Here is a 141,997-nt window from a genome sequence, read left to right on the forward strand (position 1 = left end):
TCGGCCTTCCGCGCAACAGCGGCTCGGCTGGGCGCTGGAGCCTCTCTGCACGATGGCCGCTTGATGCGGCAGCGTGTGCTGCACTCCACGAGGGCGGCTCGGAGTGTGAGGTCCATCGGCCATTTGGTGCGTCTGAAGCGTCGACGGGGTGACACGCGACGCCTCCTTCGCTGGACGCGCACAGATGATCCGCTGCGGTGGTGCTATGCTACGGCACGTGTGGACTCAAACATACTACGGCACGTGTGGACTCAACATACTACGGCACGTGTGGACTCAAACATACTACGGCACGTGTGGACTCAACGTACTACGGCACGTGTAGACTCAAACGTACTGATCAGCGCCAGCTTAGCAGTAAGAAGCCTTTAACGGCATGGGACGGGCGAGGGGATAACAGTCGTGCTAGCATAGTGTCAATAACCGACACGCACCCGAATGGATCCAGTCGTCTTTGGGGACTCGTCTCAATAGGTTCTGTTAAAACATTGCAATGTCCACATTCCATGGGTTTTAGGAGCAGTATGGTGCTCCGATATATGGTGTTTACACGCAATTCAGAACTGGTCTTGCCTCAAAATTGGCTGACATTGGGCCTGGCAAGACTCGTTCAGTTGAATCGACAATGCCAGTGAATTTGGAACCATTTACGTTTTCGCTGAATGCGATCAACGTACTGCGGAAAACACACTATTTTCGTGGATGTTGGTAACAGCAAACGAGCTGAGCATCTATACCGGTACCTTTTCTGTGTTATGGTTTTCGGGAGCATCCACTGCAGTGGTCATTTGGCGCCCATGCAGCCCATAACGAGGGTGCTGTGTTTCTTTTCAAGTTTTTTGTTTTGTTTTTGTTTTTGTCTTTCGAGATCTGGTAGCGATCCTCAAAAACACTAGGGTCTGGCAACACCATGCAGGGGGCAGTTCCTTGGCTTGCGCTCAGGCAGCACGTAACCAGCTGCATGCATCTACGATTATCCGTCTCTCCTATGTCAACTTATGTCGGCTCTGCGCCGCAAACCCGGGTACCCAGAGCAATAGTCAGTTCCGATTCGAAACTCGTCAGCCTCGTCGCAAGTTAAAGTTGTAAATTTCTCATGTTAATGGAATGATGAGCTGACACATTGTTACCATTGCAATGCTGCAGAAAGCCCGTCTGATCAACCAGCTTGCGTTCCCACTCCTTGGAATGACAGCACAGTGTCAAAAAATTGTGTCCAGCAGCGTAATTAGGGAGTCGTTCGTGCCGCATCTCGCTGCACTGTATGAGGCATGAAAGTTGAGGTGCAGATATTATTTTCACTTTTGTTGACTTTTGCCTTTCAAGATGCCATAGGACGTTTCGCTTCTTATTGTGGGCCTCCCGTTTCGATATGGAACTCCGCTCGCTGCTAAGGAGATTACACGTCATCTGACAGACAAGCAATTACAGTGACATGACGTTAAGCCGGCGTCGTGACACGCCAGTGACTCACCAGTTTGTGTAGTTCATGTATGATCCCTCGGACTGCCTCCGTACAATCTTGCTACTTTTGGGGCTAAAATACTTACCACAACCACTGATTCTTCAAAACAACGTACAGTACACACAGACGAAAGCGCAGTTTGGTGCAAGAAATGAATCTAATAGTTTTGGAACCAATGAAAAAAACGCGAGAAAGTTAAGGATTGCATATTCACTAACAAGTTGAATATATTACCAGGCAGTCAAGAGACAGCCATCATCATATGTGCTGTCTTGCCCTCACGTCTAATCTCCCTTTGCTGTTATGTCCTGCCTTGATGAGAGTGATTGGCAGGAATATGGGGGGGGGGGGGACAGAGAAAGTAGCAGATTAGCAACTGGACTTGTTCGTCCAACCGCCAGCAGGGAAGAAATGACCTATCTATTGATTATGACATAGGCTGTATAAAGCGATCGGTGCCGTTTATCGAGCGGGCTCCCTGATGGACCCGCGGTTCAGAAGAATCACAGGTGGCGTGGATGGTATGCGATCTCGGCGTCGAAGTGTTAAATACAGCGACCCGCAGACAACGATATGTACATTCCCTGGAACGACATGTTTTAGACAGTGAGCAGGCCACCAACTGTGACCCGGTAGCCAGAGCAGGCTTCTTCACTGTTTGTGCTACTTGTTGCTGACAGCTGCATTACGGCAAGGACGGTAGCTCGAAATATACCCATCCCAAACGTGACTGGTAAAGCCCGGTCCGGCTTTCCCAGCTACAAGCTTCCAGCCAGTTGACGCTAAGACGAGCATACTCTATGGGCTCACGGGTATCAGACCAAGCTGGCAGCATTACTTATTCGCGCCTTAAACACGACCGATTTATGTGTTTGGCGCTTGTATACAGCCGGTCGGCTCCAAAGTCCTAACCTGAGGCTCTGTCCCACGAGTATTAAAGCCTGCTCAGTTGGTGACGCCCTCATACTGGCCTCCACCTGCCACTAGCCTCCCGTAAGGCAGCAAGAGATATTAGATGAAGATTTCCCGCCTCGTTGTCTGGAGTTGTCAGCCCTCATTAGGGATTTCCCCGCGGCGGCCCGGAGGTCGTCACGGACCACCAGCCCGCTCCACTCCGCAGTGTCACGCACCCGCCAGCACATGCCGCGTGACGCACACGGGAGCGGCCGAGCATCGTGACGTCAGGCCCCGACCCGTCGGGCGTCACGTGCCCAGCTGGGCGGCCCGATCCAGCGGGTAAGAGGGCGGCGCGCGACCGCCGGCCGCACCGCCAGATGGCGGCGACGTATCAGCGGGCCGCGCAGTCTGCAGAGCGGCCGCCGCTCGCCCCGTGTATCGGCGGCCGAGTCACCACGCAGCCGGCCGGCCAGGTGTGCAGACGAACCGCGGCAGCCCCGCCCGGCGGCCATCTGCAGCCGATTAGTTCGCTCTGCCGGCTTCGGCGAATCAGTCCGCACCGCCAGCCCCGCCAGATCGCTGCTGAGTGGGGTTCGTCCGTGTCCACGCAGGTCGCCGCCGAGGCTTCGGCGAATCAGTCCGCACCGCCAGCCCCGCCAGATCGCTGCTGAGTGGGGTTCGTCCGTGTCCACGCAGGTCGCCGCCGAGGCTCTGCAGATCACCGCAGGCTGCCTGCCTGTCTGGGTCTGGATCTGGATCTGGGTCTGGGTTTGGGTCTGGCCGGCTCACCACGGGATGTCTGCCTGTCTGGGTCTGGCCGACTCACCACAGCCTGCCTGCCTGTCTGGGTCTGGCCAGCTGACCACGGGATGTCTGCCTGACCAGATTGTGCCCAAGCGTCCGTGGTTGACCGCTAAGTCACCCCTGAGCCGTCTCGCACGAATGAAAATTGAACTATGAATATACAGTGTATATAGATATAGATATAGATATAGATATATATATATATATATGTAAATGTGCATATATATATATATATATATATATATATATATATATACATACTTCACTACACTACCTCGGTCCATCAAATTTGTTGCACGTTACGATGATGGGTCTGCACATTCTGGGACAAAATAATCGGTAGCAATTCTGGTCACCGAGTTACAGCGATATCAGTGAAGCCGTGCACCGCGATATGCTCTCCAAAATACAGTAATGCGCAGTTCGCAGTCTAGCTTTCATTCGTCCTCACGCATTTCTCCACATTGTTTTCATTTTCTGCTTGCCACGATTGGTCGCGGACAATCTGTTCACGTCCAAGTAAAATAAATAATCTGCTGAAGTAACCTGACCTTGGCCTAACAAAACCTAGACCAGATTTGACCTTGACCCTTGATTTTTGTTGACATCACAAATCATCACAGCCAGTCAGACGTGCTCAAGTGCAAACCAGTCGTCCACCCGCTCAAAGCTGTGTTTTCAGGGACTAATCTCACATTTTAGCAACCAGAGCAGGTAAAGACGTGAAATCGACCGCGCGGTGTAGACCAAGGTATCTCAACATGGTCCGATTTTTAGTGCATACCCATGTGTCAGCACCTAGTCGACAGGGCAGCGGCAAACGCCACCTATTTGAAACTGGCCTCACAAACTGCGCACAGAGAGCGGGAGCTCAGGTCATGAGAACTACACGTGAGTGTCCTCTAGTTCTTTGGCGTTATGACCCACCCAAAATATTTGCCGATTAAGAGATGCCTCATTTGTGTGCATCAAAAGTGTATCTCATTACCGCTCATTGATGTCGTGAATGGTCCAAACGCATAGCTAGCAATTTCCAAGTTAAGTGAGTAGTGAACTAGCATGCGGTTGCTGCAGCGGCGAGCTTCTGCCCGCATTGATTCTCATAAAAGAAGGATAAACTAATGCACTGAACGGACCCCTCCGCCTTGGGTCTACTAGATACCTACCCACTACCTACCTACCTACCTACCTAGTCAACGACGTTTTGTGAGGTAGGGTTTGGTTGGAGCTGCCACTCTTTGGTCCTCTGAAAACCCCCTCTGCTATCCACCTCAAAATTAACTGCCCGCTGGCGCGTGATTTTCCCTACAGGCACAGACTAATGCATGGTGCATTAGTGTATCTCTTTTACTGAACAGAAATACTCGGGAGGGTGCCCGCATCAGCAAATATACACATTGTTGATCAAAATATAAAGCACATTGAGTAAGATTAGCAAATTTATCGCTCAAACACGAAGCTACAGTTCACAGTATGAGTGATATTTTCAAGAGGCTGTGAAACCAACGTGAATAAGTCAACTGACGCTAACCAAGTGGGTTGACAACGGTCACTAAATCAATTGACATAAAGCGGTTTTGGAAAGCTGCGCAGGGAAGGAAGTGGTAGCTGCCACCAAACAAAATACCCACAACGGTAAGTGGAAGTCAACAGCGAAGCTGGCGAGAATGGTGTGCAAAAATATCAGGTTTGGATATACATCTTTAATGCATTTCATCCTCTAAAATGGGCCGAAGCTGGTTGACTACCCTCCAGCTCGCTTCAGGATACGGTTCAGTCAAGGGTAAAAGTAAAAAAAAGATTGAAGGCTCTATTGTCCATTTGTTACCACTTGTCTTGAAGAGCAATATTGAGATGCTTAACACGGCATATGAGCCAATATTGCTAGAAAATATTCCGCGTCCTATACATTGTGATAATAGTATCTCTGCATTTCAATCCAAGCTTTCACTTTATATGATCCAATCCAGAATGCATATAATGTTTTGGTCGTTGCTGCCAGGTGAGACATGACATTTTTAAGCACTTGCCCTTTTAGTTTTGCTCCTCTGCTCGTGGCTTTTCTGTGTGTCACTGAGTTCACATGCTTGTAATGGATGGGAAAATGCTGCTGATAACATATAGGTGCAACCAGTGCATAATGATTATCACTTGACTCTTGCAGAACTGGGAACAACGAGCAGTCGACGTCAGGTAGAAAATAAACGCATTTTGTCGTTAAGCATCCAGTTTCTAGTCGATAAAAGCGGCTTGTTTGTATGGAGCTTATGGAAAAATGTATAATGCTGTTTAGGCTATCAAAGGTAATCCTGTTGCCAATCCTGGGTGCTTGAAGACAGCCGAAACCACCAACTTTGTCAGCATCGCTCACTAAAAGTCTGGCGGCTCTTTCCGTGCTTTTGAGGGCAGCGGGCTCAAAAGCGAGAGCTCGATATTGGGCATTATCTGCATGAGTTGATGCCTGTTCTCTCCTCGCTCGCACATGCCGCACAAAACGTCCTGCTGTCCTTATGTGCATGCGTGTGGGCGTGTCATCGGTTGCGGTGCAGCCGTCATGGAAGGTTAGCCGTATCCACACGTATGAAATATGTCATATTGATCAACCGGGAGGTTTGGCACGGTAGCCTTTTTACATTCTCCAGCCGTTTTGAAGAATGTCACGCGAACGAATGGGACGGGTTATGTCCATCGCAAGCATGCGATCACGTGAGGTCGTTATTAGACGGAGCAGCAGACGCAGTAACTGAAGGTCCAGAGCATCGGCATGCTCATGGCAAGGACGCTGGCACTGACCTGCTATCGGAGTGTGCCACGAATGGTGCGTGCGTGACAGGTGACACAGTTCGGTGCACAGCAACAATGTCGCTGTCTGTCCGTGAGCCGTCACCAATGAGGCGCGTCATTTATCTAATGAGCGCATGTTGATCAGCAGGGCAGCAAGAATGGGGGGCATGTTCTTTTTTGCATTAAACGTATGCCATTATTGATTACTGAATAAACCCTGCACGCCGCTCGAACATGGTCAGCGGAGTGTTCGTGGCTGTGAAGCATTGAAGTGACTTGCGCGATCGTTTTATTCGCCTGTTCCGGGAGCAGACCACATGTCAGCCGATTACATCTCATGACAGTCCAAATCCCATTGCAATATGGCCCTGCTTGAATGGCATTCAGATGTCGCTTTGCAGATGACAGATATGAATTAATCCCAGCCTGAATCTATGGAAGTATCCACCCACGGGCTTGATGAGATCAGGACCCGAGTTATCTATGGGCAGGTCGGGCAATTTTTGTGTTTTGGTCACATTATATGGCACCGGAACAGAAACGGGCCCCGGTAGCACATAAGGCGTGGTTAAGTCCATGTCTGAATCGCATGCAGAGGTCATGCTGCAACAGTCTAAATTGTGTTTCAAATGCAGCTTCTTATCTCAAACTCGTTATCAGTAATGTCAAAGAGCTCACAGCGATCAGAGCTTAAATAACATTGCAGAGGTTACATAATGTCCGCCTGAATCACTCTGCCTCGACCATATGTGATATATCTGTCCGAATCTCATTAGGCAATGATTAAATCCAACATAAATCGCACACACCCGTCCCACCTGAACTCCATCCACGAATGTCACGAGATGACTCGACCGGCGGCGCCGTGCCCTGACCCGACCAGAGCGCTCTGATAGCCTCGGCGCGGGCCGCGATCACCTGAGCGGCGTTACTCGGGGCGCCGCGGGCTGCGGCCGGCGCCGAGCCTCGGCGGCCGCGTCACCGCCGGCGCCGTGCCGGACCGGCCGCCGAACCGCCGCCCTCATCATCGCCGTGGTGTACCAGAAATCAGCGGCGCCCGCCGCAAACAGGCTCTCGGTCACAGGTGTGAGCCACGGCCGGCAGGGCACCGCGCAACAGGGGCACGGGTGCGAGGTGGCCGGCCGGCCGGCGTGCCCTTGCTGCCCGCTGGCCTTGGGCGCTGGCGGCGGCCGCAGACGCTGCCGTGAATGGAAGGCGTGCGGGCCGCCGGCGGCGGCGGCAGACTCGTCTGACCAAGCGTGCCACCGCCACAGCCACCGCCGCCGCCGCCGACGGCCGCGTGCCAGACTGCACATGTAGCACGTCGGTGCCGACGCGACGGCACGCGTCGGGGCTGGACGGCCGGCGCGTACCAAGCGAGCCCAGACGCTGTGGCTTGCACAACGACCGGCACGCGCGTCTGATGCCGGCGCACCGGCGCGGCGGCCCGTGCAGCCGTGCGCCCAGGCGAGACGGCGAAAAAACGGCCGACAATACTCGGTCGTGTCCACGCCGCCGCCGGGCGCGTTCTGGGGAAATATATGACGTCCCGGAATGCCGGATTGATTACGAGCCGCCACAAAAACTGGCACTGGAGGCGCCGCGGAGGCGCCGACCGCCGGCGGGGGGGGGGGGGGGCGACCCAGCTGCCGACCACCGACGGGAAGGGTCGTCGGGGTGTTCCGCGCGCTGTGCGCCCCAGCCGCATCGAAAGTCGTGCTCAGTCCCGACCGTCAGCACTCGTCAGTCTTCTGCTGTCAGTCTGTCTCCCGCGTCTCTCCCGCGTCCCTCCCGCGTGGGTCAGTGCGCAGCTGTGAGCACATCTGCCCTCTTCCAGCGGGGTGTTCAGTTCACTGACATATTCCGGTCTGTCGCTCGTTTTTGATACGAAGGCGGATTATCCCTGACTTGTGGATTTCAGCTTGTCCTTTTTAATCGGGTCCAGCGGGCCGCGAGCCTTAATCGAAGGTTAGTGTTATCATAGCACAATTGGGGCTGACCTAAATGCTTTCAAATGTATGCCTCTCAGCCTTCTGGCACGTTAAGCATCCCCATCTGGCTATCCGTCGTTGAAAACGCATTTGAAGAAAACTTATCGAAGTTGAAGTCTCAACCTTCCCGTCTAACGTCCCGATGGTTGAATGTAAAGGCTAAGCTTAATTTCACTATTTAGCAAATAAGCTCCTCGTTACCTTACATACGTCATACGTTACACACGCTTCTGACCACGTTACACACGCAATCGTTTTATTTGTCTTGATTCGTTTGGGATGTGTTCTACGGAAAAATGGCATATCGTTAATTTCGAAAACTGACTTAGTGAGACCACGTTGTGTGCCCCACTTCAGCGTATCTACAAGAAGAGGGGCACTGATGATGCTACGCAGCTTAAGAAGTAGTTCTATCTTATTAAGCACGCATTGCAAGTATGCACTTGGTGCCATTTGCTGGTAGACCCAATCACGTTACAGCTCACATATTTTGGAACAATTTTGGTAGAACTAGAGCTGAACACATATCGTAGGTGTGTCATGTTTGCAGAACACCTGGATGCTGACGAGTTTGTGTGGTGGCTGGTGTTGCTGTGCTATGTGAAATTGCATTCCACGGCGGCAAGGGTCAGCACCGATCCCATACGGCAGGAATAGGTGCATACACCGCGTGGATTGTTTTTTAAGCGCTGTAGAAGGAATTTATCTCAACAGATACATTCGCCAAGTTCGACACCGGAAGCGGAATGCTGACAAGACCTGTGATTACAGAAGATTAAGCACGAATTAACTTTGGCAGCCCGTCAACGTCAGGATACCACGCTATCTTGGATGACTGGGAGGCCTGAAAGCTGGTAAGAACCTGGACCTTGCAGCGAGCATTGTCATGTTAGGCACGTGCGCTTGAATGCTGATAATTTACGGCGGGTAGGGAGCTCGGCGCCATCTTTCACATTTGGAGACCTGTGGAGTTGCACACTGTGGAGTGAGTGACATAATGATGCGTCATGCATATTGCATAGCTCCTTGGATGACGGATTCATAGCTCGCGTCCTCTGCTCGCCATAGGTCGAAACAAGTATCTGACTGGAGTAATATGATGAAACGGTCTCAGGGCGACGCCGGCGGGATATTTGCATGCGTCCAAGGCCTTGGCGGCGTCTAAACTGCACACCATCCCAGTTTTTCTTTTTGCAGGCAGCGTTGTCTACCGCCAGACTGCACGGACCGGCGTAGCTGACGAGACACGCCTGACTCCTGTCTCCTTCGCGGGGGTTGACAGTGCCCCTCCCGGACACCGTCGCCCGTCACAGTGCCCCCCCCCCCCCCCCCCCCCAGTCACCGGACAGCTGTTGATACGTGCGTCAGCGGCGGTGCCGCGGCCTACCGATGCACACAAACGGTCTCCCCGTCCACCCGGGGTCCGAAATGAGCCCCGAGAAAGGGACGTGGACAATGCGGCGCTCAGGCACGGCGGACGGCGAGGGCGAGGCAGCTTAGGCTGGCTATTTGTGACGGGGGCTGTCCTCCCGCACCACCTGCGGGTCTCCGCCGCTCCCTACCATCCCCATTCCGGCGGACGGGGCCCAGCACACCCCACAGCTACCTGCCCATGGCAGCCCGGTTACACAAGGCACAGGTTTGAGGGGCTGAGACGCCACGGTAAAAATGACGGGGGCTAGCGGTGGAGGTATGAGCTGAAGGGCATGCAAGGTCGGCATGTTTACGGCGAAAAAGAGGTTTCTTCCAAGTGCCTTTGCAACGGCTGCCTGCAAAACTCTGCAAAGCCGTTCCTCATTCCTGTCGCCCCATATTTGAGGATGAAATATGTGCAGGCCTTTTCATCGAGCTGCTGTTTTTACTTCATTTTTTTTGTGAGGTCAAACGCAAGGCAATCCGGTCCGCATGCATGGCGCGCTTTCCGGCCATGCGCGATCTGCTACCGTCGTCAGTTCACTCTTGTTGCTTCTGTTGCTCGCATCAGCCAGCCTCCAAGACGCCATCTCCCCTCTTCCGCCGGCGTCAAGTTTCTCCCTCCCCCGGCCCGTCATGGGGGCCCGATTTCCATTCATCTCCCAGGCGTCGAGCGGAGCCCGGCGAACCGTGCCCGTAAGGGCGAGACTGCGTGCGTTGCAGCCGGGATCCCGCCTCTGTGGCGCCGCGAACGCCCATGGAAGAACCGGTCCCTTGGGCCTCAAAACAAACGACTGCCTGGAAACCGGCCGGGCGGCAGCATAAAAACGCCACGGAGCCGCATGTAACACCACCTGCACCTGATCCTGGCGTGGCGGAGGTGTGCCCTCGGCTGCTGCTTAATTGTCGACAGATTTTCTCCCACCGTCTGCAGCGTGCCGGCGGCCGAGAATCCTCTCTCTGGGTTTGCGGCAACTTGCGCAGGTGCAGTTTTCAAGGATTACCTGGCGACGCAGACAAACGCAGTCCTATGTAGTGTTGCCCTAAAGACGATCCGAAGCCATTCCGAATGCCACAAAAACATCGGCATCAATTACCAAGCCCCAAGGTCCCGTCCCTGAGCCATGATCGAAGAGCGACTGCAGGTTCGTCGTGAATCTCAAAGCCGCTGCCGATTCCCTGATAGCCTCCTTTTGGCCCAAACGCGGAAGCTTAGCAGCAGCCTTTGTGGAACCATCTGGAAGTTGTTTAGCCGTCGTCGCTGGGAGACTGCGTGCGGCTGACTGCGGTCCTTCAAAGACGTGCATGTGGAAGGGCCCCACGTCACGTCACTGCCAGACGGTGGCTGACCCGAGGTCACTGACCTATGATAAGGCGCGGGGGTCCACCAGCCCGCGAACCATGTCCTCTCATCACACCAGTCATCGAAAAGTGCAAAGTGCTGTGGCTGATCGGTGATGTTATATTTGTATGTTTCTTACACTAGTTAGCTATCGGCGACAGAACAACCGGTACACATTGCACGAAGGTAGGACGCTTTTCAGACCGACCAATCGCCACCAATCGGTGCCAGAGGCCAGCTGGCACCAGCACCAACTAATGACGTGTCAGCCGACACCAGCACCAGGCAGCATGAGAACGAGACCAGCTGACCAGCCCAGCTCGTATCGGCGTCAGGTGGCACCGGCGGCGGCTGTTATCAGAGATCAACTGACGTCATCAACTGGTGCTAGACGACAGAGGCACCAACACCAACTGGTGACAATGGTATCGGCAGTGATTGGTGACCGACACCCGATACATGCGCCACCATCGTCCACCTCGGAGACGGCTAGCTCGAGTCATCACAACCCGCTCCACCGACGGGCAGTCGCCCAACTAACCCACAACCATCCGGTGGTGGCAGCGGCGACCACCCTGTCCGAGAGCTTCAATTAGGTTCGACGTAACTGCGTGCGTAACATTTGCGCTTCATTGTGACACATACACTTCAAAGCAACTTATTGACTAGACAACAAACTCGGGATGAGGTAAATGAAGTCGACTGCTAAGACGGCGTGCGCGGCGTATGGCGGTGACGTATGGCTGACCCCGGCCCGCCGCCAGCGGCGCAAAACAGGCGGGCGCCACACGGCGTACCCTGCCGTGTGGCGGCGTCAACGTTCCCACCCTCCCTGACGGCACTGCCGCCGGCGGAGCTGATCCGCCCGGCGTGCGGCACCCGAGCATGGCGCGGCGCCGCCACCGGCGCGGCTCGCCCCGGGCCCACCGCGGTCCCGGCGTCGTCTCGCCCCTATGAGGAGCATACCCGCCGGGCCGCCTGTACCCTGCACCGGCCGGCGCCCCCACCCCCCGTCACATCACGCGCGTCACCGCAGCACCAGCGCCAGCGCCAGCAGCAGCAGCGTCCTCAGCGGCGGGAGCACGGCGTGCGGCGCGGCGTCAGGCGCCGCCACCAGCTGCAGCCGCGTTCGGTTGGCCAGCTCGGTAACGGCCTGCGGCATCAAGCGACGCAGGTCCTGCTGCGCCTCGCGCGCCGCTTCCATGAACGCCGTCTTGCCCGTAAACAGCACGTCGAACACGCACGCGTCGAAGTAGAAGTCGGTGACGCGGTACTCGCGGCACATGTCGGCGATGACGTCACGCGTCAGCACGGCGGCGCGGCCGCGGTGTACGGTGCTGACCGGCCGGCCGGCGCTCAGCACGTGTCGGTAGTCGATGCGCTCGCCGGCTGGACAGCCGCGCGAGCACAGCTCGAGGCCCGCGCGCTCCGCCGACTGCTCGGTCAGGCCGCGCGGCAGCCGCGCCGCGAACGTCAGGTGGCCGGCCACGCGCCGGATCACCAGCGTGGCGTTGATGTGGCGCAGAGTGATGCGCACGTGCTGGCCGGGCACCACGGCCGAGACGGTGACGCTGTGGCCCGAGCGGCGGCCCGACGACAGCGCGCCGTCCACGAACGCCGCCGGCAACAGGTCGCCCCGCGCCTCATACGTCAGCTGCGCCGTGCACGGGTCGTTCCGCTTCACAATCACGGTCAGCTGGAAGGGAGGGGCAGTGTCAAAGAGGCGCCAGGGCCGGGGGGGGGGGGGGGGCAGCATGCGCCGCTGCGTCACACGTCGGCAGACGACCATTGAAGGCGACCCTGGAAATTCATGGGGTGCAGCACAACGCAAGCGGTTCGGCGATAAAACGGCCTCAAACGGTACCCGGAGCAGCTGATTGTATTCCGAAGAGACGAAATCGACGACAGCTATGTGGAAGTCACGAACACATTTTGCACACTCATACACCTGCAAAAGCCACCGTTTATCGCGTGTATATCGTGTAAGTCAGTGTATATCATACTGACAACACGATATGCACACACAAGAAGCCCATCGCACCTTGTCAGAACACAAATCATCACAACAGGACCGGAACACCGCAAGACCCCCCCTCCCCCCTTCCCCCTCCCGTACCAGCCTAGTTCTCCACCGCTATCGCCCTGCCCGCCGCCAACGAATACCGAAACGAACATCGGGGTCTGCATTCCTGACATTCCGAGGGCACATCTGACGTACGCTCCCCGGGTCTGGGCGCAGGCGTTGGCGGAGGCGTCAGCGGGCCTCTGCCGTGACCGCGCTCCGATAAACAGTGGCAATCAACTGTGGCGTGCAGTGGGCCGGCGCAGGGCCCCGAGGGAGCGGGCCGGCGCGCAGCTCTCTCAGCCGCCTCCTCAGCCGACCGAGGTGCCAGCCACAGAGCGGGCTGTCACTCAACGGCGCGACGGCCGCCACAGCGGCCACCGGGCCGGCGCATCACGCGGCGGAACGGCGTGTGACGCGGCGGAACAGCATGTGACCCGGCGGGACAGCGCGTCACAGGGCCACCCGACTCGGCCCGCCTGCAGCGCCGTCGGGAGCAGAGTCGGCAACCGCCGACGCTCCGAGCGTTGCGTGGGAACGGAAAGACGCCGCCTACTGCAGCGCTGCCGGCCGTTGCGGAACATGACGCTTTGGTGACTAACGGGCGGACATTAGGGGCTGTCAGCGGGATGCAACTCTCCAAACCGCTGGTAACTCCGAGCGCGACCGGGCTGGCTGCAGACCCGGCGGAATCGACCGGACTGGCCACAGACCCGGCGGAATCGACACGCGACCGGGCTGGCTGCAGACCCGGCGGAATCGACATCACCGCGTGGTCCGACGGCGCTCCAAGGTTCGCTAGCATCGCCCACCGGCGCGCCGACATCTGCGGCGGCGACGCGAGGCGTTGCGTCGGCGCGCTGGCTCCGCGGCGACAGCCCTGACACTGACAGCGGGCCCCCTGTCGCTGTCGGGCCCCGTCGGCGGCGGTGGCCACCTCGTCGGCCTCGCCCACGTCAACAGCGAGGTGCCCCGGCAAAAACAGGTGTCGGCGGCAGCCGTCGGATGACCTTGGCTGTCACGGGGCATGGCGTCGGGTGGGTTATCTATCGGCGTGCTTTCCGGTCGCCCACAAACGAACACACAGGTATGCAAAACGACGAGAAGCGGCCGCCTGTCGCCGTGACATGGCACATCTGTACGCCTGTACATGAGCGACGAATGGAACAGCAGGCGCACATATGCAGACATGCACATCAAGCAGAACACAAATGTGCACACGGTCCGAACGGAAGGTGTCAGCACGGTCCGCTGTCTGCCAGTCATTCAGCACATACGCACTTATCCAATATACACCGTAGGTGATGAAGTTCGTGGACCCCTTCCCCCGCCCCAACCCATCCCTCCTCCAACCCAGCAATCCGTGACAGAACCCTTAGACATGACCTGCACCGCCAAAAGATAAGGACCGGGAAGGCAGAATAGACACGCTGCACCTCACGGCGACGCCTGCACAGCAGCCTCGGCTATGGACGGCACAACACGACACGGCGGTTCAGCAGCTCGCTGCGCGCCTTCAACCCAACAGAGGACCATGACCCGTCTGGACACGAACAGCACAGGTAAATCCCGCCACACGCCCACACGCGGCCGAGGCACACACCTGCGCCGCCCACGGCGCCGTCTCACAGACAGCGCGCGCCGGCTAGCCAGCTGCGCAGCGTCGGCTCGGTTCGCCCGCGCCGCCCACTCCCTCACCTTGCTGGGCGCGGTGGCGCGGTGGTCGCTGGCCGCCGGCTCGTTGGTGACCTGCACAGCCAGGTACGGGTTGTCGATGAGCGGCCAGGCGCCCTGCACGCGGCACGTCTGGTACTCGCCCGAGAACGTGCGCACGTGCGGGTCGCCGAACAGGCCGCAGAACGCCGGCTCCGGGTCGCCGTGGTACGCGCAGACCGACTCTTGCAGCGTCGGCCTGCGAGTGGGCGGTGGTCGCGGCCGCGGCCGCGGCGCCGGCGGCGCCTCGCCCGCCTCGGCGATCACCCGCTGGCAGTTGAGCCTCTGGATCTTGCGCTCCAGGATACGCAGGTTGGAGTGGTAGGTGAGGTCACCCCGGCAGGCACGCTCCGTGGCGCGCAGGCAGACCGTGAAGCGGCGTAGGGCCCGGCAGTAGCCCGGCGAGGCCGACTCCATCTCGGCCATACCCAGCGTCTGACGCGTGCGCTCGAACTCGCGGCTGCACCGCTCCGAGTGACATCTGTTGGCCGCTGAAAGAAACAGGCACGCGGTCAGTGGTGGCGGCGGGCCGGCTATTCCCGGCCGTTTGGTGGTGCCAGATAGGGGGGAGGATGGTGGGGGGTGGGGGGGGGGGGGGGGGGGGCACTGCCGCCAGGCGTCCTCGGACAAGGCGACAGGCCGTGTCGTGGCTCTGTAGTCACGGCGATCGCGAGACAAGCTCCGTGTCCGCACGGGGCGACGCTGAGACAGCGGCCAAAGAGGGCAGGGGCTTCCGCTCGTTGGGGCGCGAACACTGCTGCGCGCTTTCGGCGTTGCCAGAGCAGAGGCGGACACTGGTAGCGATGATAATGATTTGGAGGTTTAGGGAACGGACACCGAGATGCGTAAGACAGGTGGAAGCTGGCTGTCACGCGGCACGATGACGTAACCATCAGCTTTTTCCAACGCGGAGAAGACTTGTAACTGCATTAGGACGAAGTGGAACGTGGACAAAACGAAAAAAGCTGGTAGCGGCCAAAAGCATTGAATGGGTCCCACGAAGATGGCACAGTCCCGTTCAATAACGGTGCTGCTAATCCAGTGACGAGCTGTGAAAGACAGTGTTGCAACGACGGCGCAGAAGCTTTCTTCGTATGCTTACAGCCCGCAAAGTACCCAGCATCTGACGTTTTTCAGCTCTATCCAATGCCTCCTTCGCAAAACTCCTGATGACTGTCTTCCAAGGTTGCCGGCAATCCTCAAACTTTTTTCCCTTTCCCCGTCACGGGTACGTATTGCACAACGGCTTACACAGTATGCAGAATTGCTAACATACATTTTACCATGCACCCACGACTGGTTAAGCTTGGAGCAACGCAGCACAGCTGAAAACTTTGACGTTTGGTCAAATCTGACTGAACGTTTTCACCAAATCTGTCCAATTAAGGCAGCGTCGACACCCGTGATGACATGCTCTTGAGCTTCGAGCCTCTGCGGCCATACTCAGCTAATGTAACAACCGAAGCCCCGATAACGGGATTTACAAGACCAGCCTCAGAGCACGACGGGGAATCCGCTTAAGCCTGCGGTCGCGCACATCTGCAGCGAAACTCCGACCGCGCTGCACGGCAGCTCACCAGACGGACCCCCGCGCAACCCTCCGGCGCAGCTCGGCAGCACACCGAGCCCACCCCCGCCGGTGCCTGATCAGACACCGCGCAACCCTCCGGCGCAGCTCGGCAGCACACCGAGCCCACCCCCGCCGGTGCCTCATCAGACCCCGCGCACCCCTCCGGCGCAGCTCGGCAGCACACCGAGCCCACCCCCGCCGGTGCCTCATCAGACCCCGCGCAACCCTCCGGCGCAGCTTGGCAGCACACCGAGCCCACCCCCGCCGGTGCCTGATCAGACACCGCGCAACCCTCCGGCGCAGCTCGGCAGCACACCGAGCCCACCCCCGCTGGTGCCTGATCAGACCCCGCACAATCCCCCGGCCCAGCTCGACAACACACTGAGCCCACCCCCGCCGGCGTCTCCGAACGGTCCGCACCGACCTCCAGCTCCGTCGCCCGGGGCACGCTCTCCCTGCGCCGCCCCGACCTCGCACACGTGACCAGACGCGGCCGCGCCGCTGCGGACCGCCCATTTGTATCATGTCAATTAGGACGATAGCATCGGGGCCGAGCGGCCGGCCCGGCGGCCAGTTTTTGCGCCAGCCGCCGCCGCGCACACGACTGGTGGGCCAGTGACCACCGCTGCCGCCGCGTCCATGGCCTATTCGGGCCTGGAGGCTCCGCGTCCCACGCGCCTCGTTCGGCGTCGCTCTGCCGTCCGGCCCGCCGTCGCCGCCGCCGCCGCCGCTGTCACTGCCGCTGGCCGACCGTGCCAACGGCGATCGGTTGAGCCGTGAATATATCCCTGCCTTTGCCCTGGAGGCTCGCACCGGCCCGCACTGCTGCGCCCCTGGTGGCGGCACGGATACGCCGGCGGATGTGTCTCCCCAGCCCGGCACTGCTCCCGCGGACATGTCTTCCCAACTGGCACTGCTCCCACGGACACGTCTCCCCAACCCGGCACTGCTCCCGCGGACATGTCTCCCCAACTGGCACTGCTCCCGCGGACATGTCTCCCCAGCCCGGCACTGCTCCCGCGGACATGTCTCCCCAGTCCGGCACTGCTCCCGCGGACATGTCTCCCCAGCCCGGCACTGCTCCCGCGGACATGTCTCCCCAACTGGCACTGCTCCCGCGGACATGTCTCCCCAGCCCGGCACTGCTCCCGCGGACACGTCTCCCCAGCCCGGCACTGCTCCCGCGGCCGGGGCGCCCGCGAGGGCAGCCGCCAGACCGACGCGTCCGATCGCCCGGCGCCCGGCGCCCGGCGCCCCGGCGGCCGGCGGCCGGCGGCCGGTTCCGGCTCGGCCGCCGCGCCCGGCCCCGAGACGCCTGGGCCGCGAGCGCGCGCGCGCGCGCGGCCAGGTGGCCAATCTCTGCCGAGTGGGAGGCGTCGGCGCAGCTGTGCAGGCCGTCGGCTGCCTGCAGCTGCAGTCGGCGCGGCCCCTGACCGCAGCGCGCGCTTTGTTTCGCCCGCCGCCGAGCGACGTGGCGTCGTTCCAGGAAAGGACATCGGTAAAAGTCAGCCTCGAGTATCTGGCCACCGGACCGCAAGTGGCATGCTGGCCCGCCGCCCGAACGTAAAGAGATTTGCGGGGCAAAAAGCGCGACGAGGCGCGCCCACATGGCTGGAACAGCAAGCATGGCTGGAACAGCAAGCTTACGGCTTTTTATTGGCACAAGCGTTGGCAAAAATGCACTGCCTCCATGCGAAATGTGCAGCGACGCCAAAACTGCCCCTTTATTGGTGCTTGGCCGAGCCTTACCACCAGCTAACCACATGATTCAGCCATCATCGCCCATCATGGTCTCAGCGGGCTCGAAACAGCGCCCAATCGCCTGGCGCCGAATTGCCCGACGATGTTCTAATCGTTTTGCCACACAGCTCATCGCTGCACCCGGTAGCCTGGCCCCCTGTCGTCACTCCCCCCCCCCTCCCCCTTAGGTGTTCACCATGCCATCAAACCCGCAACATCCCTCAGCTTCTCTCAACAACCTTGCAACGGCTCTCAGGCTCTCTCGGTTCAACACATTACCAGGGCAGTAACAGACAGCAGCTTGTCTGCCGCGCCGTCGGCCGTCGGCGTCGGCCCCGGCCGGTGGCCCGTGCCCGTCGGCCCAGACCGGTGGCCCGTCGGACCGGACGCGGGCCGGCGGCGTCGCTGGGCTGGCGTCGCTCCCGACTCCGGCGTCCGCGCCGCCCGGCCGGCCGACAGCTGTGCCAAAACAGCTCGCGCGAGGCCGCTGACGGCGCGGCGGCTGGCTGCCGGCGGCGCCCGCGGGCCGGCCGCGCACCGCCACCGCCGCCGTCGCCCCGGCCCAGAGAGCCCGCCGGGACGACCAGCCGGGAGCGATCGCAAGAGAGTCTCTGTGATTCCTGGTTCGGAGGAGATGGGGGTCCCCGTTCTGGCAGTCTCCGCTGGATGCATAGAAATGTCCTCAAAAGTTGGGTAGTCATGACCATAAAAAATGGGGGAGCCACGGCCTATTCGTCCCCGTTCTACCTACGGCCCGCGGAAAAGATACCTGCGCTCGATAGGACAGCTTTCCAAAAAGCCTATTGCAAAATGCTGCTCAGGACTTGTTGGTTTTAAAAGATGACCGATACTGAACGCGCCGAACCAAAGGCAACATCCGGTGGACTTACTGGCAGCAGTCGGGTCTACATGGCGGCATGCTGGTGCGCCGCACCCGCCAGCGGCCTGACCCGCCTGACAGCAGACGCGACGCCAGGCGAGCGCCGCTTCACACAGGTGTTGGGCCGGGCCCCTAATGGGTCGGCCAGGCGCTGACGACAGCGAGCGCCAGCGGGCGCCGCCAGAATCACGGCGGCCCCGACACGCTACATGTGTAGAGGATGCAGGCACACGCTGGTGTCGATTAATTGTATCCGCGGCGATCTACACAAAAACCGGCTCCGACGGCAGAGAAGGAGAGTGAGTGACATGAGAGATGTAAGGAGAAAAGAGAAAATAAAGGGAGAAGAAAAGAAGACGATGAAAAAGGAGCACGCGGCGTGAGAACGAAAGAAAATGGGCAGAGAGGGAAATATAAAACAATGCAAATGATGAAGCCTAGATGAAAGGGAGGGTGGGTGTGCCGGCAAACACTCATTCTTTTCAGTCAACTCCGTTCAAAAGGCATTCTTTTACCTGACGCATTCGCCAACTAAGATAACGCTGAAAATTCAAAAACATTCAAAGCATCCGGATAATTCACACCATCACATGAGGCGAAGCCAAGACGAAGACGAATAAAGAATGCCGGGGAGTACAAGTCTTCTCAGTCGGCGCCGTTCACAAGAATTGCCTTGACCTGACGCGTTCGCTACGATAGCGCCGCATTTCAAGTGCATCCAAATCAATGCCGGATAATGCCCGGCCGTCAGTAGCGGACGGCGCCGGAGGATTGGGCCCTGAGGGCGTCGGCTTCCGTCTCGTCTGGGGCAGTGACCGCCTGGGCACCGTATCAAACAACAGCAGCTGCCACCTGTTGACCAGCAGCGACGCCCGCGTCTAAAGGGGCGCCGCCTACAGGGACGCCGCCGGCCTCCGCGGCTCTGAGAGCAGCTCCGATGTGGCACTGCGCCGCGGACGGCCGGAGCGGGGCGGCACGCCTCGCCCGGGTCACTGGAGCGGGGCGACACGCCTCACCAGAGCGGCCGGAGCGGGACGGCACGTCTCGCCAGAGCGGCCGGAGCAGGGCAGCGCGTCTCGCCAGAGCGGCCGGAGCGGGGCGGCGCGTCTCACCAGAGCGGCCGGAGCAGGGGCGGCACGTCTCGCCAGAGCGGCCGGAGCAGGGCAGCGCGTCTCGCCAGAGCGGCCGGAGCGGGGTGGCACGTCTCGCCAGAACGGCCGGAGCGGGGCGGCGCGTCTCACCAGAGCGGCCGGAGCAGGGGCGGCACGTCTCGCCAGAGAGGCCGGAGCAGGGCAGCGCGTTTCGCCAGATCGGCCGGAGCGGGGCGGCGCGTCTCACCAGAGCGGCCGGAGCAGGGGCGGCACGTCTCGCCAGAGCGGCCGGAGCAGGGCAGCGCGTCTCGCCAGAGCGGCCGGAGCGGGGCGGCACGTTTCGCCAGAGCGGCCGGAGCGGGGCGGCACGTCTTGCCAGAGCAGCCGGAGCGGGGCGGCGCGTCTCGTCAGAGTGGTCGGAACAGGGCGGCGCGTTTCGCCCGGGCTGCCAGAGTACTGGCCCACCCCGCGCGAGCGCCCGGCCGCTCGAGGCCAGCCGTCCTCACAGCGCGGGAAGCGGCGTTCTCGCCATTCCGGCCGCGAATCGGTTTGGGGATGCGGGAGGGGGGGGGGGGGGGGGGGGGGGGGGGCTGGGGAGGGACAAGCGTCCGCGGCGCCGCACCACCCCTGGCTATCAATCGATGGAACTGGGAGCGTAATGAGCGGGTTCGGTCGCGGAGGGCAATCATCCTATTTCCAGGCGGCCGGCGGGGGCGGGGACGGACCTGGCTGCCGCCCGCCGCAGCTGGGTCACGTGGCTTCCGCCAGAAGGCGCCCGCACCGTCACGTGACCGCCGCGGAGCAGGGTGAGCTCTCAGCGCCGCCAGTGTCCGCGTCATGCGGGGGGCGCGGGAACACTTCCCGGCCTGTAGGTCACTGGCACTCGGCCCCCCGCTCCCCTCGCCTTGATTGACAGCGGCGGTAACATGTCCGGGAAACGGGCAGCGTGGCGCGCACCCTCCGGCGCCGCTGTCGAACGCGTGTGACGGGAGGGCCGCCCCCGCGCCCGCCTGGTCCGCAGAGGTCACGCGCTCGACGGCCGACCGGCCGTGAGGCGTCCCGGTTCGGCCCGCCAGATGGCGCCGCTGATTATTCCGGCGGCCCGGAGCCCCGACCCGGCCTGGGACCGGCCTCCTCCTCCGCCGCTGCCGCCGCCGCCGCCGGCGCACGCGTGACGCAGTGGCGCAGTGGCGCACCCGTCACCCAGCCCGGGCCTCTCTCCGCTACGCAGGAGCAGCGGCCTGGACCGGGCAGCGCTCCGCCCTAGCCATAGCCTCCGCCGCGGAGCTGAACAAAGGTCGCTCGGCAGGTCAGCCCCGGCCGAGCCCCCGCCGCCGAGCTGAGGGACGGGCCGCGGGCCAGCTCTGGCAGAGCAGAGGCTCGACGTGCCCGGTTCACGCAGCCCGGCCGCCTCACGCCCGGGACGGAGCCGGCGCGCGCCCGACCCGCCGCGTCCGTCGACAGCGCGCGTGCCACGCCTCGCCGCCGGCCTGGCCGCCGCCGTAGCCAACACCAACAGCGGGGGCTGACTAGCGCGGTCGGGCCGCACGCGAGGTGTCGCTCCGATTTCAGCGCGGCGGTGTCCGGCGGTGTCGGAAGGCGGTGTCGGATGGCGTGGGTCGTGCCGGCAGGCGTCCGGTGACATAGGCAGGTGTGGCGGAGGTCCGAGCTTAATGTTTCGGTTTACGCTGTCTGGCGGTAACACAAACAGACGGCACGTCCTGTACGGTCTGGCCGGCCGGGTGCGGTGTCGGCCGTCCCGGTCCGGTCTCGGTCCGGTCTCGGTCCGGTCCGGTCCGGTCCATCCCGCGCCCGCCCGCCCAGCAGGTTCGGCGGCCGCCGCTCTTCTGCCCGGCCGCCGACTCGTCTCCCACCGGAGACAGGCGCGTCTGCAGGGCGCGGGGCGCGGGGCGCGGCGCCGCGCAGGCCGGCCGGGGAGGCGGCGCTGACGCGGCCCGCTCCAGCCGCTGATTCAGATCACCGGCCGACGCTGACCGTGCACAGATCGGCCGGGGAGGCGGCGCTGACGCGGCCCGCTCCAGCCGCTGATTCAGATCACCGGCCGACGCTGACCGTGCACAGATCGGCAGGGGAGGCGGCGCTGACGCGGCCCGCTCCAGCCGCTGATTCAGATCACCGGCCGACGCTGACCGTGCACGGATCGGCCGGGGCGGGCGCGTGCACGGCGGCACAGCCCGCGCCCAGGCCGCCGTGCACGGCGGTGCACGGAGAGAGGGAGAGAGGGTGAGCGAGCGAGAGCACGGCCGGATCTCGGCGGCCGACAAGTGCAATTCTGCGAAAGCCGAGACCGTCTGCAGCCGACACAATGCGGCCGGGTCGGCGTAATCAGAGGAGCCCCGGCGAGTGGAGTGCCGTCCGAGCACGCCGCCGGCCGCGGCAGCACCCATTGTATACCCCGGGTGGCGGGGGCGGAGCTGGCCGGTGCCGCTCTCCCCTCCTGCGGGGAGCGGTGCCCGGGCGCCTGTCGAGCGCGACGTTAACTCCAAAGCAATGAGGGTTCAGTGATACCCATCAGCTAGACACATGTGACCGCATCGCACAAGGTCCAGCGTGCCCCGGTGTGCACATCTGTGCAGTCTCATCACCACACCGTCTTGTACAACCTCATCACCGCACCGTCTTGTACAGTCTCATCACCACACCGTCTTGTACAACCTCATCACCGCACCGTCTTGTACAGTCTCATCACCACACCGTCTTGTACAACCTCATCACCGCACCGTCTTGTACAGTCTCATCACCACACCGTCTTGTACAATCTCATCACCGCACCGTCTTGTACAGTCTCATCACCACACCGTCTTGTACAATTCATCACCACACCGTCTTGTACAGTCTCATCACCACACCGTCTTGTACAGTCTCATCACCACACCGTCTTGTACAATCTCATCACCACACCGTCTTGTACAATCTCATCGCCACACCGTCTTGTACAGTCTCATCACCACACCGTCTTGTACAGTGCCATTACCATCATCATCACATCACATCACAGTGTCTTGGGTAGCTCAGGCATGTGTTTGGCGACGCCGAGTCGCAACTGTCCCATGTTCTTTGCGTGGACACCAAGTGCTGCTTCCCCCCCTCAAAAACCATTACCATCACAAACTGCACTGACATTTTCAGTTGATCTCCGGTGTGCACAGTCGATCCGCCCTGGCTCTGAATACGCGTATCACAATTTTAGCTAGTATGATTTAGAAAAGCAGTCGGCGAGCAAACGCGCCCTTCAACAACCGTATCAACGCATCGACACATCGACAGAACGTATCAACAATGCCATTTTATGCTCAGTCGTTATCATTCATTACTCTAATCCAGTTACGATCATCTAACTGCATAAACCGGTTTACTGTTGAGCGTTGTCTGTGCCCAGACGTCCAGCTGGATTCGAAACTACCGGGTCTGGTTTATCGACAATGCAGCAATAAAAGAGTGCCATCCATCGAGATCTCACGACGGGCGGATTCACAGGTATCGCAGGCGCAACGATCTAGTCTAAAAAAGCTTGGAATATATCATGCAAAGCAAAGGTCATTTCCATGGTGGCCCCGGCTCGACTCCCAGTCTCTCGGTGGTCCCTGGACGCTGACGCCATCATCACACCTGTCCATGTGCCATGAACAAGTTCGAGACAACGGAAGCAGCACTCCATTCCGAGACAACGGAAGCAGCACTCCATTCAAAAAGACCTCCAAACATCTGCATAAATAACTGTCCGTCCGCATTCGACTGAAGCGCTTGGCTTAGCTCGTTGGCCATACAAGTGAGCTGGCGGCTGCAGTGTTGCACGCGACGACCGAGTGTGCGCAGCCGTCGGCCACGGTCGGCGGCTCACGGGCGCGCCTCATCGCCTGGCGTCGGCGCTGGAGCCGCGCAGCTGGCGCGCCGCAGCGACCGCCCCCCCCCCTCCCCCCTCCCCCTCCCGCTCACTGCCTTCGGCCGTCACACCAGGAGCAGCGCAGTTTGGCGAGGCTAGGTGTGATCAGCACGGCTGGGTGTGATCAGCACGGCTGGACGTGACCAGCACGGCTGGACGCGACCACCACGGCTGGACGTCATCAGAACAGCTGGACGTGATCAGCACGGATGGTTGACAGTGGACGAACTGCGAGTGCCACGGCTGTGAACGTGGAATGGATGAGTACGCCCTTTTAAAACTTTCCTCTTACCAGTGCAGTAACTCTTTATTGGATTGTTGAGGATCGGTCCTCATCATGTGTTATCATGGTCCTTACCCTTCTCATCATCGACTTCTATTTATGTGTGGCTCCTTATTCAACGAAGTCAACAATGTGTCAAAAGAGAGAGGCAGCTTAGTCATTCTTATAGGGATTTCCTGCACTAACAGGGTTTTCAAGCCGCATCGTTTTCTAGAACCAAGAGAAATTTGTGATTTCTAAAAATATAGCTTGCAATCCCATCCAACGACGACGGCCAATACGACGATATCGCCACACTGTTAGCTTCTGTCAAGGCACCCCAGCATTACGAGCAGTACTTTTGGCAAAATGCTGATACTCTTATACTCTTACGCGTGGTAGTGATGTCAGCTTCACACAAGACCATATTAATGCAAGAACTGTGGAAAAAATATCGCAGCACGAAAACAAACAAGTCAACAGAGGCCAGTAGAAATACTACCAGAAAAAACTTCACCACCTGCACCAGGAGATGACACTCATATCTACGTACGCAGCCGAGACAAGAGTGGCCACAACCCTTTAGTCGTAACACCATCTGTTTTTTTTTTACTTGGGCTTTCGGGCACTGAGGCTTCATGGCCGATCGCATAGCCCTCAGCATCATTGCAGCCCGCTTGTCCGCGTTGGGTTTTCACCAGCACGGTTGTCAATACGGTTACCGGTACTGTTGTCAGCGCCGATCATCAGATCGGTATCAGTGTCTGTGAGCAGCATCGGCGTCAGCGCCAGTGTCAACACCATTACAGGCAATGTCATGATGCCCAATCCATTGGCGTGCCGGTCGCCGCGGCAGCGTGTCGTCCCCAGAGGCCAGCTCTCTGCGGCCCGGCTCACCTGCTGATGTCAGGCAGAGCAGCAGCGACAGCAGCAGCGCGGTCAGCACCCGGATCCCCGGATCAAACGGACTCAGGAACTGCATGGCGGCACGCCGACCGACGCCAGCTCGCCAGCCCCTGTAACGAGCGCGGTCAGGTCAGGCCAGGGTCAACACAGACCATCTGTGCGGGCCGCTCCCCACCGCCGTGGCATGGACGCGCGAGGACAACGCGGCGTTGGGCTGCGAAACGGCGTGGTTACGCTAGCGTTCAAAAATCTCTCACACTTAGCATCGATTTTTGATTTGTGGTTGCGCCGAGCGGTGCACGCAGGACCTGTCGCCAGGTGCAGCTGCTGCACTGCTGCACCTGGCGCGGTTCTCAGCGACCGCCAACGGAACGCAGGAAAGGGCTTGCGCGCCATCACTCTCAAAGACGGGTGCGACCGAGGCCGACCGTGTTCCACGAAGGAATCGGGTGTCCCGTTAGACTGGAAAACAATGCGCCGTCAGGAAACCAGTCCGGCCTTCGCCGCCGGTGTTCGGCTGCAGGACGCCCGGCTGATCCGCCCGCAGCTGTGGAGCAGCCAGTTTCACTCGCTGTCGGGTGACACGCTCACGGGCTTAGAGCTGAACATGGGAGCGCTGCACGCGCCGCGTGAATCGGCCGTCGAAAAAGTCCGCGGCCAGGCGAGAGCTGGGAGAAAGTTCACGCCAACGTCGAGATACTGACGCATTACAGCGATGTACACAACGACGGAACGAGAAATGCCTTCTAATATTACCTGTCAATCACCAATTACCTACATATCTTCAGACAGATTCCGGACATTGCAACCATCAGTACCAGTTGCGGCATGGATACAGAAGAGCGCCGAGCCCAGCGGAACAGAACAAAATGGTTCTTCCCGCCCAAGCTTCTGCTCACCAAGATAAACTTGCAATGTGCAACACCCTCAGCGATCAAACGGCGTCATACACAAGCGACGTCATACACTGAATACAGCGTCACACACATCATACACTGAGGCGTCATACATACACATACCTTGCAGCGTTGCCTGCAAGGAAACATCGTAATGCAGGCGTGATCGACTTCCAAAAGAGAACGATGCATGCCATGGACTGGACACGTTCAAATTACTCGCAGACCCTTGTTTATTTCTAGTCGTCGTCGGCCCGTCGATCGGACACAGCTCACACACATAACAACGTGAAAACGTGGCAACGTGCCGCCACGGCCTCCACTATCCACCAGTGATCCGCAACGTGTCTCGGGCCTCAATGGCCTCGACGGCCGTAGCCTTTGTCCGGCCGGCAGGCGCGCCGACTGATAACACTGATAGCCCCGGCATGCAACGCCGATATGCGGAGGAAACGTGCAGCGAATTACCGAAGTGAGGTGCGCCCTGTTGACAGAAGGGTTGGCCAACGGCGGTCGACCTGTCACCACTGCCGACGTGGTCCGAGTCTGCCGAGCGAGCTCAGCTGGCTGCCGTCCCGGCGGCCGCGAGGCCCTGCCGGGCCGGGCCGGGCCGGGCCGGGCCGGTCAGGGTACTGTAGCCACCCGGGCCACCTTTTAGTCATGTGGCTCTAGGAACCTTACATAACATCGAAGTTGACAGGACTTGCTGGTCTGTGCAAGCAACGTCTGTCCGCAACGGGATCGAACAACCGAACGACGTCTCCGCACGGCGGAAGAGAGTGCTGGATGGGGGCTCCTCAGCAGCGAGATATGGAAGGGCCTTGGATCCCCTGACTGATGTCCGGCGGACACCTCTCCAATCAGAGCATGTATTCGGCCATCTGGGCGCAGAGTGGACAGGCGAGTCGCGCGGAGTGGGGCGCTCACGGGGGACGCTTCCCGCCGCGCCGCACACAGAGGCCGCTCTGTTGACAGATCACAGAGGCCGCTCTGTTGACAGAGAAGACCCGCGTGCGCTCGCGCAGATAGCTGTAACACCAAAAGTCATCATGACTGTTGCATTACTGCTTTTTTGACGCACGTACCTCACGGGGCCTGACGTATGGTTACCTCGCACACAGCCGAAGACTACCAGCTAAAAGTCCTCTGAATCAGCAGTGGAGTGGAACCAAGGGCAGTGATTTCGTGAGCCGAGGTCCGATACGTCTCGTTGCGTACGACACTTGACGGTATATCCCAGCAATACAACCTCGTTTGCGTGTACATAACCGACTGCGGACGGCGCTCGAGTCGGCCTCGAGTGTCCGCTCAAGCCAGCACAAGTGGTGACTTCAGTCACCATCCAGTCACCATTCATTCACTTCAGTCCAGAAGGGTAGACCAGCTGGTTTGGTTATTTGGCTGTTTAGATTAAAGCTCTTTCGACCAGAAATTATCATTTCAGGGTTATGGGATGAAGGAGAATGGATCCCGGTGAGACACGCTTGCAGGCGCCTGGGGAGGGCCAGCCGCCGAGCTTTAACCCGCGTATGTGCGCTGGGTGCCCGGCCGGGGCCCCCTTCCCACGGGGCTCTCGGCCCACCCGGGGCCGACACGTGCATCTGCCCCGGACAAGCGGGTGTCGCGAAGATGCAGATGAAGGATAAGGGAGGCGGATTGAAAACCAACTGGATGACACCGTACAATCACCTTGTCACGACTGCGAAGTGGTGGTTCATGGTCTCTGAAAGTCCCACACTCAATCTCCGTCAAGGAAATTTGATTTTGTGACAGGATTGGTATGCGACTGAGAAGAAAAGGATAACAAAAATGAGCACAAAGTAGTCTATCAGGTGTGTGGTGATGAGTTTTGAAGGCATGCACTTTTGGATCTCCGTCTTCACATGTAATGATAATCAAGCACATTCATCTACAATAAGAATTTTGGAATCATAAGGTAGATAACCAGGTAGGTAACAGAGCGCGGAGGATCTCGAATGCTGTACGGATCCAACAGTTGTCATTTTTGTGTTTGATTACATGGTAAGGGTAATGTTTCACGAGCGCTCATTCAGGGTTTCCCTTATCCAAAGGTATTGCGTGAGCAAATTTTTTAATCGGCGTCATTTGCCCCAAAATGGCTATCCCGAAACATCGTCCAGACTTCCGTGTCTCCACGCGCGCTGATGGGTTGCAGACATCACCATAGGCAAAAGTTTTGCGTAGTGCTGGATCCTTAAAGGAGATAGTCCTTATTTACCCCGACGCCAAGTAACACAACACAATCGAAAAATTTCCGTCGGAATTGGTCGGACGATTCAAATTGAAGATTTCCAATCGGAAGTAATGCAATTTCTGTTAGATTGTGTCATTAACGTAAACTTGATCGAATGAAAAAATCGTGGCTGACCTATTGCAAACAACGCATACAAATAAATGTTGCATCAAGATGCGCAGCCCAAAATCCAATCGTGTTATGCTACCATATCCGTATCCTGATAACTCCGGACCTCAGGCTGAACCGTTCACTTATATCCATATGGCGCGACACTCGTCTGACCGGCACCATCACACGCGCGGGATGATACCATGTCATAGCCACGGCCAGGATCATCTGCACCAACACAGCATTCAGGTACCAAGCAGCCTTTCTCAATCGATCATAATAATCCTTTCACAAAAAGCAAAGACCGAGATGGGCGGCCAATTCAGAAGCCGTAAAGGCGTAAAGCAAAAACGTAAACAGCATACACGTAAATAAATAAATAGATCCAAACAGACGTACATAGCAAAGCAAATAGCATACACGGAGTGAGCATCATGCACGATGCATGACGCAATATCATCATGGTGGTCTTGGGGTTCCTGCTATGTATTGTTATAAATCCGGCATGTCCGAGGAACACTATAACAGCAGCGGTAGCTGGCGGCGAGGCGGTCATCGCCTGGGGCCCACGGCAGGGCCGCCGCACAGCAAAACAAACACATCATGGCAAGATGTTCGCATAAGGCAAGCTCGAGTTCTGCGGTGAGCTTATCCCCACACCTGCTGCACTCAAACGGGGAGTCTCGCAGGAGATGGTGACCCGTAGGTGCGACTGAATCACAACTTACAAAGTTCCACCTTTTCTCCCCGGAAACTGCGATGATTCAGTGAACCGCTTCACCGGAATGCACGTGTCAAAACTTGAAAGGTCCCACACAAAGCCCACGCGCTGTCTATTCGGAACACGTCCTGTCGATGAGGTGTCTACCTGGCATTGTGTGGAGGGGCCAGTCGTGTGTTCAACTGGCCAATTCTGCAGATGGAGTGCTGACCAAGCACTGAAAGGTCGCCCGCCGTTTGGGTGGCCATGGCAGGAGGGGCATGGCAGGTGTATATCGGCCATGTGTTGTGCGAGGACTGTTCGCAATGAGATGGATCACATGAGGAACCACTGTGTCCTTTCGCCTCGCTTAGCGGGTCCTGGTGCCTCACCACCATCATCGACATAAAATCGCTGCGCGCTTGTTACGTCAGCAGCCCTGACCGGGTGGCAACACGCCTTGTCGTTGTCACGCCTTTACCAACATCTGCTAAACACACACGACCACCAGACCGGTGGCTACAGGCATCAAGCTAGTACTTCGTCCGCTGTCATCATGCAGGGAAGGATACTTTTCGGGGCGCACTCTGACCTACTCGGCCGTAAACTAAGTCAGCCGTGGGCATGACATCGGTGTTTTGTGGACCGTTCCCGCATTGCGCCTAGAAGCTCAATGTGATGAGCACATCTCCAAAATGTGATGCAATGTCGTTAGTTGATCCAGTCAGAAGCTTCAGAACTGCGGGCAATTAAGGACCAGATCGCTATTTCTGCTTGTGAATGTTATAATATCATGATTTGGGTTGGGGGAAGTGAATGTAATCTAATCCATCAGTGAATCATCCGATCACTTGACAGTCCCTCAAATGCGCAGAGCCCGATCGCTCCTAACCATGCGCACAACTATTGGAATCATTCCGGTTCCCCTTGTGTTTTTCTTCGAGCGGGTCACGAGTCGCGTGGCACGTGGCCCTGTTCCCGGGCCTCACGGAGTTGTGGTCCTTGAAAGAGAGGAGGGTAAGGCATTTCTGAAGTAGCTGAAGGGTGACAGTTTTGATGCCGGACAGAGGCAAATACGGAACATTTCGAATCGCCGCCCACTGGCCTGTTCACATTTCTGATCCCCTTTTCCCCTCGTAGCTACTTCTCGCTGGATGATCCAATAGCATTTTATGGCCTCATGCACCAAGCACTTCACCGCAGTAGGGGTGGCATTTGCTACGGCGCGCACGTGGGCTGACAAGGGACACGAAGACGCATGGCACCACCCCATCTAGCATTTGGTTACCGACAGGCATGTGCCTGGATCCAAAAGGTAGATACTGCCATTTGGGATAATCAGCGACATTCATGGATACGGATCCCGGACCCGTTTGTTAGGTCTGCAGGCAAATGTTGCTGACGGGTGCCCGAATTCCAAAGCGAATTCTGGATCCCTTGGAATCCTTGGGCGACGGATCCCGAGATCCCAAACTCAGAATCCGCTTTTTTGCCCAGTAACATTTCCGCGGCATGTGCCAGGATCGCAAAAAGCCGGTATCCATGGAATAGCTCGACAACAAAGCTCAGGACATGCATATTAGAATTGGTTTCGGGGACCCGGGCTTGGAACCTGTCAACTACAGCTTGTCTTCATTAAACTGGGTCTCGTGCTGCTCGGTGGCTGCGTTCATCTGTCCTGGCATTTTAGAGGCTTTTCCTGACATGTTGAGGGTCGGGTTCGAGGCTTGTGAGCATGGTGCCACATGTGCCCTTATCCTGCGGAGTACTGAGGTCAAACCCTTGCATGCTTCTGGCATAGCGGCATTTATGTTGGAGCTACTTATGCTAACCAAGGTTCCGTGTCCTGCTGCGTTATGGTACCTTGCGAAAATTAGAGCACTGTGTCCACCACAAAAGCTTTCTTATTTTATATTCCAAGGAGATGGCATCCCTGATGTAAAACCAACCTCTTTTACAAGCCTCAAATTCTTTACACTGCTGTTATTGCCACATCCGCACTTTACTATCGAAGCGTCATAGATACAAAACGCTGCCTGAGCAACGCACCACAAGGTTTAAACCACATTCGTAGTGCTAGGTTGCCCAGTTCATGGGCCGGCGTGGGAAATGGGAAGTTAAATGAAATTACCACCCGCCAGTCAAAGAAGTACGAAGCAACTCTCGTTATGAACTGGTAAAACATGCTAGGTAATCTCGTTCACTGGTCTTGTGTCAATGCCTCAAACTGGAATTATTACAGCATACAAAGCAAACTCCCGGGAAATGGAAGGCTGTCACAAGAACAAGGAACGTTTGCCGCACCTTTCTACATGGTTTACCAACAACGGTATAATGGTACACTGGATCCCTTTACAAACACATGCTTGCACTTACACTCTCATCAATGTCTTCGCCACTGTTTTTCTTTGGTTTAAATACATGCTACTTAAACGGCTACACAGTAGCCACCGAAAACCGATGAGCAAGACAATCACAGATAATATTATTTCTCGGGTGGGTTCCAGTCACGCTCACTTCGCCTATGACGGGCACTGCCGTGTTCTGCATACCCCTGGAAGGCAAGGGCAAAAACAAGGAATCCTAAGCCAGGTGCATGGTGGCCGTAGCAGCATCGTTTGACACGGCGAAGCCTACAGACTCCGGAAGCCGTTGATGATGTTCCGATTATTTTACGACGCATGTAACTGCGACCGCCTTTAAAGTCGCATTCTCCCACGCCGATTACGGCGGGGTTTAAAGCGAAATGCAGCCGGTTGTCAGCTTCGTACTCCCAGCCTCACGGCCATGAGGTTGACGCCGCATCCCGCACTGGTGTCTCATAGCACGTTGGGGCAGCGTGCGTTGGGAGCGCGCACCCGAAAACTGCGCGCAGTCGGCGGAGAGCGAGAAGTTGACACAACTAATACCAAGAACTCGGGAGCGCACGCAGTGTTCTGAGAAATCGCACTGAGGCACTGCAGGTGAATTCTTAGAACCCCGCAGACAGAGATTGGCGGTTCATTAACGGCCGCATAATTAAACAGAGACAACCGTGAAGACGTTAGGACGCACCAAGATGCGGCGAAAGCGATAACCGCCAAGAGCATGCCGGGCCTGGGGGCATGCCGGGCACAAAATGGAAGCGCGTGGAAGCGCACCGGACGGTGTGACGAAGACTTGAAACGCTGCCGGTGAGACGCCACAGCCCTGCCACCTCGCGCCGTGCCCATCGCTCGCCGCACAACTACCAACCTTTTGAGGAGCAGCGGCACACGTGCAGCGCCGTCCGAGGCCACCTGTCCACCCCTGACAGACGCCACCCCGTCACCCAGGCCCGGGCTGGGCGTCCACCCCTGACAGACACCACCCCGTCACCCAGGCCCGGGCTGGGCGTCCACCCCTGACAGACGCCACCCCGTCACCCAGGCCCGGGCTGGGCTCGCCGACCTTAGCTCAACAAGACCGGACGACCAGCAGCCGGCCAGGACTGCCGCCGCCGGCTCAGGTAGTACGGCCAGCGCTGCCGCCGCCGGCTCAGGCAGTACGGCCAGCTGGAATGCGGCAGCGCGGGAGACGGCCGAGCGGGCCGGAGGGCCGCGGCGCTGGATGTCAGCCATTGCGCAGCCGGCCGCACGGCACAAATATGACGAGAGATAGCGGAGCAAAACACGTGGAGATACCGCGATCAGCCAGTGATGGACATATACACAAAACAACCCACGCGCGGGGATGTGTTTGACGTATAAGGTTCGGGGCAGGCGGCGGTCCGACATCAAGGCCGGCAAACTGCGCGAGTCGTTAGCATAACGACGCATCAAATTAAGCATTGCAGCCTTTCACCACTGGCGACTAAACCCTCCGCACCGCACACCAAAATATCAAAAGTTGCGGGAGCTGCGAGCAAGGGAAGGACCCCGAGTCGGCCGCACCAACCGTGACACCGGCGCGATCGCGTGGGATCGCGCTCCGTCTGCTGCTTACTGATCGTGTCGACAGTCCGTGCGGCGGCGCTGGGGCCGGACGGTCTCCGTGGCCCCGCGCCGTCCGGCCGGGCGACCCACTGCCGCCGCGGCCGCTTCGTGCGCCGCGTGCGCTGCTGGTGGCGTGACGCTCTCAGCCTCAGCGGCGGCCGGCGGCGCCGCGGGCGACCAGGCCAAAACGCGTCAAAGCTCCGCTCAACTCGCGCACTCTCCGCCGCCAACTCACAGCGCGCCTCGTGCACCTCTCCCCTCACCAGTCGGCTCGGCTCAGGACTGCCGCTGGGCACGGCCGCGGCGGGCGCCTGCCCAGCTGCGGCCCGCGGTCCGCTCGCTAGCACGCGCCGCCGCCGCCGCGCGCGAGTCTACACCTGTCCAAGATGAAAAACACCCGGGCGGCCCGGCGGGTCGGCGCGCGGCTGTGCCCGGCCCGACCCGGCCGCGCCGTGCACAACAAGGGGAACCGGCCGCGCCAGGGGAGAAGGGGAGCGGGCCAGAAATGCGCCATCATCTTGTTGTTTACGTGCAAGTACACGGTCAGCGCAGATTGGATCACACGTATGGCCTGCTCCCCCGTCATTACGTAAGCGGATTAGCGATTTAATAACAAAGAGTGCTCACACCTGTGCTGCGCTGCCCATGGATGGCGATATCAGCGCACGGTGCCTGACTGCCCTGCACAAGCGTGCATGCAAGATGCTCGCGGCTTTTAACGTCGCAGATGTGAAAGACCTGGAGTGACTGGTGCGATGCACATCCGGTTTGCAGACGAATCAATGAAACATCTGGACACTTCTCTTTCAGGAAATAATGCAGATGAATTATGCAGGCCCGGAAAATGTCTTGTAACGATCTGAAGGCCAACGCAGTGGCTGGATATACCGGCATGGTAAGTGATCAGACATCCCTGAATGTTTCTCTCCTCATAGGGTATGATAATGGACGCAACCGCGCCGCGTTCATTCATTTTGCATTCGTCTCGTTTGTACTTGAGCGGCGAAAGCGCAGCGATGACCGCACCGGGCATTTATTCATTATTTATGACACCTGACATCATGCCATGCCTACAGGACAGGCCACCTCGAGCCGGAGCAGTCAGGTCAGCCCGGAGCCAGCTCGGCCGGGCCAGGCCACGCCGGCAGGGCTGGGGCGGCTGCTCAGGCAGTCAGGTCAGCTTAGAGCCAGCTCGCTCAGAGCCAGCTCGGCTGAGTCAGACCACGCCGGCAGAGATGGGGCGGCTGTTCAGACAGTCTGGTCAGCTCAGAGCCAGCTCGGCCGAGTCAGGCCGCGCCGGCAGGGCTGGGGCGGCTGCTCAGACAGTCAGGTCAACTCAGAGCCAGCTCAGCCGAGTCAGGCCGCGCCGGCAGAGCTGGGGCGGCTGCTCGGGCAGTCAGGTCAGCTCAGAGCCAGCTCAGCCGAGCCAGGCCACGCCGGCAGGGCTGGGGCAGCTGCTCAGGCAGTCAGGTCAGCTCAGAGCCAGCTCGGCTGAGTCAGACCACGCCGGCAGGGCTGGGGCGGCTGCTCGGGCAGTCAGGTCAGCTCACAGCCAGCTCGGCTGAGTCAGACCGCGCCGGCAGAGCTGGGGCGGCTGCTCGGGCAGTCAGGTCAGCTCACAGCCAGCTCAGCCGAGTCAGGCCGCGCCGGCAGGGCTGGGGCGGTTGCTCGGGCAGTCAGGTCAGCCCAGAGCCAGCTCGGCCGAGCCAGGCCACGCCAGCAGGGCTGGGGCGGCTGCTCGGGCAGATGGCCGATGCCGGCTGCTGGCTCTCCGTCGGACACCCACGGTGTTTTTACAGTGCATCAAGAAAGCTCTATTCTACGTGACGTCATGTGGAATATTTGCCGGACGTGTTGGCAGCGTGACACGCTCTCTGTTGACATCTCCGGTCATTTTCGTGATAAGAGCTGCGCATGCGACACCACTAATAGTTACGTTCGCACGTACTGTGCGTGCTACTAACAATGAAAACTACAGGGTACGCTGTTGGTAGCGTAGAGCTTGCTTTTATATGAGCCCGATGTATGATGAGGAGGAATTTTTAGACCACTTTGGTTGCAGCGGCCATTTTGTGCTTAAAATGAGCCCGTTGTGCCATTTACGTACCACTTTCATCAAGTACCGGAAATGATTCTACGCGTCCGGCGGGGATTTTGAGTGACATCACGTAGCATCTTTGTCGTCAGGGTCGCCGCGAACAGCCAAGAGGCCAGAATTTACAGGATATAACGTCAGGAATGACGTTGACGGCATAGATTCGTTGAGCGCAGTCGCGGTGCATCGGGCATGCCCTATTCTAAGTGACGTCATGCAGGATCTTTGATGGGTGTTCGCAGTGCGACACGTTTCCTGCTAATATTGTAGGAACTGTTCTGGCAATAGCAGCACATACAAAGACGCTCAAAGTTTTGTTTGCATGTATATTTTTAGTTTTATGGCACGTCAACCACCTTGGTCATTTGCAACCCGTCATTTGCATGTATTACGCGTGGTCCCAACAAAAGAAACTGCCAGTTATGCTGTTCGCAACGCATAAAACACTTTTGCCACTCGTGGGCGGTTCTGAGCACGCAGATCGACCTCTTTATAATTTAACATCCTGCACCATTTCCGCCTTACTTTGATCAAGTCGTGGGAAGAGATTCGGCGTGCCCGGCAAAGATCCTATGTGACGCCACGTCGAATTTTCGTCGTCTGGGGCGCTGCGAACACAGTCCTTGGACGTCTGGCACGCATGAGACGCCAACGTCCTCCGTGGACATGTCCTCTGCGGACCGATACCATTGCTGCCTCAAAAGTCCCTTTTCACCCTTTGATTTCGGTGCCATCTCAGCACGCGTTTTCCGTCACCATTCGAAGAGGGTGCTTCTGACGCGTGTCTTAGGACGGCCGGCCGCCGCTGGGTGCCGGCAGTCGTAAGAGACAGCGTGGCACGGCCAACCGACACTGCCGGAGCGTGCCGGGCCGGCGACCCGAGTTTGCGTCCCCTTGATTAGTGCAGTCGTGTCGATCCAATATACACATTGGGTGGGATGACTCTCGCTTCAGCGTCGGAGCCGGCGAAACTGAAGCCCGCCCGGCTGTCGCAGCGACGTTACGACACAGTTTCGCGAGCAGCAACGGGGCTGCTGGGTCCGGCGGCGACACCACCAGCTCGTCTCCAGCCGTTGATCGCTCGCGAACGGCAGTCGGGGGTGCCACGGACCATCGAGCGGGTCCCGATGATTTAGCTGTAGCCGGCCGCGCGTCTCCCCTCCTAAAGTATAGTCGTCCTAATTAGCCATTTTCCCGGGCGCCTCGTTTTCACGCCTGCGCCCTGACCAGATGCGGTGGGCAGAGTTGCTCTTTTTCCGTTCAAGTAGTACGGGATTCTGGGCTCTATTGGTTCGCTGTGAAGCTGAACTCGGGGCGCCGGACGCTCCCGTCAAAAGAACGCCGGCTCTAATCCGCAGAGCGTCCTGAAGCCAGACCTCAGGAGGAATCCGACAGTTTGGTAACGGCCCCGCACCGGGAAACGTGATAATGGCGAGGGGTTATATTTCAAAACTCAAGTTAATCAAGCTTAAAAGAATCTTCATTACTGTAATGGACATGCTTACGGGCCGAAGAGTGCGAATTTTGGCCAGGAATGTCGGCGATTATAATGCGTGGAGGAGGAGTGGTGCTCGCAGCTGCTCCCCACTTCTCGGATGGGCAGCAGCTGCGGCCAGTACTTACAATACAAGACGTCAGTGGGACGCTCGCAGCCGCACACGTTCGCCAGGGACGTACCACACGTACGCCGCGCCGTCCGTTGCCACAGTGAACACGCCATGTCCTGCGGTGGTGTGACATCTAGAGCCCGCCCCCGACATACCGGTGCGATATCATATCAACGTGTATCAACCCATCTGTTTGCCGGTGCACACCAAGCAGACAGCCGGGCTCAAGAACTAAGTCAACACCCCCCGCTGCCAAAACCCGGGCCGGATTCGAAAGTCAGCTGCTGCGGTTCGAAAGCGTCGGACAAAGGTGTCCCGATTTCAAGGGCACAGCCTGCTTCACGCTGCACTTGAGCCCGGGTCCGGGTGGCGCTGCAAAGCCTGGATTATAGCAACAGGTGGACAAAGAAGTCGGGATACTTTTACGGTATTTACACGTCCCAATACCGGTGAGACTGGCACGCCGACCATGTCTCGTCAAACCGCACCGGCCATGACTTCTGGCATCGACGTCGCTATAAGAAACAGCGCGGCCCTCGGGCGCGGAATCCCGCCCGAAGGATAACCGAAACAAATCGGGAACGAATTAGATCGTTAAAGCCGGCCGGCGAGAAATATACAACCGCGCCCCGGGGCTTCGAAACTAATCGGCCATTCCTGTTCCGCCATTAACTCATTGTCAGGCCAGACCGGCGTCGGTCCAGGGGGCTGGGCCGGCGTGTGGAGGGGGAGGGTGCCCAATACCGCCGTCGACCCACGCCCGGCGCACAATACCCCGGGTCGGCGGGCCCCACTCGGCCCGCACCCCATGATGCCTGACGGGAGGTGTGAACAAAGCCAGTTTGGCGGCCTGTTTCTTTGGCGAGCGCCAGCCGCCCGGCGACTTCCGCGTGCGCGGCTTTCGTGTCAGACATCAACCTCTGTGCCGACGGCAGGGAGGCGGTGGGGCTGGATGGGGGGCCGCTTGAAATTGCCACGCCAGTGCGGCGAATAAGCCGCAGCGGCAGTGATGTATACCAATATCCTGCATCTACGGCTTCGCGCACGACGTGCGCACGGAATGAGTCGGTGTCCTTTGAAATGAAGACAAAGGGCATTTGGCATAAGGATTTCGATGCAAGGATATATTCAAGAGGGGCACATTTTGTCCTCATCCAATTCTCGCATGCAGTTATGCGCACGTAACTAAATCTTAACACTAAAAATTGCGGTAGACACGTAAAAATAAGTGCGTTAACCACATGCAATATTTATATTTCCTATCTAGGAAATCTCGTACGCCTTCAGCGCGCTTTAAACGGGGTTCCCATTGAAAATTTGTGTTAGTGTCCCTCATAACGAACTCTGTGCACACCCCGGCTTCCAAACGCGTGGTAGCTGAGCTTCACACCAACCGGCGGTCTGGGAATAGGACCTAAGTCACAGCCGCAGGTGTTGCAGCGTTGTGCGTGGTAGCCACGGGTTCGCGTTAAAAATTTCAGGTCAGCAGCGACATCGGCAGCGCAGTTCAGTCTCCTTGAGCACAGAAAGTCACGCAAGTCTTGTTACAAGGCCCTTGTCTTTGCAGCAACAAAGGTAAGGACAATTTTTTGTCGCATTTCGCATGTCCGAGTAGCTGCACAAGGAATAGTTTCGCAACCAGAAATCGAACGCACCGGTTCAAAACACCCGGTTCAACAAAAAAGCACAGTCCGTTACAGCACGGAGTACATGTTTTTGAAACATGCATCGGCTTACCGCGACAGTTCTCACGACCAAATCCGGAATCTCATCAATTGTCATCAATACATCACGTCCGTCCAACGGGACGAGTGGCGGCAGCCGTTCGCTGCAGGCAATTACCTCGCGTACCTGCTCATTTGTGCATTTGTTCGTGGTTCGCTTGAGAGGCACAACATAAAAGCACAGAGTACAGAAGCGTTATACGTTTTAGTCGTGCTTGCCATACCTCAAACTGGCACGAACATCGTAAGTCGTTATGGATCACAACTGACTGTGGAGAAACATATCATGAATGTAACATGCGTTGGATTAGCCCTCTGGCAAGCCACATATGGCACCTAAACATGCCACTACTCGCATCATGCTGATTTTGTACCATAAGTGTGTTATAAGTACTATAAGTATGTTGAGCCGCAATGCGAATAATGACAATTTATCAAATGATAACGTCTGGATTGGGATAAAAAACAATGGACTGCACCTATGTCCCTCGTGCTCGTGTACCTCGAGCTATCCAGTTGTCCCCACCTCAGTCTCTGCAGTTTTTAAGTATCACAGAAACACGATTCATGTACGCCGACTCTCCGGCGGGAGACACGGGAGGCGCTGCTCTTCGGCCGAGGACCTCATCGGCTTAATACTAGTGGTGTTTTGGCTGGCGTTGAAATCTATACACCGATACGACCTAATAACCATCCTTGCGTTTTATTTCGCTAGTTTTTGGTCAATTTGCCGTACTGAGGAGCGCGCTCAGCTCGGGGCGAGTTAGTGACAAGTTAGTAGTAGTAGTAAGTAGCGAGTAGTGACAAGTCTTACCCCGAGTTAGTGACAAGTTAGTAGTAGCAGTTAGTAGTGAGCAGTGACAAGTCTTACCCAGAGTTAGTGGCAAGTTAGTAGTAGTAGTTAGTAGCGAGTAGTGACAAGTCTTACCCCGAGTTAGTGACAAGATGTTTTTGTTCTCAATCCCGCAGCACGAAGTCAATTATAGAATAGAAAAATCACAGGTCAAATATATTGCGTGAGAAAAGAGCGGCCTTCCGTATGGATTCCGAGCGCGGTGCGCTCAGTTAAGGACGCCTGTGTCATAATAGAAAGTGTGATAGTTTGGCAGTGAGATGGTGAGATAATTGTGCAGGACGATTGTGAAAGTGAGCTAGCGTTATCTTCTTTTGCCGCATCACGAAGAATATTGAAAGGAAACGCAAGAAACTGAGGATTTAGTGAAACTGCTTGAGTTGCTTAACAACATGCGCTTGCATGCTGATCTACACTCGAAACTGATATCTCTCGGCATTCACTGGCTCATGTAACAGCAGCATATCAGAAGGACGCAGGACTTTTCGCGACTTGTTGTCCATCTCTCCACAAACACCAGCACACGCACGGATCCTTCCGCAACAGAGCAGGACGTTGGCGCTATAGATTGCACGGCTTCCTATCATCGAACAAGCATCCACTCCTCATATCGTCTTGAAGCCATGTTCCGACCGTGTCTGCCCTGACAACATCCACCCGGCTCTTCCGCGGCGGTGAGTCACGTAGGAAAGGTCACGCGAACCCTGAGCGCCCCTGAGCTCGTTGTCGAGTGGGGTGGGCCGCGGCTTGGCCGAGAGGCGTGCTATCGTCAGCCACACCAGGCCCGGGCTTAGATCGCGCCCGGCCAGGTGGTCAGCGGATGCAGCTGCTCCAACAGCTGCCGCGCTGCAGCCGCGCTGGCAGCGCGGCGACGCGGCTTCTGCGCCGCATCTAACGCACCTTTTGAACTGAGGACACAGTCAGTCTCCCAGTCCCTCAAAGGAGCTGGGCTGCGGTGCAGGAATGCGCTCCCCTCCGATCTTCTCAGTTCTGGGCGTTTCCTGCCGGTGCCGAGCGCTTACGTCCCATGATATGCAGTTGCACGCCAACGAAGACAGGGCGCCCCTCGCGCATGGCCGACACCCCAGACACCCCCCGTTCAGCCGCCCGGCCATACGGATCGTCCCGACCGACGGAATCAATCGAGCACTTCCAGGAAATACCTCCGATCGCAATGAGGCCAACTGGTCGAGAGCCATCCGGACCGGACGACCCGCGTTGATGCCCGGGGGCGGGGGGGGGGGGGGGCGGACAAGCCCACCGGACGCTCGCATCCGGTTCAAAGTTCCATACCAGGCGGATCAGACGCGCAGCTTCCCTTCAGACAAGGAGATGCACGGACGGTACAATTCATGCATCGGAGGGTCCGGGCGCCAATGTTGCTGAGCTTTGTTACTAGACCTAGACCTGCATGGGCGTAACACAGAAAGAATGGCATGAAGTCGCGACGTACCAACGTCAATGACTTCAACAGAAGCGACCTATCCAGTGACAGCAACGGAGCGGCCATGATCACGTCACTGCCTTCTGGATGGAGATCAATGGCAAAGCACAGAAATAGAGTTGAGCGGAGGAGGGCAACCTTCGCTTTGATCCCGCCCCTCTGGTTGTGCCTCTCATCTAAGCCAGGGATTGTCAGTACGCCGCCCACACTGACTCAGACGTCAGGCGACCCACTTCTGCGTCCCCTCTAGCGGCTGTAATCGGCCCTCCGACGGTCGACTTCCGACAATCGGTGTCGATAGCGCATCAGACCACCGATAGGGTTCTCAGGCCGGTGAGTGGGACGCGATCATCTCGTCAGACCACCAATAGGGTCCTTGTGGAGTCAGTCATACATGGCCATCACCCCATATCCGGCGCGATAACCCAAGACATGGCCATCACCCCAGATCCGGCACGATGTCCCAAGACATGGCCATCGCCCCAGATCCGGCACGATGCCCCAAGACATGGTCATCGCTCCAGTCCGCCCCTATGTCCCAATGCCCCACGCTATCGGTAGAGTCCCCAGAGCTGACAGCGGAATGTTGGGCTTGTCTCGGACCTTCGGTTGGGAGGTGGCCCACTAACCAGTGTCCAGTGTCCAGTGTCCAGTGCCCACTGTCCAGTGTCCATTGTCCAGTGCCCAGTGTCCAGTGTCCAGTGTCCAGCGTCCCGTGTCCAGTGTCCAGTGTCCAGAGCCCGGTGTCCGGTGTCCGGTGTCCAGTGTCCAGTGTCCAGTGTCCAGTGTCCAGTGTCCAGTGTCCAGTGTCCAGTGTCCAGTGTCCAGTGTTAATGTCTGTCATTGGGCACCAGATAACTATAGACATGGGTCGATGCTTGAGAAATCAGCTGGGGAGTGCTGCCAGCCTCTGCAAAACCTGTCATCTGCATTAATCCTGGATTTGTGCAAATCAGAGCAGCCGCTAGCTGGCGGGTACGAAAGCGGCATCGCTCAATGACATCGCGTCTAGGGCTGCAGTCAACGGCCCGTGGCCATTTCATCCCCGTTACTCGGCTCGCTGCATGGCACAAGTGTCAGCACACAGCGCGCCTCTGAGGAGTCGGGGTGCCGCCCAGTTGATCCCGCCGGCCGGCCTCCGGACGCTGGTCGTCCACGCCGCGCGGCGCGCTCCCAGCAGTCTGCGCACGGCAGCCAAGATTAGCCTGTTGGACTTGGATTGACTACAGCTGACGTGACGTCAGACCGATGCGCCGATGACGTCACCAGCCGTCCAGTGTTGCCTCAGCTGGCGGTTGACAGCAGGGCGCGGGCGGCCAAACGCCGCAGTTCTGCCAGCCAGAGATGGACGCGTGCCTCCCAGCTTCGCCTCTGCAGGCGCGCGCGGCCACACGGCCTGTCTAGGGCGGCGTGAGTGCCCAGTCTTGGGTATCCTCGTCTGCCCTCCCAGCCACTACCTAATGTTGCCAGCTGCACCGGTTGGTTCGTAGTGAGCATGATGTCCCGCTTGCTGCAGAGCCAGACGGCGGGCATGGTGTGCGCGTATTCTCGCTGTGAGGCTCGATTGCGCCGTGCGGTCGGCGGACACCCTCTGAGAGAACAGTGGCGTGCCTGCGATGCGGAGAATGTAGGAACAGACTCACACAAGTCCTCGCGGTTCGGGAACCAGCCGGACATGGGCCGAGCCGCACCTCAATCAGTTCTGCCCCTCGCAGTGCGGTGCAGCGTTGGCTCAGACAACCGGCTGGAAGAAAGCTGGCAAATTCCCAGGCGGTCCGACAAGGCAAGAATGTAGCGCACTAATCCGCGGAATGTCCGAGCCTTCCAGTCGGTACTGCACGGCCCCCGACCAATTTTTACGCCTCGTCCGATCGTGACTGGATGACGCGAATCGGCGTCGTGGTTCTAAGATATCACACTTTTGTTGGGGACTCCCAGCGCCGCACCTTCATAACGGCGCCACCAGCGCTGAACGTGCCCGGTCTGACTGTCACGGACACTGAGGACTAGGGGTGCAAGAAACACCGGGGCCCGGCCTGCCTGTCACGGACAGTGAGGACTTGAGGCGCAAGAGACACCGGGGCCCGGCCTGCCTGTCACGGACACTGAGGACTAGGGCTGCAAGAGACACCGGGGCCCGGCCTGACTGTCACGGACACTGAGGACTAGGGGTGCAAGAGACACCGGGGGCCGGCCTGACTGTCACGGACACTGAGGACTAGGGGTACAAGAGACACCGGGGCCCGGCCTGCCTGTCACGGACACTGAGGATTAGGGGTGCAAGAGACACCGGGGGCCGGCCTGACTGTCACGGACACTGAGGATTATGGGTACAAGAGACACCGGGGCCCGGCCTGACTGTCACGGACACTGAGGACTAGGGGTGCAACAGACACCGGGGCCCGGCCTGCCTGTCACGGACACTGAGGACTAGGGGTACAAGAGACACCGGGGCCCGGCCTGACTGTCACGGACACACAAGCTCGCCAAAAAAACAAAAGCCTCGTCACTTACAACCACACGGACCGCAAACGAGTCACCTTCACTGACGAGCCGTGAATCATATTCGATTACACGATCCAAGCTGAGCGTTTTTGAGCGACGCAGCAATCCGCTTTCTACGCTCTGCAGGCACCTTATTAAAAGGGGGTGTTCCACATTTAAAGACATTGAAGCAACCAGCATATATAATGGAACAGGTTCACTTATAACCATTGGTATACTTTTAACTGGAAAAGACTGTTCAAGAGAGCGCAATTTCTTTATTTAGCAACTATGCTAATCAATTCGTCATTTTTTGATTGCGCCATAGAACTTTTGTGTGAGGATGAAGTGGCGCCGAACTGGCCGTGCAAGACTGCCACCCCAGCACTCCCAAGTAGTACATCAATGCCTCAATAGGTCCCGGGTGCTGTTGGAGGTGTTGCTGAAACAAGTATCGTTATGTGTTCGCATTTTACATCCGTGAGCCTGTAAAGTTTGCTTCCATTCACATATTGGGTTATTACACTATTTTAAGTTTTTCTATGATAAGTCTCATTTCAGTAAAACTAGCAATTGCATCGAGCTTGTTATATTATACAACACAAAACGTGATTCGTGACTGAAATTTGCGCAGTTTGCTTAACATTGATTGAGAGCCAACTGACGTCCATTCTATTTGAGAATCGTACTCATGGACACCAAATCTGAACCGCTCGACGACAAAGTCCCGCTCGGCCTTGAATGTCGCACGGCCAACAGCGTGACAGGATTTGAATGGCGTTGCTCTGGCGACGTACGTGCCTGAACGGCCTTCAAGTAGTCTGCACGAAATAGCCCGCATATCCTCGCAAGTATGTAACTCAGAAACTAGAGGGTTTTGGCTTTTAAGAAGGGACGAGCTGTGAGCTGCACCGAATTATCTACGAAATGGCTAGTTAAGTTTGATAAAACATCCAAATTTGGAGCACTGCCTTTATCGCCTTGCATAACAAAATGACCCGTTACAAGCCAGGATATTGAGGATTGTTGCCTTTTCGGGATAAGAAATCTGGAGGACTTTGCTCTTAAATATGTAGGTTAGGTTAAGTAAGCACCCGTGCCCTTAATGACCAACTAAGCGGTTCTGAATGCATAACCAGCCAATTAGGAACGGCCTCGGGCCACTGCCACCCAAACCACGCCAGGGACCGCAACGCATGGCTTTTATGAGCTGGCAAACCCTGCCGCCGTTGGCTCGCGCTCATTGGGCACGTACCGCACCAGCCTTCCAGCGAGTTCACTTCTCACTCACCACTCCCCCGGCGCCGTGGACAATTGGCAGCCAACTGGGCTCATTGGCGACGCGATTCAATTGGGCCTCAAGTGCATCCATACATCAGCGGATTAGTGGCTGGGGCGGCGAGCTTCCGGCCCCCGCCTGGGTTGGCGAGCGGACCGTTGGGTACAGTCCGGAGCTGCAAACGCCATGTCCACCATCATGAATATGTGGTGGCTTGAATTACGGATAAGCGCTGTGAAAAGCCCCTGCACGTGCCGCGAATAATGATGGGGGCCAATAAGTTTCTGAGGTTGAGCGAAATAAGCAATTCGAGCTTGTCGACGGCAGATAGAATCATGCCCCGCACAAGCACACAGATATGGCGATAGCTTTGATCAGCTGGCACCTTCAGGACGATGATCGACGAGGAGACCACATGCTTTCTAAACAGCAGCGCCATAAAAGGAGCCGAGCGTTCTACCTGTGCAGAACGCCATTAACAAGTTGCATGAGGCGTTTGGAGAGGCTTAGTCTGGGTGGGGACGACAGGGTGTCAGCCGCAGCTGCCTGCAGCCGAAAATAAATCTGTCCATGTTGCCCGGCTCACCCAGCGTACTGGGCCGCGGTCCGGCACCCGAAGGTGCGGCACGTGCCACTCTGCACCAGGGCCGGGCGAGACCTGAGCTCTGGCATTGGCAGGCTCTCAACATGTGCTGTGCAGCCTGGGTCATGGATGGTCCGCCGCACGCTTTTGGTCTGACTATGTCCGGCGTCCAACAATCTGTCCTGACCACGCAACGACCGGCATAAGCTCTGATGGCCAGACAGTCCCAGGTCTGTCATGTGCCGCGACGATCGGCGCCAGGAGACGTCCGTTTGCGTCGGCTCAAGCTTGACCATGGAAGGTTTGCCACGTAGCGTACGCCATGATTAATGGATGCGCTGACACATGCTGATGGCTTACATGGGAGTCCAGCATGTGCTTGGCTGCTCCAGGCACGGAAGGTCCGACACATAACGCCGGTTCGCTGCTGGGAGTTTAACACATACCACACTATTTGTCGGGCGACGACGCTCTGACACGCTCTGGGCTGGACAACGACAACTCTCATGTCATGCCACACTATTTGTCGGGCGTCGACACTCTGACACGCTCTGCGCTGGACAATGACAAGTCTCATGTCATAGCACATATCTGTCGGGCGACGACGCTCTGACACGCTCTGGGCTAGACAATGACAGCTCTCATGTCATGCCACACTATTTGTCGGGCGACGACACTCTGACACGCTCTAGGCTGGACAATGACAAGTCTCATGTCATAGCACATATTTGTCGGGCGACGACGCCCTGACACGCTCTGGGCTAGACAATGACAGCTCTCATGTCATGCCACACTATTTGTCGGGCGACGACACTCTGACACGCTCTAGGCTGGACAATGACAAGTCTCATGTCATAGCACATATTTGTCGGGCGACGACGCTCTGACACGCTCTGGGCTAGACAATGACAGCTCTCATGTCATGCCACACTATTTGTCGGGCGACGACACTCTGACACGCTCTGGGCTGGAGAATGACAACTCTCATGCCATACCACACGCAAAGGAAACGCCGCCCGATATCATGCCGGCGCGACAATGGAGAGCCTGTCAACTCTAACGTCCATTGCATACTGTATTGCGCTTTCAGCACTGGATGACTGCTACAGGTCAAACGTGTTTCGTCAGTAATATTTAAGAGGTTTGAAGTGATTTATTGGCAGAAGCCGTGGCGTGTATGGTCAAATCGTGACAATGGGATTGCTTGCTAAAGCATCACCGATGCATGGAAATAAAACCAGTTTGGCGTCGGAAATGCCCAACTTGCAACGCTACATTCATTCAATGTGTCGTATCCCATGGACTCCATCGCTGTATCCAGTTTAATTGTAGCCCCCGATATTCCAGTATATTCTTGAAAATGCATTTTCCGAAACTATCACACTATGTTGCCAACCTGTATCATGGAAATAACCTTCGTAGTTGATTGTACGTTCCCATGACTTGTGCGCATGGTGTCACTTTGCCTGGACGTTTAGTCAAAGGTGACCATCTTACTGTCTATTTCCTCATTTCAGCGCATCAGCCGATGAAATGGACGTTCTCATGTTTCAGAAGCTACTAACAAGATCGAATGAGAGCACCTACACCAATAGCAGGATCCAAACCAGGCGAACAGAAAAGCGACTATCACGACGTTTACGGTGCTCCCGCACCGCGCGTCGCATCTCTCGTGTTCCAATGAGTTCCACCTTAGATTTCGTGAACAAGTCATAACCTTCACAATCTATCATCGCAAACAATATGCCTTTGTTTGCGCCCGAGTCATGCACCAATCAGCACCATGCATGTAGCCTTTGTCACGACCTCTTCCGCCGCGGCCCTGCCCACTGATTGTCATGCACAGGTCCGCACCGCCGTGTGCTGATTGCACCGGCACTGTCCCGGAGGACACGGCCGTGTGCTGGTTACATCGGCACCGTCCCGGAGGACACGGCAGTGTAAACATCGGCACCGTCCCGGAGGACACGGCAGTGTAAACATCGGCACCGTCCCGGAGGACACGGCCGTGTGCTGATTACACCGGCACCGTCCCGGAGGACACGGCCGTGTGCTGATTACACCGGCACCGTCCCGGAGGACACGGCCGTGTGCTGATTGCACCGGCACTGTCCCGGAGGACACGGCCGTGTGCTGATTACGCCGGCACCGTCCCAGAGGACACGGCCGTGTGCTGATTGCACCGGCACTGTCCCGGAGGACACGGCCGTGTGCTGGTTACATCGGCACCGTCCCGGAGGACACGGCCGTGTGCTGATTGCACCGGCACTGTCCCGGAGGACACGGCCGTGTGCTGATTACATCGGCACCGTCCCGGAGGACACGGCAGTGTAAACATCGGCACCGTCCCGGAGGACACGGCCGTGTGCTGATTACATCGGCACCGTCCCGGAGGACACGGCAGTGTAAACATCGGCACCGTCCCGGAGGACACGGCCGTGTGCTGATTACATCAGCACTGTTCGGGAGGACACGTCCGTGTAAACATCGGCACCGTTCCGGAGGACACGGAGGGAGCGCAGGCCGACGATCGTGCCCACAAGTCATGTGCAAGATCAGCGGGGATTTTCCTATTCAGCTGCTGCGAACTGCACAGCACGTACTCAGCAGCTGGGCCGACGCGGCGACGTCTGGCGAAGGGCCGACCTCGTCCGCCTGGACCGATGCGGCGACGTGTGGCGAAGGGCCGACCTCGCCCGCATGGGCCAATGCGGCGACGTCTGGCAAATGGCCGATTTCGTCCGCTGACGAGCTGATAGAGGGGGCCGTCGGCGCAGGTCGAGGGAGCGCCTTGTCCGGTGGGTGCTGGGCGGTTGGCCTCGGTCAGATCTGGAGGTCAGCTGAAGGGTCGGTCTCGGTTACCGCTGGAGGTCAGATGATGGGTCGGTCTCGGTTACAGCTGGAGGTCAGATGATGCGTCGGTCTCGGTCACAGCTGCAGGTCAGTTGAAGTGTCGGTCTCGGTTACAGCTAGAGGCCAGCTGAGGGATCCGTCTCGGTCACAACTGGAGGTCACAACTGGAGGTCAGCTGAAGAGTCGGTCTCGGTTACAGCTGGAGGTCAGATGATGCGTCGGTCTCGGTCACAGCTGCAGGTCAGTTGAAGTGTCGGTCTCGGCTACAGCTAGAGGCCAGCTGAGGGATCCGTCTCGGTCACAACTGGAGGTCAGCTGAAGGGTCGGTCTCGGTTACAGCTGGAGGTCAACTGAAGGGTCGGTCTTGGTTACAGCTGGAGGTCAGCTGAAGGGTCGGTCTTGGTTACAGCCGGAGGTCAGCTGAAAGGTCGGTCTCGGTCAGATCTGGAGGTCAGTGATGGGTCGGTCTCGGTCACAGCTGGAGGTCAGCTGAGGGTTCGGTTTCGGTTACAGCTAGAGGTCAGCTGAGGGATCCGTCTCGGTCACAACTGGAGGTCAGCTGAAGGGTCGGTCTCGGTTACAGCTTGAGGTCAATTGAGGGTTTGGTCTCGGACAGGTCTGGAGGTCAGCTGAGGGAGCAGTCACGGGCACATTTTGAAGTCAGCTAAGGGGTCCGTCTCAGGAAGAGGTCTGTCGTTGAGTCAGTCATGGTCCGGGGTCTGCCGGTGCCGGTCTGTCAGTCTGCCTTGATACGGGTCTGCTGAGAGTCTGCTTCGGTTACAGTGGTCTGTCGAGGGTCCAAGCGGGTTAGAAGTTCGGGTAATAACAGGCTCTGTGGAAGCTAATATCTGAGCCGTTTGTCTCACCTGAGGGACCACTTTTGATCGGCGTTTTGCTAAAATCAGGGACCTATTTTGCGGGTGCATATGGCAAAGGATCGCCGAGGTCTCTGCTCCGGTCATGTTTCAGTCAGAGTCGTTTGGGAAAATTGTTTCTGTCAGGGATCCATCGAGGCGATTGCCTGTTCGCCTCAGGGCCTCGCCGATCGAGAGGTCCCACCCAGGGCCTCCTCCTGTCTCGCTGGTCGCACTCCCTTCTGACAGGCCAGGCGACTCCTGTGTCGCTGGTCGCCCTTCCTTCCGCCGGGCCAGGACTTTTGCAGGAGTGTTGTGTAATGGGCATGGAAAACGCACATGCACCCAGAGCCGAAATTTCTGGAAAATCATTAAGGGCCAGTTCAGGTTTGCTGCAAGGGTTACGATGCGCGTAAGACATATTTTTCATAAATTTTGGTCCGGGTAATACGAGTGTCTGGGTATTGCAGGAGCGCCGATGCGCGATGACCTGAACGCACTGGAATTCGCGCGGCTCCCCCGTTTGTCCACACAGCGCCGCGCATGTGAGACAACAAGAAACACCACAAGCAAAGTCATGGCCGTCGGGGCACGTGCCCCTCCGATGCATGAAAGGCCACACCAGGTCCAATGGATGCCTGCTGAATCTGCGGCGGCCAGCATCCGCCGGAAGACGGTCAGCAGACTGCAGCCCCCCCCCCCCCCCCCGGCCGGGGGGCTGCAAACACTGACGTCCGCCCCACGTCCCACGGCCGCTGACGCGCGCGACGCCTCGGCCGGTTTGGGATGCAAACACCAACGCCGCAAATCCACCCACTTAATAAAAGAGAAACCGGCTTCAGGTGGCTGTTTCCTGTGTGCCCAGCGCATTTCGTTGAATGTGCTGCGCGGCGGGATGCGGTATTGCAAATATCCGCTGCCTCGCCTCCCCGGCGTCAATAGGGTAGACGCAGCACGGCAATACGATATATGCCGTTTGATGTAGAACCAGTCAACAAGCTCAGCTTGATGACTTAGGGGTGGGTATTTCCCAAGTCGCACAGTTTATGACGCATTGTAAACTGTGTGACGCATTATAAACCGTGGTCCTATGTGGGGGCAATTTCGTGTTACTTTACTAGAGACAAGCATTCATCAGCTAATTGCACGCCGCTCATGGCGTGCTCATTGTTTTTTTTTCAGTGAGCGACTTTACCGTTTTGCCGCCCACCCTGCTATTGTTCATTTGTAGTACATTGAAAAATGTCTTCACTGGTGCTTGAAATGTTTGCGGTGGCGATAGCGGTGGCATATCGCGAGAAGAGAGGACAGTGCGAACTCCAGGTGGTTAACGTGTAGTAATAGGCCGGCCCCGGGCGTCAAGCAGCGACGCTGAAGGCATAGCCACAGCCGACCAATGGCTCCGCTGGTGACATATTGTATCGGGTATTGTATATATATTTGATCACAATGCTCAATGTATTTGTACGCACCTGATTTTGCATGATTCGGATTGTACACGCGACTCGGTTCCGCGCAGGGTCGAAATCAACTTCCCTGGAAGACGCCTATGCTAAGAAACGAGAGTATCGAACCCTTGAATTCCACATTGCAAAGATGGGTGGCATGGCGGCTTGATGATCCCCTGTTGCATAATATCGATCCAAACTAAGCCCTCATTATTATAATTGTTCATAGATTTCACAAAGGGATGGCGCGGCATGGCTGCCGTTTTTATTGACAAAACCCCAATAAACGTTGTGAAGCACATTGCTAACTTTCCTAAAATGAAAAGCGTTTGAGCGCTGCAATGCAGTAAAAAGACGGGACAAACACTGCGGTGGGTTGCCGTCCCAGCTGGGCTCAGGAGATTGATGAGCGCAACTTTCGTCTGTCTGCCCTGACACCGACCTCATCACCCCACATAAACTGCCCTGACACCGACCTCATTGCCCCACGTATACTGCGCTCACGTACCGGCTACATCCGCTCTGTGTCTATCTCGCCCTGACACCGACCTCACCGCCCCACGTACACTGTCCTGACGTACCGGCTACATCCGCTCTGTGTCTGTCTCGCAACCACCGAGCAGTGAAGGGCTTCGTTGATGTACTCCGCTCACAATGCAAATAACCAGTTGGTCCGCCAAAATCCCCGACTTCAAAGACAGTTCTGGTACACGCACATCCAACATATGCCGTTCTCCGCTCATTATTTGCACGTTGAGTGGCTTTACGCAAGTTTGAAGGTTCGCATGGCAGCGAAAGCTTTCCTTCCCGACGACAGCGAAAGTCGATGCGGTCATTTGGGCACGCATCACCTTTACTGATCAATTCAGCCACACGTTTTTATGTAAGCCCGCAGCCAAACGAGCCTTATCTCACTAATGCTATAGCATTATCGCCAGCCGATAGCCGCACTTACGCGGCGGATAAAGGACACAGCCCCACGCAAACAAACAGCAGTGAGCGTGACCTCGGCGGACGCGCCCACCGCCCAGCTGGGCTGCGTCACAGCTCACACTCACCTTCCAAGGCGCCTCCACATGTTGACGGCCGTCGAAGGCTGGCTGGCGGCGCACCGACGATCGGCCGCGGGCGGCAGCGGGTCGCCGCGCAGGTCAGCGCGCAGGTCGCCGCGCAGGCTCTGTCGGACCGCGCCTAAGGCGACCGCGCCCCGCCAGCTGAACTTCAAAGTCTCACCGCCGCTGTATTGATCAGACGGTACTACGGCGGCGGCCGGCCCGGGCCGGGCGCGCGGCAGGACGGGGGAGGGGGCGCGGCCGGCGCCGATCGATGCGTCGGCCGAGACGCGGTGGCGCGCCGACAGGCCCGCCAGACCGCGCGACGCCCGCTGGCGCCGAAAAAAAGCGCGCGCCCGCCGGCGCGGCGTCCCGGTCAGCGCCGCCGGCGCCGGATGCGGCCGGCAGACGGCGGGTCGCGCGCGCGGCCCCGGGCAAAGTCCAGCGGCGGGGAGAGCAGCCAAGGCTGTCGGCGGCGGGCCGTCTGCGACGCGGCGTGTGCGTCTGGCGCGGCGCGGGGGCGGCTCCTACAGCTTCTGACCCTGACCCCGGGCCTCCCGGGAGCGGCGGCCAACCGCCGCCCGACCTGGACGCACTGCCAGAGCGTGTACGGCCGACCGCGGGCGGCGGGGAAGGCGCGGGCGCGCCGGGGGGCGGCCAGGGTGCCGCGATTCGCGCCTTCCCCGGCCCCCTCCGAATACATTCCGGTGCGCTGAATAGAAGACGGCCGAACTGACTGACGGACAAAAACACGCCGCTGGGACCGCCCGCTGGCCGCGCCGGCCGCCGGGGCTGGCCTGCGCCACCGGCCGGGAGCGGAGGCCGGCGCAGAGGATGTGGAGAGCGGCAAAACAGCCGAACGCCGTCAGGGGCAGGGGATCGTGTGATCATGCTGTGACAGATGAGCGAATCGCCGACGCGCAGATGCTGATGCGTAAGAAATGGGAGGCGCAGCAGGGGAAGTCAGGCTGACCAGTCAACGAAACCAATTTGTGACCTCGGGCTTTGCTTGACGATTTTTCCACGCCGTGCACGTCATTGCACTTTGCAAGGCTGTCGTACCGCGATGAAGATCACCTCGGCCATGTGACTGCCATCAATGGATCTGCCTCCTTGCCCAACAGCCGAGTCCATCGCAAGACCGCAAGGAGAAGTGTTTCCGCCTTGTCCACGGAATATGGAGCGGTTGATAGACGACTGCGCCTAGTTTGCGTGGGTGTAGGTGTAGAAGGGGGGGGGGGCGGTGCAAAGGGGCCATACCTCTCCCCACTTTTTAAGGTAGTGAGCGGCAGTGTTAACAGGTCCCCAATTTTTCATCATTATTTGCGTTCAACATACTGTTGTGCTACCTCGAATATGCCTGCCGATTTACCTAGTTCACCAGTCATCTTCCTCAAACCGCACAGGACAAAGGTGCTTCATGTAAACGCATCCAATGGCGGCACCTCATCCAACCATGTACTGCGGACAGAGATACCTAGGTGCAAACTCCAGGCTGCTCTGGTAACAAAGGCTCCGTTATGTATTTTTTATATAGCCTTGGCTCTCCTGCCTGACTGCTTAGTCTCCTCAGCAAAAGCCCATGGAGCTTAAGAGGGATCTGTCAGGGGCGTTCGGCGTAGTCTAGCATATAAGGTAACACTAGGCCTTCTTATAATGCCGAGGTTTTATTACCTTTCGCAATATTTTCGCATTTACCGCTATTACGCTATCCGGCTGACATCTTAGTCACCATTTGAAATGTCACGATGCTGCAAGCGTTTTTCATACGCGACCTTGCTACACTTTTTGTTTGATCGCTGCACGTCTTTCAGGCATTTGATGAAACGGTATAGAAGAACATTGGGTGCCTCAAGAAAGACATGACTAAACTGAACATGAATCATGTTGTGGTCATTTGATCTCTGTTTTGTGATTGAGCCGCCGTAATTGTTAATTTTACTTTCGCCTTACGTGATGTGATTAAACGCACTAACTCCCCGTACGCTGGCCTTGTGACACCCAGGCTCAGTTTTTATTTTTGTAACAGCTCAATCGTTTCAGATGCACATTTCATTGAATGTAAGTCTCCAGGACGATGACGGCACTTTCGAGTACGCGCCGGAAGCCACCGCGGCCATCAATGACGATCAGAAAGCCATGAGTTTGCGGGAAGCATTTCTGAACGGCTCCGTTTCAGGGACAGATGTCCCAAGGTGCGTTCGTCTGGCAGGGGCAAGACAGGGTAACACCATGCACATTGAGTGCAACACGGCGCGTGCAGCACGTTTACCTATATGTCATAATTCGGCGCCTTGTCATCGCGTTAATTGTGACAACCGGCGAAGTTTGTCAATCCATCACGAGCAGAACTGAACAAAAAGGCTGGCGTCTTCCATTATTCAGTGCTACTTTGGTTGAGCCACCAAATATTTGGCAGTGTTTTTTTCAAAAATGCGCTAGCCTTTTCTTTTTTTACCTTATTTCAAACACCTTGCAGAGATAATTGCACAAGACTATCCCTCTCACCCATTCCGTACGAAAATTTGGCCCGCAGCCCTCCGGCTAACCTTTTAAACGTCATCAAAAGCATGGACACGGCCACGCCGTAGAACGGTAGACGCCTTCGCCTCCCGCCAGCTGGCATCTCCCAGGCCAGACGATCAGCGCCCTAGGTGCCTACCACACGCTAGTGAGGGCGCAGTGTAAATATAAATATATACCCCAATAATCGACCACCAAATCGCAAGCTTGCAATGAATAAGAAGCACAGTTCGACGCCTGAGAGTGTCATTAATTCCGTCCTATCACGCGAAAGCTCAATGAACAGCAATGATCATTTGATGGAGCAATAAACACCAAGCATCAAATGGTAAACTAAAGCGCTCTGCGCACCGTTTAGTCGGTCTTTATTACAAGCATTTCAAGAGGCACAAAAATTATATATATATATATATATATATATATATATATATATATATATATGTGTGCGTGTGTGTGTGTGTGCGCGTGCGTGCGTGCGTGTGTGGTGGTGTGTGTGTGTGTGTGTGCGCGTGTGTGCGTGCGTTGTGTGCGTGCGTGTGCGTGTGTGCGTGCGTGCGTGTGTGGTGTGTGTGTGTGTGTGTGTGTGTGTGTGTGTGTGTGTGTGTGTGTGTGTGTGTGTGTGTGTGTGTGTGTGTGTGTGTGTGTGTGTGTGTTGTGTGTGTGTGTTGTGTGTGTGTGTGTGTGTTGTGTGTGTGTTGTGTGTGTGTGTGTGTGTGTGTGTGTGGTGTGGTGTTGTGTGTGTGTGTGTGTGTGTGTGAGCGCGCGTCTTTCCGTCAGTCTGTCTGTCCCATTTCGCGTTGTGTCGTGCTCCGGGTACTAAGCGGTGGGGCGCTAAAAGGTGTAATTGGACGCGACGCGCGGGCGCACCAGGTGGTTTTTCCATAGGTCACTTACGAGCTGTTTGCGGTCCGAGTTCGGGCGTGGTACGTGCCGCAAAGGTTGTTTTAGGGCGATTGAATCCGCACGGGCGACTCGAAAATGTGCCCCACGATAAAGCCGACGAGCAGCTGTTCAAAACCGTGGCCAGGACTCGATAACTAAGTGTCGGAACGGGGAAAACTCGTTTGACCGGCAATTGAACGGGTAATCACATCGTGTGACCTGGGCGATAGCACATGCCGTGTGGTAAGTGCACAGAAGTGGTCAATGTGGATTTGTCCGTTTTTCACACTTTGTCATGCTTTATGTCACAACTCGGCGGCCGGACCGGGCGGAGATGTGAATTCAATTTCGAGACGTGGACTAACATACCGTCCTCAGTTGACGTGCCCAACACAAGTTTGTGCGACGCACGGTTGCTCCAGTGATCGTTGGACAAGGTGAGAGTGTCGGCACGTCCAGAGCGGTCCCGAATGCCACACGCTGTCGTCGAAACTGTGGCCAGGCCCGTGTCAAAATTACATGACGACATGCACAGATTCATGGCTTGAATTTACCACCTGTTCAGTTGTCGTTATGAGCACAGGCTCCGTCCAAACACCAACTTTTCTTAAGGTTACGCCATCCCACATTTCTGTGTCGTCAAAATGTCACCGGTTGATCGCTCAGTCGGCGCCGCCAAGTCTTTTAAATGAAACGATCAAACGCGCACGTGCCTACTACGAGTTGTTCAGCTTTAGTTCATTCATTCAAAAGGTTCATCGAAAAGGGCGAGCGACAGTGACGATCGAGTATATTGCTCGAAACCATTGCTTTGACGAATGTCAGAGAAATCGCAACTATTGATTTAAGAATAGCTGACGTCTGGTGTCATGAGAGGACCCAGGGAGTGTGGTCAGTTTTCAGCGAAGCTCACTGCAGCAGCATACAGCACTCCCAATGTATTGGCGGTAAGTGTTTTGGACCCAATGCAAGGTATTTGTAAGCAGATCTTGGGCTAATGACATGATGATGTCTCAAAAGATGCTTATGAATACTTTTTAAGCCCCGCTGTGGTGTGCTTTATCACCTTCGACGTTAGATTATGTGGCGCGAAATCGGCAAGCACTTTGGCAGTGTTTATCCCAGGTTCGAACTGATAACATTCCCATGGATTTACAATTTCTTCTTGAACTAGATAAAACGGAGTTCTTCAGGCATTTGCAACAGCCACCTTTCAGCACGCACACGCGTATAAAGAGGGCGTGGGAGGGGGCGAGCGGTCAACGACCGATTCCCGTCAAAGTTGTAGATGATTCACCCACGTTGCTACGCGAAAACCTGGCTTACAGGTAAAGTTTGCTACCCATGGCCCCATATATCCCTGGTAGCCAGCACATTACAGCCGATTATGTCAGCCATCCCGGCAGGCAGAGGTAGGATCGGCTAGGAAATGCCATGAATAATGTTGAATGCATCCCAAAGTAGTGCAAACATAGATCGTCCATATCACGCAACAGGTCTTCACACGCGTTTTAAAGGGAGTGTCCCATAACAGGTGGGACTAAGTGGTCCTGAAAATTCACCAGAGAATGGTTTTCCTTTAAAATATTTCCCAAAGGTCTCTGGAGCATATTTTTAAAAAAAACATGAACTAGTGAAGCCTCAGGGTCATTTAGTTTAATAATCACACTGGGTAGCGCCACTGCAGCACCATCAAGATGCAATAAGGAAACAAGTTTGAACGATCATCAAGTCCAAATTACGCAAACAGCACTAAACTTCTTCCGCTCCTAAAGCCTTAGAATGTATTACCAGTGCATTAGGTGTATTAGGAGTGTATTATTTAGAGTGCACTAAAAGTGTATTACGTAAATGAAAAGTACAAGCAAGGCAGCCTTCTCACTTTTGAGTCAGTCAGCAATTACAGCGACAAAAGTTTCAGTTTGACAGTGTAGTTTACAGACGTTGCATGATGAGCCTGCAACGTACAGAACGTCAATTTTTGTTTTAAAGTGCAGGGTTACGCTATAGATTATATTATATGCCTAAGGCAGATGTAGGTACGCAGTTTGTTTGAAAAAGTGTGTACCTTCGTCCTACATACATGAGCGGATAAAGTCTTTTCAAGGAAAGGTAATGAATGCTCACTGGACTCATTCATGTCCCAGGCACGCAGTTCCCCAAAAGTCGAGGAGCAATGACCACCGACGGCGAACAGGAGCGGGGCTCAGACGATAAATACGCGGAGAAGGTCCTTCACTATGTCCTTGGTTTGTTACAGGCAAAAACCAGATTTTATGGCTTTTTCACCCTGCTTTTGATGGCGGGTAGCATTTTAAGGTTCCGTATTGGTTTCTGCCCGAAATGCTGCAGCAAATTCTTACTTTATGAAAAGCAGTCAGCAACATCCAGGCGCATGGAAGCTATGTGCCCACTTTGGGCCATTAATGCAATTCGATATTTCGGCCAGCCGGTGCGCAGGCCGTATTTTGACAAGTGAATTTTGGAGGCAGATGCCTCCCGAATGACCCAAAACGCTTACCCGCTGCTAGAATTTCACGTCTCCAGAGGAAACAGTGTTAAAATGGACGAACAGTTGTAGGAAACCGTGTAGTCTTATTTGCTGAGTGGTTTGGATGAGTCGCAAATGTAAGATTGCGTGCTACTAGCAAACACCTGTATATGGATCTCTTCTTTGCCAGTTTGCTTATTTCCGAAATGCGTTATACAAATTAAAAGCGGACGTAGTTCGGTCGCCGCAATTGCTTTTCATTAAAACACCTTCAAGCATACCTTCATACGTAGCGAGCCTGCCCTCACCCCCCCCCCCCCCCCCCCCCCCTTTGAAACGCCGCTACGCCATCAGGCAGGTTAGCATCATCGTTTCCTATCAGTGCTGTATCTACAGAGCTTTCCGATGTTTAGGAGGCGGGCTTCTTCTCAGGCACGTCACAAGTGACCTGCCCTTCAGATGTTTCGATAACAACCTGCCACGCTATGAAAACTTTGACACACGGGACACATGCCTGTGTTGGCATCATCGGCATGGGTAGATTGCATCCTGTTGTACGGGAAAGCAACACTTATAATCAGAAGAAGCGAAACGTACATGCTTCGTGCTTTATTTGCAACAAATACAATCCTTGCATGGATGTGTGCACATAGATATGCGCACGCATCTCAGAAATGAGCCGGAATCTAGAGCTTAAATCCTAGGTCCACACGTTTCCGACTTAAGATTCGTTTGAAAATTTGACAGCAAGACCTTCTTGGAATCTAAATTGATTGTTCATTTTTCCTGAACAGCTATCCAGGGTCCGAGGCCCTTCATTGCCAGATATTTTCCAAAGACATCCAGGATCCGTTATTGAAAACCCATGTTTCCTTCCAGAATATATCGTTATGCAAATCTTTTTGAACTGCGTGCCTCCACTGTGAGGTTAGGTGACCCGCATTATTTCCAAGCTGTGAGTCCAAAATCAAGAACAGATTGTTCGAACGTGGTAGGTCTGCAAATTGATTACATAGTACCAATCCCTTAAATGCCTCTGCCTGATACCAACCTACCTACTTTGCAGTTTTTCCCGGCGAACTATGCTCGCACTTTTACGTGCACTACCTGTTAGGAGCAAATATCTATCCACATTTCTGCAGAAGACGGAGTGTGGTCTAGCATCTATAGTAAATACCTAAGTCCTTTTTTACGTAGAAAAGTGGTTGAAGCATAGCGGTTATAGGTACTAAACAACTATTGTCAGCAAGACGAAACGATAAGAAGTTCCGCCTCATTTACCGGAAATCCGACCCGATCTTACCGCCCAAGATAAAGCCCGGTGTCTCCGTTACCAAACCGCATGGTTGACATGGTCCACGGCGGCAAGGCGTGGAGCTTGAAGTTGAAGACAGCTTTGTTTCGCTGCGTGTGTAGCCTATGCAGGAGTTGACGAGATCCCCCACGGAAATGGACGTCGGAAATTAGGTATGCATTTTGGGTGCATTTTTGGGGACACGAAAAGCAACCACGAATTGGCCAATGCAATCCTACAAGAGTGATCTGAAAATTATGTTCTTCGAAGCACTCAAACCTAACAGCCGTGCTAGTTGCAAAAAGTGTTTACTTCATATAAGATTTGTGACTCTGGGACTTTTGGCAAGCATGATAGAGATAGTCTTCCATTCATAATCCTTACCTTTAAGAGACGTTTCATCGCAAATGATCTAGCTTTATGCTCCCTTTTGGTATTTCCTATTTGCACACGGTGGGAATTAGATTGCAAAATCGGATGGTTTTTACGAGCCTAAGAAATGACCACAACGATAGGAATATGTATACCGCCTACCACGTCCGAGGACATCGCTGGCACTCTGAGAACGCCTACCACCCGTGGCGCTAGCGTGCTGCGGTGTCCCCGCCGGTAGATGGCGCGCGGGAACGCCCACCATGCTCAGTCACCACTAAGCACCGCGCACGCGCACTGACCTGTGTTAGGGGCACCTAAGCACGCGACACAGTTTGAGCCAGTAGTCGCGTTATTGGGCGCGGGGCGAGCGATGTGATGGCAATGACGAAGAACTGTTATCGACACCGGAAACGCGGAAAATGCGATTGGGTTCCGGAAGTTCAAATCCTCTCTTGTGATCGAAAATGGCGACAGAACGTTCTCGAGTTACGTAAAACTTTAATCATGAAATCAATTAGAATTGCGTATACCAGATATTTCCAGTGGAAAAAGGCTCTGGACTCTCTGCTCCTGGCGAAGATCTTCCGCGATGGTAGATAACACCGAAATGTGGACGGATGGGACTAGACATAATTGAAATTCACATACAGGGTGAGAGCTATCATCCGACAAATTAAAAACTCCGTGAAGACTGCAGCGATGTGATTTGACCTGTTTAACCTGACACAAAAGATAGTATAAACTGATCATATGAAGAAGCCGCTTAATGCTATTGTCTCGCCCTTCGATATGCGCTCTAACTCTTGACGTAGTGCAATATTTGGAGAACAGCAGCGGCTCGCAACAGCGTCTTCCCATGTGCTTTCGAAAGATGCCATTATGTGGCATGCCAGGCCCATTTAAGGCAACAAATTTTAACCCACGAGCCTGAAATTCGTCCTATAGCATGTAACATTTCAGCTGCTCAAGCATTCGTTTTCTTAAAGCAGGAACATATGTCTTAAAGTCCGAAGCATTTTCCAAAACTGCCGTGCAAAATAAAATGCATCCATTTACTTGTGACATTGATTCCCTTGGCATTGGCGGTGGAAGGGGAGGTGGCAAAAGGGTGATAAAGTGATAACTATCGATACTGTAATACGATACTATACTCCTATATCCTTACCATACCTAGCGACCTATAACATATTGTACCCTTGGCATTTTCTCCTGCAGCTACTAACGGATACAACGTTCAAGACAACTTGTTAACGCATATGCAAGGCTCCCCGAAGCTGTAATAAACAATTCAAGTTGGCCGTTATCCCAATGAGGCGCCTAAAACGAGTGTCTATTACACAGCACACCAGGGGTGGTAAAAGTGTGTTTTTAGTCGCCAACCAAATTTTTGGAGATGTTTTCGCCAGTAGCGTAATGCGATACCATATGGCAACACAGTGATAAAGTCCATGCCCAGTAGCGTCATCAGCAATCAGCCTATCACCGAAAGTCTCTTTCATTACTGCAATTTTCAATATCATGCACATAACCGAAACGCTTAAGTCATTCACTGCCCTTGAGCAAATGTCAGGATAATTGCTGCTGGCAGGAAAGCAGGCGCACCTGCTCTAGACTAATGAGCCAGCCCAGTCACAACAGGAATTTTCTTCCACCCTCGGGACATGCCGGAGCCTCACGTTTATGCTCCATCTACGGTTGAATTTGCTTTCCTCGACCGCGGAAAAAACAGCGAAGGACCTCGATAGCTGGGGCAGCAGAATGCATGGCAGATTCCGAACCAGTAGCGAGCGGCATTGGGAATGACGCCAAATATGGGGGCCTCCACGAGGTCATGCCCCCTTATGAAAATTTGCGCTCCGAGCCCCATCTCAACCGTCATCAAGCTATCCGCCATACTTCAGGCACGCCCCGAGCCTGGCGCAACATGTTTTGACTGGTGTGGGTGCCTTTCGCCGTGCCCAAACAAGTAAACTGTATTGAAATTTTTCAATAACTTCACAGCAGGTGGCTAGCTCTTTCTGAACAATTGGCTCGCCCTGACAGGAGGGCGGAGGGTGAGTGATTCGACCCCCCCCCCCCCCTCCTTCCCCTACGGTTTCTGAGGATACCAATGCGGCATATTGTGCAGTCTTGCTTAAATCTTTGGTAGCCTCTGTGGTATCCATTGTGCGCGTGTTGACACCGAAAACGTGCCCCTAGCAATTCTGGTTTCAGAGTAGCGATGTTTTTTTACGGCCGTTGCAAGACGATTCAAGCCCGGCGGGTGCGGCGGGGGAGGAGGGGGGGGGGGGGGGGGGGCAAGCGACGATTCTGCGGACCGCGCGCGGAGGGTTGGCACTGTTACATGAACGAAATCCTACATTATAAATATGGGTTCCAAACAGATAAAGTTGCATGCCATTGTACTTATGATTTAACAAGGGGCACGCCTTTTTATGTTCTATGTCACTTCAATGCATGGTTTCGTATGTATGAACATGCAAGGCTGATGTTTGGTTTTCAGGAAAATTTGTTATCCAACTTGGTTTAGTGGAGTCAGTTGACAAGAGAAGACTTCTTACCATACACGGGATCTCGCTAAAGGCAGTTTGCTGTCTGTTTTTTGTGAGGCTTTACCTTCCTTAGTTATCAAACGTTAGGGAATCCCCCCTCGCTCCACCAGCCAGCGCTACAAATGCCGGCGAATCAGGGTAAGGGCTACAATTGCTGGCTGGCACCCTTTTTTATTTATTTCATACATTTCGGCGTAAAAATACTGCACTTCAGATAATAAAAATATCAACTACTACAGCAGAACGCCACATTTTATTACCAGCATTCAAACATTAATCAGCAAGCCAAAATTACCCTTTGCCTGCAATTAGCATGCAGATATAAGGTCATCTGTGATGCCTGCTATGTATTGTGCAGGAGTGTCACTTCAAATTAATTTCTGGAGCACTACCCAATATCTATGCTGGGATGGGCCCCTCAATGCTCATTACTCCCCCCCCCCCCCAAAGCCAACGTTCCCAGTCGAAAGGTTACAAGAAGATATGAGAAAAAAACTTACTATAAGACTAGACCATCTTCCCTAGATTTAATCCATTGACCATAATCCATGGGTTGCTATCTGCCCCTAATCACGCACCAAAAAATCACACTTTTGTCATTAGGTCACCACCACAAAATCTTTATTGATTTCTATTTTCAATGTAGGCTGCATGTAAGCTAGGCTGCCTGCCTTCACAACCTGTACTGCAATGTACACAATGATTATGCTAACAGTTCCATCCGAACTATTTTGCAATTCTTTGTTGGCAAAACAGTAATGAAACAGACCATATTTGCATCCATGCAGTGTCATGCTCACAAGTGCAAAGATAATATGTACATGAATGAGCACTGCAGAATGAATGACTTCCAAAGCTTTCCTGTTACAGTATGGGTGCTATCATCAGGAAATAGCCAGCATTGTCCTCAGAGACAACCAAATGCCCACCTTTCACGCACCTCATAGGACAGTTGGACCGCAACAACATAAAACCACCTGCTAATTGAAGTAAAACTCCTGGTTAAGCGTGAGACGGCAATGCAACGTTTACCCCCCCCCCCCCCCCCCCCCCCCCTCCTCATCATTGCCCACATGTCCTAAAGCACTTCACTTCTTACTTTCAATGTCTTCTCATGGCCTACATCATTAGGTATCATAAATTTCCAGCAACCAAGATCCATGTTAAAGGTTGAACTGTGAATGAGTGTTTAAAGCTATTAAAACATTGATAAGATAATTGCATTTCAAGTGGGAGGCACAGTTCTTAAAGATAGGTTAGCGAACAGTGAAAAATTCTGCAATGTACCCCAAAATATGGATGCCTCCCAGATTAGCCCACTTCCTCACAAGCTTATCGGGAGGGATGGAGCCCTGAACTGAATAGGAAAAAGGAACACCCCTGATCTGAAGATCTATGTGACTGGTAACCATTCTTAATCAGGCGAAGCACAAAAATGGCGTAAATTGGTATTTCAGACCATTATCACATTCTATTTCATGTATTCATGAGCGGCGCCATCAGGCTTCAACATCAAATCCGAGGGTAATTGAAAAGGAAGAAGGCTGGTCGTTTGTGACTGCTTCAGTGAGTCAACAGCCTTTTCGGTGTCTTGAAAAAAGCTGTTTGGATAATCACAGGTCAATTTCTTCCTTGGCCGGATCATCCCGTCGGCTTAAACTGAACTGCCAACGCCTCTCGTCGCTGAGGACAGGATGCTGAATCACGGCACAGCAAACAAAGAAAACAAGGCCAGGAATGGAACCCTAGGCAGGTATTCATGACACTGCAATTCGAATGCCACTTGCAAAGCTTCAGTGCATTGAAAGTCAAGGCTACTAAAGAAGGCTGCGCAGGCGCGATGTCATCATGGGACTAAAATTTGGTAGCCCTTAGTATGCTTTTTGGTTTATACTACGTGGAGGTTGGTAGATACTAGTAACATGATTACGAACGGAGATTTCACCCATGATCTGACTAGTCACCCTGTTCTACATATTTATTTCAATGTCATGTGAACAGGTCTTGCACATTTTGCATTCAAAACCTTCTAAAGATAAATCAGTACTACGATCTGCTTGCAAAAATAGATCCTACTAAACCATGTTTCCAGGTTCAGTGCCGGCGCCACATTTATCGTGGTCAACGTGCCTGCACATTTATATGTAACGCCTCTTTGTGAAATGTATATGTATTCGTAAATAAATGGATATGATGTGCATGTTTACATTAAACTCATCAATGGGCAATCATTCTCCACTTATTGTCGCATTGTAGTACTTAAACGGAGTGAAATGTGAAAATAAGGAAATGTGAGGAGTGCAGGTGCCAAAAATTTCACTGTTTTTTTACTATATGATCTTGCTAGTCGTTGGTTAACTTGCAGATCCATAATGTCGGATGAGTTAGGTGAAAAGGGTGCAGGGGATCATACCCCGACCACCCTTATACATCCCCAAGACTATTTCCCAGCTGAGATATAGGTCACCACTCTTTGACTGGCGGAAATTGCAAAACTTGCCAGAAATCGTCCCATTTTTAAGGAAAAGCTGTTAAAATCTGCTATCTTGAACTGAACTGGCGTTCTGCATTAACGCCTTCCGGAGTTCACCTCTCGCTGCCTCCATTAGCGCGAGCTAACCCGGCATGCACCCCGGCAACGCCCCTCCTAAGGCTGCAGGATGTGCATTCCAACTTCTCAATGCGCGTCCCAGGGTGCTGCAAGCCCGTCTGGGCCGTCGTTCCTCATTCCCATGGGCGTAGGAACAGGGAAGCCGGGGGTGCCATAGCCCGCTACTTTTCAAGGTGGGGGGGGGGGGGGGGGGGCAGCAATGTTAACTCCTCCTCTTTTCAGATTAAGGTTGCATCTGGCTTACTTTTGCACTGCGTCAAACATGCACGCCGATTTATCTACCTCACCAGCCATCTCCCTTAAGATGAGTCATCTTTTTCCTTTGCTCTTTTGCATCACTTAGTGTCACAGCCGGAAGGCCCACGCAGCACAGCCTGTAGACTGCAACGCCGGGCGTCAAGGCTATTATTGCTATGATTTGCGAGCACGCATGTTCAACACCATATTACGTAGTTTTATTATCATTAATCAGTTGTGACAGGATCTTGAGAATTATAAGACGAACATGGGCTAGTCATGTTAATAAAACTTATGAACCCCATTTCATCTGAAATCTACAGTCAGGGAGAACTCGATATCTCTGAAGAAGACAGAAAAAAACATGGAACTTGAGTCTATGTGAAAGCCATCGGGCTGCTTGCGGTGACCAAGGATTTTGCTGCGTCAATGAGGGTCACTGTGCTGATCCGGGGCTAACTGTGCGGATCAGAAGGCCTCCCATGTCAGGGATGGGGACAATGTGATATGATATATCCTTCCAATGACCTCCGGATCGACCAGGAGATCCCGCCCCGTGCCACCAGAATGATAGCCAGAAGACACTTTACGATGGGACGGAATGGCCCTTCAGCCCTTGACCGGAAACGGTAGCGTAGTGAAGAGGCCCCTTGCCCGGAAGGGTATAAGGGGCCTCATTATTATTGAATTGAGTGGGCCTCTCATTATTGTTGAAAAGCTCGGGTCGAAATGAATTAAAAGACGAGCAAGGTTGTGTTATTTTCGCTGAGAATGTTCATTTCTTTCAGAATGTATTATTGAAACAAATTACATCAAAAGGCTTGAACATGCCCGCCCGCAACCTCGAGAGCAAGGACAAGGATGGTCTTGGTTGTAACTTCCGTAAAACCGAAAAGTTTCGGCCACTGCAAGTGCCACCAGACGATGGGCGCCGTGTAAAGTTGTCTTTTGGACCGATAAATAGCTGCGAAAACACGAAAAATAGAGATTATACCTTCATTCTCCCGGTTCAGTCACCAGATTCCAGCCCCACTTGGCGTTGCTCTAGGAGCCAATCCGTTCTTTTCATCAGTCAAAAAATTGCACACGTGAAATATGCCCTCAGAGTGCCTTCTAAATACAAGATCTGATGCCATGAAGCGCCCAAGGACACTTTCTCAGGAGCGGCGTGATTTTCGTCCACCCGTTGGCCACAACTTAATATTAGCTGCTAGGCCGACGCTACGCGGCCCACGGAGGCTGCAACGCCTGGAGGTAAGTCTTGTGTTTCTAAAATTTTCGGGTGCGCATGCTCAAAATTACGTCACATAGTTTGTATTACTAGTCGATTTAAGTGTTTGAAGGTAATCATTTCAGAAGCGTCATCATTTTCGTCCATCTGTGGACCACGGCTAAATATTAGCTACTGGGCCAACGCTCCGCTAACTATGGAGACTGCAACGCCTGGTGTCCAGGTTTTTGTTGCTAAGATTTGCGAGCGAACGTGTTAAAAACACACGCTACATGAATTGTATCGCTAATCGATTCTGACTTAATAGTGAACATTTTCAGGCAAACATGGCTTGGCCATGTTAATACACATTGTTGACCACTCGATTTCCAATCAAATTTTTGTCTTCAAATTTGGATCAAACATATCAGTCTACAATCTAACTTCGCGATGTCCTCAATGTCTGTAGCACCCAGATGAAAATTCTGACAAGGTTTCTGAATTCTAGCGGCTTAGAAAGAGTCAACTAAGCCATTGTAAATTAAGAGTGCCGGTGATTACGAACAGAATTGAGCTCACGGTAGCTCCTGGTTTCTGTTCGGGTTACAAGGTAAAAATAACAATAAAACGAAGAAAACCGTGTCCCTTGTTAACCAGCAAGCGATATCAGCGGATTTTGCGGGGATCACCATAAGATGGGCTTTTGTCAACCTTGTGTTCCCCCTTGGCAAGGCTCTGGCTAAGCCCCTGCCTACACACAAAAGCAGATCGAGTTGCGTACGTTGCATGATGGACAATGAAGTGCTCGTTGGGCCAATCCATACCTAAGGCGGACAGCTTCCCGGTGGCTATTTTTCTGCGATGGTGTGGTATAAGGGAAGATAATTCGGGAAAAATACTGTTGCAGGTACCCAACACGCTTCATACACCATGTAGAAGTAACGCTGACGCAAAAGTATGCAATAAAGTAGCCGCACGATCAGCTCACAGTCAGTCATGCGGGAGACATCCAGGCCAGTGACCACCGACGGAGGACAGGAGCAGGGCCCAGATAAGGAACATATGACAGATGGGCCATATGGTGTGGCTTGATTCTTAATACGCGTTCGGGTTGGGAGTCAAATTGACCCTCCGAAGGTTTTTCCAGAATGGTTTCCGAACAGCGCTGCGTAGCCGCGTCAAATTTGGCATAGCTGTAGACAATTGAATAGCGGATCGTTTGACATCAGCAATTTAGATGTACCTGGTAAGGTCGCTGACCAAGCAGGTCAAAATCAGGCCATGGTTTCAGCGAGGGCAGTTTCTAGGGAATCGTTCAACCTGACGAACAACGGAGTTTTAGGCGAAGCCATACATCTCTGAGATGCTTTCTTAGGCGCCACAAATATTTAATGAGCAAATTACGTTGACCTAAAGTCATGTATGGAGGTGAGACCACGGTCAAAACGAACCTGATTTATTATTCTAGGCTTGCTGTATGGTATAGATTCTGGTGCTCATTTCGAATCTATGGACAGCAGGAACCGCATTATATATCTTCCATTCACTTCTTAGAGGTCAGAACAGGTCATTGAATTTAGATGACCCGGGTCGACATTTTGTTTTAGAACATACTGCTAAGTGTAATCTTTGTCGCTTATTCAACTGCAAAACTCAGAACAGTCTTGTATGATTTTGGTCACTATGACCTTGCAAAGGCCACACAAGGTCACTGACCTGGAATGGGCTTGTGACCTTTTCTTAGAAACAGTTGCCTGGGTTCTGGGGGCACATTGAAGACCAACCTGAAATCTGGCTATTGACCTTATTTGACCTGAAGGTCATGACCTAGGGAGCTCAAACTTTGACCTAAGTGAGTTCACGTACAGATCAAGACACTCTGTCAATTTGGTGTCTCTAGCTTTCTTGGTTCTTGAGATCTCAGGGGGGTCATATTACCTCCCCCCGCACCCACACCCGAGCGAAGGGTACCTAGCCGGCCACCCGCGCGCGCGTTAAAAGAGAATCTCCAGTTTTATGGATTTTGTCACATTGTTTCTACTAGCTTCAAGCTCCCGAATTTTGTTCCGTCTATACTGCTGCGACAAGTCTTATTTCTTGAAAAGTAGCCAGCGAAATGAAGGCGTATGAAAAACCTGGCGCACTGTGAGCCATCGATCCACTTTCAAAATTCTTACCAGCCTATATCCATGCCGTATTTTGGCATCTACACTGTGGAGGCAAATGCTTCCTTAATGACCCAAGATACCTACTCGCTCGTGGAATTTCGCCTCCCCAGGGGAGACAATGTTAAAATGGATGAATGATCTAGGGAAGCTGGATAGCCTTATTTGCCAAATGACAGATGAGCCGAATACACAAGATTGTGCACCAGTGATAAACAGCTCTAGATGCATAGCTAACATAGCAGCCATGACATTTGAATAAAGAGCAATAATAATCTCCATCCCTACCCCTCCCCCCCCCATCCCGCCCGGTCATCGGGCTCGCTTTCCAGAAAAAGTTCCTGAAGTACACCCTGGGATTGCCCCCCCCCCCACACTCTTTGAAACGTTCCTATGCCTATGCCCATTTCCACCCTCTGTTGTTGTTGTTGCATGTTGTGCCCTTTTACACAGACTGTTTCTAGGCACTTCCGGCAGAGTTCTCCGGGATAAATCACTGCTAAATGGGTAAATGGGTTACCCCATCTCTATGTCGGGAGGAGACTGGTAGCGCATTTCAGCAATAACTTTGCCGCTCTGGTGCAAACCAATGTCATTTCCCAGCTAAAACTGTTTCATTTAATCTGCTAGGCCTTAAAAAAAATTCGGTCCATGGAAATATCTGTATCAAAACCAGCCCGCAAAAACAGCGTCTTCACGCGGTCATAGTGTTGGTGCCATATAACTCAGTCCCATGATGACGCCACAGCATCGCTAACCAGAATGCAGTAATGCAGGGGCTTGATTAAATGTCACTGCCCACCTCATGTTAGTCGCATCGCAACAATTGAAACACGCCCCTGCGACCACATGAATCCCCACATCCAGATGTTTTTCCAGTACTTTATGTTGCCTTGCTTAGGACACTATGAGTCGGCTGTTAAAAACAGCGAATCGGCCGCCCGGCCCGGCCATTGGGAATACACTGGTTTGTCGCCGGCCTGCCACTGGTTCTGCCGACCAACTAAAAATCATAGGATATTTTTGTCGCCGGGTTGGAACGAAACCTAGAACAGATACCAGGGTTCCGAATAGTACAGTAAAAAGTCTTTACAGAAACGTTTGCTTGTGTTGTGTGACGAAATGTATTACCACGGGGGCATAGTATTTACGTATGGAGACCTCATCTATGTTTTGCACAGTATGCTGTATTTTTTTTTTGTCTCGGCCGTCACCAAAATTTGCTCTCCAAAAACATTTTTGGCACTAAGCTTCGCATGACTATATACATTTTTGTCGCCGACCTTATCCACCAAGTCGGCAAGGTTTACCACCCCTACCGTTCACTTATGAAGCATCACTGAAGCTGTTTTTACGCGAATCTGTGTTTAAAGCTTGGGACAAACGGGGCATGTGAGTCAGGCATAGAACATTTTACGAAGCATTTTCATGTTGCCCAGAGCGCTGTTTATCAGGAAGTCTGGCCAGGTGTCTGTTATTTTTTGTGGTTCCACGGCGAGCGAGATCCTTTTGTACACGTACGGGAAACGCCTGTGCAAAAGTCAAGCAATTGAAAAGCTAATTTGTATTGTTCAGTAACATGGGTGACAAACCGAGTGACCGAGCAGCTTGACCAGACGTGATGCAGTGTATCTCAGTCAATGTGGGCTTCTAGAAGTACTGATTGGGATTTGTTTTACATGACGCAGGCGTAGCTCACACGACACACGGCGTATCTTTTTCGGCCTGCAACGACGTGGCTTTTTCGGGAGAGTAACTCTTAAGCAGCCTGCAACGACGTAGCTTTTCCGGGAGAGTAACATTTTCGGGTTAACACCTACTGCGACTTAATGCAGGTTCCGGGAACTTCAATCACCTTCCTTTAAAAGTTGTCCTTTATAATTTCGGTTCATGTGCCTAAGTGCAAGCAGTCTATTCGCTCGTCTTATGAGGTAGTGATGTTCCGCCTGCCAATCAGAGCAAATAAAAGCGTGGCACCAAATGCAGGCAACAGGCGAATGCATCATTTACAAATCGTCACGTGATCTTAATAATTTAAGATCCTCGTGAGCGCAGTAGTCGGCTGAGAAGCAAGCTGCAGCCAAAATTGAGAGGTTGGGCCGTGGCAAATGCACAACGTGTTGCAGTTCTCAGTGGCATTTTTTTTGCAATACCTTGATCACTTCACAGGAAACATATAATATTACAAGCCATGGATTCTGCCGGCTGAAAATAAAGCTGTGGCCAGATCCACAATCATCCCATTTCGAAGCAATTTAATTTACAGATTAGCACGCAAAAAATGCATCCGTGAGTATTTGGTTTCAAATTTGCGACCACATGTTCCCTTAAGTCCTTTTGGAGTTCATCTGCTCTGTTCAATGGTGCACACCAGTGGCCGAGGTGGTATATCTGGCAGTCGTGCTCACGAACACCAGATATGAACGCCTTGTCAATCAAATCTCTATTGGTCTTGATCGCCGCGTTGCCGATGAATGGCAGGATTTGAATGACGTTATTATTGCGTCATGAATGACTTGGTGACTTTGAAGTAGCCTGCACGAAATAGTCCGTACATCCTCGCGGGCGAGTAGCTGAGAAAGTAAAGAGGCTTGGGTCTTAAGAAGGGCAGGGCTGTGAACTGTATCAGATGATCTTCAAAATGTCTATTTCAGTTCAAAACCCCATGCAAACGTGAACACTCCCTTTAATGGTGATTGGCTGTGCCGGCTTGTGACGTGAGTGACGTCACGGGGCCATCCTGCGCCCCGGGCCGCCTCGGGCCGTGTTTGGTTACGCGTTACAGTTCATGCAGCCGCTGGGAAGTGAAGCGAGGTAGAGGCCGGAAGCGGCGCGCGCGGGATGGTCGGGCGCCGCTGATGTCGGCCGGAGCATGAGGCAGCGTAGCCCGGTGGAAGCGGACTGTTGGGTCGGCGCGTCGGGGTCAACGGTTACCACGCCATTTAGAGAGGAGAGACAGGACTGAAAATTTCACTTACAAGGAAGCTTTTCATCAAAACAGCGAGACAGGTGGGATGAATGGACGATGCTCTTTGCCACTCATCGGTGTCGGTGCCCCATTGCTCGGGGCTTACTCCCCGAGTCACGCTGACGCTGAGGAAGGCGTCTCTGTTGTTGAACGGAGACGACGTCTGACCACCGAATGTCAGAGAAGAAGAGGGTGTGAGCGGCATGTTTACGGTCAGCTTATACGCACACCGCGATGGAGAAAGGTCGTGGGATAATGAGAAAAGCCCAAAACAAACGGTACGAGTCAAACGCAGGTGGCCGGTCAGGACGTAGAGTAAACACACGCGTCCGGCCAGGCACGGCACACCGGGAAAGGCATGGATCAGGCCGGCCTGCCCCCCGGCTGCGGCCTGGCGGGCGGACGGCCGGGAGACAACAGCACCCCGCCCGCCGACCTGGGGAATCGGCCGCCGCTATCCATCTCTGTGATCGATCCTGAGAACACGACATTTGGCACCCTCGAAGGGGTTGGTCGAACAAACGCACGTACTGGTGGCCTGACCATTTCGCCACGGTCTGAGTGACTCGGCCAAGGGAATAGGCAGTGGGGTAAGGAATGCGTGTAATACAATAGCTTAATGCCCTGGCCTACAAGAAAAACGATTCACCTTACCAATTTGGGCGACACCATTCACCGGTCACGTGATCACCGGAAGTCTGCGAGGTGCACGGCGCACTGCTCAGGGGAGGGGTGTCGGATGACTGTGACTCGAGTTCGCAATGATCGGAGCATGTGCGACAGTGCGCACGCTATTCCTTCCAGAGAGCAGCCGGGTCCGCCACCGACCTTTAGCACCGGCGGGCCCGCCGGGCTCGGGGTGGTGGAGCTGCCGCAGCCAGTCCTTGACACTTAGCACCGGCGGGCTCGCTGGGCTCTGGCTGGCGGGGCTGTCACAGCCAGTTCTCGGAGTCAGCATGCGAGACGTCAGTAGCATTGGATTTTTGTCAGCCAATTGCAGCCGGGTGCACCGTCCGCAGGTGCAGCCACTTCCGGACCGGTACTACCGGGGCCGATGATATCATACCCAAGTTAATAAATACTGCAGTTAATGAAGCCAATGAGTACCAACGCCACAGCTTTTTTATTACTTTTCTGTCTGATCAGTCAATGATGATTACGCATGTCACCTGCTTGCGTTTATGTTCTGGCTTTTACTCGAATACTTATTCCGACTTACCCCGTGCATTTTACTTCAGGATCACCGGCAAGCGCAGTGGCCTTCTGCGCGGCCACAGAGCAAATTACCTGCGCTGGGCAATGGATGAGACCTCCGCCACTGATCTTCTGCAGGTCTCCCAGGTCGCTATAACACGTCACCCCTTCCAGGTGCAGCTAGATAACATCCTCCACCTTGTGCGCAGACTCGTGGAGAGAGGTCCGGCGGGGCTGGAGACCCTGGAGGCTGACACCCGTGGCGCCACTCAGCACGCGCGAACGCTGGAGGGCTGCTAAGACGTGCTGAGCGCGCTGCCGATCTGAAGGGTGCGGTAGCGGAGCTGAAGCTCGAGGTTGTTAGCCCTCAACAGCAGGTGAGCAGACTGCAGCGCTGCGCCGGGATATCGAGCAGACCGAGCATGCCGTAACGACTCTGCCTGCGTGTCTGGCCTCGGCTCTGCCGGCGTGTCTGGCCCCGGCTCTGCGGGCGTGTCTGGCCCGGCTCTGCGGGCGTGTCTGGCCCCGGCTCTGCGGGCGTGTCTGGCCCGGCTCTGCGGGCGTGTCTGGCCCGGCTCTGCCGGCGTGTCTGGCCGCGGCTCTGCCGGCGTGTCTGGCCCCGGCTCTGCGGGCGTGTCTGGCTCCGGCTCTGCGGGCGTGTCTGTCCCCGGCTCTGCGGGCGTGTCTGTCCCCGGCTCTGCCGGCGTGTCTGGCCCCGGCTCTGCGGGCGTGTCTGTCCCCGGCTCTGCGGGCGTGTCTGTCCCCGGCTCTGCCGGCGTGTCTGGCCGCGCCTACTGCCGGTTAGGTGGACCGCCGCCACCCACGCACCGCACGTCAGCCTTTCCCTGAGCCGTGGAGGGATCGTAAATACATATTTTGCAGAGCTTGCTCTTATCTGGTTGGTAGCATGCCACGGTATTCGGGATGGAGTAAGTATTTGGACCATCGTCCTCTTCTGGTGTGTTGGGATCCACCCAGCTCCGGCCATCGCCAGGTGTTGTTGAATCCTGAAAAGAACTTGTTGGCGCTCGGCTTTCAGCCAACTAGGCCACACCTAGGAGTAGGTCAATATAACTAGGCCACACCTAGGAGTGGTTCAACATCACTAGGTTACATCTAGGAGCATTCTAACATAACTAGGCCACACATGAGAGTAGGTCAACGTAACTAGGTCCACACGTACAGCATAACAGGTAAGCATAGGGGACCTTTTAGCAAAAAGCACTTTGTTGCTATAAGGGCCATGCTTTCGGAACGAGCTTTTCAGGCTCTGCACGCTCTAGAATCCCTACTGATGTCTTAAAGGGTCAAAAGTGCTGGGACCTTCAGGCCCTATGGGGCCTCCGCGACCTCGAAGGAGGTCATGGGACGTGGGCTAAGAACCTGCCCCGCCCCATTCCTCCTGGGTACGCCGCCATCGGACCTGCGCCATTTCCGTCCCCGTGTTGACCAACATCCGTTGGTATTATTGGCCTCACCACTGCCGTTCGCACGAGCTATCGGGCGACGCCCGCCTCACGCTCAGCCAGCTCGAGGCTCCCACCTCTGCACCGAGCCAGCTGTCGTCTCCCACGCGGCTCAGCTCGGGCACCACCGCCAGAGGACACAAGGACACTGCCGGGGGACACTGCTGTGGCGGACGTCGGCGATGGCACGCTCCGACTCGGCCGGGCGGCGGCACCGGTCCCCGGTGCGGCGCAGCGCGGCGGCATCCGGTCGGGGCCGGCACTCTCAGGCCCGTGGGTTGCATCAGGGACGGAGAAGGACCCGGCGCCGCCGCCCGCAGAGCCGGCAGATAGCTGAGTCAACAGTGCCCCTGAGAAGCCGGCGGCAGCTGTCGATAGCATGTGATGATGGTCGAGGCCACCCTGCCCCCCGGCACATTGTTGCCAGGTCTGTTGGGTCGGCGGCGGCTCCAGTGGCGCCGGCAGAGTACCAAGAGCCCAGCCATGCGACTGCCAGTGATCCTCGTCCTCGTGTCCGGTCAGTGACTGTCCTGGAACTAAATATGTCGGGCTGGCCGGGTGCGATGAAAAAACAATTGTATATGTTGTGTACAGCTCCCACATATACTTGTGTTTTGAGTGGCGTGTCCTTTTGCACGAGCACAGCTCCCTCCTGACGCCTCAAACGCCCCAGAGTGTTCACTTTTTAACCATGCCATATCATTGATGTCCTCCACACCAGCAGAAAGAAAACATGTGCCGTCGTAAAAAGCAAGGAAAGGCGCCTAGCCGATGACATCTTGGCGACAACAATTGACCGCTGCCCTCTGCCCATATAGTGGCGCTGTGTGGCGTGCTCCCGCCACCTGAGGTCACCGCTGGTGACGGCGGCTGGAGCATCATCGACGGAGAGGTGGCGAAGAAGGGCGAGTTTCCCTGGCAGGCGCAGCTGAAACGCAACACCGTCTACGTGTGCGGCGCCGTGCTTGTGTCGGATTTGTGGCTGCTCACCGCCGCTCACTGCCTGTCGGCAGAGCCGAACCCCTCGGCTTACCAGGTGAGAGCATCGCCCTCAACCTCGCACCGTCCAGAGTCACCTAAGGCCGCATCAGTGAGAAGGGGGATAGACACAGCTTGTCCATTGGTACAAATGGATGCTGTAGGCTGCCAGATGAGTGATAAAATATCTCCATCGATGTCTAGAATCTAAACAGAAGTGCCGATCGACACCAGATCGAGGTCGAGGTCGAGGTCGAGGACAAAGCCCTCTCACCATCGCGTTCTGGAGAGCAGACATATGTCAGAACCTTCGGGGAGAGGCTCCACCTCAGACCATTTGTCCAAGTACTGTGCGATGTCACCACACATCACCACACACCCCGTGAGCTTGGTAAGCAGATGTACGCGATTTCAAGATGCATCTGCTATCATTTACAAAACACTTACTATGAGACTATCAATGGGCAGAGTGGCAATGTGACCTGACCTCAGGTCTCGCAGTGCAGCATCTAGGGCCCATCTAATGACAATCCCCCACATGGACGGACATGCGTGGCAGTGGCCGCGCCAGCTTGCTGTGTAAGTTGAACTGATTTCAACATTTCGTCATGGAAGCATGCTCCTTCTGGCAGCTTCTCCTCGCCAATTTTTGTTGACGCTTTCAACCCGTGATCACCTGTCCGAATAAACCTTTGCTACGGACCAGTTTCTGAACCTGTACTCGGTTCCGCAGCAGTTCGGACCTCAACATCCCCCTGGACTCCATCCGTGGCCGCCTGGCTCGCCGGGCCAACGTCACACGGCTGACTGTGTCCAGACGGCTGATTAGCCTCGGACAGCGACCGGCCGTGCTCGGGCCGTGTTTGTTTATTGTCCGGGTCATGTTCGATCTGCGGCTGGCGCGACAATTATCACCTCGCGGCCCTCTGCATGACGCTGGTTTCTGCTCGTCGGCCACGTTCGCCTCAAACATCGGCGCCAGCTTATCCTGCGGGAAGAGGCGTGCTCGCGCAGGCCCGGCCTCCGTGCGGCGGGCGCTGCTGGCGTACTCCGCGGTGAGAGGAGTGCTCGCGCGGGTCCGGCCTCTGGGCGGCGAGCGCTGCGGCACTTCTCCTATCTATAGTTTTCATAATATAGGCTGCCCACAGCTCATACATCAAAGTGGGGTGATTCGTGCCGTCAAAATTCAGATGTCGGCTTAAGAAATAATGTTTATGAAATCCTCCCATGCTGGAACTTTTATTAATATCATCACTATATATCAGTATCACCATCATAATTACATATTGATATCACCATAATCATGTTCTCTTATGATCTTCACAGAAGAGGCTTTTCAGTACAAGCGTCACAAGTACATATCACTGTAACTATTTATATCAAAGTTGTAAGTACTGAGTAAGAAGGACAAAACACGAAACACACCGGTGATAAGAAATGGTCCGTCTCGAAACGGCCGTTTCCTTGACGTTCCGCGCTCTGATATCCACCACTCTCTTATCTGCGTCCCAAAACCTCGACTCAATGCCAGAGTCTTAAAAAGGATGCCGATGCGCCGTGGTTAACGCGCCTGTGTTTAGCACTGTACGTCTGGGACACCAGAGGTACGCGGTTTGATTCACTGCGATGCCTGTCCTTCTTGTCGGGGTGAGAGGCGGGCGGTGTACTGCCCTGACGACGCCAGAATGCGATTACTCTGACGTTATGGTTATTTTTGTGTGAATACGTTTACGGGGAGAGTTGCACATTTGTATGGGATGCTCAATCAAAATAACAATGTTGAATATCATTCGGTGCAGTTCACAGTCATGCCATCTTTAAGACCTAGCCTCTCTAATTTTTGAACTACATGTTCGTGAAGATGTACGGACTATTTCATGTAGACTTCTCCAAGATCACCAAGCCATTCATAACGCATCAATAACGCCATTCAAATCCCGCAATTCCATCGACCATGTGGCAATCAAGACCAAAAAAAGATTTTCCATTCGTCCATATTTGGCGTTCGTGAGCACGATTGTAAGACATTTACGGCGATCAGTCGGCCCTCAATCAATGTTGTGCAAGTTACGGTGACGTAATCAAGCAACAGCATATTGAGGAGCATAACTAAAAAACAGGGAAATTGTGTTGCCTGGAGCAGCTTTCCCACTTAAGAGAAAGTTTCGAATTTGAGCATATTAAAGCAAGCATCACATATGAAGAAGCAGGTTTTTAAAACCATTGGATTACGAGGTTAAAGGGGTTTAAGTCATACTATAGTGGAAAAAGTGTTCTAGACCACACAATTTCTGTCTAGTGAACATGCTCCTCAATGCGTCATTGCTTACGTCATTGTAACTGGCATAACATTGATTGAGAGCCAACTGGCGGCCGTTATGTCCGGAAATCGTGCTCACAAAAGCCAGATATGAACGACCCGACAATTTTGTTTGTTTATCTTGATCGTCACATGTTCAATGGAATGGACGGATCTGAATAACGTTATTGCTGCGTTATGAATGACTTGGCGAACTTGAAGTAGTCTGCACGAAAAAGCCTGCATGCACATCTTCGTGGGCGTGTTGCTTAGACACTTGTGGGGTTTAGGTCTTAAAAAGGACCGGGCTGTGAACTGCACCGAAAGATTTTTACGATGAACATTTGAGCTCAAAACCTCACACAAATAGGGAATATAAGCATAAAAGCATACCAAAAGGTGAACTTATTTCATCATATCTGATGCTTGCTTCGGTATTTTTAAGTACGCAACACTCCCTTTAAGCTGCGCTGCACCGCAATCAGTGCAGTCACGCAGTAAAGCATGTGTGGGGAATTACAACTTTCACGAGCAGTTTTTCTTTTTTTTTGTTTAGTAAATCAGCGTGATGCACTGTGTGCGTATCTGCATGTTGTCCGCAGGTGATACTAGGCGAATATGACGTCACGGTGGAGGAGGGCTCAGAACAGCGGCGAGGTGTGGCACAGATTGTCCTGCCCTCCGACCAGTTCAACACGCATCGCAGTAGCCTTCAGTACGACGTGAACGACATCGCGCTTCTCAAAATCGACCAGCCCGCCATCTATACACAATGGGTGAAAGCTCTGGCTCTACCGGATCCCGCGGAAGACTTCGATGGTAAGGAGGACATGCTGACAATGAGGTAAAGGCTGAACCCCCCAAATCGGTCTCTTGCTGGGTGAGCAAGTGAGCAATGAACTAAAATGACTGCAATAACCAGCATGAAAGCAATGGTAATGTTATTCGTCAACATTAGGGTCACGTCAAGCGCTCAAGACCGTCCATGTGGGTATCACTAGTGGGCCCGCCGTAATGGACCAACACCAGGGTATTACGCACATCAAATAATACGTTTGAGGACATCAAAATCAAACGATGTAATGTCATGCAATAAACCAAGGTCATCTAACACTATCCCCTGAATTAAATTCCAAGTTTCTTTTAATTGCATCAGCTTAGCTCTGTGGACACAAGAAAGCCTACTAAGAAACAGCCAAAACGTCTCTGCGTGGTTTCCCCTACAAGTATGCCCACAGCCCCCGTGCCTTAACCTGGCCACGGTTGACCTGTCAGGCGGAGTTAAAGAGATGCTGCACAATAGTCTGCGTAGGAAACTGCAGGCACGTGCCATGGTATGGTCCAGACTGTTTAGTTTGTTTTAGCACAGTTGGTGTGGAATACCGTCGGAGGCGGCTGTGTGTATCAATGAAGTGGCTTTAAGCCCTCGTCAGTTTCTCCGGTCTTCAAGCCTTCCACAGCATGTAGTAGCTGGCAGGGGCAGCACAGCAGGAGGGGGAGGGGAGGGGGCAGACAAGACAGTTGCCCTCCCCCGGCCGGAAGGCAGAAGGCAGCAAAATTGTGTTCCTCCTCCCCTCCAAAAAGAAATAATTGAGTGCCGCTTTTTACCAAGCCAAGCGCATTGTGGCTACTCGTAGATTGACATGGTTCAGATCTGGGAGACACCCATAACGTAGCTTTACAGTTACAAAGTGGGCTCAGAAATCCTTTTGCATCATCAAGACACCTATTTTCTGGATGCTGAGGTCATATTTATGAATGAGGAAGCCAATGCTGCAGATCGTGGGGCCTAGCGTTGTGTTCAGGAGTTCTATTTGCTGGCTTGGGTCCCCATGACAAACTAGCAGTCCCTGTTCTTGGTAAAGAGGCGCCCTATATATTCAGGTTTAATTTCTGGAACAGAAGGTTTCTTTCATGCATTAGATCGCCGCGTTTCCGGATCAGGATGCCCTATTTTGGGACAGCAAGGCCCCTTTGCCATACTCGGAGTGTTCCTTCGTGAATTGTAAGCATCATGCTTTGTATAAGGAGATCCCTCCATGTATCGGGAGGCCCTGTCCTGGAAAAGGAGATTTTTAGATCAACAAGAACCTTTGCTGGATAATTAGAGGGCTCTCACTTGAAATTTGTAACTGTCTATACTTATTTTCTCGGGTATGACACCTGCAACCGTTTGATACGGCGGCACATGCTCCCGGTTGCCCTCCGTTCGAATATGACACTGCCCAGAAGGCCCCCTGCACGAAGGCCTCATTTTGTCCAGGAAGCCGCCTGGAAAATCCTGTACCCCAACTTAAAACACGTGGCGCCGAACCTGGTACTTGGTATGATTATCTCACTGATTCTACACCTGATGTGATAACGCAGTTTGAAATCGAGGCTGTGACCCGCTCATGGCCTACAACTTTCAGCTAATTCATTTTACAGCATATCTAACGAATGACCGGTCAAATTCAATCAGAGATCAAACCAAGTATTCGCTCTCTGTAGGTAGCTTTGCACGTTTGCGCGGCTGCACATTAGTCTTGCATTTTGTGCCTCGTCCGCTAGCACGTTAAAACTATTACTAAACAAAGCGTAACGCCAGTTACTTTCAATGGTGAGTGCACGGTCATAGGAAGTTATTCTACAATATGCCATGACCTTAACCTTGCATGCTCTTCAACATCGACCTTCGTGTTTGAGAATGAAATGCGTACACCATAGAATATCTGTTAGCACGCGCTGGGGTGGATGGGGGGGGGGAATTGACCCCTCCCCGAAGGTTTTTTCGGAATGGTTTCCGAACGGCGCGGCGTAGCCGCGCCAAATTTTGCGCAGCTGTAAAAAATGGAACAAAAAATCGTCCGGCATGGCAAATTTAGATGCATCTTGCAAGGTTGCCGAACTAGAGCAGGTCAACGTCAGGCCATGGTTTCAGCGAGACAATTTCTAGGGAATCGTTCAATCTGATCCACCAACAGAGTGTTAGACGAAGTCACACATCTCTGAGATGCTTTCTTAGGCAACACAACAATTGAATGAACAAATAATTTTGACTTTGAACTACACTACATTATCATGTATAAATAATATCAAAACATATATGCATATATAATAGCATAAGCATACACATGTAATTACATTACATTACACAAATTTTTGAGAAAAAAATTGCATCGACACCTTTCATGGACTTCTTTGAGGTCAGAACACGTCACTGGCCTGAAATGACCCAGGTCATCATTTTATTTTTAGAAACATACTTTCCAGCGTCGTCTTTGTCACTTTTTAAAATGCAAAACTCGAAGCAGTCTTGTATGTTTTTAGTCACCGTGACCTTCAAAAGGTCAACGGAAGTCACTGACCTTAACTGAGCATGAAGTCTTTTTGCTTTGAACAGTTATCTGGGCTGCAGGGGCTCTCTGGGGACCAATCTGAAATTTGACCTTGTATGACCTTATTTGACCCAAAGGTCAGAACCTAGCAACCTCAAAATTTGACCTAAGTTAATTCATGTACAGTTCAACACACCCTGTGAATTTAGTGTTTTAGCTTCCTTGGTTCCTGAGATCTCAGCGGGGTAAAATTGCCCCCCATCGGAGTGAAGGAGTCCAGTCGGCCAACCGGGCGCGTGTTAACACGCGCCCGGGTGGCAGTTTAAAGGAACACATGTTGCTCGAGCGGGCGCCAATTTGGCCCATCTTGAGATCTCAAAATTAAAATAGCCAGAGCCGCCAAATTCACACGATGGGCTGGCCTGCGTGTGAACACACTTGTGTCAAAATGTATGGTCTCTAGGTCATAACCTTGGGATGAACAGTGTCAAACAAGATCAAACTCTAAATTTGTCTTAAGTGCCCCAGGCCTCCTTCTGCAACCACCGTGAACCTAGATACCTGTTCTAAGCAAAATTTCAATGATATTTATTTTGGATCAGTGGCTTTGTTTGATCTAAAAATGTCAAGGTGACCAAAGGCCTACGAGATTGTTCCTATTTTGCTTTTCAAGTAAGCGACCGGTATTAAGCTGAGCTGTATGTTTTTAGAAACGAAATGTTGACTTTGGTCATTGTAGGTCAGTTAACTACTTTACCTTCCAAAAGTCCGCGGAACATGTCTGTTGCAGTATCTGAATTTAATAAATTGGGAATGAGCACCAGAAACTACGCCGTAAGGCAAGCTCTCGAGCAATGAAGCAGGGTAGTTTTGACGTCGTTCCAACCCGTAAACCTACATTTCTTTACAGACCATCGTACTTGAACCTAGGCCCATGGAACTTGTAATTCTAAAGATGATTGATGTATAGCCCGAGAAACTATTTCCGAAATGTATGGCGTTACCTAACACCGGGTGTCGCATCAGCTTTAACGATTTCCTAGAAATGACCTGCGCTGATAGCTACGGCATGGCTTTAACAACCTTACAAGATACATCTGCTTCCATAACACAAGATCTCATATTAAATTGGCAGTAACCGTGCAAAGCTTGGCGTGGCTACACCCCACCTTTGGAAAACCATGGTGAAAAACCTTTAGTGCGACTGAAGCACTTAGGGTAGCTTTGAATGTGTAGCCCGCGATGACCTGGACCTTTACATTATTGAACACTAGTATTGATCCCCCACCCCACTCACCATGTTTCATATCATAATGGATTTGAGTAAAATTTAGCATTTATTTTTATATTAAGTTCATTTAATTTTGATTCAAAATGACCTTAGGAAAGGTCACGAGCAGTGATAATGCATTTGAAAAAGCAAGAAAGACCTTCAGCTCCTGGATTATAGTCTTACGCTGAGTAAGCAACCTTCAATTACCTGTAGGTGTTGGTTAAACCATGGAATAGGACAAACATTGGTTGCACTGGCAGGACGAAACGCCTCAAACTATGCTTTTGATCACGACTGAAAAAGATTGAGTAAGCCTAAGCAAACATGACATTTGACCATCAAAGCACCTTAAGCCAGAAAGTGATTCGAATCTGTTCAGACACGGGCACTAAAAATATGTCCAAAATGATAAATTATACGAGCTCCCGCGTTCTAACACCCGATGCACGGCTCAACGCTAAGAGCTGCACAAAATCAAAATGGCTAGGCCGGAGGGCTACCTTGACTCATATCGCGCATTAGATTAGAAATCACCAGGCGCCACGAGCATTGCCTTAACCTCGCGAACGCTTTCGGGTTAAGTCAAGCCTTCTTCATTGTACCCGATGATGGTGGTAAGTGATTTTAATCTGATATTCGGTATGGGTGATCGTAGCGTAATCTTCCTGCTAAGTCACCTGTGTCTCGTGCGACCCTTGGGGCTGAACTGTGTATGTTGGTGAGGGTAAGGATGTGAGAGCTCGGGTTATATAGCATTTTGTCACATGTTTAGTGAGAGTGTCTGCGCAGTCACAGCGTTTTCTGGATTAAAGCATACGTTTTGCTTAATCCTGCTAAATCTCAACCTTTTTTAATCGTGGTTGCTCGTGATCATAACCACAGCCTTAAAGGTCGAGTCCTGTCTATGCAGTCAATATATAGTCTACAGCATCGTTTAACCAGGAACTCCTACCGTACTGGGTGTCTATAATTCAGCATAACAGCCCTGAACTAATAATATCGATAGAGCATGGGATTAAAGATGTCTACATCTTTAAAACCACTCATTAAGATATGGTATGTGAGAGCTGAAGATTCGTCATGGGATGACACAAGAATGAAGTGATATTCAGAATGTTTGCCTTGTAAAAGCAAACGTCAAGGTTTGAAGACAGGAGGCCGCGGGTAAACGACCCATCAGTCGGCAGCTTTTCGACACAACAATATTGCACGAGCTGGAAAATTCCACGTCGCGCATCTTTTTATCTCCAGGACAACGTTATTGGAAAGAAGCCTCGGGTCCGTACCATTGTGTGCGACTGTGCCACAGGAGCGACACGCGAGCGATTGCAGATCAACTGTGCCACAGGAGCGACACACAAGCGATTGCAGATCAACTGTGCCACAGGAGCGACACACGAGCGATTGCGGATCATAGATCACAAGTGATGAGCGCACACCACAGGCGAACGACATACGAGACAGAGATACCGCAGAGAGTGGATTTTACTTCCAGTAGGGTGGAAGGTAACACTCGCTGGAGTCCATGCTTTAGGGTGTCTGTGTCCCCTATTTCGTTGGCCTATGGTGTGCACTCATCACGCGTGATCCGTGATCTGTAACCAATCGTGCGTCGCTCCTGTGGTGCAGCTGATCTGTAGCTGATCGTGCGTCGCTCCTGTGGTGCAGCTGATCTGTAATCGATAGTGCGTCGCTCCTGTGGTGCAGTTGATCTGTAACCGATCGTGCGTCGCTCCTGTGGTGCAGTTGATCTGTAATCGATCGTGCGTCGCTTCTGTGGTGTAGTCGATCTGTAATTGATCGTGCGTCGCTCCTGTGGCGCAGTTGATCTGTAATTGATCGTGCGTCGCTCCTGTGGTATAGGTCACACAGTTACTCGCGGCCCAGACTCCTTTCAAAGGACATTGTCCTGGACGTGAGCAAGCACATAATTCATGAGTTTTATAGTTTGTGATATGTTTTTATATTGAAAAACTCACACCGAGGGCGCAGTAAAGTAGAAATATGCGTCCCATTATTGACCTTATTTGATTTACCATCAGAAATTTGGCTATTGTTCTTTGCACAATCATAAGTTAAAGTCTCAGCCTTGCGCGCTATCAAATTGACCTAAGTATTTGCTTGAACTTAATGTAGCTGCAATTCGTTAAATGCCCGAGAGATGACTTAAAAAAGATAACGAGAGATAACAAAAAACTAGGTGATGATCTACCAAATATTCTGAGCCAGATACCTACCTGCGCCATTCATCAGCCATTTTTTAAAAAGTAATCAGAAATCATCCTGACCGCCTGTTTAAGAGCATTCTAGTCATGGCCCAGACATGGCTTTAAATAAAACGATGAAAAACATATGATTTTGAGTACCATCTTCAGGAGTGATTTCGCCATGAATTTATGAACTTTGATGTCTGGGCCTTAAAACAGCATTCCGGTCTCTCCATGTAAAACGTCATAGACTCAGTATAAAATTTCCCAAATTTGTGATGAGCCGCCATCACTCAGCCTCAAATTGTTGGTCTGCCCGGCTGACATGTGCTTCCCTCGGCTGCAGGACAGATGGCGGTGGCTGTCGGCTGGGGGGCCTCTGGGTCGACAGGCGTGGGTCCAGTCTACCCCAAAGTCCTGCAGAAAATCACGATGACCTTGCTGGCTGACGACGTGTGCCTGCGCGACCTGGTCTTCTTCAACTACGTGCCGGCCACCATGAGCTGCGCGATGCCGCCAAACGGCAGCAGCCTGTGCTGGGGCGACTCTGGCGGCGCACTCACGTACTACAAGTCCGCCGACCAGCCGCTGCTGGCCGCCGTCACCTCCTGGGGCGTCGATTGCGACCTTACCCGGATGCCGACCGTGTTCGTCGAGGTGTCCGCCTTCGTGAAGTGGATCGCAGATGTGATCAGCGCGGACGTGGTGTAGGCGAGTCTAGCCTGCGGCAGCGTAGCAGGTCGGGTCGTCCCGGGCGCGAGACGGGCCGACCAGGCGAGCGGACCACCGGGCGACGACCGCCCCTGCGGGACGACCTGCCTGTCACGCACCCTTGCGGAAGGAAAGCGACATCTAGAGGGCCTCATCTCAGGCTGCCAGTTAGTCCCAGCAAAGAAGGGCCAGTGCAGCCAGCGCAGTTAAACACAGCCCGCTGGAAATATTCAGCATTCACATCCAGGCAATATATCGTGTGTCGAACGGCACCCCGCCTACATGCAATCGGATGCTCCCTTTGCAGTCCCTCTACGAACAACTGGCGACGGCTTTGCCCACCGCAGGCACTTTAATTTCTCTGGCATGATGATTAGGACGTGTTATCACCTGTTTACCGAAGCGGTTATCATTTAGCACCTCGACGAAGGTCAAACAGTTGGCAGATAACTTTCGTTGGTACGATAGGGACGTGTCAGCGTGATGTATTGAGCAATTAAGTGCCTAGAACCGTTGTGTTGAAGAATGTGGAAGCATGACGGAGGCTTCCGATGAGTTGAAGTATGCCAAAAGGCTAACTTGAAAACCTACGACTATATGCCAATGCCAGACTGTCTACGAGAATACGTGTGTCGGCTTAGGCAGAATATTTTTCTCATGATTGGAGCTATAGCTTCAAAAGGAAGGACGGCAAGGTAAGAAAGGGTAAAAGATGGAAGGCACATTTCAGACAGACTGGCTCCGAGCCAGCCGAAAAGGCGACGTCCGATACAGAACGTGACGGCTCGGCTTACCCCCCCCCCCCCCCCCCGAGGCAAACAGGCAGAGATATTGTATTGTAGGCATAGATGCAGCTGTGCAGGCGTGGTACCTGTATAGACATGCAGAGAAATGCATGTAGTGGTCATTGTCTTAAGAGATTGCGCTTCACTTCATTACCTATGACTGATCTGGAACATTGGCACGCATATTTTGTAGCGAGTGATAGGAAAACTGTAATCGCGCGGCAGACGCTGCGATAACCCACAGCGTTTACGGCTCTCACGCTTACATAACGGTCGCGGATATTTCACTGCTTACAGAGGCAGGTGATTGGACCATGGAATGGGTAAATACCTCCGCTGCATTCTTCACTACTCAATGTTAACGGAAATTGAATTCGCATTAGCCTCATGTAAGCGCATGGTCCTATTTGTTGCAAAAGTGCGGCGAAAACCGATGAGCTGACATAAAACACGATTCAAAAGGTATGCTAAAGCGCTATGTCTGACACGCCTCCGCTTCGCCCTTCCTACTCATCTCGTTCTTCATTCTTAAGAAACATCTTTGGTTTTTCAGCGGAAAGCAGCTTGCGCAAGGATCGCATCACGAAAGTTCCTAAACACTGCTAGCTGCTTTAGAAAGCTTCAGCAATTATCCTCTGTGAGAAATTGCATGCCATTGTTGAGCCAAACGCTGAAATTACAGCAAAGGTGGAAAAGCACGCTCTTCCTTGAGTTGGCTCACTTACACCATTCATTTGAATTTCCCTTGGTGGTCGTTATTCACAACATATCTCATAAGCCAGCGCTGAGCCGTTGCGTTATTCGATGCCGGCGCAGGGCGTGGCTAGCGTAAATACTCCAAAACTTTCATTGAGGAAGCAGAGACCTATGAATGCTGGAACCTGCTGATTGACGTCGACTCCGCGAAGGTGCCGACTGTTAGACACACGAGCCGCTCATGCATGTTAATGAGTTAGCACCGACAGAGGGCATACATCCGGCTCGGAGCTGCACAAGGGTCTGGGTGGGGCGAGAGGTCCGCTTATGTCACCACGTGTTGACGATTAACCACAAGATGAAGTGTGAACAGAGACACACCACAGCAGTCAACAATGGCTCGACCGATCTGAGGGGCGCGGCTGCCAGTCCCGGCTCAGCCTCGCTGCCAGCGGCGGCTGGCCCAGGCGTCGCGGTGTCAGCTCAGGTCCGACCGACCGGCCGCTGACCCCAGTCCAGCCGGAACCCTGAGCGGCCAAGTCCAGCCCACGCGAACGGAAGCGGGGTCGCGGCTGCGACAGCGCTTTGGGTCGGGGTCCGGCGCCGGAAGCAGCCCGCCGTGACGTGCCTCTGCCGATCTCTGGCCTTATCAAGGTGCGCCGCGTGCCGATAAGGAGCGGCGGCGTGGAGTCGCGGAGTGGACCTGAGACGGAGCGGGGCCGGCGCGCCGGACCAGGAGCGGGGCACGTGCAATAGCTGACCCCGGTCATCAATGGCGGCGGCGACAGAGGGCGACGCCGAGGGTGGTGTGCGGTACCAGCCCGTGGCCGTGGGCGAGCAGCCGGCCGATCCGAGCGGAGCCCGGCCGGCCCGGACAAGGCAGGTGAGACGGCGCCGATAGCGCGCCCCGTGCCTGCCCTCTCCCCACACCCATGGGAGAGAGCCAGGTGATGCTGCCTCTGGGCGGGGCGCTCGGCTGCAGCCGGCAGCTACTGGTGGAAAGCCCGGCATCTGTTGTTGTCCCGGTGCACGGTGTGACCGGCGGCACCGCGACGGTAATGGGCTAACTCCGCCGGTTGGTTTCAGTACTACTTCAGGAAGATTGCGCTTCGCACCATGGCCATGCTGCTCCTTCTGTGCACCATATTTGGCCTGGTCTACGTCGGTGAGTTCGTCAGCGCTTTGAGTGTCAGTACAGGCAGATCATGCTAGAAGGAATGTGCATGCATGCAGGAATGTGCACCGGCTGGTGTGAATCAGTGTAGACAAAGCGTAACAGTTGGCATCAAATGCTGCTTTATAACACACGCAGGCGCGCGCACACAGGCATGCGCTCAAAAGGGTGTCAGTCAGTTTTCATAATGAAAAGACGACTCCTAGGTATGCCCTCAGCATTCTGCGCCTGTGGGAACTCTTCTCAATTGTCACGTTGCGAGGTATCGCTAACTGCTAAGCTTGCTTGCATTGCATCTTTATCCGGCGGCTATTGTGCACGGGCCGATAAACCACGCCGCATTTGATGCTGCATGAATGCAGCATGAAAGTTATAATGCTGTCCCGTGGGCCAAGCGCAAGAATCTGATCTTAGCTTCACTCGGGACGACCGGAGCCAGGGGCCAGTAAGGGAGGCATTCATAAAGCTCTACCTTATTGATGATTTCACTCAGGCTATAGGCGTTTACAGCACTGCACGTGCGCTCGGGAGTTCACCTCTGCTCAGACGTTCGGACCCTGGCCCACTGCTATCGGCAGCAAACGAATATCTCCCGGCATGGATTTGGTGACTGAAAGGCTGCATTTTGTTTAGCCACGATGATGACCACCGTCCAGCCGCGGGAACATGGCAGTCTCACGCCGAACAGCGCTGCTCTCGCCCTAGATGCTCTCGCACGCTGTACGATTCACGTCCGCCCCGTGGGCGACAGAGGGACCGCCTCTCTGGATACAGCCGGCCGCGGTGACGCCAGCCTGCTGTGTGCGCCGTTGCAGTGGCGACGGTGCATGACCCGGCGCCAGAGCTGGCCCTGCCGCCAGTCGTGCGGCCCTGGGACGCGCCGCCAGAGAGGCCCATCCGCGTACCCGGTCTGCACAGCCACGGCAGTCACGGCAGCCACGGCACTCTCGGCATCATGAACGGCGGCGCCGCCAAGCCCGGTCAGTGAGCAGTGGTCAGTGTCGGTAGTCATGAATCTCAGTTGTCGGTGTCGGTGTCGATGTCAGTGTCAGCCAGCGATGTCAATGAGATCACTGACTCCTGACGGTGGTCAGGAGACAGTGGTCAGGAGTCAGTGGTCGGGGACCAGTGGTCAACGGTCAGTGGTCATTCGGGGGTTCGAGGCCAGAGGTTAGGGAGTCAGGAACCGGTAATATACAATTAATGGGCAGCGATGACTGGTTGTATACTTCGGGCCTGGGTACGTCCGTATGGAATGGAAGGGTGTCAATTCTTGCATGCGTATCCAGCTGATGGCACAACAGGCAGAAGATGGACGCAACTGCACGCTCAGGTGAATGTAGTATTGCATGTGTCAAACTGACGACTTATTTAAAAGCATATGTACACTTATGCGTAATAATTGGCATAGTTAGCATAAAAGTGGCACCCGTGGGTGCTCGCAGGCCATGGGCGAAAAGAATGTGCAGTAAGAATATATCACTTAAGATATAGAAAGCTCTACGCTGCAATAGATGTTTTCTGTTAATCCGCTCAACCAGATTGCATACAAACGAGCCTGTTTAGCGCAGCTTGACGTTAAATAGACAACGACCGGTTACGGTGGCAGTCCGGACAGAGCGCTCATGCCACCGGCCAATAGCGCCTTCCAGGATTGGCTAGCATCAAGCCCTGAGGTGCGGAGAATCTGACTCAGGGCCCAATCCGTACCGGGCTCCTCCGTACCAAGCTCCTCCGTACCAAGCTCCTCCGTACCGGGCTCCTCCGTACCGAGCTCCTCCGTACCGAGCTCCTCCGTGCCGAGCTCCTCCGTGCCAAGCTCCTCCGTACCGGGCTCCTCCGTACCGAGCTCCCCCGTACCGAGCTCTCCCGTACCGAGCTCCCCCGTACCGAGCTCCTCCGTACCGAGCTCCTCCGTGCCGAGCTCCTCCGTGCCGAGCTCCTCCGTACCGAGCTCCTCCGTACCGAGCTCCTCCGTACCGAGCTCCTCCGTGCCGAGCTCCTCCGTGCCGAGCTCCTCCGTACCGAGCTCCCCCGTACCTAGCTCCTCCGTACCGAGCTCCTCCATACCGAGCTCCACAGTTAACCGGGGCTGTGTTCTACGAAACCAGATCGATCCGTAAGTTTGTCAGTTGTTTGTCGGGGTATTTCTGGGGCCTGGTCGCTTTAGCCTCTCCAGTTTACAGCAGGCCGGTACTGTTCTGAAGGACCAGGTTACATGAGCTCTTGATCCTCGCCGTGATAGGGGGAGAGGGTTCGATACGACCCCCTCGCCCCCAAGACTCATTAAGGATGCTTCTCCTCCGATATGCTGCACAGCCGTCCAGTCTTCAGTAACGAATGGGGCATCCATTGCGGTGTGTGTTTTAAAAGGCCGGCAAGGACGGCTGGCGGCAGCCGACGGTGCCGCGGAACGCACGCGACGAGGCAACAGTGTTACATTAATGGGACCATACATCATACTTACATGCTCAAAACACATAACAGTATACACTATTGTATTCAGAATTTGGCCCAAAATGCGTATGTATAGGTTTTGTGTCGCCGCGATGTATGGTCTCGTATGTGTAATGTAAAGCTGAAAAAGTGTGATTTTTGAAATCAGCATCAGATCTGGCATACGGGTTCAACCATTGACTTGCCAGTATACAAATAGTACCAATCGCAAGATCTCGTTGGGAACAATTCACTGATGTTTTCCACTAAGTTCTATCTTTATAAGTTTGGAAACGCCAGAAGAGGTCACACCCTTCTCATCAGCCTGCGTTATGAAAGGCGGTGAAGCTGACCAGGGTCAAGCTGACCGTGACCGCGACCCGGGCGATCAGACCAGGGTCAAGCTGACCGCGACCCGAGCGATCAGACCAGGGTCAAGCTGACCGCGACCCGGGCGATCAGACCAGGGTCAAGCTGACCGCGATCCGGGCGATCAGACCAGGGTCAAGCTGACCGTGACCGCGATCCGGGCGATCAGACCAGGGTCAAGCTGACCGCGACCCGGGCGCGCCCTTGCCGGGAACAGTTCAGACTCAGTTCCCCAGTTCGCCGATGCTGCGGCTCCCAGGTTCGAGCGGTGGTTATCCGCAGACCGGTGAGACGGTCCCACGCCGATCCGGCCCGAGCGGGTGCAATTTCACGGTGCCGTCAATCGGCTCGATGATCGGCTGAGCCGGAGCCAAGGGAGAGCTGCAGTGGCCGCCAGTCTGCGGGCGCGACCTCCCGACCCTTCCAGTCCTCCAGTGGTCCGCCTATCCGCCCGTGACCCCGCGGGTCTTGCCGTGACACGGACCTCCTCAGCTTGACCTTGTCTGTCCTCGGGTGACCCCGGCATTCTCGTGACCCTGCTAGTCGTTCCTCAGCTCCACGGGTCAGGTGGCCGTAACCTGCCGGTTCCCTCTCGATTCCGTGGCATCGTGTGTGACCCCACAGACGCTAGCGTGACCCCAGCGATCCTCGCGTGATCTTGTTACCGTCGCGGTCTCGTACATTGGAATTGCTCGGCTTGAAAGACGTTTCCGATGCCAGAGATGTCAAGCACACCGTAATCACACGTCGATGGCCTGCCGTCCAGCCGTGTCTGGTGGACACGGATGTGATGAGCGGCGACATCATCCTGACTGGGTTCAAACAAAGGGCGGCTCACACTGCGCTGCTGACAAGAGGTCAATATCAATCGATGCTCTGGCACGCGCGACCACCTACAGACTGAATTATGGGATAGACAGCAGCGCAATGATGTTGTAAATGAGATCGACACCACTCTGTGGGAATCGTGCAATGTGTCGCTGAATCACGCACTAAACGGCGAGGGCACCCTGTGCTATTGTCAACATAGAGTCCGCCGGCAGCTCCCTGCACGAGTGTGGGACTGCTAAATTATGGGACTGGTGCAAATAAGCAATGTGTGTCATACAGCAGTTGCGCTCGGAAATGTAGGGTGAACATCGGATATTGCTTTGAACAAGCAACTTACTAGTGCCGGGGAATGCTGAGAGATATGTAGAACACAGGTTTATGCACGGCCACATTTTGCCCAAAAGCTTCAAGTAATCGATTTCAACGGAATAATTCCCTGGTGGTCAGACTGTATGTTAGTTTCAACTAACCACTTGCCAGACGATGGTTGCTGGCTTGCCTGCCACAGTTTGCATCAAGTATATGCCCAGAGCACAGATGAAGCATTCCTGCAGGGCTTGCAGCCTACGAGCTGCAACTATCCAGTGTCTGAAATGCAACTATCCAGTGTCTGAAATGGACCATCCGGATTCGCGTGGGTCATGAACTGCATGGCCGATTTATGTCACAGTGTAAGTCGTATTTGATAACGGCAACTGGGCGCCGACTCCAGGACAGTTCCCGTGGCTTGTCGACATCCAGGTCATTGACACAGGTCAGAGCAAGTGCGCAGGATCCCTGATTGACCCAAACTGGGTCATCACTGCCGCCCACTGCGTGTCAACCATGCCGTCGGCCGACCTCCGGGTAAGTTTCAGACGAGAATGTGAAGCTAGTCCAGGCTATTTGCCGATCGTTTTGCCTGGACCAGAGCTCGGAACACGGCTGATAGCGTGTGTCTGTAAGAAGCTTTGGCCGATCGATGTTATCACATTTAATTTCTGTTCCATATGTTACACATGGGGCTATTCTGCAGCAAATTGCCAAGGCATGTTCACCATGATCTCTCCGATTTGGATCCAATTTTCGCACATAGGTATATTGACACCCCACATTATATTCATGTAATTTTGGATTGGTTTGGTCACATCGGCCACGATCTATAGGTCACCGAATACTTAGATATAGTTTTTCGGTTAGTTGTCACTTAGACATAGACGTCACTTGATTTGATGGCGCCAGCATATCATTAGAAATAGGATTATCCGTTGCATTCATTAAGTGATACTTATGACCATTCCCGGTCCTCTTCTGACCCCGTGACCTCTTAATCTTTTCTTTCATATATGACCTTTTTCAGTGATTTTATTTCTCATTAAAAACTTTCTAGCACATTGTCTGCGTGATAACTTTTGAAAGATATATCTGCAACTTTTCATCGAATTGATAAATGGCATCAGAGCCATGCTAAGCAGCGCGTACTACGTGAACTCTGAGTCCCTTCATCCGATTCTGAAATTCCAGGCCAACGGTGAATTTGGTAGCCAAAGTATAATGCGTTGCACTGCTCGGCACGGTCCGTCCTACCCTCTGATCTCGCCTGACCTTTAGCGCGCTCACTGCCACCGGCCGCGGGTCATTCCAGTCAAGGGCAAATGGCGCGCGCCTAAATCAACCCACCTGTCACGAGTGGGCAGATCGCAAGACAGGCGCTCTAGCCAGCCCAGCTATCGGACGGGCGAGATGAAGTTTTCTTTGACCTGCTGACCCCGCGCTGTGTCACCGAGGGGGAGAGTGAGGTCATGCTATAGTCTTTGAATACCGTCAGTGCGTGTGGAAGCAACATGGTAGATATGAATACTGTTTGAAAGCTCGCCGTCCAATCAATGCGTTGGTGATATCTTGGAACATGTAAGAGATACGTGGGCGCGTGCCTGTCAATAACCTGACCTGCAGCGGTGGATACAGGTGAAATATTGTATCTCGCGGGCACAGGAATTATTGTAATGGCATCCTATGGCACAGAACGCTGAACACGGAACCAGGCGGTTTAAATGTAACCACGGTGTAACCGACTACATCAGTTCATCACAAACACCTGCGAGCCTTACAGTGCAGTCCGGAAATGTAGGCTGCTGCTGTGCTGCTATGTGTCATGTGGTGACATTTTGAGGGCTCAATGGAATGGAAAACCCATGGGTACTGACATGGAATGGGTCACCAGATGGGTTGGGTACAGATCTTGAGAAAATTACGTGTATCGTTGCGGGGGTAAACCAGGTGAATGGAACCACCAAGTGAAACGTTTATGACGTGGGAGACAGATACTTCACGAAATAGTAAGAAAAGTCATTTCCTGCGCTTTTTAGTCACAAAGCTTATTTTACGCTGCGTATTATGCTATCAAGACAACAGACCAAGTTTGGGTGTGAATTTTAATGAAACCTCTCCATAACCTCTAACTCAAGTGAATGCAAACGGATGGATGACGGTCTTGTCCAACTGGGTTGAATGTGGAGGGAACGAATTCGTTAAAGGAAGTCTTACCCGTGATCCCATTGATGTCAATGCTTTATTTTTGCTGCAAGTTGCAAAAAGCTATGTTTGCCAAATGATATTGGCCAACAAAGAAGCAAAGCGAAGATTATTGACTTACTAAAAAAAGACTGACAGATTGACACCCTTTTTATGCAAAGTGTTTCAATGTTATGATTCCTACACATTTGCTCTCGCAGCAGAAGCATCTTATAGTAGGTAAACCGGCGCATATGGTGCCATGCATTACACATAATACATGAGCGCAGGAAATATTTGCACGCACTTGGCGCATAATTTCATGTGGAAACTTTACAAGTGCACGTAGCAAAGCACATCTAGTCATTGGCGGCAATTACGCAAGCCCTGCATACGGTGACACGTCAAGTCGTGCGTACCCTAAGAAGGTATTTGGGCTGAATATTTTATGTTTCATCGGCCCGTTGGAAGCGAGCACATTATGCCGCTCGCTTGACAAACTCATCGATGCCGTCGTATGCATTTCGTCATGCAAGATAGCAAAGGAAGACCACCTACGTAGAAGCGCGAAACTATCTCATGGCCACGAATAATTCCAAAGTTAAATATCTTCGCATAATGCCTTCAGCATCCGTCTGAAAAGGAGCGCAGTTTTTGTAGGCTTGGATAAACGTACGCTCATAAGTGTATATCAAAGCAGACTTATACGCGCGGTATCAAAAGCAGAGTGAGATGCTGCCCCTCCAGCTGCGTTGTTCACGAGGAAGTCGAATACCGCACAAAAGCTTGTTGACTATCCCTCGTGCAAAGTACAAAAATAGTTGCAGCGTGGTCTTAGCGTCGCACCAGTAAAACCTCCGGGCTACGTCTGGTAGAACAAATGTAAAGTGTTCCAAAAAAACCGACCAGCACCGCCTCACAGCCGGCAACAGGATCGTGTAGCTGCGTGTATAACTGGGGTTGTGTCTCGGCCACAGAGTGGTGACGCGTCACCTGCGCTCCGCCTCACTGGGCGAGATCACAAGCTCGGCTACCAGGAGAGCAATGTCAACTGAGGCGCACGCGCTCCGCCTCACTGGGCGGGATCACAAGCTCGGCTACCAGGCTCACTGGGCGAGATCACAAGCTCGGCTACCAGGCTCACTGGGCGAGATCACATGCTCGGCTACCAGGCTCACTGGGCGAGATCACAAGCTCGGCTACCAGGCTCACTGGGCGAGATCACAAGCTCGGCTACCAGGAGAGCAATGTCAACTGAGGCGCACCGATCAACCGGAACACACTTCAACCGAACATATTCTGTTAATGCATTAACATTCACATTGCCTAGGCTATACAGTTGTCCGTTCACTCTTTTCTCATCGGGATACTTCGCATACTTCAACATGCCGTTCATTTTTGCCTGTTATGTCGCAGACGCTATTTATCACCAAAGGCTGCATATCTAGCCCGCTAATTCCAAGAGCTGCGGTCTGGAGCTCGAGATTCTGGTGATCCAGACGGACAACGCCACCACCAGCCAGTGCCACTTCTGCGATCATATGGTATACAGCATGGCCTACTTAGCCACGTTGTGCAAGGATTCGGCCACGGACGCATTTTTCTTCCTCCCAAAGCAGAAATACACACGTCTCCAGAAACTTTACCTCGGCAATCGACCCAGCCGGCTGCAGAACGAACAATTCATCTGCCAGTTCTGGCGTACCTGCATCTTAATGACATGCAAGCCGGTGCCAGCCTTTCCGACAGCAGAATTGTTATGGATCGTAGTGCTAGAACGCCAAAAGCTATGCCTGCATCTATTTCAACTCATGTAGCAAGCTGTATCATGCACTCCTCATTTTTCTTAAAAAGGCCTTTAAAATGACACTCTTATCAGCTAGCTACAGCCTACAAGCACTGTTCAGGATCAGACCAGCTGTTACTTCCGGCCACGCGTTCTGATGTGATACCCATTTCGGTATGTTTCGTGCCACACTCACCGAACACATGAACAGGCCCATACCACGGCGGCAAATGTTGACGCCGATGGCACGTCACGGAGCCGGCATTACATAGAAAACTGCATATAATCATTCAGACAATTCGCTGCACATCCTTTGGGGAAAGTTGAAAAATATTTTAAGGGGTCATGGATGCAAGAAAATGTCATGAGGTCACGGGAGCAAAACTTGACTTGGATTGCTCACGTATACCTGCATTGGGTGCAAAAAGTCATCTGCTTTCAAATAATGTGCAGCTTTCATCAATTCCTAGCAGCCATTCTATAAATTGAAACTACTTCATCACCAAACTTTCCGGATGAATCCGAATGCGTCATGACCTCTATATCGTGACCCATGTGACCTAAAAGCATAACAATCGCAGGAGCTTCATCTGTGATGAGGCTAGTACGCGTGTCAAATTTCTTCCGAATCGGAGGGATCATGATAAGCAGTTCTAGGTTCACTTGGGGGATTTGATTTGCTGGAATAGCCCTAATATTAATTGCCTGTAATTCCCATTTAATAGTGTCCTCAAACGTATGTCACTCTCTTTATCCACGATGAAACCAACCATCGCAATTTTTCCGATTGATGGGATTGTTCAAAACCCGCAAGCAGCAGCTATGTAACTGTTATTTGATGGCAAGCTTCAGATGGGTTATGACATGGCTTGCTCCTTAGAGATTACTGTAAAATGCAGATGGAATACACGCATAAGTGCATGTGCTAAAGGCATGCATTACATTATTTTGTTTCATCGACTGCTTTAAATCGCCGGGCAGAAAAGAGCTGCAAATGTCCCAGAAGACATATATGCCTCTGCGAAAACTCCTGAAGCCACGTCACGCCGCATCTTAATCAACATAACAAGTTGGCATGGGAACTGTGTTGCATCTGTCCGACACACACATGGTGCTGTTTGCAGTGTTTTGGTGCCAAAATTGCCGCATGACAAAATCAGTAGGACTGTTTCTACAACAGCTGTGAGTAAGACGCGAAGTTGACATTGGGATGCGACAGCACCGCCGCCCTCCTGCTGCTCCAGATAGTGATGGGAGAGCACGACATCGCCCTGCACGACGAGTTTGAGCAGATCAGCTCAATCAAGAAGGTGGTGATCGAGCCCGACTTCAGTACGCGGTAAACGACTGGCCGCGGCGCCCGGCACCAATGGTCACGCAGTATCAGTGGGTGTGCTGAGCGCGTCCACAATCCTCATCGTCCCATAAACTCGGAGAGGAATCTCCGTCCCGCGACGGGTAAGATTATTCCGAGTCTGTTAAGATCATCAAGGCCATCGCTGACAATCTTGAGCTCCATGCAATAAAGGCGTGCATGGTGTGCGCGACAGCCCAGCCCGGCTTCGCTGTTCGGTGCTAGCGCGCGCTGCAGACAGTTCAGCTTCCGGCCGCCGGCAGCGTTTCGTAACACTTGACAAAGCCACCCGGCAAAAGCGTCATCCAATCGTGCAGAAGCGCAGCAGCGCTGGTGAGCACCGCGGCAGCCCGGCTTGCGATCAATAGCGACCCCGGCGGGGGCAGCCGCTGGCTGGGCCCCCAGAAGTTCCGGCGGTAACCACTGCCCGAGCACCGCCCGCTAACTTTCGCGCGCTCACAAAGGCCGTCACCAATTAACTAACGCAGTCGACGCCGGCGATCGGGGTTCTAGGCCGAGTACCCTCGACTGCCTGGGGGCATTCGGTGAACAGCGCACTTGTGCGGCTTCAGCGAGTCAGACCTGCTCGGTCATTGCCTGTGCAATTCACCTTGGCGCCGACTAAGAACGACGCGGACTGAAAACGACGAGGGCAAACGGTGCTTGTCTGTACGGTTGCGCGGCCCGGTGAAAACGCTCCGATAGCTAGAGTGCATCAGTTGCGCAGCTTCATCCGTCTGTTGCGTCTGTCTCGTTTATTAAATTGCTTTTCCCGGTAGTTGGAACAAAGCTGCAGTTCCTTTATTATTTTCTAGAGCTTTTCTAATGACTGGCACAGCTCGAGATCTTGCAGCTGCTAGGCTGTCGGTTGCATGCGACTCCGCTTGGTCTGATTAGCGCAGTGTATGCCAAGTTATGGACATCACGCTGATCTTCAGGCAAAGTTGAGAGTCTCAGCAGCAGCATAATCGACTCTTAGCAGAAGAGCAATTGGGAACTAAAGCGGTCTGAGTCTGACTTCCTCGAAACGGCTTGAGTGCTGAGGAGTTGGGCTCATTATCACCGCCATAAATCATATGACGAGCGTTCTCAGTGCAAGTGGGTAGCAAGCCGAGCGAGCCGTATCTCACTTGATTAGAGCGTTTGCCCGTGAGCGCGTGGCGTGTCGTGGGCTCGGGCCCACTTACCGAGCCGGTATTTCACCATCCCCAGCTATGTGCAGTGCCAGGTGCTGGCTGCTGGGACGCCTTAGGCCAAATATACTGTTTGTGTTATAACATATAGCACTGTGATATTCCGTCATTGGCACTGAGCCCGCGTGATATGCAGAGAACTGCATTGCGGTGCTAATAATAGTTATACGCGGGTGAGATATGCGCAAAACAGTCTAAGTATACCTTAAAGCATTACATTGTGATAAATTGTATTGTACTGTATTGTAATTGTATACCTTAATGTATCGTGTACATAAAGTTAAACGCGCGATGGTCTGTCAAACCTACACCGTCGCGTCGGATATGTAAAACGGCTTGAGAGTGGTTCATTTGAACCCCCCCCCCCCCCCCCCCCTGGTGTGTTATTTTCTGACCGTGCGCAGACGCGGTGTCACTTCCTAGCTTCCCCGCTTTCTCGAAAACCAAGCACGCCAAGGTCCCAGCGGAAAGCGAGCCGGGAAACAGAGGCGGACCGGCGGAAAGCGATAGATCTGGCCTGGTCGTCGGGGTACAATGATTACGGTTAGGCTCCACTCCTATTTGCATCTCTGTATGAGCCACGTCCATGGCACATCATATACAGCAGTGATAGACCATCAGCGGATACGATCTGTGACATATCAAGCAGTGATAGACCATCAGCGGATACGATCTGTGACATATCAAGCAGTGATAGACCATCAGCGGATACGATCTGTCACATATCAAGCAGTGATAGACCATCAGCGGATACGATCTGTGACATATCAAGCAGTGATAGACCATCAGCGGATACGATCTGTGACATATCAAGCAGTGATAGACCATCAGCGGATACGATCTGTGACATATCAAGCAGTAATAGACCATCAGTGGATACGATCTGTGACATATCAAGCAGTGATAGACCATCAGTGGATACGATCTGTGACATATCAAGCAGTGATGGACCATCAGCGGATACGATCTGTGACATATCAAGTCGGGCCAAAGGGTCGGGCTGATGTGAGTGAACCTTACCCTCCTTTCCCAGTAAGCAAGCGAGCTCAGAAACCAAAACTGGCCATGCTGGATAGCGCTGGTCAAGCTGTACTAAATGCCTCCTGATATAACACAGGACATTGTGAAACAAAATAACAGCAGTTAAAACATAATACACATATCATGAAGATCGTTACCTCGACGTATTTCACCCATATTGGTCTTAGATGGCCGAACCTAATTGCATTTTATAGGATGGTGAGACCCTCTCTCCCTTTCTCTCTCTCTCTCTCTCTCTCTCTCTCTCTCTCTCTCTCTCTCTCTCTCTCTCTCTCTCTCTCTCTCTCTCTCTCTCTCTATCTCTCTCTCTCTCTCTCTCTCTCTCTCTCTCTCTCTCTCTCTCTCTCTCTCTCTCTCTCTCTTTCTCTCTTTCTCTCTCGCTCTCGTGGAAGAGCTGCTTGATCCATGCTCCTCATCCCTTGTGTTAGTATTTGAATACACCCATATGCATACTAAAACATCAGACGAGGGTGACAGTCCAAGCGATCATTTCATTTTTAGCCTACAAGCAGCCACCCATTACCACCAATGAACGGCAAATGTCTGATCTTGTTCCTTGCCCTTTGATTCTGTTTGCATAGCAGCTTTTGCACTTTTGGAAGACATTTTTGCGGCATCGCACCATTCAGTTCATAATGCGGTGCACTGATGTTTGGTTCTGAGCATCGCGGTAAGAAGCAGCAGGCATTTCTTGCCACCTTTCATGTGCGATAAATGATAAAAAAGTATGTGTTGTGTAGCCAGTTCGAGTGAGAATAATCCGTGCTCTGCGGGTCAGAGTCAAGGCCGATTACGCTGAGGCTTTGTCAAGCACAAGTCCGGTGGGAGGCTTGAACGCTCCCTGGGTTCCCAAAAGTTTGACGCAAAGTGCAAGTCTAAGCTTGATATATTGTCCCTAAAAGATTTCGCTGCTTTAAGATGGGTTCTCCAGCGATATTGATTGAGATGGTGCTTATTAAAGGACTATGTGACTCAAGCTTTCGTGGTCATATCATACTGACTCTTGGCTCTTGAGTCGTCATATGTAACTATCACTCAAGTTTTCTGCGGTGCGCTTCATGCTCCCATTAGAGGACACCGTAATGGTTTTCAAACCCTAGTAAGTAACATAGCTGGTGACCGCGCGGGACCGCGCGCCTGTTTGTTTCATCAGGTACAGCCGTAATGTGAGTGACTCGCCCCTGTTTTCAGCGCCGCGCTGCCGAACGACATCGCTCTGCTTCAGCTGGAGACCCCGGCCGTGTTCAACGAGCGGGTGACTGCCATCCAGCTGACCAGAGATGACTCCAGCTTCTGTGAGCTTCTGTCCTCTCTCACCACCGATGGGACCAGGGAGGGGCAAAGCTGGCCAGAGATGACTCCAGCTTCTGTGAGCTTCTGTTCTCTCTCACCACCGATGGGACCAGGGAGGGGCAAAGCTGGCCAGAGATGACTCCAGCTTCTGTGAGCTTCTGTTCTCTCTCACCACCGATGGCACCAGGGGGAGGGGCAAAGCTGACCAGAGATGACTCCAGCTTCTGTGAGCTTCCGTTCTCTCTCACCACCGATGGGACCAGGGAGGGGCAAAGCTGGCCAGAGATGACTCCAGCTTCTGCGAGCTTCTGTTCTCTCTCACCATCGATGGGACCAGGGAGGAGCAAAGCTGGCCAGAGATGGCTCCAGCTTCTGTGAGTTTCTGTTCTTTCGCACCATCTCTATTCATCTCTTACTCTCTCACCACCGATGGGACAAGGGGAGGGGCAAAGCTGGCCAGAGATGGCTCCAGCTTCTGTGAGCTTCTGTTCTCTCTCACCATCGATGGGACCAGGGAGGAGCAAAGCTGGCCAGAGATGACTCCAGCTTCTGTGAGCTTCTGTTCTCTCTCACCACCGATGGGACCAGGGAGGGGTTATGCTGGCCAGAGATGACTCCAGCTTCTGTGAGCTTCTGTTCTCTCTCACCATCGATGGGACCAGGGAGGGGCAAAGCTGGCCAGAGATGACTCCAGCTTCTGTAAGCTTCTGTTCTCTCTCACCATCGATGGGACCAGGGAGGGGCAAAGCTGGACAGAGATGACTCCAGCTTCTGTGAGCTTCTGTTCTCTCTCACCGTCGATGGGACCAGGGAGGAGCAAAGCTGGCCAGAGATGGCTCCAGCTTCTGTGAGCTTCCGTTCTTTCGCACCATCTCTGTTCATCTCTCACTCTCTCACCACCGATGGGACAAGGGGGGGGGGGGCAAAGCTGGCCAGAGATGACTCCAGCTTCTGTGAGCTTCTGTTCTCTCTCACCATCTTTATTCATCTCTCACTCTCTCTCTCACCACTGATAAGACCAGGGCGTAGCAAAAAGGGGGAGCAGCGTGTCATCTCAATTATTCTGAAATGCGGCGTTACATATGAAGTTCTACAATAGCCCCACCCTACTAACAATCAAGCGTTGCCGCCACCTTTACGGTTAGGTCTTGCACCGCTCCAAGTGTTCATACTTGTAAGCTGGTTAGTCCGTCCCGATAGCTCAGTTGGTAAGAGCGGTTGCCTCAGGGCTGGACAGCTGGTGCAGCCGCACGGGGCTGACAGCAAACTAGTCGGCGAAGGATCACGAACACAAGCAACAGTGAGCGGGGTTAAGGGAAACGGGCATACAACCGGGGAGGAAGCATATAACCGGAGAGGAAGCATACAAGCGGGGAGGAAGCATACAACCGGGGAGGAAGCATACAGATGTTTGGCCATTGCACCGAATGGAATGTGCAATGAGAACAGGGAACATTTGCGGAGAGTCAGTGGTCGATGTAGCAAAGCAGCTGGCACGCGAGCAGAAACAGACTGTCATGAACACGTTTACAAGCATCAAATAGAGCTATGGTTGCTACAAGATCAAAGCAGGCCTAAATAAGGTGCTACACTTCCAAATTACACAACAAAGCGAAGCATCCCTGAGTCCGCACGGTTGGCGAGCTTTACATGACCACTAAAGCTTTCCCAAAACCCGCGCGATTGGTGACTAATAAAGCCAAATAAATGACGCGCAGGCATGTTCATTAGAAATCATGCAGCTTGCTAGATTCCTGCAACGCTTGCCTCCTTGACAGACGGATCTGTACTTGCGAACGAGCTGTACACCGATTCACGTGGCGAAATATGTCGACCTCTTTTTAAGTAGACAGCTGATAATTTCCTTGACAGACGGATCTGTACTCGCGAACGAGCTGTACACCGATTCACGTGACGAAATATGTCGACCTCTGTTTAAGTAGACAGCTGTTAATTTCCTTGACAGACGGATCTGTACTCGCGAACGAGCTGTACACCTATTCACGTGGCGAAATATGTCCACCTCTGTTTAAGTAGACAGCTGTTAATTTGAACTAATCAGTGTTTCCGAGAACTTTAAGGCACATACACTGAATGGACTGACAGTGTGTTTGTTCGATGTAAACGCGACTTAGCAGCCTAACCCCTTATTAGCGGCAATCTGAGCTCCTGAGAGTGCTCGTTGAAGTGGCCATCCGCCTCGTATCTAGCCCGGCACGACCACATTTCTCTTGAGACCACGTAAGCTCTGTTTCTGCAAATGACCGCCGATGACTTAGAAAGTTGGCGAACCGCCCGGAGGACACTGTGGATGACATCCCCGCCGCCAAACTTCGTCATCGGATTACCCAGAGTGAGTTTGGAGTGGTGTGAGTGCCCGGTGACCGATCCAGTTCGTTATCGCGTCAGCAAAGGGCGAAGTTCTGCCTGCTACCGGCTGTCAAATCTGTCCCGACTAGTCCGGCGTCTCCAAAAGGCGTGCCTGCGGCGCTTGGCGCCATAACTCCATTGGGAACATTTCGTCTTATCATGATCTGCCGAAGACGCTCCTGGTGTTCATATGCTTGTCTAAATTATCCTGACATTAAATATTGCTTGATAACGTCAAATCGCGGTCAGCTGTCATGTTGACATGAACTAATCAGTGAACAGGTGAGCTCCGATCAGATTCTGGCATCCTTGCTGATTATGCTTTGTCGACATCCGAAGCTTGGGTTGTCAAGCGGAGGCTTTGAGCGTGCTCATAAGCTCAAAACCACCTAGCATCCGCTTTACAGCCGATTGAATATTTGCATGAAGCAAACACAGCCGTCCATCCATAGCCGCTTGATGCTTCCTACTGTTATTTATTGGTAGTTGTTCCATATTGTAAGTGTTAAACCTTGTGTTGTATTGCGTTATTAAAATCTATCTTACGTATTCTACATATCGCTGCACTGAATAATTCATCGTTCTTTCGGCATCTATTGCAACTCAAAGACTGGACATGGGGGCAGTTTTGCCACGGCCTGAGAGCATCCTAGGTAAGAAGCGTGGGCGGGAAGATGGCTTATGAAATGCATTCATCAAATATCACTGTCTCGGTTCCCTGAAGGCTTAACTATCCCACATGGGGAAGCCATATCAACTCCACTTCTGGTGTTTTTATGGTGCCCCTATAAACCACTACGGCTAGATAATGGGTGTGTTTCTAAAATAATTTGACAGCCTATGAAATTTTCAACCCCCTACACCTTTCAGAGGCTGTCGTACACCATATTGGAACGTTTTCTAGGGGTATGCCAGGAAGGATCACAGGATGCTCTAGGCGAATATGTCGTTCAGGGTTATTTGACTATACTCGGCCGAAATTTCACTGCAGTAAGTTAGAAACGGTAATTCCAACATGGCTAGTCACGTGCAGGTGATATGTGATGCGTGTAAACAGTCAGGGACGGATCCAGGAGTGCAGGTGATATGTGACGCGTGTGAACAGTCAGGGACGGATCCAGGAGTGCAGGTGATATGTGATGCGTGTGAACAGTCAGGGACGGATCCAGGAGTGCAGGTGATATGTGATGCGTGTGAACAGTCGGGGACGGATCCAGGAACCACAGGGGAGGACTTTGAGGTCTAAGTTCCTAAGCTAGGCTGAACGAGTTGTGGAAACAATTATTGCTAGAGTTCATGAGAACGTTGTGGTAACAAATACTTGCAGGTCACACATCCTGTACAGATACATAAATTGCAAAATTCGACGTATGGGGACGACACCAGACAATGCAATTGGGAAAAGGGAGGGGGAGGCAGGGAGCCGATAAATTGGTCTTTCGAAGTCAGACATTGAACAATGTGGTCATGGTTTCCTGCTTTACGGGCAGCTGGCATCATGCACATGAGCGACGACATTCCAGAGACATATAACAGCACGGAGAAGGGTATTGACAGACAGCATGGATGGGATGCCAACGTTCGGATACGGCGATCTCACCGATATTCTAGCGTCCGCTACGGCGACTCGTCCATCGTTACATCGTTTTGCATGTGTCTAACAAAATGTAACGAAGGTGCGAAGTCAGATGGACCGAAGCGGATACATCTTGTTCTCGTAAGCGATCTGTGTTAACAAACCAAAATTGTTATAATAGGAGAATTTCAGTGGCAAAACAATTGGCTTTCGAGCATTTCCACAGACACCGCTGGCAAAAGCAACACACCGATATGTTTTTTATAACCTTTAAAATAGGCAATCATTTGTAACCTATTGGAATGACACTCAAACCAATATTTTACAATTTTAACTCCCCTGTTTTGAACACATCTATTCACTTCTGCCAATAAGAAAGCGTTTTCCTTATGAAATTTCAGCCTGGGAGTGCGTTCCGCATTTTGAGCCGTCTCTGAGCCCGTAACAGCCTCTCTCAGCACCACACGGCCGCAGTTATGCAGGGCAATCACAACAAAGACAAATATGATTTATGCGTATCGTTTAATTAAGTTATTAAACGATGCACATGACTTGTCTCTCCACTCACATAGAATTCCACAATTCTGTGAAAGCCCTTATGGTCGCTTGTATCCATGTTCGATGTACCAACTGCCATGCTGTAAGACGTTATATCTACTAAACATGCAACGAGAGAAGTCTGTTTGACCTACTTCCTCTTCCTGAAGTTATATTCGTCAGGTGGCCCGTTCGAGCCCTAAATCGGCAATGCTGGCCAAGCTGAGTCCATGTAGTGTCACATTGGGTCATGGGGCCCCACCCGTCCTGCCCTCTGACGCCACCTGACCTTAAGCGCGGTCCCTGTCAGCGGCCGCAGGCCAAATCTGTCGAGGGCCAATAGCGAGCGTCTAAAGCGATTCGACCCCACCATGCTACAGGTGATGATGGTACTTGGCGCGCCGAAATCTGCGATCATTTGGTGCCCACCTGTGATGCGATCATTGAGCGCTGCCCGATCCCGCCGCGGATGCGTGTCCGTTGTCGCTGACCTCCGTCGCCCCCCGCCTCCTGGCTGAGCCCCTGCCCTTGTCCGCAGCGGCGTGCTCGGTGGCCGGCTGGGGCGCCGCCGGCGTGGACCCGGTCACCGGCCAGCCTGTCTACCCCACCGCCCTGCAGACGGTTAACATGACCCTGCTGAGCCGCGACGCCTGCCAGAGCCAGCTAATCGGCTACGTCATCACGGTCAACATGACGTGCGCCGAGGGCGAGGACGGCGCCGACGTGTGCTGGGGCGACTCCGGCGGCAGCCTCACCTGCCCGCCGATCGCCGCCCCCGCGCCCTGGACGCTGGTCGGCGTCACATCATGGGGTGTCGCCTGCGGCTACATGCAGTACCCGTCCGTGTACACGCGCGTGAGCCGCTTCATCCCGTGGATTGAGGCGGTGACAGGCGTAGTGGTGCCGCCGGCCCCAGCGAGGTAGCGCGGCGGACATGTGCGGGCGGGGGGCCACGACACGGACCGGCTGGTGACGATTGGCTATTTCAGGTACATAAGTGCACTTCAGTGTTTTGAAATGCGTTCGTCGCCCTTTTTACAAACCGTTGAACTGTCGAATCCTTAAGCCCTTGAACCAAACTGAGCTTGGAATGCAAAAAATGCCCCTCATTAAAAGTTGTGTTGTCATGAGTCGTATTTCACGAACTCAGCAATAAAACTAAAATATGCACATGCTACAGACTGGTGCGGGTCTAATGAGTTTCGGGTTGTTATGGTGACAATAACCGACCGCTGGCATATCAGGAGACAGTCATGTACTTAGAGCCAGCATCACAGGATCCCATCATCACGGAACCTTCCGAGATCCTGGATCCATCTTGCCATCCGCGCACATATCTGCCAGGAGGTGCTGGTTCAGTGGCGTTTTCAAACAAACATTGATTATCCTGGCAAATGTAATGTTTCGAAGCTGTGGTAGTGGTCCCGAGACTTGTGATCAAGAGGGTATATGGCCACAGACCACGTGGTCACGGATCACATGATCACAAGGCCTGTGATCACGAGAACATATGGCCACAGACAAAATGGTCATGGATCACATGATCACAAGGTTTATGATCACGAGAACACATGGCCAAGGACGACAAAATCACGGACCACATGGTTACAGGACTCGTGACCATGAGAACAAATGATCCCGGACCACAAATCACGGACCATATAATCACGAGACTCAAGACCACTAGAATACTTTCGTCACTGTGTTCTCAAGATGCAGGGAAAGCGAAAGAAAAGAAAAACGATTGGGCAGACTCGAGATTCCGAGCAAAACTCATACCATTCCTTTTGTTGTTGAGGTCACAATCATAGTCATGTTTGTTCATATCCTTTTGTTCCGTTGCCCACACTCAATATGTAGAATGCTGGGAAATGTTCGTGTGGGGAGGCCAGCAGAACAGGTGTCCTTCAGGGGAACAATCAGAACTAGCTTATTACAGTGAAAGATGGTGGGCTGCTGCCACTCATCTCTATATTCCTTCTACGATCGATCCCAATACAAAATGTTTTCACCATTTAGACTATTTGTTTACGAAATATTGTGGTGAAGTCCATGCTTTTACATGTGCATGGTTTAGGGTTTGAGGAGGTTTTGAGAAAAGACATCTGGTTCGGAAACCAAACCGACTTTGAGCTGACATAATCAACTTATCTTTCTCAGATGATATTCAAGCATGATTATGCGAGACCGCAAAAACGGTCTACCTTGTAAAATTGAATGCAACTTTTCGGCAGGCTGTTTAAAATATTGATTCTGTGATATGGCTGGGAAGTACTGCTTGACGAACGAACCAGGATGAACCAACCGTCAACGACGTAACCACCAGGCGTCGTTCCTGTTCGACGATTGGTTGGACGTTACGTCATATGTGGCATGACGTAACGGCACCGGATGGCTTCTTTAAGAAAGTTATGCTAATTAAGGCAGTCTTAGCAAGAACAAATGAAATTTGCATGTTTAATATATTTTTTAATGGAATTTTCATGTTTAATGAACGCTCTTGACCTATAGTCTGTCCAGGGGTGAAGTATGCCTTTTAAACTGCTTGACTTTAGTCTCACGATTGCCATCCGGTTTGCAAGTAGTTTCACCATCCGGTTTGCGCATAGTTTCACCATCAGGTTTGCAAGTAGTTTCACCATCCGGTTTGCAAGTAGCTTCACCATTCGGTTTGCACGTAGTTTCACCATCCGGTTTGCACGTAGTTTCACCACCAGGTTTGCAAGTAGTTTCACCATCCGGTTTGCAAAAAGTTTCACCATCAGGTTTGCAAGTAGTTTCACCATCAGGTTTGGAATTTCCACCATCACCATAGGTTCATCGATTCATGATGACGTGTCGAAGCCCAATGGGGCCCACCAGACAGGAACTGCCATTATTATGCTGCGACGGGTACACACTTTCATCAAAGATCGCCTCTCGAGCGCGACTCACGTAAACTGAGAAGAGGTTGAACGTTCTCAGTAACCCATGATGGTCTGTTGTACAATATCACGCACAGGTTTGACCAACGCTGTTGCCCCTAAAGGTGAATACCTAAAGCTGAACAGTCATAGTTTTAGAGTTCAGTCTAAGGTAGTAACCGATGAAATCAGAAACCGTACGATCAGAAAACAGCACTGCTGCAAGGAAAGAGGAATAGAAAGGAGTGATATATACGTTAGAACGGATTACATACCGAGGAAGCTAGTCAGAACCACGCTTTGACCAGACATGCCTAGCTAAAATTGTCTCAATTAGTGACCCGATGTAGCCTAGACCCAGAAAGTCCAGTGATGTCGAAAATCAATGTCTAACCCCGCGTCCCTCTGAAGGACAGGACATCATCAAGCGCACCGTGACCGCACCAGAACGGATCCGGTTCTGACGCTGACGTCATCCCTCCGGCCAGCCAGGCAGGGACTTATTCCGCAGAGTAGCTGTCCCACTCCACGCACAGGGTGATGAGTGTGATCGGCTGGTGTGCCTCAAACTGGGCAGTCGGCGCGCCCCAGCTCGCCAGCCGAGCTCGCTCCCGTCATCAGCGCGGCGGCTGTGGCGTGGCTTGATGAAGTCAGGTCGGCACGTGGGCTGCGCAGCTGTGTCTCCTGACGATGTCCCAGCTGGCTGGCGCTGAGGTCCGGGAGGACGACGCTTGCGGAAGTGGACGGCAGCACGGCAGCCGCAGCACCTTGTTTGCAGTCATAATGAGGACGTGAGTGCCAAGCCACTTTTTATAGTTTGATATATATATATATATATATATAATAGTTTTTTATATAAACGTAGCACTATTTTTGGAAGCGCTAGATCACACAGCCAAAGTCATCACTCCCAAACCTTCCGGACGCGCGTAATAGCTTGTGACGCATCTCCCCTGGAGGCAGACAGCTGGGACACAAAAAACCCGGAAGTTCGTGCTTAGTTAAAAGTTATTGACGTTTAGCGAGCGAGCGCAGCAGAACTTGTGTAAGCCAGCGAGCGTCACGCACCCGCACAAGGACGGCTAATAAACAGGTGATGGCACCGAACAGTCAGAATCTAGACGGGGACGACCCCAAGCGATGGCGGTAGTCTTACATATGGAACAGTCACATATTAGTCTTACATATGGAACATTTTTTTTCCATATGCAAGACTAATATTCGTCTCAATCTTCCCGTCAAACTTAAGTTAAAATCCTGTTAACATGTACTGAGGCCAAACAGCAACTGTCCGTTCTATAGGCACCGGGCTATGTGTATGGGCGTCGTTGGTTGAGCCTTTGCCCGACCTGTGCGGAAGTGGCTGGGTGCCCTCCTGCCCGACCTGTACGGACGTGGCTGGGTGCGCCTTTGCCCAACCTAGAGTGCCCAAGCAAAGCGCCCAAGTCGGGCAGCGTCATATGACCGAGCTGTTTCCCGCGCGTCACGCCTGCACAGCGCGGGCCAGCTCGGCAGCGGCGGCCACGGCCCGACCGAGCACTTAGCCGGTGTTGCATTTGAATGGTGTTGCCGCAAATGCTTAACCCCACTCGCGCAATCACTTGCTGCTAACAGCAAATGTATCACCAGAGGACTGGCAAGGACTTCAGGCGTAATCACGATGGACTACCTTTTTGGTTTGATCATGTTAATCGCAGATTCTGGAAAACATCTTTCCTGATAGATTCTGACCATAGATGTAGGTACATCACAGAAGGTGTGAGAAGTAGTATACCTATTTTAAAGTCGTTCACTTCCATGCATTGACAATTTTATCTTTATTAGACACCATCGTCACGGTGGGCTAATTTATTATACATTAGGATATTTCTATATATGTATGTATACATATACACACACACACATATATATATATATATATATATATATATATATATATATATATATATATAAGCTAGGCTGATTTGAAAAGTTCCTCAAAAGAAGGGCATATGGGTGTATGTATCCACTAATCTGGATGCATGCCCGTATATATATATATATATATATATATATATATATATATATATATATATATATATATGCATGTGTTTGTACGCATTTCATTAATAGCCTAATTCATATTTTTCTTATTCATTGATTGACTGATTTGAATGATTGCCCAATTCGTGGAGCAACGCGGAGCGAAATGCAGCTTCGCTATATACCATCCAGCTTTCGGCTTCTAATCTGGCTGCGTTCGGTATCCCGGCTACTTTTTGATCTGGCTGCGTTCGGTATCCCGGCTACTTTTTGATCTGGCTGCGTTCGGTATCCCGGCTACCTTTTGATCTGGCTGCGTTCGGTATCCCGGCTACCTTTTGATCTGGCTGCGTTCGGTATCCCGGCTACCTTTTGATCTGGCTGCGTTCGGTATCCCGGCTACCTTTTGATCTGGCTGCGCTCGGTATCCCGGCTACCTTTTGATCTGGCTGCGTTCGGTATCCCGGCTACCTTTTGATCTGGCTGCGCTCGGTATCCCGGCTACCTTTTGATCTGGCTGCGTTCGGTATCCCGGCTACCTTTTGATCTGGCTGCGTTTGGTATCCCGGCTACCTTTTAATCTGGCTGCGTTCGGTATCCCGGCTACCTTTTAATCTGGCTGCGTTCGGTATCCCGGCTACCTTTTGATCTGGCTGCGCTCGGTATCCCGGCTACCTTTTGATCTGGCTGCGTTCGGTATCCCGGCTACCTTTTGATCTGGCTGCGTTTGGTATCCCGGCTGCTTTTTCCGCCTTGTGTTGTCCCTGACCCTGTACGGCATCTAATGATCAGCGATCATTTTTCGTTACCCGACACACTGGGACGGAGTGGCGACGCTGGAGAGACGCCAGCACCTTTGAACAGCTCGCTTTATCATCCTCCTCCCCAAGCGTGGCTGCCATCTAGTAAGGCTCTCTGGTGTCGCCGGCCGTCCTCATGGGAGCGTCTCGAGGCACCGGCGTCACCGAGATTGATACTGTCGACGACGCGCCAGCACCGAGGGACTCCGCCGAGCTTGGTGGGCGGCCCACGGGCGCTGCTCAACAGTAATGCGGCCACCTGACTGGCGCCAGCGCCGCGCCAGGTAGGCAGCCCGAAGTACACTCGAGCTGCGGCCACTCTCGACATTACGTGATTTCCGGATGGGTGGGTAATGGATGAGCTGTTAGATGAGGCCTCTTCTGTCCAGCTGCAATATCGAAACGTTCACAATGATTCAGAAAGATGTTTGCATCGTGCCATACAAAAATTGTAATATTCTTATCGATCTATCATATATGATTTGTTTGAACCAAGAAAGTAGTCATTACAGTTACATAATTCGCTGCTCCTATTTGTTCTAGAAGTTATCCATGTGGCAGTTTAAGGTTTTAAGTTACCGGGGCACTTAGAACCAATTTATTGCCTTGAAATGGTGTGCTTGTTTCGTCGAGGAAAGTCACGACATTAGCTCGCATCAGTTCACGGTCATGCAAGATAAATACACTGGGAGTTTTCTCTGAAACGTGATAATATCAGTGCTATTTCATCACAGGTATCACCTAAAAAATTTATGACTGGGGGTCTTAACGATGTCGCTGGAAAGACAGAAACGCATGATTAAGTTAAGGTATGTAGCTTTCCTCTGAAAGGATCGCCTGGCCCGCTTCTCATCATCCGGGTACCTTATCCTCGTTCAGCGATGGGGGCTCCGCCATCGCCGCATCTTGAGCGGTTGGTAATGTAGCGCCGGCTGATGTTCGGAGACCCAGTCACAAGTTCAACAGGTAGGGGCCACCACGCGGTAGGGACCTCGAAACGCGCGCGTGAACTGATCACGGTCACCTTCGGTGGCTTCAGCCCTTCGCTGTCGCAATAAAAACATGTCTGGAGAGAATGTCTCGCCATGCGTACCACACGCCGCTCGCTTCGCACATCGCAACAGGCCCCGACGTTTGCGATTCCGGCGACCCGCAACCGGCAGTGCAGATTCACAGGAAATAGAGTCAGCCACCCTTAAGTGCATGCGCTGCCACCGACAGGCAACGGAAGCCAGCGGCTAGCCTTTTGTGATTGAAATGGCTTCAAATGGACCACTACATAGGCTGTCGGCCAGGAGAGCCTCCGCCAGCGGGCGGCCAGCCCAGCGAGCTTCCGGGAAGCCGCGGCGAAACGAGAGGGCGCCTGGCGAGGAAGTGGGCGAAATGAGAGGGCGCCTGACGACGAAGCGGCCAGCTGGCAGGCGTCCGAAGCTGGTCTGAAGAGGTTTGGGAATCAGGCGGGGTCGGAGAGACAGTGCACCGCTTTCGTGTCAGGAGACGTGTCAGGAGAGGAGATGTTTACTGTTTTCGTCGAGCTGTTTCTACAAGGGATGCCGATGTTGTTGTTCTGTTATTATTATGCAATGTCTGGGAAATCCAGCCATGACGTTTTGAGTAGAACCTTGTGAACATGTTGGTTAACATTCTGCGCAATATCCAATCCTCGTACCTGCGACTCAAGTGCACTCAATCGTCCAGCACAGTGTTTGGTACCAGTGATACAGCACGCTGTACTTTCAAAGCAAGACAAACAAAATAGAAAAGTGGGCACATTAAGTCTTTTAAGCAAATCAGTTTTTGGTGTGCCATCATGGCAAGAGCACAGCATAGTGACGTTTTGGATTCTTATACTCGTGTTGCAGACTGTTTGCTGGTCTTAATTGTTCCAGCTGAATTTTTTCATTTTTCACAAGCAGAATTTAACAAAAATACAGGTTAGAAGCATCACGGAACGTTTTAACACATACGGGGTACAGAAATGTGTTATAATATTGCGTTCATAAGAAATGATGTGTTTGTTTACGGCTTCGAAATCAGCAATGGTTTAAATTAATGTTAGATGATAACCTCTGACCGTTGTCTTTGACAATCTATCTTAACTTAACGTGTGGGCGTCGTTCTGTAACTAGTATGCAGTAGTTTTTGAAAAACCAGCCATCGCATGTTGAGTGGAATATTGTTAACATCTGGGTACATATTTATACAATTTCTAGTCTCCACACATGTGGTTCAATGGCAGATAGTAGTCAAATCAGTAAACCACTTTTAGGTTTATCATGAGTGCAAGAGTGAGCTAATGATGTGATAATGACAATGGTTAGAGTGGGAAGTGAGTGAGTTAATGTGAGGCAAGGATGAAATGGTGAGAATGGAAATATTTTGTGGCAAAGTGGAACCAAATATCTTCATCTAAATTGCATGGTACTACTACTCACCATGGTTGAGGTGGCGGGCACATGTTACGTTGCCCGCTAATTAGGTATGAATGTTGCCGGTAGATATGAATGTTTGTAATTATCACAGCGCGCGGCGCAACCACGTGGCGAGACGTGCATAAGTGAAAGATGTGCGACGTTACGCCAGCTGATCTGTTGCTGGTGCACACCTGCCGTATAAACGCAACCTAGGGCGAAACAAGCATACAAGTAAACAATACTTTCCAAAGCCAAACTACCCTCAAAACGGAGTTAGTATGGCAAACGCCATAGCGGAGAAATCAAAGCCCTAGTGCAACGTTTCCCTGAATTCTTATCGGAATGGCTTCGTAGTTGGGTATCTTTTTCCTTCAAAAGAGGGTTTCAAGTTCTCATACTATTAAACAAACTTCGGAAAAGCCAAACAAATAGGAATGATCAATTTCATAATGGTGAGGAGAGAGTCTGCTGACATTTGCCTGTTAGAAGCGAGGTACCTCAAATGAGATTTCTGAGCTTTTCAGAAGGCTTTCGAGAAAACTGGCATCACCCATCAAACCAGACCCGTGGGATTTAGAAGACTGCATTTATTAAACAGCGTTACCTAGCCGCCGTGCTGACGTCATCGCTCTAGGGCGATCAGCTGATCAATAAAGTGCGCCTGTGTGGTGTATTAGTCTGGACTGGCACCGAGAATGCTTTCTCTTAGTCAAGTGATAATATTCTCTTCATGGTTCAAGAAGATTGCAGGTGTGAACCGTCGGACAGCAATGCAATCATGACTGATGCATGCAAGACATCTGGCATCAGGCTTCATGAAGAATTTGCATTTCCCCTCGCCACAGATGCACGTGAGCGGTGTTGTCAGAACCGTGCATTCAAACATAACACCGTTCCGTCGAAATATGGCCTGCAACGAGTCAAGCAGTGGTCACGACTCTCTTTCAGAGCACTGCAACATGGCTTCGTCCGGCTCGCATGCATCGGCAAACTGTGAAGCAGATTATGAATGAGTGCCTCGCGGGACACACCGTTCTGTTACACCATTTACGTACGGTGCTGCGGCACTGCCATTAGCTATAAAGTTCATCAAACAGTACACTCACCGCAGCCGTTTCTAGGGGCACCGTGGTCTCCTCTGTCAAGCTTAATGACCAACTGGCCGGCACAGAATATTAGACTGCACTGAAGCCTTGTCGGCTGGCCACCGGAAGGACGTCCAAACTGCAGGACTGCACTGAGGCCCCGTCGGCTGGCCACCGGAAGGACGTCCAAACTACGGGACTACAGTAAAGCCTTGTCGGCTGGCCACCGGAAGGACGTCCAAACTGCAGGACTGCACTGAAGCCCCGTCGGCTGGCCACCGGAAGGACGTCCAAACTACAGGACTGCACTGAGGCCCCATCGGCTGGCCACCGGAAGGACGTCCAAACTGCAGGACTGCACTGAAGCCCCGTCGGCTGGCCACCGGAAGGACGTCCAAACTACAGGACTGCACTGAAGCCTTGTCGGCTGGCCACCGGAAGGACGTCCAAACTGCAGGACTGCACTGAAGCCCCGTCGGCTGGCCACCGGAAGGACGTCCAAACTGCAGGACTGCACTGAAGCCTTGTCGGCTGGCAACCGGAAGGACGTCTAAACTGCAGGACTGCACTGAAGCCCCGTCGGCTGGCCACCGGAAGGACGTCCAAACTACAGGACCGCACTGAGGCCCCGTCGGCTGGCCACCGGAAGGACGTCCAAACTACAGGACTGCACTGAGGCCCCGTCGGCTGGCCACCGGAAGGACGTCCAAACTGCAGGACTGCACTGAGACCCCGTCGGCTGGCCACCGGAAGGACGTCCAAACTGCAGGACTGCACTGAAGCCCTGTCGGCTGGTCACCGAACGTCCAACTCGACACATCCCTATATATGCTGCTGACCAGTCTCCGGCAGGCCCTTCGCTGCTGGCCAGCGCTGATCTCCCACAGACGGGACCCGAACGGAGACAGAAGCTCTTCACTAGCCACACTATGCCTTGAGCGCACACCTGATTGTATGGAAGAGGCGCAGGCAAGTCTTATGGACCCACCCACACCGGGTGCGAAGGATCCGGAAGCTAATCAGCCCAGATCCGTGGTGCGGTGCTTTTCAAAACGGAGACCATTGCCTTCCGCCTGTTGATCCTGCCTCAGATTCACCAGGCTAACCGCTGGCCTGGCCCGGCGAGGCAGGTGTCGCCCGGACCGGCCCGGTGACCTGACCCGTTCGCCGCGTGCATCGGCATGCGACCTCCGGCGCCCTCCACCGGGGCATTATTCAAATGTCTCCACGGTGCGGCTCTCCACTGCCTCATTCGTCGCGGGCGCCGGCCGAAAATGCGCCCCCGGCCAGCGATATTTCTCCGGGCCAGTGCGGCGCGGTGGCACGCCGAGCGGGTGTGTAAATCAGCAGGGATTCTACCGGCGCCTGTCGGCACTGACGCGGCGCACCGCCGCACGCCTTCTCTCCAAGGCCGCGACGTCTCTGTCGGGTGCCTGCAGCCTTCTGCGGCATATCTGCAGACCCTTGTCGCAAAACTACAGCCCTCTGGATACTTACTGGTAGCCCGCAGCCCGTTAGTCCTTTCCAGGACGACCGCAGTCATCTGGTCATTTGCCGGGTACCTGTGGTCCTCTCATTCTTGGCCGGGCACTAATAATCCTCTGCCGGGTACCTCTACTCCCCTGCCGGGGCACCTCTACACCTCTGCCAGGCACTCGTGGTTCTTGAGCTTCCTGCTGAGCACCTACCAGGGCGATCATCCGCGGTCCTCTAGCAGCCTGCATGGTTACCTTAAGTCTTGTGCTTGATTGTACTTCGATGCTCCATGTTAATCTTACCCGGGCTTTTCTTTTTGCGTATCAGTCTCCTTTTTAACGGTAGGGATGAGATCGTCTGGCATGATTGCTGGCAGATTGCTATTACGTCGCCATGCGTACTTTCAGGACCAAACCGACATGTCTTCGCCGAAGAAGAGGAAACATCAAGATGTTTTGTTTTAGCGAGCGAGACACCTACGTGGACGGCAGCTTAGAGCTGACCACGAAAGGTACTAAGAGAGAAAAGCAGAAACCTTTTCTCTACTCCTCCGACATTACGTATGCTGTAAGAAGTATTGAATAATTGCGTGAGGGAAAGCTCCATTAAGCAGACAAAAATGCTGGCGGTATCAGGGAAATGTGAGGCTGGTACTTGCATCACTTCTTTAAGCCATGACGACTGACACGAGCAAATCTTGTTAATGTGCTTTGTTTCCGGCTTATCAACAAAAATGGGATCAAAGTTTTCCCCTCATGTAAACGTTGAAGACGAGCATAAAGTTAACACTTTTAGTTTCTCAGACGCATTGTGAGGCGGAGTGTTTTGCAGATGAAGTTGGTCCCACTTCTCTGGATTATAATGAGCTTTCTGCGGGCTGTGTTAACCTTTGAAATGCGTGTCGTTGGCAGGAGTCAGCCGAGCGGTAAAGGCGAAAAATTCCGGCTGCTGGCTGCATTTAACATGGTGGGTGCCTGATTTGACGGCGCTAAAAAAACAGTTAAATCACACCGTAAGGGAGAGCTTTACAAGTTTCACAGCAAAGACCGTCCGCTGCCAAAACTAGTTCGCCAGTTTAAAAGGATTGGAGAGTGAATTCCAAAAAGGACTGAATAATGTGCACACACATATACATACATGTCATGTTGGTAATATGCCCAGTTATGCCAGTAATAGACTGCTTTGCTGGCAATAGACCGCTCGATGATATCGAACAAGTCATAATACGTTAATAAACTTCGGAACATCATTCTAAATAGCAAAATGGATATTTTTGGGCAGATGGTAAGACAAAAGAAACAACAGAGTTACATGGGACGAAATGACACTCACATGGATACCAGTGGGTGAAGAACGGCGGCATAGTTGCGTTTGAAGTAAAATAGGAAAAAGTCCTCCAGTTAGCTGCAACGGAACCTTCCAACATACACTCAAATAACTTGTATTCGTTCAAAATTCAGGTTCCAGGGCTACCTGTTTGTGCTAGAGTGCTCGTGGTTTTGCAGCATGGGTTGATGGTAGATGCCGATAAAACCGACATGCTGTGTGGCGGCCGTCGATAGCTTTACCAAATCCGAGAGCATCCGGTTATAATGTTCCTGGATCAGGTGCTACGGTGTTCAGAAATTGCGCGAAATCTCGGGATTCATATAGCTCCATGTCTGTCATATAGCTGTAACGTAGAACAGGTGGCAAACAAATGTACTAGCATCTTGATAGGCATTCTAAATTCTCAGCACACCTTCCTCCTACCGTGTTAGTTACGTCTGTTGACTCTGTCACTCAAAGCCAAAGTCAGAGCTCATGCCATGACCTCGATTCGTGGCGTGACCGGTACCGAGAGGAGCAATCGGATATGTGTAGCCCGAAGTGGGGTGTATTAGATAAGTACATGGGTTGTGCAATAGCCCGGGGCATACATGTCATATAAGTCAAGCGTGTTGTGAGCGCTAGGCACTGGCTACCGGCATCCTAGTTCTTTTGTACAGACATGGTACCGTGCGTGTTAAAATGATGCGCTGGTCTGTCCCGCGTGGCTGAGGTCTGATATAGTTCTTAATAAGCCTTTTATTGCTTCAGCTGAAGCGTGAGAAAGAAGACCTGGACAGCTCGTCAAGTGAGCCATCCAGAATAACCCTGGTCTCTGGGGCTTCCTTCTAGCGGTAATTGTATACAGGTGTTGACTGAAGATGCTCCGTTTTTAGACGCCCCGTTTGGGCCTGAAGACCACGAAATGTGTTGGCCACACAATGTTTGGAATAAAAGAGGCTTTCTCCTATAACTTTCGAACGCCATAACTCAGCTGATATAATTACATTTTTATTCTTCGCCACATTGACTGAAAACCTACTGTAAGTGGCTCGTGCGACATTGGCAGAACTACACTGAAAGAAATGAAAATCATCGTAGGGCGCTTCTTCAGGCATATGGACGGAATCAGACAACCCACCGATTCTACTGAGGGTGTTAGTCATAAGTGTGCACTCATCTCAGATGCTTCTAATGGTCTAATGGTGTATGGGAAGTGGACAATTCAAGATGGGTGTTTTGGGGGCATTCACTCAGTGTCAGACTCCCTACTGATTCCAATAAAGGCGAATCTGTTCACCCCACAAACACCTTTTAAGGTGCACGTGGAAGGCGCATGAGGCTGTCATGTATGATGATTAAACGTTTCCCACTGACTCCCCTGAGATGTCGGCCGGATATTTGTACACCCCACGGACACTGTTTACGGCGACACAAAACGCTTTATATAAGGTAAGCGTGATAGTGACATTTGACCTCAGCGACCAGTTCCGATTTCAACGGGATGTCGTTCATACGTCAACCCCATCGGTTGGCGCCACAAACTTTTTCCAAAGGTGTCAAGGAGACCTGGGGGGCTCCTAAACAAATTTTGGGCCTACTATTCCATTCCTTATCTAAAATTCTCCGCTGGGATGCCTCCCATTGTATTGAGTGAATATCTCTCAGTTTGGTAAATATGCTATTCGATATGTCATTGTTTGATTACGTCCTCGCGCCTGGCACAACATTGACAGAGAATCGATTGACGGCCGTTATATCTGGAAATTGTGCTCACCAATGCCAGATACCAACGACTGAATAATTATATTTTAACTGGCCTGATCGCAGCATGACCAGTGGAATGGCAGGCTTTGAACGACCTAGTTTGGATAAAATTGCCACCTTGAAGATCATTCGACGCAGTTCACAGCCCTGCCCTTCGTAAGCCCTAATGCCATCTAGTTTCTGAGCTGTGCGCCCGCGAAGATGTCACCCGAAACAAAGTCACCCAGGCACAGTGTCTAAAATTTGGGTGTTTTTGTGCTTTGGCTCCAAGACATTTTATTCTCCTCAAATGTGCACTGGAAAGGATGTAAAAATTGTTCTCTGTATGCAACGTGAGATAGAAACAAGCCGTTCTCTAAACTTCAACAGCATCGCGTGCCACACTCATCACGCCTAAATGAGGGATGCTGCTTGCGGGCTTCAGCCGAGTCTCTTGATCATATCACACACGATCTATCCTTTCAACGCACCAAGGGCCCAGGCCCTTGGTTGCTGACCAGCACTCGTCTAACCCACCTGCCGTCCATCAACGACACCCCCGCGTCCAGACGCCAAACTCCGAGACCGCACTCAAAACAACGACCGCCTCTCATGACGGGGCGGATAGCCAGGGAGAAGAGAGGGAACAGAGAACATCTCGTATACGTCACGATTCAACGTTTCTGAATTGTGGAAATCATCGTAACACAATAAAGGCTGGTATGAACAAACATGGTGTCACACTAACATGTAGCTATAAATATAACGTAACTTGATCATATTTTGAGTAGAGAACAAGTTTTAGCTTTTAAATGTTATGTTTATTGAATTTTCATTTAAAGCTATCAAAAATGGAGATTGAATGATATGTATAACAGTGATGTCAAACGCCATCCCAAACACTCGCCGGGACACGTGGAAATCCACGGCTTCGAAGTCTCCGGGTCTTGGGAAGGATTTAGCATTAGAGAAGGTATATTTTCCGCAAAGAAACCTGAGCTGAATGCGGGATGAAAACGCATACAAGAGGCATTAAATGACAGCATACAATTTTTGGTATTGATCTGTGGAACGTCGCCACCAAATTATGACGTTAGTGTAAAGCCAAAGATGTATTTCTTGTTCTGCGTCGGACAGAACTTTTGGTTTTGTATTAAAACATATCTTTTGTTTTTTTTTAGATTGACCTGTTATTTAACACACGCTCGGGTGCGGTGTTAGTTTGACCGTCCCCCCAAAGATTCGGAGACTTACTCCAATCATTTTGTGGGGGGGGGGGCCTTGATCGCCGTATGGCCAGTGGAATGGCAGAATGTAAAGAACGTTATTAAGACGTCGTGGATGCCTGGGTGGTACCTGAAATTTGGTTTTGGCTTTTGGGGAGGGAACAAAAATGATAAAATCTGGGCTTGTAGTGAGAATGAAATAGTCCAGATGATTTTGCATTGTGAACAAAAATGGTATTGCACGACATACTTAAGCAGAAGACAGTTATCACCATGCAGTAGCTGGTTTTAGCGATCGATAAAGACCATTGAAGATTGGCGGCCTGAAATCCATAAATTTTCTAGCTTACTAAGCAAGGTTTTCCTTCCTAAGTGAATGCTCACACCTACTGTACTTTTTGAAGCTACGGAGTCGATAGAAAACCGTTAATATTGGCGATTCTGTTCTTTAAGTGTTACGCACAATACAAACTGGGCGAAACCAATGCTGAAAATCCCATGCGACTGTTGCATAATTCCCCACGACACATTATGACAAATTCACCATCGAAATGGCATGCAAGTCACTAAAATATAAATGGGAACATTTGGGACACAGTAGTTGGTGCAGCTATCTTCCAGCCAAGGTATAACCTTTCTCACCTAAGGGACAGATGTTGGGGCAATTTGATACCCATCTGGGCTTCTATTGGCGTAGAAAGATTTAATCTGGAACCAGTGATGTAGTTTCCTATTCAGTTGGTTGGAGCTCTGGACGCTCTTCCCCAACTTTGAGAGGACATTCGGTCGAATTCAGGGAGGACGTGGTGTGCGCTGCTTATATGGGTTCAATTATTTTCTCTACTCACTTCGTCCAAAAAGTTAGGTATAAAATTACACCAACTGGGACTCCAGACTGCTGCGTGATCGGGGCTCGGAGGTCAGTGTAGTAGGGGGGGGGGGGAATTATTTTTCATCACAGGGCAAGCCAGCCTTACAAAGTTAACACCGCTACATTTCCTCACCGACGTTTAACCTGATACAGTACTTTTCTCAGTGCATAACGCTGAACCGAATTAATATACTGTCTTTATATTGTCAACCAATCCCACTACCAGCGCCCGACATCGCTCCCCCACGCTGCTCTTCTTAAAAAACAGACTACAGAAATGGCGCACACAGAGCAGCAATATTCAACCACAGAGCCGCTCTTAGTTATTTATCGGCTTTGATGTTGCCTTTCTAGGACCTTAATGGTTTTGTAGAAATCATCCATTGCCAAAACCTAGCTTAACACGCACCCAGGAGGCTCTTTGGATACCCTCTGCTCGGGTAGGGCGTCAATTTGAGTCACCCCCGATATATCGGAAACTAAGAGAGCTAGAGACATCAAATTCACAACGTGTATTGGCCTGAACGTGAACTCACCTGGGTCAATGTTTGAGGTTCCTAGGCCATGACCTTCTGTTCAAAGGATCAACAAAGGTCAAATTCTAGATTGGCGTCTAAAGTGACTCCACCACTCAAACACACGTTCCAAGCAAAACGTCTCATGTTTATTTAAGGTTAGTGACCTTTTTACCTTTCAAAAGTCACGGTAACCAAAATCATAATGACTGCTTTGAGTTCTGCATTAAAAACTAAAAACACGTCCAAATAGGCAATAACAGCCAATCTTCGATGAACCAGTAGGTACTGGCGCTAGGTGCTCCAATGTCGTGCATAAAATTTCGCATTTTTGCCATTACTGTCAATGCTTGGAACAATTTCGGCGCAAGAACCCACAATGATGAATTATCCCAAATTGTGTGTGTGCAGCTACTCATTCCAATTAATTAGCGTGCACGTTATGCCCTTTGTGACTGAGAAACACACACCTTGATCCCATCGGCCGGACGTAATGCATGGAAAATTTCGCGCTCTGACTTGGGCTGGATGCTGGCGGAGTCGGTGGCAGCGTATTAGATGCCAGACTCATTTCTGCGCGCATGACCTATTTTTGAAGCATCCAATCATTCTTTTGCAAGTTGGACTTGCATCACTTGAAGCATGTCTCCGAGTTTTGCCGTTCGCACAAAACCCATGCGCTTACAAATTGGTGGGGACTTCAGGTAACCTGACCTGACAGCATGCGGCCTGTACCATGGTCAGATGTTGTACCCAGTGACTGGATATGGCGAAAGTCTGATAACTTAATCAATTCCCGGCTTACCGACCCTTCCCCCACAGGCGTTCCGCACGTGATGACCAGTGGCATGGATGTCATGGAGCAGGAGTCGCGATGACGATCTGTCCGCTCGGGGATTCAGTTTTAATCACACCATGAAACAGAGCGTGTTTTGGTTGAATTAATTATCCGGGCCTGATTAGAGGATCAATGTATGCCGCGCAGCCAAGCCACCCGTGCGACGTCCCGGGTCCAGTGGACGGTCCAATGCCCATCAGACTCATTCTGTTTGAGAACTGAAGTGATGATATGATCTTCGAAATTCTTCGGCGGACCGGGCTACAGGAACAGCAATCATTGATGCGGTTTCAGACATGATGTGGAGTGATGTAACCTCCAAATCTTTCGGGAGACGGGATTTTATTTTAGTTTTTTCTTTCATCTTGCACCGCTGATACGGGCAAGTGTGGAATGCTTCCCAAAGTTGAGGAGAAACAGTTCCTCCGCAGGTGGTCCTACGCCGCTGCGTGACTTTCTCACTTCGCGTTCACCCAACAATAAGGTACAATAATAATAGCCTTACAGTATTTGTATGTGCTCCCGGGGACATGGATTTATTTGTGAACACTTCGCCACCTCCAGCCCTAGGATCCCAGAATCTAGTAGAAGGGGCGTCTGAAAGTGGCCTCCAATGAATTTGTGTGGTTTTTGAACATTCACCATTCCAATTTGTTCCTTCTGCACATGCATCACTCCAAAACAATGCAAAGAGGCGAGCAGGGCGGTACCAGCAAAAAAAAAAAAACACGAACAAACAATAGAGTACAAGTAATTGGTAATGCAACAATCGTTTATTGATGTTCCTCATTACGATCCTAGTGGCTGTATTGGTAAAACTTGACGTTTCAAGCAGTGATCATGGTCACGACTGAAGAAGGTTAAACAAAATGTCAACTTAAAAAAACTAAGGCGCATGCAAACTAAAAAAGTTCTGATTGCGTGCGCAGGATATTATAAAACATTTTAAGATAATTCATCCATCAAATACCCCATCCTAACGATCGACACTCGGCACTGAGCTCAAAGGGAATGTTTCGCATTTGAAGATATTGGAGCAAGCATTAGGTATGATAAAAGAACCTTACTCATAACTGTTGGTAAACTTTTAACTGGAAAAGGCTGTTATAAGCAACATAATTTCTCTTTTTAGTAAATATGCTCCTTGATATGTCATTGTTTGATTACGTCATCATGCCTTGCACAACATTGATTGAGAGCCAATTGACGGCCATTATACTTGGAAACCGTGCTCACGAACGCCAGATATGAATGATCGACTCGCCCATTATACTTTTCTTGGCCTGGATTACCGCATAGCTTATGGAATGACATAATTTTTAATGACATTATTATGACATCATGAATGTCAAGGTGACCTTGAAATATTCATCCCAAAATAGTCTCCCCGTCCTCGCGAGCATCTAGTTCAGAAACTAGAGGGATTTAGGTCTTCAGAAGGGCATGGCTGTACAACACACTGGATGATGTTTAAGATGGCTTTGTGAGTTCAAAACCCCGTAGAAATGTAGAGCACTCCCTTGGAGGGTTTACTAAATACAGACAGCTAACCTGGAAGGCTATGATAACTCGTATCGAGCATAAGGTTACAAAATCACCTACACGAACATCAGCCATCACGAACAAGGCAGTCATCGGTTGAGGTCATCCAAGTTCAAGTCAGGTCAAATGCACAAGGAAAGAAATGTAAAATAGTAACCAATGTGCTGACCAATCATTGCTATTATTTGTGACGCAAAGTGCTTGTCGTGTGCCAAACAAGCTGACCTTAAACACAGTCGCAACGGAGGTGCCACGCAACGTTTGCTTTAGTCCGATTTCTGTGAAGGGCTGAAAGACACCAAAGGAAAATACGACCGGGTTTCAGATAACGACGCATCCAGACTCAGAGCAATGGGTCGTTGCACGTCAGTGATGACGACATCGAGAGGATGTCCAGTTTCCAAACTACAACTTACAGAAGTTGAAACACATAGGCTGGAGGCGGCGTTGCGATGCTTCGAGCGCATTGGAATGTACTTAAGAAAACTCAGGAAAGTGTTTGATTGAAAAAGAGAAAACACCCTTTGATTCTGTCCGGCGAGGGTTGAAAATCCAATCTGTGCTCTGCAAGGTGGGTACGATAAATAAATATCGAACATCATTGCCGGCCGGGAACTGCCTCCCCTCCATTCATTTAGTCAACAATTCAAAGTACAATTCGCAACGTAACGTTCAGCACATACCCAACATTCAATTTGCTGTCCAGCGTTCTAGTCCCACCACGATACTTCCAATCTGAAACTCAGCACTCATTCCCTGTACAACAACCTTATCAGCTTGCAGACCAATTCAAGCAATAACTGCGGCCAGATCATCAGCTCACCGCATGTGACCTCTCGTTCATCGCGCCTGCATGCGTGCGCTGGTGCTGTGGGGCCGTTCCAGGCGTCCCCCGCTGCGGAGACCAGTCCAGCATGCCTTATCGAATTCCGCGCGCGTCGGCCGCTTTACGACGGTGCGCGCCCGGCCTCGGCTATTCTCGGCGTCGGGAGGCGGCGCTGGGGGCTGCTCCACGACGCTCCCGGACCGGGTGCCGGTGGCACGGCTGGGTCAGCGGACGGTTAGCACCGCCTCACCGGGCCACCGCTCACGCTCGGGGGCGACGTCGTCTTGCGCTCAGCCGCCAGCCCTGGCCGACTGTTGTGGTTGTCTCCCGTTTGTTTACGTCCGCTCCGCCCAGCGATCGGCGTACTGGGGGGCATAAAGCCTGTTTGTGGCCTTGGAGTCTGTCGCAGGGTTTGACGTCCCGGCCACCGGCCTACCATTGTCGGGCTGTGCTGGGCCGGCTCCTGTCTGTCGGCCTGCGGTCGGCGGGATCGCATGGACCTGTTGAACGCCGCTGTGACGCCGCGCTCCTGTTACGCGCGCAGCCGCGCACCCACCGGAGTTCTCCGGGGGTGCGCTGGCATCGAGAATGCCGGGAGAAGTGAGTTCTCGAGCGCGCCATAACACGGGCCTGACGTGAGGCATGGGCTGGGAACGATGACGAGGGCAAGGGCTGATTAACTATCCACGACGGACGATTAATACCCAGCTTGGCGTTCAGATTTTAGCCGGCCCATACGTGATGCGCAGGGGCATCTGGCATACCATCAACTACGCTCGATAAAGAGCTGGTAGCTAAGGGTGGTAGGTCAGCATTTCTCCACTGAAGCCGAGCAGGCAGCTCGTGATGCATCTCTCTACTTTATTCCGACAGTTTTCTGAAAATGAGCCGGCGTCTGGGCAGCCCCTATGCCGACGCATATGTACCGCAGCACCATTTCCATCGCCATGGATGCAGTCAACTGGCGTTTCGCTTCGACATTTTACGGCCGGGGCGGAACAGGCAATTTCCGAATACGTCGACTGCAACATGGACTTCTCTGAAGGCCGTTCCCAGAGAATTATGACTTGCATTGAGACCAACCGATGGGGCCCATGTGACGGAATCACGCAGAAAGTTCCTCTCCCAAACACAAAACTTGGCTTCCGTCGGTCGACATTGTAGGTCAATTCCGAGATAGTTCTGGTGACTTTGAGCGCCCGGATGCTCATATTTCCCTTGGACCATGTCGCCATGTTATTCAGCATTTGAAGCCAACTTGACTAAGTCAATCAGTGCAAATGACTCTCATGTTTACGCTGTTTTACCTTGGCAAACTTCGGTTGCCATGATGTTGGGGACTCATGCACGCATGCATGTATGTATGCATGATGCATGCATACCATGCACGTATGTTCGTCAAAACCCCACCCCACGTGAAACTGTCGTGGATTGGTTACGATGACATTGTAGATTACAGATTAGTTAGATCATAAATCGTCTTTGCTCATATACCGTCATGATTGAACACGGTTAAAGAGAATGTAAGAATGTAAATAATGGCGTAAGGCGCTTCCAGACAAAGGCACGGCTGGCTCCGGCCAGACTTCTGCTGAATTCAACTCCATATCAATGGAACTGAGCCTGCTTGAACTAATTGGGGCCGGATCCGTTCAGTTTCCTTTCCAAATAGCGGTTTAAAACAGGCATTCCTTAAGCAAATTGGCATGAATGATTCTGAAATTTCATCCAAGCCACCAAGTGATACCCGGGTCAAGAGCCACAAATCAATGTAACTCGCATCAAAAGAAGCGTCTGCAACGCAACAGCGCGTGTTATTAGCACCAGACAACCAATGAGGAGCCTTATGCGGTATGGACGAGAGATGTGACAACATGCGTATTAATTTTCGGTAACCAACAATTAATATTAAATAATATATAGCTTAATTATTTTTATAATTTCAAAACCTAAGTGAATCCCCGCCTTGACGAGTGGTAGAGGCGATGAGAGCCTCTATGTGTGTTTTCATCGCATATCTTTATTCGGAAGGTCGCGGAATCGTGACTTAATTTACAGCAGTCTCTGGGCCATTTATTGCCCAGGTCTTGACACCAAACACGTGTCTAGCTTTGCAGGTTTCTGATGAGCTCCATTTGTTGAGCTCCATGAGCTCCATGAGTGCCGTATGGCACGCCTTGTGCCGGCGTCGACGGCACGATGAAGTCGTCCATCTGTTTTAAATCACATATTATGAGAACAAATAGATCATTTTAAATGAAACTCTCCACACCGGTTGGACAACTGAAAATATATTTGTTACGCGAGATTCGCATTTGTATGCGATCACCCATGTAAGCGTTTTACCCGTAATCCAGGATCGCACTCGGCAACCTATGCATCAGCCAGTCACTCGCGACGACAGTGACACTGTCACGTTCGTGAAACCCCTATGCTATGAGCATTTGCTCAAAAGCACAACAAAACGCTCTTAAATATGCTGCAACTTAAAAAAGGAACACCTCTGTACGCGTGTTATGTTGCCGCATTGCACGTCGCGTAAAATTATCATGTGAAACCAAAGAAGAATGATTTTTGGAAAAAAGTGTCCTTCGACCAGGCCTGCCGGCGTCAGTTATTGATCCAGCAATACAGATAGACGGCGGGAACCAATTTTCTCGCTATTTTGCGAGGCTCTATTATTCTTAGGCTGGAAATGGCTGGAGGCGGCAGCGACCCACCCTCAGACTGCGGGGTGAACAGTATCGCAAGGCATTCCAGTGCACCAGTCCATTAGCTGGAATCGAATCAGTCTATCTCTGACACACTTTTTCGGGATGATTCTTGACTGTTCTTTGACTGAATCGTGTCGCGCGTACATATTTGGTGTCAGGAGAATGTCCCTCAAGGGAGAAGCGCTCAACGCGCACGACACCGCGTCATCATGCAATTTAAAACTTAATCATTACGCATCCGTAAAACTATAGGTCCCGATATTCTGCTGCACAGGAACAGGTGCGCTTCGGCAGCCTTGTGTCCCGATATTCTGCTGCAGAGGAACAGGTGCGCTTCGGCAACCTTGTGTCCCGATATCCTGCTGCAGAGGAACAGGTGCGCTTCGGCAGCCCTATGTCCCGGTATTCTGCTGCAGAGGAACAGGTGCGCTTCGGCAGCCTTGTGTCCCGATATTCTGCCGCAGAGGAACAGGTGCGCTTCGGCAGCCTTATGTCCCGATATTCTGCTGCAGAGGAACAGATGCGCTGGGGACCATACGGTGAATCACCGACGGTCCCATCTCGCCTCCCAGCGTTTTGTTTCATTTTTCAGTGCTTCCGTAGTTTGCAGGAGTTTGACTCTTACAGTGTTACTTTATAGGTTCTTTTTGGAAGGTTTAAGGACGTGAGCAGTCAAACGATAAAAATAGTTGCATAAGGATTTTGAACGTGCACGTGTGAGCCACGTGCAGAGCGACGGGTGTTCTATTTCACGACAGTAATTACTCTCAGACAGGATTTACGGTCATTTCACTTCAAATTCGACAGCGTGCATGCATGGGAATGTTCATATCTGAATGACGGACTGTATCAGAGGTTTTCCTCATATATTCGCCTATTTATCAATCCAGCTCCTACTCCCCTATGATTGTAATTTATTTCGGGATATGAAAACATCGTCTCCACTACCGGGCCCCTGACAGGCTGGTGAGTAGTAAAAAAGGAAATATGCTTATGTCTGTACAACCACTTAGCATACTGTACCTGGTCACTTGATAACTAGTATAAAAACTCTGCGTTGAGAAAAGCGTCTTATTTGCGGCATCGCAGAGCTGACGTCGGATTTGTTAAAGCAACTGTACTGAAAAAATATTTCGAGAAAGTTTGATTTAATAGCTAAATGTCATTGTAGTTTCACAAAGTGCTGTAAAACGCTCAGGTGTTTTTAAGTCAATTTTCTTCATGATAGGATACGTCTGTGCGTACATCAGACACGATCAATGCTCGCTAGTGAGGTAGTTTGTGACATGCTGGCGTTACAGGCAAACTCAGAAGCAGGTTGTTCATTTGGTTACATACTTAATGTGCTCACGCACCAAACAATTGAAATTGTTGTAAAACTCGGTGCACCGTATTAGAATAATAATTGTGCAAAAATATATGCCATGCGTTATATTTTGCCTGCTGTCTATTCTACATTGATATAACATTTTCAGTCATGTTATTCACAGTGATCCACAAAAAAGTGACAAACTTTGGGAAAAGGGAACTATGAGCACATTTTTATCAAACTAAATCTAAGGAATGAAACCTACGGTCTTCCCGTCAAAATTTGATTTGGGCGAAAGTTATGGAAGTCCACTCTCCCTTCTGCGACGGCATTCCAGCTGCTTCAGCCAGACACCCCTTGCTGAAAGCCTCTTAGAAAATTGTGAGCTATACACGGACTGCGTGCCACGATAAGTGGCTAATGCCTGAAAGGCAAAAAGTACCGCATCAATGTCACAGAAATGTCACGATAATCGAAGGATAGGAAAGCAATAGCTTCTGTATTGCACTGTTTTGTGTTCATTAGTGAGCGCAGAACTCCTTGTGATTAAAAGTTTTTTTCTTTGTTAACCTTTCTATAATTCACTATACGCATCCACAATACACCCATACAGCATTAAGGCACGGCTGAAATCAAACCAAGCCATACTGCACAGCCTGTCACAAATATCTACCAATCCAAATAGAATCATGCAAAGTGCATAGGCCATTCTCAGCTACTGCATCATTTCACGAGATGTTATCTTGACTCCTATGCACGCGATGTACCTAGACTCCTTGTACCTATGGACCTTGCAAGTGGTAACCCAGAGGGAACGCCAAATGAATGCTATCTAGTGATTAATCAAAAGACGAGGGTCGTGACTTGTACCTTGGAGAACAGGGGCGAAGATAGGTGCGATCTTTGGGCACTAAAAAGTCCCAGTGAAATCAAAAATATAAATAAATCCCGTTCTCAGACCCGATTTGATGACGACTCAGGTGTATTGACAACCTGAAAAGCCCACTATCGCACCCTGTACCGCTCACCTGGACGCGGCTCTGACCACACTGTGGCTGATCACTTGTGCGGTCAGACGTCACAACTGTATGCTGTCTCCAGATGGGTCACCGCCGCCGACCGGCGTCTCCAGAGACGCCAGTCAGCCGACAGCTGACTGGCGTCTCCAGATTGACCACCGCCGGCGACTTTTCAGCGTCTCCAGACGGGTCATTGCCAGCCGGCCGTCTGGAGTCTCCAGAAGGACCGCCGCCGGCCGACTGTCCGTCGTCTCCAGACGGGCCAGCCAGCCGCCAACTGACGCCTGGCCAAGACAGTGATTAGAACACGGAAGAAGCGGGCTGGCTCGCCAGCATCCACCTGCCATCTGCTGACAACTGATGGGCCCAAGAGTGCGGGAACAGGCTTCGAGCAGGCTGGAAGAGCTTCTGACGGGGGCGGTAGAGAAGCACGACACTTTCTTATGCAGCGTGCTTTGGAATGCCGCATGCATATGAAATGCACCGATCCGTGGAGTTGCCGTTCTGAAGAATGACGCTGCTAAGCATGCTCTTACGGAAGTCGTGTTGAGTCGATCATAGAGGACGTATCCCGCTCGGCTCCGGCTGGCCACCCATCAGCCAGCACCGGCTCAATTACGTTCGGCAAAAACAAATCTCTAAAAACTCCGCATTCTCTCGCTTGACACCTGCAGACAATGCGAACTGTGACCTGTCACACGACTCGGCTGACACCTGCAGACAATGCGAACTGTGACCTGTCACACGACTCGGCTGACACCTGCAGACAATGCGAACTGTGACCTGTCACACGACTCGGCTGACACCTGCAGACAATGCGAACTGTGACCTGTCACACGACTCGGCTGACACCTGCAGACAATGAGAACTTTGACCTGTCACGCGACTTGGCTGACACCTGCAAACCATGCGAACTGTGACCTGTCACACGACTCGGCTGACACCCGCAGACAATGCGAACTGCGACCTGTCACACGACCTGGCTGACACCTGCAGACAATACGAACTGTGGCCTGTCACACGACTCGGCTGACCTGCAACAAAGACGACGTGCTCATTAAGTGCGGGTCGACGGACTGGCAGTATTTTGGTCCGAGTACAGTAGTCAATCAGCATGGCGTCCGCCCTTGAACCAGCCTCCCACGGCCGAACCAAATTAGCCAATTCATCCTGAGAAGTTCGCTCCAGCAAAGATGGTGGGCGAAAATTACTGGAGTGCAGGCGCTAGTCAAGAATAGAATGTACCACCGACAAAGGCCACCTGGGTTTCGTATCGTGGTCTCCGGAGAGGCCTGTGCTTATCCAGATTTATGCAAATCAAATCGCTTCCAATTTAAACTTTCGGAATCAAGCCATGGCATCATTCATGCCTCTTCGATAAAGTGAATAAAAAATTGCGTTGAAACTATTTTCCGTGTCTCCGGTTTTTACTGCAAATCTAACACAAAAGCGGCTTCAAGCTGTAACGAAACCTCGCACGACTCAAGTTGCAAATAAATGTGTGTATTCGCAGAGCACTAAGAATGCTCCGTTCTACAGGGCGTCACGTCACGTCTTCGCCGCACATGTTCGCAGTGCGTAACCAGTGTGACCCTTTTTCTGTTTGCACCTTCGCATCTTTGGTGATTAACTGCGGATGCGAGACATACGCATTTACGTCCGCAGTAGCTACGATTGCTATTGACAATGACAACTGCAAATACCGCTGTTTGTATCGTAGAGCACACCTTTTCTTCATCCGTCGACGGTCTTGGGCGCGCGACATTTGTTTATATACGAGCCCGTTGCGCTATTTGTCTCTCTCTTCGATCATGTAGCGGAAAACGAGTCTGCACGCCCGGCAAGTAACGGAACACGAGTCCGCACGCCCGGCAAGTAACGGAAAACGAGTCTGCACGCCCGGCAAGTAACGGAAAACGAGTCTGCACGCCCGGCAAAGATTCTACGTTGCTTTGCGTTGGACCCTGGTCGTCCGAGCCGCTGCGTACATCAAAAGACGCAGAATCTATGAGGTGTGACGTGACGAATGACGTGAACAACATGGAATATTCTTTGTCTTTCGGGTTACTGCGAACACACCTATGCACTATGTAAACACAAAAGCTGTTTTAGAAGGTACAGGTCCCCTCCAAAAAGCTACTCAATGCCAAATACCTGCACCCAAAAGTCTGATACGGGGCCAATTGGTAACAATGACCTTCTTAAATATCCCCACGGATCCGTGCCCCAGATGCTTATGAACGTAACATAAGACATCAGTCCAACAGGCGTCTTTGGCCGACGTGCAGACACGCAAGGCCCGGACCCTGGCATGTCCCAGCGATTCTGAAAATGTGCCACATTTGGCAAGTCGCCACGCTGTCCATGGTATGCCAGCGAACGAGTAGCATCCAGACCTCTGTCAGTAAGTCAGTCAGACCGCCGGCCGGGCAGACCGCGTGACCTTCGACCTCTCTCCGACGGCCGCTGGCCGTCGGCCTCGGCCTCTCGCACGTCAGACAGAGTCCAGGCCATCGCTGTGCAGCTCCCGGCCACTCTGCGGGCTGTCACCAGCTAGCGGCGGCGCCTCGAGACCTCCAGCGGCGCCGACAGCGGCGGCAAACAGCCGACACGCGGCCATCTTCCCTCACTCGGAGTGACGTCACCGTGTCTCGGCGCCCGCGGCGGTAAAAATACCACGTGCTCGCGGCGCCACGTGCGTCGCGGCCGCAACCGCAGGCAGCTGACCCAGCCGTCAGTAATCCGTCAAGGGGGGGGGGGGGTGCCTCCCCGCGCGGCGGACTAACGCCGCCTCTGCGTTCTGAAGACAGGCGGCCAGGGGCGGCAGCGCCGCGGACGGCGGTTTACTGACAGGCGCGCCCCCCGGCAGACGGAGCGCTGACATCTCCTGCCGCTGCGATGTGTGAAGCGGCATCAGCAACACAGACGTCACCCGGCCTTGGGCTCCTGGATCACCTGACCACGAGCCGTTAGATGACAACCTTGACGGCGACAGAGTTTTGGCCTTGACTGTTGAGTGACCTCACTCGGGTCCCCAGATGACAGAGGGTGAGTCTCTCTCTCTCTCTCGTCTCGCCCTACTCCTCTATTCCCCCTCCCCATCTTCCCCTTCTCTCTTCTCCGCTCTCTCTCCTCTCTCTCCGTCTCTCCTCTCTCTCTCTTCCCTCTCTCTCTCTCTCTCCTCGCTCTCCCCACTCTCTCCTCTAAACCTCTCTCTCTCTCCTCTCATCGCTTCCTCTCCTCTCTCTCTCTCTCTCTCTCTCTCTCTCTCTCTCTCTCTCTCTCTCTCTCTCTCGCGCGCGCGCGCGCGTGCGCTAGTGGATAAGGTTGTCGTCCGCCGATGAAGCGATCCTGAGTCGTCGCTTCGCTGCTGAACAGCAGTTTGAATGGCTGCTGAGCGCTGGCCGCCATTCTGAACAGTATCCAATTGGAGGGGTACACCGGCTGGATGTAATTGGCATCGTTTTGACAAGCGTGCAAACTGCTCTGCTTCGGCTCTTGACACGTGGACCGTGCCGTTCAAGTCGCGCCTCGACTGGACTTTGGCTGTTTGCTGCGAAGTTAGCATCGCCCCACTTAACTCAACCAGAACAATCATAAGACTCTGCAGACCAGTGTAAGCCCGCCTTGGTTTGCAGCTTGGTCTTCAACGCATGAACGCTTCGACACATCCACCTCAGTGCTCCATATGCGCATGGGGCGCTGCAGTACCTGTGGCTGCTGGGGACTGCACGCGACCTCACGAGGAGGGGCTTTGAGATCCGGCGGCGCTCCTAGCGGCGCCTGGCGCGACCTCTGCGTTGTTTTCCGACCCGGCTACGGTGAACGGTGACCTCTGACCCTGCTGCCAGGAGCGGTGACCTCTGACCCTGCCGTCGGGAGCGGTGACCTCTGACCCGGCTGCCGAGAGTGGTGGCCTCTGACCCGGCTGCAGGAAGTGGTGACCTCTGACCCTGCCGCCGGGAGCGGTGACCTCTGACCCGGCTGTCGAGAGTGGTGGCCTCTGACCCGGCTGCAGGAAGCGGTGACCTCTGACCAGGCTTCCAGGAGCGGTGACCTCCGACCAGGCTGCCGGCAGCGGTGCGCATGTGTCCCAGGCCAGACAGATCGAACCAGCCAGCCGTGGTGACGAAGTATGAATGAAACGACGACATTCTCCGTGGAACGGCCCAATAGGTCAAAGTTTATTCGAATTCCATCCGTGTTATCGAGCCATATATTAGGATGGGTCTATTGGTTATCAAATCTTTGCAGGCATTTCCAAGACATTTTGCTTGGATCATGTGACTTCCCGTGTGGATGGTAGGTGAATGTCGTACGCAAATGTGTCGTTATTTGAGAACTGGACACAGGTGTTCCACTTGGATAGCCAAATGGATTGGCTGCGACGGAATTACTAAGCTGCTACGAAATACAACCGACGACAAACACAACTTGGATGGAGAGTGAAACTATGCAATACCTCAGGCTTCTTTGTGACATATCCTTCCTTCCTTCCTCTCCTCCTTTGTAACGAATCCTTTGTAACGTATCAACTTGCATATATTTGTAATAATTGTCAACTATGAACCAGTTGTGCAAGGAATAAATCGGTAACACCATCACAAGCATGCTGAATATGATACTGACAAAGTGTTTTTCGATGGCTTGTGAAACCCTGATACACGTGTTTGAAAGCCGAGGATTTTGAAGAAGCGCATGCATATAGATAGGCGGCGCTTTTTCGAATGATCCGCGATGCATTCTTTTGAAAGCTGGAGTAAAAAGCACGTTTATTCGTTTCTAACGCGGTTCCAGCAGAAATGAGAGAAGTGACATGCGAGACACGCGTGCCTTTTATTCACAGAAGCTAAAACCAGACGCCTGGCAAGACGTTAGATTGAATCTGGACTCTACCGACGTCCACGCCTTTGGAAGGATTCCTTATAACCGTGTCTTATGAATCGTCGTGCACATCTGAACGAGTTGCAGGGAAAAGTAACCTTAGCAAACCGCCTACACGCAGTTTTTCCTCCCTTCCAAAATGTAAGGCCAAGCGTCGGTTCGCCATCGATCTCCGTCGCGGAACAGCAGCGACCGGCGCGTCATTGGAGCCCCTCCCCTCTTCAACCCCACCTGGCCGGCGCCCCGTCAGCCCAGGCCGTCAGCCGCCGCCGTCATCCGTCAGCGCTCCGCGCCCGTCGGCGGGCGCTCACCACCGGTCGCTGGCCGCGCTGTGCACGCTGTCGGCCGGTACACACTACTGCCCGACCGGCGGCCGCCGCCCGTCCGGCGCCGCGGGAAGAGCAGCAGGCACCCTTCTGCGGCGGCGGCGGCGCGATGCCAAGACCAACACGCCCGCCGGAGGCGTGCGGACGAGCCCGACTCCCGGTGTCGTAATTGGCCGGCGGGACCCGGGCGGGGCCGCGTGGCGGGGAGGGGGGGGGGACGGCGGCGGGAGAGCCGGGCCGCCGGGCGACACATGGCGCAGTTCGCTTTGTCTCAGAGCGCGCCGTCGCCGCCGACCGAGGTCCGGCTCAACCCCCGCTGGCATCGGCTCAACGGCGTCCGACCGAGTTAGGTCGCTGTCTTGCGGCGGGGGCTGATTAAAGCATGCTCCGGCGGGGGCGATATTCATGTATTCACGACGAGCGCGACCGTTTAATGCTGCGCGAGCGGGTGTCGGTCGGCTACACCGCCTCAAAGGGTCGTCCCCGACAAGTCCCGGGTCGCCCCGGTCGCCGCCGGAGCATAGTCCCACGCCACGAGCGGGTGCCGGCCGGTGACACCGCTTCATAAGATCACCGCCGTCAGGTCTGGGTTGCCCCGATCGGCGCCGGAGCGGAGTCCCGCGCCACGAGCGGGTGTCGGCCGGTGACACCGCTTCATAAGATCACCGCCGTCAGGTCCGGGTCGCCCCGGTCGGCGCCGGAGCGGAGTCCCGCGCCACGAGCGGGTGCTGGCCGGTGACACCGCTTCATAAGATCACCGCCGTCAGGTCTGGGTTGCCCCGATCGGCGCTGGAGCGGAGTCCCGCGCCACGAGCGGGTGCCGGTCGGTGACACCGCTTCATAAGATCACCGCCGTCAGGTCCGGGTTGCCCCGGTCGGCGCCGGAGCGGAGTCCCGCGCCACGAGCGTGGCTCGGCTCGGCGTGCTGCCGCCGAGCGAAGCCGTCGGCCCACCCGCCCCACCGCTGAACGCTATCCCATCCCGCATTCTCGCCGGCCGCAAACAAGCGCTCCATAACCCGGTCGGACGCGGCGGCGCGGCCTGGGGGCCGCCGTTCTATCCATCAGCGCGCGCGGGACAGGTAGCGCCTGCGTCACCGGCCGCGCGGTGCCGGCGCCGCCGCCGGCCGGCAGTCGCGCGCCCGCTGCCGGCACCGACGGCCGACGCGCCCCGCCGACGCCGACGCGCCCGCACGGAGCGGCCGCCGGAAACGACGGCGCGAAACTTGGACGCGGGACTCAGCGCGCTGTGGTGCTCGCAGAGCCGGCGCGAGGCGGGCCGGAGCGGTGGTGATCGGTGCGTGGTGCGAGCGGGGCGGGTTTGACCTGAGGTCGAATCGCTCCCGGGCACGCGGGAACTCATCCCAGCGGGCGGGCCATGTGAGTGGCGCGCGCTCGGAGGACGTGGCGGCGCAGCAGCGGCCGTCGTTCGAGTATCGTCTGTGCCAGCATGTGACGCTGGCGATAATGTGGCGCAGGCTGTTCGTGGCGTTTGTCCTGCTCTGGCAGGCTGCGGCGGGCTTCGACGCAGGTAAGCGGTGCTCAGCCCCTGGCGTGCGCCATCCCGAGCCGGTCCAGTGATGATCTGAAGCGTAGACGGTTCACTGCAACTGGTACTTTTGCAAGGAATGACGAAGTTGGTGTACTATTTTGGCTTAATTTCCGCAGTCTTCTGTCTTCCATTAACTATTGTTGTTGCCTAACAGAAGTGCGATTGCGGGACCCAGCCTTTTCCTAGAATGGCTGGGCAAAATAGCATGTCTGATTAGCGTTTGTAGTAAGCGCTGATTACCGGGACAAACTTGGAAGCACGATTTCTCAGCGGTTCGTTCGTAGCAATAGATATTGAATTTGGCGCTGAAAGATTAATTTTGAGCATCAGCATACCGTGCCCTTTTTTACTCTACCTCGCTAATTATTGATCACGTCGAGCGCTTCCCAGCGGCATTCTGGACTTTTGCTGGTGACATACATTACGGAAAAGCCTGCGTCCAGCAGAGCAACCGTGGTATGACACATAACTGACATTGCAAAAGCGATGCCGGCGCTTTATGACATCATTCGACGCTGCGACAGGTGAACCACAGCGTCAGCAAGTAAGGTGAAATGCGGGCGCCTCGTTCAGCTGATTAAGGCTGTAAATAAGCGGCAACTGGCCGCTCGGCTGAGAACAAGGTCGGCGTACTCGTTTTCGTTTTGTTTTTGGTTGTAATGTTCATTAGAGCACGCGTGCAAAGCTACCAGAAGAGACTGGTGTACACTCTAACACCAGAGTCAAGGCCCAGATGCACTGAGAAAGAAAAAAGCACGGATCTGACAGCTGTCCTGTGAGGTGCTGCCAGCACACATGGACTGCAACATTGTCATGGACGATGAAAGCTGTTTCAAGTTTCATGTGATTGAAACACCAGCGAATAAGAGGTTCTATATCGGCCTAGAGAGAGAGACGTCCAGACTTTTTGCGCCCCTGCCCCCCCCCCCCCCCCCCCAGAACAAAATCCTGGGAGAACTCCTGGGCTGGGCAGGGCCTTTTCCAGAAGACAGCTCATGTCCTGTGATTCACTCTGTTAACATCGACGCGAGATTCGACTGAGCAAGTGGCCCAGGACGGTGGTGCCTTCCTATCTGGACCAGCCCCCAGGACGGTGGTGCCCTCTTATCTGGACCAGCCCCCAGGATGGCGGTGCCCTCCTATCTGGACCAGGCCCAGGACGGTGGTGCCCTCCTATCTGGACCAGCCCCAGGACGGTGGTGCCTTCCTATCTGGACCAGGCCCAGGACGGTGGTGCCCTCCTATCTGGACCAGCCCCAGGACGGTGGTGCCTTCCCACCTGGACCAGGCCCAGGACGGTGGTGCCCTCTTATCTGGACCAGCCCCCAGGATGGTGGTGCCCTCCTATCTGGACCAGGCCCAGGACGGTGGTGCCTTCCTATCTGGACCAGCCCCAGGACGGTGGTGCCTTCCTACCTGGACCAGCCCCAGGACGGTGGTGCCTTCCTACCTGGACCAGGCCCAGGACGGTGGTGCCTTCCTATCTGGACCAGCCCCAGGACGGTGGTGCACTCCTATCTGGACCAGCACTGCCCGGCCGTTGGCCTGTCTCTGGCTATACCTGGCGGCTGCGCGTTACACGAGCCTAGACGATCCAGTTACTGGGCAACGCAGTGTGTGGTGAGACGCGAGGGGAGACCCATGTGTCCCCCAGCCACGGCCAGTAGAGCACTGCTGCGGCTGGGTAGGCCGGGTGAGCGAGGGCGGCTAATGGGCCCGCTCTGAAACCCCAGGTCCCGCTGGCATGCCGCGATCACTTCATTTGAGGCGGAGGAGCTGAGAAACAGTGATTTGGAGGGTCGGTGGAGTGCGCGTGCTGTGGACCGACTTGGATCACAGTTCTGTCATCACTGAGCGACTGTGCTAGTCGTTGGCATGCTCTTCCGATGAACAAAGCTTGGTGCAGTTGTGAAGGCATTTGGTTACGTTGTGAGCTGTTAAAGTTTGTCCCAATAATTGGCGTTTTCCATTTAGGAGAGAGCTGTTGTCTGGCTCCAGGTAATTAGCCAGACCACTAACGGGCATTTGTATGGTTTATTTTCTACTCACCACAGCCAGGCAAATTTGTCTAGCGTTGTGTAGCCGTGCCGGCGTTGAGTGCTGAATTACAACTGGTGAAGTGCTGAGGTGGGGGAATGTCAGTAATTGCTTTCCTGTTCTGCCATAGATCTAATGCTAATGTCCCCAAATCTTGTTTTCCCCTAACCCCTCGTGCTTCCACGCCCACTCTACTAGTCGCCCACTTCCAAAAAATACGTGCCTGAATATTTTGCGCACGTAGACAATTCAGGTGAGCTCTACGTGATTTTCTTTGAAACGTGAGCAAAGGAGTCGGCGGCGCGTGTTTGGCAGTCGGTGCGGCTCCCGGCGGGGGTATCGCAATACATTCCTCGTATTGGGCTCTGTTCTGCAGCACAACAGGCCGGAACGGTGCGCATCTCGATGGCTCCGGGCGGCCGCCCACCCAGCACGGCGGGGCTTCCCGATCCAGATACTGCACTCCCGCCACATCTCAGATATCACTGAACACAGGCGCACGTACACAAGGGAGAGGGTCGGCCGCACCGGCAAGCGTCGCAGCGACATGTATTTACGGCTATTGCATCTGGCTTATTTTTGGTTACTGCAGATTATGTTCTAAGTGCAGCATAATCTCTTAAGAAGAAACTACGAAGTGCATTCAGGTGGAAAATATGGCAAATATGACACAGACAAAACTACACTCTTCGACAATTAAGACGCTCCAATGTAAGACGTTCAAACTAGTCAGAAAGATGCCTGGGCGGCATCCCCAGCGTGAGGCACCCCCATGAGCTCCCCCCCCCCCCCCCCGGGGTGATGGAGACGGTGTACGGGGGTGGCCGAGCCGTCTGGACACTACGGACTGGCGGGGAGAGCTGCTGTCTGCGGGCCATGGTCTCGTGCGCTCGCCCCCCCCCCCCTCCCCCCTCCCTCTCCGCAGGCGGTACTGTGTTAGCCCGCCGCTCGGGCTGTGCCAGGTCATGAGTTGGAACCAAATTAGGTTAACCAGATCGGTTAAAGAAAAGTTAAGCACTCTTGGTATGAACGTGGCGCTTGCATTCTCTGAGTTTGCGTTACATTTGTGCAAGGGCTTTTTCCTGTCGTTCCGTGTTAGCGTTGTCACGTTGTCACGTTGTGGATGCCTTGCGAAGTTGCATTTTTCCTGTGGCAATGTTTTTACTGAATGAATGCCATTTGTTGAAGCATAGGACCTCAATTGGAGTAATAGGGACATAATAGGGACGAGGGGCATGAAAGGGGCATAACAGAGACGAGCAGTAAGTGACTAGGGACAGCAAGTTGTGTATGGCATGTCCGGTATATTCATGTGCTGTGCGTGATGTACATTCCACTGACCTTATTGCTGGAGCGACGTTGCAGCGTACTTCTAGACAAATGAGGACGCAAATAACCCTTCACTTGGTTCTGTGTTTATGATCAGCGGTTAACCTCAACTTGGATCTGCCTGCGGCCATCACGCTATTATTATCACAGAACTGGGCCACTTCTGCCCACTCCAGTCGAGCTTTGATCGATCCTTAACTCCTCTCATATTTATGCGACTCCTTCGGACCAGATTAGACTGTATTGTATTGACAGCAGCGGCATGCTCTGAAAATGCCACGCGGCCCGTGGGGAGCTGTAGTAACGCGGCAGTTCAACTGCGGTGCTGCATGCAATACCCACAGCCATAAATCCTAATGGAGTGTTGGTTTTGTGATAAGTCAAATAAGCAGGACCATACTAACTGCCTGGCTGCAGAAGCAGTGAATGGAGCCTGCACATCTGGCAGTTCTATCACCCTTCCGCGAGAAGAGGCTGGATGGTTGGGTATCAATGGACAGACAAAGATGTGACGTTGACCGAAGGCTCAACGATCGTAGGTGTCATATACGGAAGTCACCTCATCGCCCGGGGTAAGGACTCTTGTGCTTGCGTAACGCGAATGCTAGATGGAAAGGGCTTCCTTTAAAACGGCGTACTTGCCTCGGTACTGCCTGGTCAGATCCTGTTCTCCTGGTTCTGGTAACCGACAATTATATTTTTGCCTTTCTTCAGCCGCAGATAAGAGTAAGTCGCGAGCTAAGCTTCAAACATGCAATCAAAATACGTCAGACTTTTTTTCTCTACAAGACTCCGCAATGTGACCAGGCAAAAATGAAGAAGGAAGCACATTATGTGTGAAATCAGAAAGCTGCCGAAAAGTGTGACGCATTCTAGAAAAGTATGACGTAAGCAGATGCATGGCTTATAGCCTAGGGCTGTGTACGCGCGTCCAACGAGCCGCAAAAATCGCCGGTGTGAACAGGCTATTAGGTTGTAAACTTAAGAGGCAGGTAAATTAACGTCACGAGAGTTAAGCCAGTGACGGCGCTTTTCTCCCGATCCGTCTGTTTAAACGTCCAATACGCCCTTTGAATGACATCGTAGTAGTGCGATAATTTATTGAACCGACCTACCGTTTGCCGCACGTAAGCCGTAAGCTGTGTTTGCCGTGTCGTTGAAGACCTTAACGTGGTACATTTAATGACGCTCCTCGCCCTTCCACATGTTTTCGTATTAACACTTTCTGTCAATTATTTAGAGTAAAGAGCAGCTCACTAATGTTTGGCATCTATTAATTGGCCTGATGCTTCGGAATCACATATTTCATTTTCATGGACATACACGCACAGCATACAAGGACGAAGGTACTTCTACAGAAAAATGGTGCTAGTTGCAACTGAATGAAGTTTGATCACCAAAGCGTCTGTGGTCTAAATGGGGTGGTTGGCACTTTTTAAACATAATTATTCCAAATGCAAGGCACTTGCTGAAAATAAGGTGTGCCATCTAGGATGATGGCTGCCTGGCTGATCCAATCATCATGCCTAAATCAGATGAAGGGTGACCACAGGACCGGTTTGCTTGTTGAGCTCTGCTGACCATGTCTTGACGAGAACAGCCTCAAGAACATCAAGCTTAGTTCTGTTTGGTGGTTATCTGCCAATGCTGTGTTCCTAGTGAGGTTGTCTCGAGTGGTGTTCCGGTGGAGTTCTTGTCTGCTATATTCTTTTGGGCCACCATCAGCCATGCATGGTCAGCCGCATTGACAGTGTATTGGTAGTGAGATCAGCATTGTCTGATTGTTTCAGGAGTCTGCAATCTCTTATGTCACAACAAATCTTTACCACACTGGTGTGTTTTAAAAGGTCAGATTTGATTCCATTCACATTTTGATTTGAGTTGTATTTTCATAGTTGGCTGTAAAGTTATTTGTCACAATGAGTTGAGTGACTTTCTGCTTTTGAAATGTATCACCAATGTTATGTTGTGACCCTGGTTGACGATTTTGACGCTGTCAGGCATTATTTTGACGCTGTCAGGCATTATTTTCTTCAGGACACGCTCGTCTGTCCTATAGCTATCAAACGTTTGAGTCTGGTAGGAGAGTTTGATAGTATTGTGTCCATGCTGGACGTTGTCTGTTCTTGTTTGATATCGCGACATGAAGCTGTTGATCTCATGGTTGATGGCTTTCCTGGAGTACCCAATATTTACAAGAATTTGTTTGACGCGCTGCAGCTCACTGTGTGTAGCGGATTCAATATATACTGGATATAGCGGAGACAACTCCACACTGTGTATAGTGGAGCGTCAAAACAATCAACCAGGATGGCAAAACAGCACTGGTCGTGCCTTACAAAAAGAGAAAAGTCACCCACCTCATCAAGGAAAAATAACCTTACAGCCAAGATGACCTTTTAAAACACACCAGTGTGTTGCAGTTTTGTAGTGACATAAGAGATTGCAGACTCCTGAAACAATCAAACTATGCTGGCCTCACTACCAATACACTCTCGGAGCCGGTGACCATGCACCTGGCTAACGGTGGCCCAAAAGAATATAGCAGACAAGAACTCCGCCGGAACGCCACCCGAGACAACCTCACTAGGAACACAGCATTGTCAAATAATCACCAAACAGAACTAAGCTTGATGTTCTTGAGGCTGTCCTCGTCAAGACATGGTCAGCAGAGCTCAACAAGCAAACCAGTCCCGTGGTCACCCTTCACCTGATTTAGGCATGATGATTGGTGCCATCATCCTAGATTGCACACTTTATTTTCAGCACGTGACTTGCAGTTGGAGTAATTATGCTTTAAAAAGTGCCAACCACCCCATTTAGACCACGGACGCTTTGGTGATCAAACTTCATCCAGTTACACCTAACCATTTTTCTGTAGAAGTATCTTCGTCCTTGTATGCTGTGCGTGTACGTCCATGAAAATGAAATATGTGATTCCGAAGCATCAGGCCAATTAATAGATGCCAAACATGGGCGGGCTGCTTTAAACCTGTAATGATCAACCGAAGGTAGTGATGCGAAAACTTGAGCAAGCGTGAAAAATTCACTAAATGTTCTTATGCCAACGTCTTCAACAACACTTGCGTAGATAAGAATTCGCTGCCTATGTGCACTGGTATATATACACACACACACACCACACACACACACACACACACACACCACACACACACACACACACACACACACACACACACACACACACACACACACACACACACCACACACACACCACACACACACACACACACACACACACACACACACACCACACACACACACACACACACACACACACACACACACACACCCACACACACACACACCACACAAACACACACAAGCACACACACACACACACACACACCACACACCCACACGCACGCACACACACACACACACACACACGCAGCACGCAACGCCACGCACGCAGCACGCACACATACACACACACCACATATACATACACACACACACACACACACACACACACACACACACACACACACCACACACCACACCACACACACACACACACACATATATATATAT

General features: G+C 52.9%; 3 protein-coding genes across 3 annotated transcripts; 2 read left to right on the plus strand and 1 right to left on the minus strand.

The window, feature by feature from the left end:
• Window positions 1-11,723: 11,723 nt before the first annotated feature.
• Window positions 11,724-51,078, minus strand: LOC119103057 (repulsive guidance molecule A). The gene is made up of 4 exons (XM_037226506.1): window positions 51,021-51,078; window positions 24,816-24,934; window positions 14,457-14,962; window positions 11,724-12,392 (listed from the first exon to the last, which is right to left on the minus strand). Exons 1-4 carry the CDS (start codon window positions 51,038-51,040, stop codon window positions 11,724-11,726), a joined length of 1,314 nt encoding a protein of 437 aa, XP_037082401.1. The 5' UTR covers window positions 51,041-51,078.
• Window positions 51,079-73,465: 22,387 nt separating this feature from the next.
• LOC119103058 (plasminogen-like) lies at window positions 73,466-84,008 on the plus strand. Its single transcript, XM_037226508.1, has 4 exons — window positions 73,466-73,499; window positions 73,801-74,018; window positions 76,862-77,078; window positions 83,403-84,008. Exons 1-4 carry the CDS (start codon window positions 73,466-73,468, stop codon window positions 83,765-83,767), a joined length of 834 nt encoding a protein of 277 aa, XP_037082403.1. The 3' UTR covers window positions 83,768-84,008.
• Window positions 84,009-85,957: 1,949 nt separating this feature from the next.
• Window positions 85,958-104,867, plus strand: LOC119103554 (chymotrypsinogen B). Its single transcript, XM_037227133.1, has 7 exons — window positions 85,958-86,131; window positions 86,335-86,413; window positions 87,238-87,402; window positions 90,771-90,904; window positions 95,582-95,676; window positions 99,117-99,220; window positions 104,240-104,867. The coding sequence occupies exons 1-7, from the start codon at window positions 86,021-86,023 to the stop codon at window positions 104,623-104,625; spliced, it is 1,074 nt and encodes a 357-aa protein (XP_037083028.1). The 5' UTR covers window positions 85,958-86,020; the 3' UTR covers window positions 104,626-104,867.
• The last annotated feature ends 37,130 nt before the right edge of the window (window positions 104,868-141,997 follow it).

The sequence above is a fragment of the Pollicipes pollicipes genome, unplaced genomic scaffold, assembly GCF_011947565.3.
Source record: "Pollicipes pollicipes isolate AB1234 unplaced genomic scaffold, Ppol_2.1 Scaffold_5724;HRSCAF=6776_pilon_pilon_pilon, whole genome shotgun sequence".
In the NCBI taxonomy this organism is placed as follows: domain Eukaryota; kingdom Metazoa; phylum Arthropoda; class Thecostraca; order Pollicipedomorpha; family Pollicipedidae; genus Pollicipes; species Pollicipes pollicipes.

Bases quoted from the DNA above. Each gene is read 5' to 3' on its own strand.
- LOC119103057 (XM_037226506.1), bottom strand. From the start codon at position 51,040: ATGTGGAGGCGCCTTGGAAG. The intron at 24,935-51,020 runs GTGAGTGTGAGC...CGCTCGTTACAG, and splicing joins ATGTGGAGGCGCCTTGGAAG to GGGCTGGCGAGCTGGCGTCG. The intron at 12,393-14,456 runs GTGAGGGAGTGG...CCTCCCTTCCAG, and splicing joins GCGCCACCGCGCCCAGCAAG to CTGACCGTGATTGTGAAGCG.
- LOC119103058 (XM_037226508.1), top strand. From the start codon at position 73,466: ATGCGACTGCCAGTGATCCTCGTCCTCGTGTCCG. The intron at 73,500-73,800 runs GTCAGTGACTGT...CTGCCCATATAG, and splicing joins GATCCTCGTCCTCGTGTCCG to TGGCGCTGTGTGGCGTGCTC. The intron at 77,079-83,402 runs GTAAGGAGGACA...CCTCGGCTGCAG, and splicing joins TCCCGCGGAAGACTTCGATG to GACAGATGGCGGTGGCTGTC.
- LOC119103554 (XM_037227133.1), top strand. From the start codon at position 86,021: ATGGCGGCGGCGACAGAGGGCGACGCCGAGGGTGGTGTGCGGTACCAG. The intron at 86,414-87,237 runs GTGAGTTCGTCA...GCGCCGTTGCAG, and splicing joins ATTTGGCCTGGTCTACGTCG to TGGCGACGGTGCATGACCCG. The intron at 95,677-99,116 runs GTAAACGACTGG...CCCTGTTTTCAG, and splicing joins GAGCCCGACTTCAGTACGCG to CGCCGCGCTGCCGAACGACA.